Below are 117,279 nucleotides of genomic sequence, written 5' to 3'. Positions count from 1 at the left end.
CAGGACTCACTGGAGCATTTCCATTACATATTGGGTTTCTTCTACCATGAAAGCTAACCTCACCATTTATATTATATTCCCTCTGTTTTCCAAGGGTCTTGCTCTTTTGAATATTTTTTCTCTGTCTTCAATCTTCAACATTCTTTGTAGTACAGTATTGTTTCTATCTGTATTTTTTCAACATAATTCAATAAACACAACATAATGCTGGTGGCTTCTTTCCACTAGCATTTAAATGGCAAATCCCTTAAAATTTAAAATTTTAAAAATCTTAAAATTTAAAAAATCCTCCCCTCTTCCTGTTACCCACCTGCTCATCCCCTCTTGAGTTGCCTCCATTCTGCCCCCACTTTTTCAACCTGTTCTAATCTAGACTTTAGTCTCACTAATTTAGAGAAACTGCTCTTCACCAAAGTCACCCATGACCTTTTTACTAATCCCAACAAACATTTTCATCTTTGTCTTTTGGAAGCCTGTAACTTGGCTGCCTACACTCTTCATGCACCCCCTCTTTTACCTTGAGCTTTGTGACATCTTCTAGCCAAGTTCACTTCTTACCTCTCTGGCCCTTCCCAGTCTCCTTTAAGGTTTCTGGTGACTGTCTGCCCTAGGGATTTGCTTCCTTCCCACTCTACAGAGTCAGCCTAAGTTTTTTCAGCCACTTGTTTGGCTTCGTTTTCTTGATATACATGTAGATGGATTGCAAATCTTTAGCTCACAGCTTTCTCCTGAGATTCACACCCATATTTTTAGGTGCTATAGTTTATCTCACTTGGATAGCTTGCAAGCTACCTTAAATATGTACAATCTGAACTATACCCTTCATATACACACTGACATACACAAGCTGTTTTTATTTCTGTTTCCTCTCAGAGAATCATCTGTGTACCCAGTTGTTCAAAACAAATCATTTTCTGACACTTTCTCTTTCCTTACATCACCTCTCCCCCAATTCCACCCCCAACTAAAACCATTATTTTATTTCAGGCCACCGTGAACTCAAATTAACTATTCTGATAGCCTCATAAATGGTCTGTCTGCTGCAAGTTACATCACCTTACAACCCCAAAGTGATCTTTCTAGAGTGATCCTTCTGCTCCTGTTTAAATTATTTTGAATGTCTTCACTTTGCCATTAGGATTAAGTCCAAACTCCTCCTTGGCTAAGTCTCACTCTACTTGCTTCTCCAACTTTATCTTTTACAACTTTGTCTCTCCTTGATAGTTCCTGCCAAGTTTAAGTTCTTTAGTTTACTGAAAGGGTGATGTATGCGCTCTCCACTCTGAGCCTTCATGCTTATTTTCTCCTCTGCTGGCATATTTAGCAATACTGCCAATTACCTGGCAAGTGATTACAATTTTTTCAGGTCTAATCTTCAATGTAACTTCCTCTGGAAAATTTTTACTGACTACACCTTGCCCCCCAGCTAGACCAGGTCAGATATCCCTGCTAGTTCCTTACTGTAGCATTTCATGGCATTTCTGAAACTTTCCTGTAATTGTAGAGATGGTCGGGACTTTGCTTGTGCTGCTGTTTTCTACCCTAGTGTTTAGCACCTAGAAAATGTGCAATCAGTATGTGTTAAATGAGAAGATACTACTTCCAATGGCATACTCTTTGAGCACCTAATTATTCAGAAGTTTCTTGTGTTAAGCAGCACTTTGTCACTTTTCTTTTCTTTTTTTTTTTTTGAGTCTCGCTCTGTCTTCCAGGCTGGAGTGCAATGGTGCGATCTCAGCTCACTGCAACCTCTGCCTCCTGGGTTCAAGCAATTCTCCTGCCTCAGCCTCCCAAGTAGCTGGGATTACAGGTGCCTGCCATCAGGCCCAGCTAATTTTTTGTATTTTTAGTAGAGACAGGGTTTCACCATGTTGGCCAGGCTGGTCTGGAACTCCTGACCTCAAGTGATCCACCCACCTCGGCCTCCCAAAGTGCTGGGATTACAGACGTGAGCCACTGCGCCCGGCCTGTCTCTTCTATTTAATGGTTCTGGTTCTATACCCTAAAGAACACAAAGAACAAATCATTAGACAGCCTTCAAATAAATAAAGGAATGTGCTCTGTGCTTCTATTCCACATAGGGTATGGTGCCTAGAATTGAACAATCACCTAGGTGTGGTCTGACCTCAGAGTAGAGTGGGACCATCACTATGCTCATTTGACAGCCTATCCTTGTAATAAGGTAGATTGAGATCATATCTGCTTTCATTCCACTAGTGATTCATAATGGCAAACTCCCTAAGTTCTTTTTCTAACATGTGTTGTTTCTAAGAACGATCTCCTGCATATGCATTTGTTTTTTGGACACAAGTCTAGGAACTTACGTTTCTTCTTGTTAAACTCATCCAAGTTGATGTTGTTAAACTCATCCAAGTTAATGATGTTAAACTCATCCAAGCTGATGATGTTAAACTCATCCAAGTCGATGATGTTAAACTCATCCAAGTTGATGCTGAAGCAACATGCCAGTTGACTAACATGGGGGGATTTTAGTCCTGTCACTGTCTGTATTTGTTTTCCTACCTACTTCATGACATCTAATTTATAAATAAACCTTACTAGCCATATAATCAGAGACAAGGTACTTAAGTCAAGCCTGTTTCTTCATGTGTAAATGGGGTTGATAACAGGATCAGGGTTGCTGTGAAGAATACATGTGCATATGTTCACAAAAAACATAGTGCAGTTCTTGGGACATGATATGTACTCAATATATTTTATCTATTATTATTCATATAATTGATAACAAAGTTGAATAGGGCAGGTAGAGGCAGATGCCTTTGTGACATCACTCAAAATCATTCTCCTAGGTTTAGTCATATTCATTAATAATGGTTTCACGTAGCCTATTTCTATTTATTTTGCCCACAAAAACATATTAGAGAACTTTGAAATGCCTTTCTCAAGCACACTATGATGTTTCTTAGATTTATTGCCTAGTACTCCTTAACCCTCAACGAAAAAAGAAAATTTTGTTTTCCTGATTTGTTCTTAGTGAGCTACCCAAACAACTTTTTGCCAAGACATTTTGAATACTACCCTTATTTCTTAAGACCTAAAAATACATAATAAATAAATAAATAAAACTACCTACTAAGAGTATATGAAGTGATTTATTGATATTGTTTAGATCCATTATATACAGGTAGAAACTTTCCAAATTGTACAAAGAACCATTAAGCATATTGATAAAGACAGTTTTATAGACAAAACAACTGGAAAATAGTTTTAACATACACAATATATAATTATGAAAAAAAAAGTAGAACACATATTGCTCTACCAGATAAATCCCAAGGTTATTAAAAGTCTGCTATGCAAACCTTAAGTTGAAAAATGTGTTCAATGGAGTTACATGGTCTTAAAAAATTAGGTATAATGTAAAAATTAAGTTTTTTTTTTTTCTCATTGCAATTGGGAGAGGAACTGAGACAACTTTTTACCCCAAATCTATACAGTTTGAGAAATAATTTATATGTCTAGCACAAAGAAAGAAAATTGAGAATGTTTATGGTTCTGTAAACTTTGCCTTTTATGAAATGCAAACCACATCAGTTTTAAAAATTAGAAACTGTGCAATCAGAAACAGACTGTTCCCTTTATGGTACCATTGTACCTAAATTGGCTTTTTATACCTGAGCACCAAAGCTGAAGTTCTAAATGCCATCTCTTCTTGAAAAGTTATTCTGAAAATGAGCAAGAAATCAAAACTAGCCTATTATCATCTAGAAAATTAGGCACCAAGAAGGAGGTTATCTCCTTAGAAATGCAACATCAGTGACAGAAGTTTCAATTAATTAAGCAGCTGACAGATCTCCTTGTGAACACAACAAAGAAAATCCACATAAGAAGAGCCTCCATAAAGTCCTTTGTCTTCTACCAGGAACTGTCGGAAAACCATTTCTGGCTGTTCTCGCTGTTTTACAATTGTGAGCTAGGGAAAAAAACAAACAGTAACAGCACCTGGTTATAAACATTATTTGAAAATGGCTCAATTTTGTCTATTTCAATTTTGGCAAACATTATTGAATGTCTATTATGTGTGAGGCTATGGAGGATTATGGGAAAGTGCCTAATATCTAGAGTGGAAAGAGGCATGGACCCCGAAACCCCGAAACCCAAGACATACAATTTTAAGTGGCAAAAATGAAACCTAAGCAGAGTGTTATGGGAAAGGCTTCACAATGATAGTAACTGTCACCTGAGCCTTAAAGGATAGGGATAGGGCTAGAGAGTATTCCATACTGGAATACATGTACCATGAACCAGAGATACAATTATGGCTGGCATGCAAATTATCACAGGCTTCTAAAAGGGACAAATTATCATAATAATGAGTTTGGGCTTCTGTAGGAAATGTGATCCAGTGAAGGTGCAGAAGAATGAAATGAGACAATTAAGTGGCAGCATGTACAATACAGTCGTGAGACAGGGACAGTAGATAGGAAGTGGTTTGAAGTGTCTGGGTGGGAGATGATCAGGTTCTGAATTAGAGCAGTGGAGGTGGAAAGGGGGTGGATTGGGGAGATGCTAGAGAGGTTAACATGCAGGGAGAATTGGGAGAACTTCTGTCCTTTGCTCATCATGATTCTCTAGACCTGTGCTGTCCAGTACAACAGCCAGCCACACATACTATTGAGCACTTAAAAAATGTGGCTCATCCAAATTGAGATGTACTGTAAATATAAGACACACAATGGATTTCTAGACTTAGTATGAAAAATAAAATGTAAAAATATCTCAATAATTGATACAGATTACATTAGAAATTATATTTTGGATATACTGGGTTAAATTAATTATTTAAATGATTTTTTTCTTTTTAAATGTGGTCGTCAGAAAACATAGAATTGCATATGCATTTGCATTACTGGAGAGTGCCGTTCTAGAAGCAGCCCACAGGGAAGAAGCCCAGAAGAGAGCCAGTTTTGTCATGAACACTTTGAGGCCTTCTTTCTACACCTGTATTCCTATTTGAGGAAGTCAAGGTAGATGATCCGAATGGTCAGAATTTCATATTTATTGCACCACAAGTGGGGTTAACTGATCTATACATGCACAAGAGTGCTTCTCCACCTGCGTCCTATATAATTAAGAGGAGCCAGCGTACTTCTCACTTCTTCCTCTCAGGAGGTATACCCACCAGAAAGGCCTGCAATAGGGAAGCACATGCAGTTAGCCCCTTCACCAGCTGCAGCAGGGAAGGTATGTGCAATTTTGGCTAGGAGGGCAGGGCCCTCCCTACTTTTGCATTCTATGCTTTTTAGTCATGAAGTAGAATAATTCTGTCACCACCACTTGCTTTTTTCTTTTATAACATTTTGGCCTGGATCCAAGTCTGTTAAGTTTTAAATTGCTCCTGACCTAGTAAAAATAATCATACATAAGAACAACTGCTGCTGCCACAACTCAGCTAATTCCATGTGGATGCAGATATGTGTGATGCCTTGGCTTTTGGATGTCAGCTCTAGGTACTGGGAGTTGGCATTGGAATAGCTGTGTGCATAGGCAGATTCCACTCCTACACGCTCCAAAGTTTAAGATTTGCCTCCTGATGAACCTGAAGTCAGGATTCTTTTCATTTTATGTTTTATCCACCCTCTCCCACATGCCACTACAACTTTACTATTGTCCACGATTGGTAGGGGCAGTGTGGGTCTAGCCTCTGACACAACTCGGGCTGAGACTGGGCAGGATAAGACACTGAAGGAGGAAAGACTTGAAGTTCCAATTTCTTTAGAATTTACTTTCTTTATGGAAATTAATAGAAATAAGTTCAGGTTGCTCATCTGAGGTATTTTCTATTGCTGCCATTCACTTGGGTTTGTTTTTGTTTTTGTTTTTGTGTGGTGCTCATTGTACAACTTCCTCTGACAAAGTGTCTGGCTATGAGCTGAGGTGGTAAGTAGAACAGGGACTGGATTTCAGCCTTGGGAGAAACTTAGCTTTAAACTACAGTGATTAATATCCTACCCCACCATTTGACTGTCTACAGATGTCTGGATGACACAGAAAGTATAGTGGAAGGTCTCAGGGGAGTGGAGTCATGGAAGTGGTGTTGGCCTGTCTTGACACAGTGATGGTCTCTTCAAGGGGCACACCCACACCAATAAAAGGAAAGCATGCTGGTATGGATTGGTAGATCCGTCTTTATGTCCCCGCTTTACATTTCCGAAGGGGGGGATGGCCCTATAGAGTAAGGAGGAGAGCATTAAAATAATCACTGCTTGTCACCTCCTTGCTTCTTGTGTGTCCTCTCCAAGGGAAGACTGGCTAACTCTGAATGTGACATTCTCTGGGTCACCTTACCAGAAGTCTTAAAGAATTAATGTGCTTCAAAAGCCAATCTCATCTTTCATTGGCTGACTCACAGGGAATCGCTAAAGCATGGCAGTGATTAGGAAGGCCCAGGTAGAACATGTTCAGCGAGAAAAGAGCCATGGTACAACCTTCGGGGAATACCAACTCTTAAGTGGCAGATGAATGAAGAGAAGCCAATGAAAAAGAGTCACTGAGAAAGAAGAATCAGGAGCAGGAGATGTTTTAAAAGCTGACAGGAGAGCATTTGAGGAAGTAGTCAACCTTGTACATGCTGTAAAAGGACTGAGAATCAATTGTCTTTAGCAAGTTGGCAGTGTACTGAGAACTGGAGAGATGGGAAGGAAAGAGCAGTTAATAGAGACTTTTTCAAGGAGCTTGGTTGTAGAATGTTTGGGATGTTGCCAGTGTTCAATAAATACTTGTAGAATGAATGAGGAAAGGGAAGCAGAATCTTGAAGTGGCAACTTCTATGAAGGTAGATTTGAACAGCTTGTAAACTGTGGAGAAGGGCCAATGGTAAAGGAATACTCTAGGCAATACAAGTGAAAGGAGAGAGAATAAAAAACATTTGCAGAGAACCGTGCAGGGCAGGACTAGAATTTATCAGGATGGCACTTGGTTTCGGTCATCTGTAGACATACTGTGGTAGAAATCTTTTTTTTTTTTTGTTCCCCCACATGTATGAGAATAATCAGACAATAAGGTCTAAGAGGACTGAGTTTTTGGAAAAGTAATTAGCATAATCTGGAAGGTAGCAGTTCCTTCTAGATTTGATTTTATTATTCTTGATCCTTCCATACCAACTCTTTCCTCCTACTTAATCTTAACGCTTTAAAAATATGTTTTCATTTCCTTTGTTGAGTCAGTTTTCAAGTGTCAGAGAAAAGGTGGAATGCTAAGCGCCCTGGGACTAAGCAGATAGTACAAGCCCTGTATCTGCTATGATCCAGCTGTGAGACCCTGACCAAGCTAGTCAGCTCCTTTGAGCCTCACTTTCATGTCTGTGATGTGCAGGTAGGTATAGGAAGCCAGGTAATCTCCCAGATTCCTTTCAACTCTGACGTCTGTGGATTTTAAATATTTCAAATTCTTTACAGAGATAGCACTCTATGAACAGATGGATACATTTGCAGGTAGTACATAAGAAAATATGATTCTTTAAGTATTCAAGCTAATAATTGTTTTATCACACAGGTGTTTAATATTTTATTCACATGTAATATTTGAAGCTCATCCCCAGATGGTTTTATAACCAAAGCTGACATAACTTTGGTAAGAGGTTGGAACAGGTGGGAGAAAGCAGAAGAAAGTTTAATGTTTTTCCCTGAAGGAGGAACTACTGAGCACAAGGATGATCTCCATGCTCAGTTCTGCCTCTTCTCTGCAAATGGCCAGTTGAAGGGATGCAGTTGCTGCAGCTGGGATGAAGGTGAATCATTATTGCTATGCATTCTAAATACTAGTGGCTTTCAATTTGCATTTCATTGGACTCAAGATCTGGTTACATGTTTCTAGGCTTAAACTGAACCCACATAGGTGCTGTGTGGTGTGAAAACTGTTCTAGAAAAGTTGTATATTCATCCAGATTTACCTAAGTTCAATTTACCTAAGCTCTACCTAAAGTTGATGTTTGCATGCATGAGTTACTTTCACAGTTACGAATGTTGGCTTAGATTGACATCACATTTACATTTCAGGAGACAATTGGCCCCATAAATACCCTGGCACTTGTAGACACGTGCCTCCAGGTGAGTGTCTTATAGCTCTTCAGTAAGCAGTGTTACACAGCACATCATCATCTATACATTCTAGATCCCAGGAGACTCTAATATTGAGCTTGGGAAGGAAAACAAGTAAGTATCTGGAAGGTGGCAACAAGATATAATTTTTCTTGGGTTCTAGACATATTAAATTTTTTTACTCAAACTCAGAAAAGGCTAGAAGGGCTTGGAAGGACAGGAATAACAAAATTTTTCAGAGATCATAAATTAAACATTGTAATAAATCAAATTTTACAAATATTCTAAATGATACTTCCATAATTAATTAATTTTAGGCACCAGAAGAAAAGTCATTTCCAAGTCTGTTAATGATACCAAGTGCTATTAAATCATGAAGTTAATACTGACTAAGATACCCCATAGTTAACCCATGGTAATAGCTGTTTATGTTTGTGACTGATAAGTAGGTAGATATACTTAGAGGTTAATGTGAGGGTTTTTTTAACTTTTATTTTAGATTTGTGATGGTGTGAGTTTTTAAAATCAAAGATCACTTCATAAAAACATGGAGTGTGCATTTTACATCTTTAATGAAATTTTTAACACTTGAATAAAGGGAAAAATAAAATTGCTTTCTTACCTTCATTGAATATGGCCTCTTTTGTTGGATAATACCCATTATCATTCTGAGTTGTTGAGAGTATGGGTTTCCCACTTCAGGCAGCAATGTCTTAAATTTAAGAAAATCAAAGTTTTAGTACAGTTTATAACATTTAGATAGAAGTAGCAATATGAGATTAGCATAATGTTACAAACATCCTTCTAAAACCATGTACTTGAATATTGGTGTGGTTCATTACCTGAAAACCAAAACTGTGGGGAAAATGCAGTAAAAATTATTATTGGCACCCATTACCATAAATGACAGAAGACAATTTCTGTCTTTTGAAAAAAACTCTTCCTCTGGAATTTGACACATGCACATCACTGAAGTGACACAGCACAGACGTAGTCAGCCCTCTGTATCCATAGGTTCTGCATCCATGGATTCAACCAACAACAGACAAAAATAATATTTGGAAAAAATGCATCTGTACTGAAAAGGCATGGATATTGGGGTTTTTTTTTGTCATTATGCTGTAAATAATATAGTTCAACAAGTATTTACATAGCATTTTACATTGTATTGTGTTACAAGTAATCTTTTTTTTTTTTTTTTAATAGAGGGTCTCACTATGTTGCCTAGGCTGGTCTCGAACGCCTGAGCTCAAGCAATCCTCCCTCGTCAGCCTCCCAAAGTGCTGGGATTATAGGCGTGAGCCACTGTGCCCAGCTGGTGTTATAAGTAATGTAGAGATGATTTAAAATATATGGGGGTATATGCACAAGTTATATGCAAATACCATGCCATTTTATATCAGGAACTTCAGCATCTGTGGATTTTGGTATCTATAGAGAGTTCTGGAACCAATTCCCCATGGATACCAAGAGACAATAGTATATGTTTTATGCAAACAACTTCCTGTGAAAGTTTTATCCCTTTTCAAGATTCAAGGCTATGTTGTGAGAGAAAAGAATGTACTTTATTCCTTCAGTGGATGGAAAATTCCATCCAAGTACTACTGTTCCAGCATTAAAACAAACTACCAAATGTTGATTTCTCAAAGGGAATGCAGCCTCTTAGATATCCCAGAAATCTGGTTAGTGGTCTACAGGCCAATCCAGCTGCACATGGCATCCAGGAGATATGAAGGATTTTGACTTACATTTCTTCCATTAAGACAGAGTAAAATGCTAATGTTTGCTTCTCAGCAAGATGCCAAGAGCCAATGCATCATCGTGAGTTAGCCAGAGAACATGTGAGTTAGAATGTTTCACCATAAACCTCAAGTTTCAGGAAAAGTTTATGGTCAATATTTTTCACAGGAGTAAGGAAAACAAAAAATTCATTATTTATATTCACACTCCCATCCCCTATATGCATTATGTGGCATATTATGGTAGATCTATTTATTCAACAAACAATATAAGTATTCTTCATGTATATGTTTTAAAGTGCCAACTGCCTCTAAAAAGAAAGTAGCTTACATTTGGTTTTTAACTTTGTTTCATTTTGTTGATGAAAGTCAAGGAAATACCGGTATACTGATATAAGCGCAGACCTACCAATCTGCTGCCTTGTGATAGAGACACTGGCTATTTCCTGTGGATGTTCAGTTCAGCAACTATGCATTCAGCATTTACTATGTCAATATATTACAAGAGGAAGCTTCCTTAACTTTTATATAAAAATTCTTCATAGTTCTTTGCCTACTGAATTTTTTTAAAGTTGCATTTATAATCATTTCTTAATTTCAAATATATGCAGATATCAATTTCCAAATCTTCATCTTAAAACCAATCTCTAACTGGAATATGGATACCCTTGAATTCTCTTAAAAATGCACTTTTGACATTCCTAATGAATATGCAGCTCTCTAAACTGATCACCTGTCATGGCCTTGAATTTTAATCCTGCCTCTTCTGCGAGAAAATTTATATATTGATAAACCGTACTTCATACAATTGGGTTCAACAACTAGACTTAAGCCATCTTGCCACAACGTAAGTGAGGCTTCAGGAAACTATCTGCTGAGCTCTACTGGAATCCACTATCAGAGTCAGACAACGGCCGTCTGGCAGTGATGCTCACACAACAATGGTCTACAAATAAGGTTTGCAATAAATGTTGACTCTTATACAAATTATAAGCTGGGTTTTCCTAAGATACTTTAAAATGGTCATTTGTATTAATTTAACATCAAACTCACAATTTCTTTTGTTATTGCAACAAAGGGGTGTATAGTCTGTTTTTATGGAATTATTATGTTAACTCAGTAATCTGATTTAGTCTGTAGCCAAACACCTATGAAAGATTTCTACATTCTTTTGAGTATGCAGTTCAGCACCAGGGGTGAGTCCAGAGCATAAGAACTGAATTCAGTTCCCACCTCTGCCATTTTATTACCTGAAGGAACTTGTCTCCAAGCCTCAACTGATTCCTCTGTAAAATGTTGAGATCATATCCATCTCACTAATTTGTTACGACAATTAACTGAAATGGTATATTTAAGTATTTAGAGTACAGAGACTGGCACACAGTTAATGATCTGGAAGTATTAGCATTTTCTATTAAAGTCACATATTTTAGTTGTTTGAAAGTATACAAATAACCTTATACAAGCTAATTGATATTGATCAAAACATGAAATTCTTTCATATACAGAAATATATGCCTTATTATTTTTCTTTCTATAATACTTCACTGCACATAAATAAAAACACTTGTGGTAATATGAAAAATAATTTTATAAAATAAAATATAAATATAATATAAAAATAAAATATATAAAAAATGAAAAATTAAAAAAATTATTTTTCATATTACCACAAGTGTTTTTATTTATGTGCAGTGAATAAAAATACTGCAAAAGTATTTTTAAAAAGCAATGAAAAAAATACTTACCATATCTGTGTTGATATGTGCAAAAGATGGCACATTAAATATTCCTTGGATCAGTTCTGGTGGGCTGCTTACTCCCAACCATAGGAACATGTGTAGGCCATTAGCCAGTAAGAATATTCCTTCTTCTGAAAGACGGGACTCCGAGCAACGAACAGCAGCAGGTAACATTGTACTCTTGACATCTAACGTGTGCTGGGCAGGCACAGACGAGAGTTAGAAACTCCTTTCTTCCCCTTCCTTTCCCTCCTTCCTATCTCTTTTCCTTTCCGTTTTTCTCCCCCCACTCCCTCAGTGCATATTTAGTGAGTACCTATTATGTGCCAGACTTTATTCCAGTCATTAGACAATAATCCCCACCTTGTGCAGCAAATGGTTTTGTGCAGGAAGAGACAACACATAAAATAAGTAAAATATACAGAATATAGATGGTGTTAAGAGTTATGAAGAAAAGATGCAGGAAAGTGGGATGGGGTGTGTCGCTGGTAAAGGTGGGGACAATTTTAACTAGGGTAGTCCATGGAGCCCAAGAACTTTTAAGAAGGTAACCTGAGGAGGTAAGAGAAGGAGCCATGGGGACAACTAGAGAAGACCATTTCAGATGGAAGGAAAAGCTAGTGCACAGGTCCTAAAGCAAGGGCCCGACTGGAGTACTTGAGGATCAGCACGAAGCCCAGCGTGGCTGAAGTGGGATGGGGAAAGGGAGAGTAATAGAGGATTTCTAGAAGCGAGGGGAGGGGAGGACACACAGCACTGGGCCAAAATGGTAGGAACTTTGGCTTTTACTGAGATGAGAAATCCTGGAGTGTTTTGAGTGGAGGAGTGATACGAGCTGACAATTTTTTTTTTTTTTTTTTTTGAGACGGAGTCTTGTTGTGTCGCCCAGGCTGGAGGCACTATCTTAGCTCACTGCAACCTCTACCACCCTGGTTCAAGCAATTCCCCTGCTCAGCCCCCACGAGTAGCTAGGATTACAGGCGCATGGCACCATGCCTGGCTACTTTTTTTGTATTTTTAGTAGAGATAGGGTTTCACCATGTTGGCCAGAATGGTCTCAAACTCCTGACCTCAGGCAATCTGCCTGCCTTGGCCTCCCAAAGTGCTGGGATTACAGACGTGAGCCACTGCACCCGGCCAGAGCTGATAATTATTTTAACAGGATGCCCTAACTTCTGTGCTGAAAACAGACTGAAGGAGATGCAGAACTCCTCAGATTCCCTCCCCTCACCATAATGAGCACATACTGATGCACATAAGCAACTTACAGAAAGAGCCCCTGCTCGAAATCCCACACCATATATTTTGAAGGCATTTGTGACTTTAACTTTCCTCTTAAGAACAACATGTTTCAGATATAACATATGGGAAAGCACAAAATATGATTCCCTTCCAGCCTCCTCTAGGAAATGCACCACCCCAGCATGCTTACTATGGGCAGAAGTTGTGGGTAGAAGAAAAGCTGAGAGTCAGCCACACCCATGGTCATGACCAGCTGTCTCTGGTATGCTCGTTCATCGGTTGAGATCTCTGGTCTGCTGAGTAGCACACAGTTTTTCAACAAGCAATTCATGTACACTGGCAATACTTTCATGGAATCTGGTAGAATAAGCTGAAAAAGACAATTTTTTGTTTCATATGCTTGATCTTTACTGAGAATAATCCCCTGAGCTTCATCTGTAAGACTGAAACATCATTTGCTTTTGAACTTGTAAGGATGTAAGGATTAACTGGTAAACCATGTAAAGCACCTAGAGCACACAGTAACTGGCAGAGAGTGGGCATTCAAAGAGCAGCAGTTGTTTTTATTTTATCTAGTGTAGGTGTAGGTGTTATCAGCACTACCCGCTCACTGCTTAGGATGCAGTCCCAGCTCTGTCTTTTAGCAGGTGTGAGACCCTGGGCAAATTACTTACCCTGTCTTTTTCTCTCTTTATTTTTTTTTTTTTTTAGCTGAATATGGAATAGTATAGCTACTTCATGATAATTGAGTTATGCGAATTAAATGATCTGTAAAGCACAATAGTGCCTAGCACATAGGATGTACCATATATATATATATATTTAGATGTATACATGTTTAATAAAATTTTTTAAAAAGTTACTTCCTAACCTATGTTTCCACTTCAAGAATAGCATTTCTAACTGCCCACAGGATATCTCTTCCTTTATGCTTTTCATGCATCTTAAACTCATCAAACAAATATTAAATGCCATTGTGTCATAGGTTCTGTTCAAAATGTCAAGGATATAAAAAGGAATAAGGCATAGTCCATGTTGTAAGATGCTTGAAGTTCGCTGGGGATAGACATAAATACATAAAACATAATAAAGAGATTGCAGTATTATAGATTAAAAAAGGAAATGCTTCATGCATTTAGATATGTCACTACCAAATGATAACCTGCAAAATCAAACTCCTACAATTCCACAAACATGTTCTTCCTCCCATGTTTCCTATTCAGTGTAGAACTTCCAGATGAACCCTAATTCATGTATTTCTTTACCCTCAATTAATAAACAAATCCTTTTAATTCCACCTTCATAATCTACCTGTACCTTCTCTCCATCCTAACTTTGGCTCACATGACCTCATCTAACTGCCCCAAAGTATATGCCCTTGTGAGATACTACAACCTAACACAATGCAGCAATTCTAGGAACACAACCTGATGGTTTAAGAAATTATAGATAATGTCCTGATAATGTCCTATATTGTTTAACTTTCTCCTTAATCAATATTGTAAGAATAGCTAATAATCAAGTTTGATCTGAGTGTCACTTCCTTCCACTTAATAGCACAAGTCAGTGAACAAGGACATATCCAAAAGAAAAATTATACATACGAGATAATAATAACTTGCAAACAGATAAATGAAATATCTGATCTATAACCAAATGGTTTCTTTTTAGCTTTCTCTTTTTTATTTTTATTTTTATTTTTTGAGATGGAGTCTCGCTCTGTCACCCAGGCTGGAGTGCAGCGGCACAATCTTGGCTCACTGCAACCTCGCCTCCTAAGTTCAAGTGATTCTCCTGCCTCAGCCTCCTGAGTAGTTGGGATTACAGGCATGCACCACCACCCCTGGCTAACTTTTGTTTATTTAGTAGAGATGGGGTTTCGCCATGTTGGCCAGGCTGGTCTCAAACTCCTGATCTCAAGCAATCCGCCCACCTCAGCCTCCCAAACTGCTGGGATTACAGGCATGAGCCACCATCCCTGGCTTAGCTTTCTATCTTAATGATCAAAATGGATATACAGTTATCAGAATCCACACTGAAAAGAAAATGTCCTTGAGGGCTCTGTGAGAATTTATTCTGCAACTTAAATTTATATCATAAGTCTCTTCTCATGGTGTACTAAGTAAGGAATGTGTGGGATAGAACTTTCTAACTGGCTCAGGCAGACATATTTCAGAATGATTCTACTTTGCAGTTTGTTTCCCCTATCAACTTCTAATCTCCTTTCAAAGAACCAAGGACAGTTAAATGTATGTTTATTCTTAAAAGTAGAACACTCTCTTCTTCTAATTTTTTCTCTAGCATAATATATCTTCACTTAACAACATTTGGTACTGGATTACTTTCTCAGCCAAGGAAAACTATGATAAAAAGATGTAGGAACAAGATCATGGTCATATTCCAGAGCCATGTGGCCCCGATGCTATTTCTGATCTAGTTACTAGTTAGGCATTTTACATGTTATAAAGATCAAGGATCAAGAATGTTCTTAGATTCCTGTATAAAGCATGTCCATTTGGTTTTAAAATATCAGATTGAAATGTCACTGGTTGCTTCTAATTAATGAGGTCATATTAAACGAGTTCAGAAATCTGTGATCCTAAATACCACAAAGGGGGGAGGTTGGCCCACAATGACACTATTACAACTAAAAAGTCTAATCAGAGGAGGTTGGATTGTAGGAGGCAGAGGGAAGAAAAACAGGTGGTAAATGAGAAGGAAAATCTAATCATGAAAACAAAAAAAAATGGAGTTAAAGAATGAAAGAAAACAAGAAGACAGTCTTATTCAATGTTTTTGAGGTGAGGAAGAAAATGTGCCACGGATTACCACTATAAAATCTCCCTACCCCACCGACCCCCTCCATAAATAACTAAATTATTCTTTGGGAGTAAGGTATGAGTGAGGTGGGAGCAGTAATTCATGTAAGTTGAGCTTGCTTGAATTTGGAAAATTCTCTTCTTCTTTAGGTTTTGAAGTGACAGAAGTGGTAATAAGGTTTTTTTTTTTTTTTTTGAAAAGCTTATTTTGCAGTTAAGGTCATTTGACTTGCCTTTTGAAATCAATGCACTCCCATACGATATTAATATATTTAAGCTCAGAACAGTGAGCTATTAGATTTACTAAAAATAATCTACATTGCTTATGTAAGCCTTATAAGCCTTAAAGTTTGCTTTTTTTGTTTGTTTGTTAAAGATACAGGGTCTCACTTTGTCATCCAGGCTAGAGTATGGTGGTACAATCATACCTTGCTGCATCCTCGAGCTCCTGGGCTCCAGGGTTCCTCTTGCCTCAGCCTCCTGAGTGGCTGGGATTATAGGCATGTACCAATACACCTGGATAATTTTTTATTTTTAGTAGAGGTGGAGGTTTTGATATGTTGCCCAGGCTGGCCTTCAACTGCTGGCCTCAAGCAATCCTCCTGTCTTGGCCTCCCAAAGTGCTGGGATTACAGGTGTGAGCCACTGCACCCAGCCTAATTTATCTTGTTTCTAGTTTCTAGTTATATGTCTTTTTTTTTTTTTTTTTTTGCCCAGGATGGAGTGGAGTGGCATGATCTTGGCTCACTGCAATGTCCGCCTCCTGGGTTCAAGCTATTCTCCTGCCACAGCCTCCTGAGTAGCTGGGATTAGAGGTCCGCGCCACCATGCCCAGCTAATTTTTTGTAGTTTTAGTAGATGCGGGGTTTCACCATGTTGCCCAGGCAGGTCTTGAACTCCTGACCTCAAGTGATCCACCTGCCTTGGCCTCTCAAAGGGTTGGGATTACAGGCATCAGCCACCATGCCCAGCCATATGTCTTAACCCAGCATCTATCATATGATCCTCAGAGTGACAGTTTCCTTAGATTTTGTACCCTAATTGCCTTCTCTTGCTGCAGCCTAGTTTTGGCTTCAGCAATTCAGTAAAAGTAGTTCTACTGAGGTCCAGTATCACATAATCCAAATAGCTCCTTGATGGTCTTGCTTGGGTCAAAGAAACTTTGGGCGCTATGGTAAAATACTGGAATTCCTTTAGGAATCTCTCCATCTTCATAGATACTATTTTTCACAAGTGAACTGTAGGAAAGTACCAAGTTTACAGTTAGATTTTCTGAACAGAATAAGTCCAACTATTCTATGTTTTCAGACAATACTGTTTTAGAATCTCCACATTTTCTAGACTCCATGATGGTTAATCATAAGGTACTTAAGTTACATTATTTTTTTAAAACATACCATTGGTTGAAAGGCACACTTGAAAAGTGCTAATGGAAACACCTTATTATAAGAACAGGAATAATCTCTATCAACTTATTCAGAGAAAATTTAACATCATAATGTTTTTACTCCAGAAATAATTTAATTTTGCAAACAGGTTATCCAGTGGTAGAGACAATGCTTTTAACTTTTAAACCAGAATAAAATGACAGGTTTTATTTTCTTCCATAAATAGGCAGTAAGTTTGTTTTTAACTTAAGGTCTTTGAATCCAGTTGTTTCAAAGTTAACAAATGAATGTCCAGAGAGGACACTAACTGTATCTGCACTGCTTCAACTAATGCTCCTGAAGTGTGAGATACTCCAGAAACAGAATCATGTTTCTGTAGCTCTAAGACAAACAGTAAAATGAGGTCAATGTTTACAGTGCTCATGATTGGACTACCTTCTGGCTAGACTCCAGGTGTACCTGGTGGGTTTTGTGTAATTTGAACAAGCATGCTATGAAATAGTACTGATATCTGAGTTGACTAAAATGGCAAATCTTCTGAATAATAAAGAAGACTGAATACTTATATAGATTCAGGAGTTGCTTATATGATTATCAACACAGGAGATAAAAGAATGGATGACTAATTTAATCACTTTGGACAGCGCGGAAAGGAACTTTTATGAAAAGTCCATCTGGTAAATGTGTTTGTTTTGTTTTCCTTCTTTGCCCAGATTGTGCATTTGGGCCCAAAATTTATCTGTATTCTTTTCTGCTGAGGATTTACTTTTAGGTGGGGCTTCCGATGTCCTCTCAGCACTCACTTTTGACAATGAATGAACTAGAAAATTTTCCCATCTGTTGCTGTTTTAGTTGAAATTCTATATTCACATATTTGATACACAGCTATAAAAACGCCATCTAACTTTTATTGACATAGACAAGAATGTGAACAAGAGAGCAAATGCAAAAATAAATGTGGACTTGAGGTTCTGCTTTTCCTTTTATAGGAGAGAGACTAAATGAGGTTTATTCAAAGAATCTTCTAAAATTTCAAATTACTAAATGATGGAGTCAATTCTTTGAAAACTCTTCACACCTATTAATAACTTTTAAATGTAAAGAATTCCAGTATTTATATTTATAAATTATATTTGTTTATAAAATATGTTATTACTGCCATCAGCTCATGTCAACTTTGTCAATATGCCTAAAATACATTTAAGCATACACATTTCATAACAAAATACCCATCTCTGGATACAAAAGAGAATCCTGTTTATATTAGGACACTTCTTACATATAACATTCTTTTGTTTATACATACCGCAGTGACTGTCAACTAAATATGTACATCCATTTTTTTGTTCAAATTTTTAAATGTTGGCTATAAAAAAAAAAACCCACAGCCCCCCAAATTGCATTCTTAATCTTCTCAGCTACATGGTTTACTGTAACAGCATCGAAGTGCCTGCAACACCATAAGCCTTCAATAGCTACGTGCTGAAGAAATGAGTAGTCGTTTGTAACACTTTAACATCTATGTACAATAGGTGCTCACCTGGCTTGCTGCAGAAGGACTCGCGCAGTTCTTCCGGTAACATGCCAACATATGGGCAGTCTGATTAACTAGAATTTCCCGGATGACCTTCAAAGGCTGGTGGAGAACTGCTTTAAAAGCTATGTGCACAAAACAATGAAAAGGACACGAGTTTTAGCTCAGACACTGGTCTCTTCAAATAATCAAATAAAAAAGAACAAGTTGCTATTATCTTCAGACCACCCAGCAAGAATAATAGCATTTAAATCTGTTCAAGTCATTTGTTAATGGTCTCCTCTTGACTAAATATGATGATCTAACTAATGGAGAACACTGGTCTACCTACAGCAAAAGGTTATATTGGCCAGATTTATCTTCAGAATATTAGAATTGTACACACAGAAAAAAAAAAGACAGGCCAATTAGTCATTTTTTGACGTCCTGACTTCTTACAGGCTGGATTGCTATGTTTTCCAAACCTTAGTGTAGAATTTCTCAAGGAAAGCCAAAGAAAATTCCACCTTGGGCCCATTCTATTTCATAGTTATCATGGTATAGATAAGCAAGTTGAGTCTAACATTAGAGATGGTCTCCATCCATTAACTCAATGTGTCAGATGGCATGATCACATACCATAATAAGGGTCTAAGCATAATATTCCTAAATTTCAATTCAGACTGCCACTCCACAAGTTAACTTTAAGTAAGTCTGTATAGCCTGGCCCTGAACTGAGTTATCTCACTTATTAATTTAGAGTTAGGAATGCTGACTATTCTCTCTCAACCTTTGCTTTTATTAGTTCTGAATTTACCCACCAAAAGGTTGCAAAACTACAGTGCTTTTCAGCTACTGACGTATCTTGACTGAATTACTAAGCAAGGTTTACTGAACCTCAGGATTGGCAGTGTTACCTGACTTGGCAAAGAAGTTGATAAGAGCATCTGTCTCACAGCTCTTATAAAGATCAGCTAGCTGGGAGCTGCAGTTTAAGCCAAGATTGTGAATCCGAAGTCTTCTTTGACCACTGATTGTTGTGTAAAGCACAGCACACTGTAGAAGCAACATTGAGGTCACATGTTTTTCTGATTAACATATCCACCCAAGCTAGCTTGATCTTATTTGCATTTACAAAACACTGTGTACAGATAGATAAAAGACCTCCAACTATTTTTCCACAGTTTTTTTTTTTCTATTATTGTTAAAGAATGAACAACAGGAAGTATGGGAGAATAATGACCCATCCATTTGCTGGATTTCAATGTAGCACTTCACTGGTTTAAATTGTTGAGTGATTCACATGTAAATATCTATTCACATTTCTACAACTAGTCTGCATTTTTCATAGCTCATGTTTTATTACCAGGGATCCAGGTCCCCAAACAATACCTCTAGGTGCTCAGAGCCCTACTCAAGGCTCACTGTCTTAAAAACATACAACTAGCTTTCACAATGGACTTAGATCTTATGCTGATGATATACATTTGAAGAATGCATAGATAGAAGCACTTTCCCAAGTATCTGTGATTAAAAAATACTTTAATTAAAAGTTTTTCCTCAACCTAATGCCAGCCTCTCTTCATCCTTTAAAGATGATGCTAATGTTTGAAAACTATGACCATGTATATCTCGTGGTCATAGTTTTTCTTGTTTTAATTCAAAGTCTTCATGGCTTCTAGTTAGTTTCACTTTAAACAAAGCCAAATCCTATTCCACTTGCTTATAATATGACAATGTGCTTAACATAGTATTATGGGCTGAACTGTGGCTCCTCAAATGTCCTAACCCCCTAGTATCTAAGTATTTGGAGATGAGGTCTTTAAAGTAGTAAATTAATTAAAACGAGTTCATTAGAGTGCACCCTAATTCATTATGACTGGTGTCCTCAAAGAGGAAAAACTTTGGATATAGACATGTAACAGAGGGAAGATGATGTGAAGACACAGGGAGAAGAAAACCATCTACAAACCAAGGACAGGGGCCTGGAACAGATCCTTCCCTCTAGGCCCTCAGAAACCTTGATCTTGGAATTCCAGCCTCCAGAACTGTGAGAAAATAAATCTCTGTTGTTTAAACTGCTCACTCTATAGAAGCTCTAGCAAATTAATATACATATGGTAGACGTAAATAGGTGCTGAAGGCTAACAGAAATGAATCCTGTTGGAAGTCAGTTTGCTAATGCCTGTGATACTTACCACAAGTTTGCTGGACTTGCACGCAATGACACATAATTGTCACTTCATATAAGTAGCAAATATGAATGAGTACGGAGAATCCTCACAACTGAGTGCTTTAATCTACTGACTTTTGACTTTGGAGAAAGATAGCTGAGTTTTTATGAAGAGACTAACACATTTGATGGTATTTCAGTCTCCCCACTGATCACTGTCGGCAACAAACAAAAAAACGAAAGATGGGAATAAACTCTCAGTCACCTGGATTAAGGCTCCAGTGTCTTCACTGAGTTTGTCATCGTGCTTGAACTCCACGGTCACTGCCTTGTCACAATCGATGGCAGCCATTTCTACATCGGTGGTGTTGTTCATCAAGATTCCACCAAAGAAATCAGTGGCTCTGAAACCTAAAACGAGAAAAAGGGAAATTTTCTCTTTATTTTACTGTTATTTTCTTTGTTGGCCTGTTATTAATTTGAAAAAGAAACAATTATACAAGAGAGACTTGAAGAATTGTATAAACGATAATTACCTGTGCTGGTACGAACCCTCATAATAGCATCAAAGCCTATTTTCTTTTCAATATCATTTCTGAGGTCGTTCAAAAATTGTTGTCTATCCAAGTGCATCTAAAAAATAAAGTCTGATCAATGTCCACCAGATGGCAGTAAAATACTTAAAATAACAGTTCTCATTTTAATCCTGAGGTATTTTTTAAATCCTGATTTGGCATATTTTTGTATATATCTTATGCTTCTTTGGTTAAAGAAAATATAGCATCTTTGGAGACTGTTTCTTAACTTTTGAAACTACAATCTCATCTATTATTTTCTTTCATTTTAAAATTTGGATGAGAAAATCGATTATTAATTGCAAATGGGAAAATTAAGACAGCATAAGTGATCCACTCAGTGGCTTAGGGTTAGAGACAAGGTTAAGACCCAATGTATAATACCCGTTTAATGAGGCTGGGGAAAGGCCTTGCAATTGGGGCTTTTAAAAACTCTGACCACATTCAGAGCTTTGTGAAGCTATGTCAGGAAAAGTAGAAACCCTTTCTCCTAGCCCTGTTAACTACTCTACAATCACCATATTTCTGAAAACTGTCCACATTCCACAACTAAGCAACATTTATATAATATGCACATGTGCACAGTACTGAGCTCAGAGGTCACCCAAGAGAGTAAACAAATTAGCTGAGCTTCTAAAGCTTCTCATCTGACCTTGTCAGTGAAGCTCTTTAGGAAATTCTCACTACTATTTGACACTGACACATGCATCTCATCCTTTCCCCCCAGTCCCAAACACGAAGGGAATGAAGGAGGAAGGGAAAGATGGAGATTACAGACACAATCTTTATAATAATCCCTGTAGTTGCTTACATACAACTGGGTGCTGCCTGCACAGTTCTTGATCATCATTTTTATCTTATAATGTTATTGAATGAAAAAGACTATTAAAGTTTGTGTTGTTGAAGATGAGAAAGAAATGCTATGTAGGATTCAGTTTTGCAACAATTGGAGTAAATATAAACAACTGAATAGCAGCATAGGCAACATTAACACTCTTTTATTATAAAATATTTTACTGCCTGTTTACATCTTATAGGCTTTTCCTCTGCTGGATTATAACATTTCTTTTTTAGTAAGATTGAAGGAATCAGTAATAATTATAAATACATTGAGGTACAAGTAAATATTCCTTATTATATCAGAAAGTACATGGAGTTGGCACGTAACTCAAAAACGTAAAGAAATAGGAAAAAAAAAAAGTAATAAGCTTGGATGATTACACTGCAGAGCACCCCCTGCCTACACATCACTTGGTAGGCTGCTCTTTGAAGCCAAGTCACTACCAGGTAGATGATCACACCAGTACATAGCAAACAACCTAGCAAGAACCCCAGTACAATTCACATATGCCAGGAATGGAAGATGATCAAGTCCTTTTTGGAAAAGTGGGAAGAAAAAGCTTCTATGAAATTTATCCCCCTAGCTGGAAAAGGAGCTAAAATTGATCAGCACGAGAGGCTTCATGTACCTCAATACCCAGAATGTGGGTAGAATGAGTAAGGGTTAGAATTCTGTATGATTATTAAGAGTTTATTTTGTAGAGTGTGCCTGAAAAAACATACTTTTATCCAGAAGTCTTAGAAAGAGTTGTTAAAGCTTTTTCAATTTCATTTCATTTACAATCTTTGGTCTTATCAAGTCCCTTAGTTTATAATATAAATAGGTAACTGGTCTCTATTAATAATTTTATTGATGATTAATAAAAATAGATGATGACTAACATTTGTCATTTATGTTGGAGAACACACCTTCCCAGTCCATGCCTCCATGTCTGCCCAGCCACACACATTAGAGGCACACCCCTGACCCCTTCTCCTTAGGTGAGGGGGAGTGACTCATCCGATTAATAAGTTTGGGAAAAGGAACTGAGTGGGCACAGCTGAGCCTCTTCTGGGTCCTCTTCATAGGAAGGCAGCTTGCCTGCAGGAGGCACATATTTTCTGTCCCTCAATACAGTACGTTTTCAAGGCACACGGATCCACAGGAGAAACTCAAATTGTGCCCACTGTGTGCCTGGGTGTATAAGTTTGTCAAATTCAGGGGTGAATCAGCAAGCCCACCTGCCTGCAGACTCAGGTCCATTACAGTGCTGACATTTTGATTATCTCTTGAATCTCTCTCAATTCAGGCTTGGAAAAGAGAAGTGTAATGAATTGATCCCTAAAATCCCAATAATTTAAAACAAATATGCAGTCACTTCAAAAAATATTATCTTAAGTATATTTTACATAAAATATATTTTCCCCATTATGAAAGCTCATATTGATATTTAACTCTGAGGACGAATGAGCTCATTCTATCACCAAATACTTAGGAAGTATGGAATTGCTGAACCATAAATATATATGGTTCATACACACACACACACACACACACACACACACACGCACAGTCGTCTCTCGTTATCTGTGGGGGACTGGTTCCAGAACCTCCCACAGATACCAAAATCTACCAGATGCTTAAGTCCCTGACATAAAATGTCATATTTGCATATAACCTACACACATTTTACATATCCCTTAAATCACCTCTAGATTAGTTATTTTTAAATTTTTTGTAGAGACAGGGTCTTGCTATATATATAGCCCAAGCTGATTTTGAACTCCTGGCCTCACGTGATCTTCCCACCTCAACCTCTCAAAGCACTGGGATTATAGGCATTGGGCCACTGCGCTCAGCTTACATTACTTATAATACCCAATATAATGTGAATGTTATGTAAATAATTGTTATACTACAGGGGATAATGACAAGAAAAAAGTCTGTACATATTCCGTATAATGCAATATTTTGTTCTGAGTATTTTTGATCCGAGATTGGTTGAAGCCAAGACACAGAACTCTCCTGATAAGAAGGACCAACAGTATACCTTGTTTTCCATCTGCTCTTGAATTTGTATGTGTCATCTACCAGGGAACACAGCTTTTTAAACCCATAATCTAAACAACTAAAATTAAAATGGGAGTACAAGACCAAGGTGAACAAATTGCTGGCATTTACCTGGAAATTGTTATATTTATAAAGGGTTCCTCCAGTGAGCTGAGGAACCAGCCCCAGCGAGGCCACATCCACATACTGACTAGGAAAGAGGAAGAGTGTCACAGAGCAGCCGTGAGCCACGCAGTCCTTGGCCAATGAGTCATAGACATTTGTTTGGGGCTGGAAAAGTATCTGGAAAAAAGATGCAAAAAAATAAAAAATAAAAAATAAAAATTACAAAATGTTTTTGGTTTAAATTTTAAATTTCTATTGAATTCTTACTGATTTTTCAAAATGGAGAAATAGACATTTTCCCATTAAGTGACCTGGGCTAAAGAAACACACTGTGGTCATCATCAGTGCAGTGGCCACCTGCTGAGCACCCAGTCTGTGCCAGGTCCATGCTGTGTGAAATAATTGTGTGTTCAATTTTATTTGATACTCCATCAATCCTAATGGAGCTGATACTGCAGCTCTTACTTTACAGACTTAGATGAGGCAACTTGTGTGTTGTCACGTAAGCACTAGCTGGATCCCTAGAGCCGTAACCTTATCCTTCCCACAGATGTTCCCCTACACTGTCAGGGGTTTTAGGTGAAGACATATTTTGAGATCCCCACACCTGTGCTTCATGCCTCAGGCCTCTGCCTCCAAAGAGTATTGTCAGATGGTACAGTCTAGATTCTTCTTCCACCCTTTATCTTCAATCTGCTGTTTCCCCCACTTCCTCCATTTCTATAATAGTCTCATCATTCAGTCTCTCTTACACTGATTATCCATGAAAAAGTTTGGGACCCTTTATTTTTTTAGATGGAGTCTCACTCTATCACCCAGGCTAGGAGTGCAGTGGCACGATCTTGGCTCACTGCAACCTCCACTTCACGGGTTCAAGGAATTCTCCTGCCTCAGCCTCCCAAGTAGCTGGGATTACAGGCACTCGCCACCGTGCCAGGCTAATTTTTGTATTTTTAGTAGAGACGGGATTTCACCATGTTGGCCAGGATGTTCTCGAACTCCTGACCTCATAATCCACTCGCCTTGGCCTCCCAAAGTGCTGGGATTACAGGCATGAGCCACTGTGCCTGGCCTGGGGCATTATTTTAATTTACGTATTTCAGACATGGTTTTTCTAGGAATATAAAATATTTTAAGTTGTTTGTAATCCAAAATATTCCTGTAATATACAATGCTCTGGACTTAATTTATGAGATTTAGTTTCTCCCCTTTTTTCTTACATGAAGAACACATTGCCTCTTTAACATCTCTTAATAACTGACATATGGATACTCAAAGAGTAACTGTTTACAAAGTACCTTCTCTTTGTCTGTATTAACCAGTTTTTTGTCATCTCTGTTTTTGAGCTTCCCTGGTGCTTCAGCAGTTGGCAAGGAAGAATGGAAGATGAACAGCTTCCCAGGACAGTCTGCTGCCTAAAAAAAACCCAAAAACCCACAGAAAATGGCTTGAGTAGGAACATTTTAAGAGAATCAGAAAACAAAATATAAGTTATTTCTATGAGCTAAGCACTATATTCATTTAATTTAACCCTCATAATAACCTTTGTGTCCTTGAGCAGGCACTATTCTATTTTATAGATTAGAAAACTGAAGCTGAGAGAGGACAAGCCAAAAGTCATACAATTTGTAAATGAAAGAGAGCCAACATTTAAAGATAGGTCTGTGTATCATGACGCTTTAAGAAAACTATTAAAATGATGTATTACAATGACATACTTTCTTATTTAGCCTACAGTACAGTCTTTCAGGACCAGGTAAATCCCATAATATAAAGTAGATGGTAGAAATCCCAGGATGATGATGCAAGAGAAGCTCTTATTTCAAATCTTCAGTAAACACGGATTAAAGCTACAGTGGTATTCTGAGGAAGAATGCATAAGAACGTAGTGGTGGTATGGCAACAGTAGACACCAGGAACCAGCTACGAGGCAGGATGCCAAAAGGAAAAGTGTGGGATCAAGATTATATACCTGCAGTCTCTGGGAAGCAACAAAAAGAAGAATCAAGCTCCATGACAGTCACGTCAGCATTAAGAATCAAGATTTAAAATCTTATTTAAGGAGTTAAGAAGTAACCTACTAAGCAAAATTTCCTGGAATTAAGTATGATTCAATATATTGTCCTTCCAACCCCTGCCTTTCACCAAACCACACTGCACACTGCTCCAGAGGGCTGCCTCTGAAGTGGAGACAATGGCTCTGATCAGATATGTGGCTTTTATCCTTACGAATCCTGAAGAGCTGAGCACAGTAGCTCATGCTTGTAATCCCAACACCTTGAGAGGTCAATGCTGAAGGACTGCTTGAACTCAGGAGTTTGAGACCAGCCCAGGCAACATAGTGAGACTCTGGTCTCTACAAAAATAAAAAGATTAGCTGAGCATGGTGGTGCATTCTTGTAGTCTCAGCTACTCAGGAGGCTGAGGTGAGAAGATTGCTTAAGCCTAGGAGTTTGAGGCTGCAGTAAGCTATGATCGTGCTACTGCACTCCAGCCTAGGTGACTGAGCAAGACCCTGTCTCAAACAAAGGAAGGAAGGAAGGAAGGAAGGGAGGGAGGGAGGGAGGGAGGGAGGGAGGGAGGGAGGGAGGGAGGGAGGGAGGGAGGGAGGGAGGGAGGGAGGGAGGGAGGGAGGGAGGAGGGAGGAAGGAAGGAAGGAGGAAGGAAGGAAGGGAGGAGGGAGGGAGGGAGGGAGGGAGGGAGGGAGGGAGGGAGGGAGGGGAGGGAGGGAGGAGGAAGGAAGGAAGGAAGGAAGGAAGGAAGGGAGGAAGGGAGGAAGGAAGGGAGGGAGGGAGGGAGGGAGGGAGGGAGGGAGGGAGGGGAAGGGGAAAGGGGAAAAGAATCTTGAAGGTTTTCTAGTACAGGATAATGTCCACAGTCCTTTATCTGGGTGGGAGCAGGAAGGGTGAGAAACAGTGAGATGAGCTGCTACCAACATTTACTGCATGCAGCTCTGTGCCACGCTCTTCACACGTATTTTCTTTAACACCCACAACCTTGTTCAGCAGGTACTATTGTTTGCATTTTAAGAATAGGAAAACTGAGACTCATCCAATTTGCCCCAGGTCACACAATCAGTAAATGAGAGCTTTAAAGGCCCTTTGAAGTTGAATCTGAATCTATCTTTCCAGTCTTATTTCCAATATGTCCTTACCCCTGACATCTGCTTGCACTGGAAGTTTTAGCCATACAAGCTTCTTGCTTTCCTGGGATACACCACATGCTTTACACACCTCCATATCTGTGCACATTCTGTTCCCTTGGCCTGGAATCCATTTCTCCAGCTCTCTGCCTGCAGCTGTTATTTGCAAAGGCACAGTTGCAAGATGTGCAGTAAGTGCTACTAATAATAAGGTACTTAGGTTTGTGAATAGCTCTCTTAAAAACAAAGAGCGAGAATTCAAGGTCAGAATTCAAGGTCAGAATCCCAGTGTCTCTCTCAGTGAGTGACATTCTAAACTCTGTGGAGTGGGTCAGAGAGGTGAAGACCCAGCTGACACACTGAGAAGGGGTGTAACCTGGGGCCTGCTGTCTTGTCTCTGCTATGGCCAGTAGTGAGCAAAAATGTGTGTGCTTTGATCTTATTGTTGCATGTATCTTTTACTGAAAATTACTGATAGATGCAGCATTAATAAGAACATAAGGATAAATGAAGAAGCATATGTACGAATCTACAGGTATATATACTGCATAGGAGAAAGAGACTAGCAAGGTTTTGGCCAGTAAAGACACATTAGCTCCAATGACCAAATCAGAGTAAAATTTACAATAATATTGATTATAAAATGTTAAGCATGTTGAAAACTCTGAAATTCTATGACTGTGAATTTATCATTTCTGTAGCTTTTGTTTGTTTGCTTGAGATGAAGTTTCACTCTTGTTGCCCAGGCTGGAATGCAATGGTGTGCTCTTGGCTCACCACAACCTCTGCCTCCTAGGTTCAAGTGATTCTTCTGCCTCGGCCTCCCGAAAAACTGGGATTACAGACAACTGCCACCATGCCCGGCTAATTTTGTATTTTTAGTAGAGATGAGGTTTCTCTATGTTGGTCAGGTTGATCTTGAACTCCCAACCTCAGGTGATCTGCCCACCTCGGCCTCCCAAAGGGCTGGGATTACAGGCATGAGCCACCATGCCCAGGCCTGCAGCTTTTATTATTATAAAAATACTTTTTAAAAAAATTCAAATATCAAAGAGGGTATAAAGCTTTAAACAAGTCTACCTTCTCCTCAACTTTTCTTGCCTGGCCTACCCAATTCCTGTAAGGCATTCACTGTCAAAAATAATATTCATTTAGATATTCTCTACTCATATTAATATTGCCATTTTATACTACAGCAGTAAAGAACATGGGTCCCACCTGCCACGATCAGAATCAGCTATTTTATTATCTGAATGACATTGGACAAATTACTTAACTTCTCTAATTCTCAGTTATCCCACGACACAGGCAATACATTAAACTATACAAAATATTGTTGGGATAATTCCATCATCCAGTACACGGTATTAATCATAATTAAACATACTTGATTATCTTGTTAATATTACCTACAGTAGGCTGGGCATGGTGGCTCACACCTGTAATCCCAGCACTTTGGGAGGCCCAGGCTGTCAGATCACGAGGTCAAGAGATCGAGACCATCCTGGCTAACACAGTGAAACACCGTCTCTACTAAAAATACAAAAAATTAGCCAGGCGTGGGGCGGACATCTGTAGTCCCAGCTACGTGGGAGGCTGAGGCAGGAGAATCGCTTGAATCTGGGAGGCGGTGGTTGCAGTGAGCTGAGATCATGCCACTGCACTCCAGCCTGAGTGACAGAATGAGACTCTGTCTCAAAAAAAAAAAAAAAAAAATTACGTATAGTAAAACTCTGAGGGGAAAAAAAAAATTCAGGGCCCACAAGGAAAAAAGGTCTATATTGTTTAAAAAACAGTCATATTTATTTATTTTTTCCTTATAAAATGGTTAATTTTAGATCCATAATTTCATAAACACACCACTATATAGTCTTTTATAAGTAGCAAATTAATAAAAGATAAAGCTCCTATGTGTTAAATGTTTTATTCCCTACAAAAATTTGTGTTTTCACCAAAGCCTGACTTTGCCTATAGGAGCGACTCATACAGAATTAATGAATACCACATATCATTCTTACCATGGCAGAAAATAGGTTGAGAGAAGCTGGCCTGGAGAACTCATAGTTTGAAATTCAGCTCTGACACCCTTTCCTCTGAGAGACATGTTATTAACACCCTCGACAGAGCTTATTATCTCCATCTGCTCTTCTTTATAGAAAAGACTATTCTAGAATTAATTAAAGGCATTTGTATCACAACTTTAAGTATTCTACTGTCTTCTCTTGTAGATCAAGGGCTCCCTGAAAAGGAAGGACCTTGATTTTGTGTTTCTCCAACCCCCATTGAGACTACCACTTTCCATTCTATGGTGCTCCATAAACCATTGTGCAAGGAGCATTGTTTGTGATGCATTCCCCTGCAATCACATTTAGTATGTATTATGGATAATTGAAAGATAAATTCCCCCCAACTCGTCATGTATTTTAAGCATAACCACTGAAGGTCATTTTCCTATCATTTTTTTTTCTTCTTTTTTTTTGGCCAAATCTTACCCCCAGCTTTATGGTGGAAATAATAGCTAACTCAGAAAACGGTTCTTTGGCCAAGTTAAATGACAATGCCAGCACTTCATGTATAGTTGAGTTATGAAGGTCAGATTTTGAAATAAATGCAGATTTTGAAAGACTATGTGGGGAAAAAAGTGCTATGAGTACAAGATGTTATGGATATGGAAGCATTTACAACAGAAAAGAGTACACTGAAGCCTTTAGCTGGATATTTCAAGGACTTTTTGAAAAGACACATAAGAACTTTCCAAACAGTTGCTGTTTATCTTCATGACAAATTAGCAGTTTTTGTCTACTCTGTTTGCTTCAAGAAGTTTACTACTCCTGATTATATATAGATTTTACTTGGCATCTAGCTGATAGAAAATAAACCTATAATTCAAATAGGGGAGTACAGTTCTGAGATGTTTTCACTTGAATACACAATAAGAAAGCTTTCACTTTATGTTCTTTCTATTTCTACTCCCTGTGCACAGGGGATGAGACTCTCATCTCTGGTCTTCCGGGCAGAATATCCTGAGTTAGTTGGCTGACCAGCCACAGTCCTGGGCTTTCCAAAGTTACTCTTTGCCCTTCTCCCACCCCCATTTAAAAAAATATAACCAACGAACATTACGTTTTGTATTACAGAGTTACATCTCTTCCAGCACACTGTGAGCAGCCTCGGGGCAGGGACAGTAGCGGAGCATCACGCAGCCTCTGCATGAAACTGGCACTGGGGAGAACAATGTTTACTTTGCCAGCAGGGACGGTAGTAACTGCCATTGACATTACGTCCAACAGTGTCACTTTGTAAAGGCAGTTCCTTATCTATTTAAAAAGAGTTACGTACCTTTTATAAAGATAGTTCATTCTACTTTGTAAGAACACTATTATACTACACATTAACTTTGTATTTATGAAGTTATCATGAGTTGTTATATATTTAGATATGTTTATTCTCATTTTTAAATGTCAAGGTAAAAATATACATTACTATAACAATAAAATTGCAGATATAACAAAAAATAAGATGCAAAAGATATGAAGAAACATCACATCGGCTGAAAAGAGCTGGACTCTAGTAAACTGGCTGATAGCTGACCATACTGATTGCTGTAGTCGTTGGACTGCAAGAGCAACTTTGGAGAACATGGCTATTAAGAACATAGTGCTTTTCATAATGTATCATAATTAGTATCAAATTTCAGATACATAGAATGCATGTACACAATGTGCTTTATATATTTTTCCTTGTAAGCTGTCAAGCAGCCTCTAGACCTCTTGTGGACTACCAGTGTGGAAACCATTGTTGTAAGACAGCATTGTTCCCTTTTAGAAATGAAATATGGGGTTGAGCTGGGACTCTACATTCAGATCCTCTGGCAGCCTGGGCTGTACAATTCTACTTTACTATGCTCTCTTAATTGGTGAAATAGTAGCTAATGAATATCTACTCATCCTTCCTTTCACACACTAATCCATGAACGTAATATTATTCCCAGTCCTGACTTCTTAGAGTAGAAAGACTTGTATGGTGATGTATGACTTATTGTGTACAGGAACATTTACATATGCATTTCTAGATAACTTACTGGAGGAGAGAAGAACAACAAAAACAACCCTTTCAAACTGAAACAGAAGGTACTTGTTTGTAGTAACGTGGAATAAAACAAATTCCCTTCTTTCTGAAGACCAACCAATTATTTGTTTGCTTCTGTTAGGTGAGCCCTAATATCTTCAAGTTGCTTTATGATATAATATTTATTAATTTTTATGTTAAATTAACATATATTCTGAGACTTTTTGAGTGATACCCACAATAGCCTTTGATCCCATAAATGAATACTCTTGCAGATTAAAAAAACCCAACAAGAATCACTGTCTTAGAACCAAGTTATGCATTTAGATAAAAAATTATGTGGGAAGTGTTTCATAAACTCAGTTCTGTAATACAGTCGTTGCTGTTATTGTTGTTATTACTAAGCAGTTTATTTTAAAAGTTAATTTAAATTTAGCTTTAACAACAACATTTTAAAATTAATTTTAGAAACTAGCTGTCATGGCCAAAGTGGTTTGACTCTTGTGTTAAGGTAATAATGATGATTTAGAGTGAGGGTTTTTTTTTTTTTTGACATGGAGTTTCGCTCTTGTTGCCCAGGGTGGAGTACAGTGGCACGATCTTGGCTCACCACAACCTCTGCCTCCCGAGTTCAAGTGATTCTCCCACCTCAGCCTCCTAAGTAGCTGGGATTACAGGCATGTGCCACCACGCATGACTAATTTTGTATTTGTAGTAGAGACAGGGTTTCTCCATGTTGGTCAGGCTGGTCTCGAACTCTCAACCTCAGGGATCCACCTACCTCGGCCTCCCAAAGTGCTGGGATTACAGGCGCGAGAGTGAGTGCTTTTTAATCATTATGGCTTCTTCAGTTTACTGTCTTCATTACTATGAGAATGATCAGAGTCATTTTGGGCTCTGCTTCCCAACTGAAGACATGGCCAACCTCTCATCTGCTTCTGGCAATCAGCATGCACATCTCTGTCATTGGCTGTCACAAGACCTTGGCCTGGCATGTTTGAAAATTCCATGGCTGTGGAGGGTGATATGGTAATCTGGTAGATCTGATACTGTTGGACTAACTTTAAAATAGACCATATAAAGTTCATATAAAAGCCAGAGGGAGGAGCTAAACTGGAAATCCTGGCAAAATGAGTTGCTCAGATGCTAACAGTGCTGGAATGGACACACTGGGGGCAATCTGTGGTTTTGGCCGTTTCCTCCTGAGATTTGAGTGGAAGTTTGGAATAGCCTCTAGTGACCCACGTGTTTTAACGAAGACTGTATTTTCTTTCATAAATGAAACTTTCTTTCTTTTTGTCTCTCTGTTTTTAAAATTTATTTACTAGTAATCGGAAGTGGCTTCTTCTCACCTTTAGTGCTTCCATGCCAGCCTGGATGACAGGAGCGAAGACAGTCTCATTTTCATTAGAGTCTGCAAACATGTCTGGAATCTGGTCCAACAAACTAAAAGACATGAGTAAGCAAAAGGTTTGAAATGTTTAGCATATTTTAATACATTTCAAGCATTAAATCACTGACATTTCAAGCCTAAACACATATGGTATTTATTTGACACCAACACCTATAGGTAATTTTCCTTAGGAAATGATATCTTAGCATGGCTTGGCACCAAAATCTATGATTTGAATGGAACATTTACAAAATCACTCTTTGTAGATATTTTTTCTATTCACTGCATTACTGATCTCTTAGACCATAAATTCTTGGAACAGTGGCTATATCTTCAGTTATGACCATCATCATTAATACATTCATCCACATACAGGAAGTAGCTCCCTTGCAGTACCTTTCCAGAAAAAGAGGAAGAACCGATAGGGTTGAATGTGAGTATTTAAAAAATTCTTTCTCTTAGATACTGGTCTATATTTTAAAAAGACGGACTTAACACAAATGATAGAGTTTAATAATCCATGTCTTAAAACCCCCTTGCTAATGATAAAACAATGTATGATTGAATCAAAACACGGTGCAATTAAAGACAGACACCTGATTCACTTTTAAATTATAATACACTTGATATTTACTTATGAATCACAGATTGAGATTCTTGATAGTTGACAAGGAAACCATCCAACAAAGGAACAAAGACTTCTCCAACATCAGTCACCACCATCATCTGAGGCTGGGCCAGATTACTCTTCACATTAAAGAAATGGAGAACTTTGTTATACGTGATAAAACCCACTCGAATTGCAGACATCTCTTCTTGCTCTTCCCTGTAAGGAAAAAAAAAAAGTTTTTGAGATGCTTTATAAATTTAGAATGAAAAGGAGGTTTCTAACTGAAATTCAGTAAGTGTGTCTTCTATAAAATACATAAAGACATGTTTAAAGTTTTTGTCTTACTTTCTGTTACCGGGTGTAAACAATACTAGTCATGGCAATAGGGGATAGGAGTTACTACAAAAATAAACTGATAAGGAAAAAAATCCTCAAAATTCTAGGTAAAAATCAAGTAAACACTTGTTCATATTTCTGTAACATATTTATTTTCAATCTATAGAAAACAATAATGCTTTTTTCATGAATAAGCTAGGCTTATTATATTCCTTATAAACAAGGCTCTCTCAAAAGTCACCAGAAGGTCAGAAGAACAAATGGAATATTTGAAGCAAGGGATGAGGAAGCCACACTCATATTACTAAGAGGACAGCTGCTTTTACTGAGAAAACACTTGCTCCTCTTCTCTGATTCTTTTCTTACACATCAGAGAATCTCAACAGAAAACAGGATAGATTTGGGGAACTATATAAACTTATAAACACATAGTATAAATATATAAAGTAAGTTACATTTATAAAATGACAGTGTAATTGTTATTAGGTGACCATTTATGATGGTCATGGCAAAGCACTTTTAAAAAGCTCCAAAGCTCCAAAACTTTAACAAAAAGTAGATTTTCTTTTTTAAGGAATTCCAAAATGAGGCCTTAGTATTCTAAGTGTAAAGGCATGAATGCTGTCATTCCAGTCTATAGTCTATAGTAAGTACATTCAGAATTTCATGGTCTGAACTTCAGTTTCATGCTTGCTGAGTGCATTGTACAGTCTATTTTTCTCTCCTCTAAAAGAAAACACCTAGATACTATTGATGCCCTTACTAATTTTCAATGGAGAATATTATGCAGTGCTCAATGGTTAAGGGAAAGACACAAAACATACATGCCACTTTCTTTGACCATTAGATGTCAGCATAATTTATTTTGATTAAAGGACAACTTTCTTGAAAAGGAACCTGGTTTGCCCAGCTTCTAAATTTTCTACATGGCCTAAAGAGTTACTCGAGTACAAGGGAGAGGAAAATGGAAGTATCTAGATGGAAGTATCTCAAGTTCAAATTGCTGATTCTGCTGCAGACTTACCAATTTCTTTGATATGTCAACAGAGTACAGGCTGATAAGGTACTGGCTCTGAACTGTGTTTTCTTCTCTATTTCCTTCACTAACTGAGGGTATTTGTTCTTCACTGGGCAGTTTAAATAGATTCTCATAATCCCTTCCAAAAGCACTTGGAAACTGTTTATATTCTGGACACTTGCAAAGCTTTCAGAAATGAGAATTCCCTATTCTTTCTAACTACACATACACAGACACTCACACACACCTCAATATCCTAAATGGTGCAACTTTATGCAACTAACCACTATGCTATACTGCATCCATGCTTGCCCCAACCCCCACCCGATTCATTTGAACCTTACTCTTCAAAACCAAGTGCAAATTCTTCCTCCTCTGTGAAATCTCCCCTGATGCTACCAATTAGAAGTCATTTCCTCTTCTAAACACCTATAAATCATTCTCATTGGGCTCTTAGCATAAGGTACCTTTTAGTAAACATTTCATGAATCCCTGACTACACGCTAATAAAGGGCAGGACCCAAAGCTTATGTTTTCTGTCCCCTGAGGGTCGAGTACAATGTGGGGAATTCGACATTTTATTGAGGATGATTATAATCATGGTGAAAAACTGGACTTGGGATGGCAAGTTAGAGCCCCAACTGATAACCCAATAGTATACATTTTTTCCCAACTCCAGTTTAGTGATGTCACCCTGATAGTTTAGAACCAGCCTGGCTAGAAGCACTGACACCATGGATTGACCTAACACTACAAGTCAAGGCTTTATTTATTTATTTATTTATTTTTTTGAGAGCTTTTTTTTTTTTTTTTTTTACCAGCACTCCACTAGTTAAGCTCCCATTTCCCAGTAAAACTTTTTATGACATTAGGTGAAAAATATCCCAGCAAATCACAAAGGGCTTTTATTCTCTTTTAATAGTTAATTTAGAATCAACTAAGGCAAAAGACACAAAAGAAAATCTACAGAGGAAAATCTAGATTACTATTTCCCATTGGATTTGGACATTTTCAAGTGACGGGAAAGGAGTATCCTGGGATTCACCGGGTTCACTTAAGATCGAAATTAATGTTTTTTAAAAGCATCTAATCAGAACATCCTACATTATTGCAAAATATTAGTCCTGGTCTCCATGGGAATTTTTTTTTTTAATTTGTTTGAGAAACAGAACTGTCCTAAAATTTTCTTCAACAGTATCACTGCCTTATTAAATCATATCCAGAAGAAAACTAATTTTCAGCCTCTCCTTTATATTAATTCTAGACAAGTTTTGTGAAGTTATAAGAGATTTCATAAAGACTAATACGTTGATGTTCTTTTTTTCAATGATTACTTCTCTCAATGCTTGCCCCATCATGGAATGAACCTGACACAGCAATACGGAAGACATTAGTAACTAGATGAACCAGAAAATTTTAAGATCTAGCATTGGGAACATTTTAGTTACAGCAGCATTAAAAACAGACAGACAAAAAAAAAAAAAGCCAAATTAACTAAAGAGTTTGAGCTGAATAACAGATGAAACATTTCAAATCTTTTCTTTCCTGTTCCAGAGAAGTCAGAAAAGTCTGGCGACCTTGAGAGGCCAAAGGTATAAATTCAAAGTTAAATAGTAAAGAATGAGGCCTTCCTTTTTCAAAAGATCACCTAATAGATTAACACACCCTAAAATGTTAATCAAGACTTCTGACTGTGCTTTTCAAAAAGCTGTTTGGCAAGTAGATCAAATTGATGACAATCTTACCATTAAAAAAACAAAGTTACACATATGCACAGCCCAAAATAAATTTCAGGGGATAAGAAACAACCAGATTTGTTTTAAAAGATAAAGGAGAAAAAGGTAATTGGCTTGAATAAAATCTTTAAAAAGAGAGATCGGAATAGTGGCAGAGAATAACCAACAGTATCCTTTTATTTTTTTTCTCCTATCTTTACAAAGTCACACATCTCTGCTCCAATGGGACATAAAGTTATAATGACACCAAAGGAAAGAGTGTGATTTCATAACTTATATCGAAGGCTATTAGCTTCATATCACCAGCGTTGATAAGGAACAAGGGACTGGTGAAGTAACTGTCTAGGATAATGGATTCATTTGAGAGAAGGAAAAGAGAGAAAGACCATTTCCAGAAATTAGAGTAGTTTTCTTTCATGCTAATCAAGTTCAAAATTCAGATTAAACCAGCCCCATGAGAGAGTTCTGTAATAAAATATATCATATTCAGTAGAAAATCCATACTTCTCAAGTTTCCTTAAGAATAGGGTAAGGGAAACTACAGTCGCAAACACATCTGCAGGCATCAGATGCCTTTCTTATGCCACCATCTTCAACTTGCTCCCAGCTCGTTCTTCATTTTATAATTTAGTTTGAAATTAACTCGGTGTTTTTTAAACATCCCCACTGCTTTCCCAAACCATCTTTGAAAATATTATGACTTCAGCTTCACAGATACAAACAAAACTACTCCTGGGAGGTCCAGAGTTCGTTTATCTGAGCCTCATATCTCCCAAAGCACCAGTCATACGTGCAAAGAATATAGAGGGGTGGGGACCCAAAGATTCATGGAGCTCTAAGGGCTGAAGCCAACATCCCACCCTCCAGAAAAACATCCTTTTCAGAACAACGATTGCTGATGTTCAGGGAGGGGATGGGACACGTAGGGACTAAGTTACAGACAACATTTCCCAGCCTGTTCATATTTCCTCGCATGAGGGATGGCATTCTCCCTGCCCATGAATCTCCTTACTAGATGTTATTCCTCATCCTAAACAACTAGCTTTTATAATAAGATAATTTTAAAATAGCCATGTTTGATATTAGTTTTAATATTAGTAATAAGACAGAAAAATAAAAGGATAGTGCTAGTTATTCCCTGCTAGTTTCTAAGTATCTCTCTTAAAAGCTTTTATTCAAGCCATGATACATTTTTTCCTCTTTATCTTTCAAAACAAATCTGGTTGTTTTTTCTCCCCTGAAATTTGTTTTGGGCTGTGCATGTGTGTAACTCTATATTTCTTATGGTAAGATTGCCATCAGTTTGATTTACTTCTTTGTATTAAAGCAGGTAATATGCCAAACAGCCTTTTTAAAACACGGTCTGAAGTCTTGACTAAGGTCGAGGGTATGTTCATCTGTTAGCTATTAGAATTAGTTTCCCACCTTTCCTTGCTGCCCTCTTGCAATGGCAAGGAATGTGGTGCATCTCAGGCTGTTAACTTACAGGACACAGAGGCAGTAAAGCTGCAAATGGGTTGGACAGCTTATCATAAGGGCAAAAGGAAACTGCTTAAAAATCTACCATCTCTGCCATAAGACAACAGTTCAGTTTCCTGTCATCCCTTCGAACTCTGCCATGCTCAGCAACTACTAGTTTCCACTGGAAAATCAATGCTTTGAAAAGTGAATAACACCTCCAAAGTCTTTTCCATCACACTGTTGGGATTCTTCTCATAATTTATAATGTACTTTGAATGTTTTTTACCATAGCATTTTTTTTTTACCAGTCTGTTTCCTTTGCTTTGTACAAAAGATCACTCTAACTTTCTAAGGACTCAAAACAATGGTGCTGTTTGATTTATGACTAATTACCCAATGTCCTCATTAGCAAAAAATATCAATTGGTCATTCAGCACTTATCTTCCGGCCAATAAATTAATGAGGCAATAATGTATAAGTTGTAAAAAGAATGACAGTTCCCTTACTTTGGAAGTTTTTCCAGCATGGTCTTCAGTTCTTCACATATGAGCTTGACAAGTCCATTCTTTATGTTACTATATGAAACATCAATCATGAAGATAAAGGCTGGTGGATTGGGAGGCTTATTCTTCTATAGGAAAGCAAACACATCACATAAATAGATATAAAGTAAATACATTGCATAATCAAATGTCAATACTCATCAGAAATTCTTGAAAGTTATCAGATGTTTCATTTAATATTTAGGATATAGCATCTGTGGAATTAAATCATTTTTCCAGAATATCTAGAGCATCTGGTTTCAGATGCTATTAAAAAGATAAAAGAAGTTGTTTATTTTTCAGGGTATGACTTGGGTCAGTATTGAATTAGACACTATTATGACATCTAGCACAGAAGGTTCACTTTTGCAAAGCTTTATTATTACAGTTGCTGAAGGGAAAGTACAGAATTATGGCCAGACTTGCTTGTAACTCTCTGCCTTACAGGTCGAAATATGTTTGGCACACTAACAAATTATGCTAAAAAAGAGTACACATAATAGTGTTTGTTTTTGAAACTGTAATAAAACTTCATTAACTTGGATGTCACTATTTTAGACTCTCTTCTTCTATCAGCTCTTTCCATTTTAAAGATATGAAATTGTTTAGGAAAATATAACTGTATGCTTTTAAAAACTGTACTATATTTTTAAGCACTGACCTAGTTTTTTACATATTTGTGGTAACATAGAATGTTAGGCCTTTTATCTGTTTAAAACAATCACTGTGACATAAAGCAGCTGCTATGAAAATGTTTTTTAGTTGCTGCTCCCTTTACTGGCTGGTGTTCAAACAGCTTTTAGGAAGTGATCCTTCAGTTGCATCTTACAAAATATTTAGAAAAGAGAGCCACAGGCAAACAACTCTAGTGACCTACACTACAGAATAAAGAATTTAGACCAACTTAATTTTTAACTTTATAATAAATAAACAAAAATGTTCTAAAATTGTATTGTAATTATTTTAAAATTAGACAACAATGTCTGTAAATTATCTTACTGATTTATTCTATATCCACTACAAGGCTAGATATAACTTTTTAAAACAAAATCCTTCATTTTAAATAAAAACAAATTATAGGACTTAAAAATCATCATCCTGAAAACTTTTACCAAAATCAGACCAACAAAGAAATGAAGGAACTCTGCTGTCTATGTGAATAATTTTTATTGCAAATCATTCCTGATTCACACCTACTTTAATTCACAGCATAGACTTATGCTGATTTATATCAGCATATATAACGGATGAAAATAACAGCCATTTCCATTAGTTAAACCAAAACCTCTTTGTGACAAACCCAAGTGTGCTGTACCATTCTTGTAATCTCTTCTATCAGCATTACCAATTCCTCATGGAATATTTTCCATATCTCCAATTTGCACATTTCTACAGAAATGCTTCACTATAACTGGTTTTTGAAATATTCAAAATTAGTTCATCATTCCTCTAAATCACATTCTCTTCCCATTTCTCTATATGGGAATAACATCACTATATGCCAACTCAAGGCTTGAAAGTGTGAAATTAGATTTGGCTGTTCCTTTTCCTTCAATAACTGAGTCCCATTGTTTTCAGTTTCAGAATGATTCTTTAACGATGTTTTGGCCCATCCCTACTCATAACCATCTGAAAGCTTGTCATCTTGCGCCTAGGTAACTGTCAGGGCTTTATCATTAGCTTTCTTAATCTATTACCCTACCCATTCAATCCAGCTGGCTTTGTCCAGCCAAGCTTAACATGTATGTACTCTATAAAATGCTGGTTTTCCATGCCAACTTACTAAAACTGCTCTCTTTAAGGTCACTGAACCATCCAGACTGCAAACTACAGTGACTTGAAATAAAAATCCAGCTCTCATCCTAGATCTCTTCTATCTCTTTGCAACTTTAGGCACACCAGACCACTTTGGCTCTCTTAGCTGCCAGGACACTGGAACATCATTTCCTCTCCCAGTTCTCTAACTGTTGCTTCTGTTTTTCATTTTCTCATCTTTACCCAACTTCTCTCCTCCCACCCACGTCCATCACAGAAATCTTGTTCATTTGCTCAGTTTTAACCAGCACCTCTATATAGGCAACTCTTCAAATTCTCTCTCATCGTGATTCCCTTTGAGCTCAAGACCAGCATTCCAATTAACTACACATCCATATAAAAGTTCTGCCAGCACTGTAGACTCAAAATTTTAGAGATTATGACAACATTTCTCCCACTATACTGGTCTTTCCTATAAGAAACTTATAAAAAAACACAATAAGCTAAAATAACCTGGGCTTGAAATCTCTCTGTCTCCATGGACTTGTCCACCTCATTTAGCATCCACAACCAGTTAATTGTGAAGGCCCATGTGGCTCTTTTAGTTCCAGTAGCCAAATTTAGATCCTCAATTTCTCTCTTTTTCTATTATTTTTAATTGTGGCAAAGAAAACATAAAAATTGCCATCTTAACCATTTCAAGTGTACAGTTCAGTGGCATTAAGTACACTCACATTGCTGTGCAACCATTACCACCATCCATCACAGAATGCTTTTCAGCTTGCAAAACTGAAACTGTACCCATTAAACAACCTCTGTTTCCTTTCTGCAGCACCTGGCAATCACCATCCCATGTTCTATCTCTAGGAATTTGACTACTCTACATACCTCATATAGAATCATTCCATATTTATCCTTCTTGTGGCTGGCTTATTTTACTTAGTATAACATCCTCAACATTCATCCATGTTGTAGCATGGGTCAGACTTTCCTTCCTTTTTGAGGCTGAATAATATTCCATTATACGTATATACCACATTTTGCTTATGCATTCTTCTGTCGATAGACACCTGGTTGCTTCCTCCTTTTTGGCTATTGTGAATACTGCTACTATGAACATGGATATACAAATATCTTTTTGAGACTCTGCTTTCAATTATTTTGGGTATATACCCAGAAGTGAAACTGCTAGGTCATATGGTAATTCATTTTTTTTTTTTTTTTTTTTTTCCCAGATGGAGTCTTGCACTGTCACCCGGGCTGGAGTGCAGTGGTGCGATCTCGGCTCATTACAACCTCTACCTCCCGGGTTCAAGCGATTCTCCTGCCTCAGCATCCCAAGTAGCTAGGATTACAGGTGCCCATCACTATGCCTAGGTAATTTTTGTATGTGTATGTGTGTATTTTTAGTAGAGATGGGGTTTCACTATGTTGGCCAGGCTGGTCTGAAACTCCTGACCTCGTGATCTTCCCGTCTTGGCCTCCCAAAATGCTGGGATTACAGACATGAGCCACTGTGCCCAGCCAGTAATTCTATTTTTAATTTTTTTGGGGAATTACCATACTACCCTCATTTTCTCTTAGTTGGACGACTACATTAATTTCTAATGCACCCTTGCCTCTAATATCTCCTCTCATTATACAGACTGCTGTCAGAATAAACTGTCTGAGGCTCAATACAGATCACAAATGCTACCTTCTCTGAGAACAGGAAGTTTACTGAGTCCTCAGAGCCTAGCACAGAGCATGGCACCACAAAGAGTGCTCATCAACTGTTGACTGAGTTAATGGATGAATGAATGGAACAACTCCACCTTCACCTTTAATTGTTCTTATGGCCTATTGAATTAATGTAAGTTCTTCAATGGCCTGACATTCAAGACCTACCATGACACTCATTTAACAAACATGTATAAAAACCTAAGAAATCAAAGATACGATGCTGGACCCGGGGGAAAATAAAAAGATAGACTGTGTGTCTCAAAACAACGTCCCAGCTTTACTTCCCATTATTCCCAATACGCTTTCTCCCAACAATTTAAGTGGCTGACATTTCCAAAATATCTCCTGTCCAGAAGTCACAAACTAGTGGGCTTAAGCCAAGAATTTGGCTGGAAAGTGTTTTGCTTGGCACAGTGTTTCAAAATATATTTGAATTTGAATGTGTTTTGAGGGAAGGGGGAATATACTCTGTAATTATCCCGGTCCACGTCACTTCATCTACAATGTCTGCCTAGCCCCTAAAGAAATCTGAGTAAATTGTCAATATGTTTGTGAAATTGTTTCTGCTCACTGTTCTAGTTACCGTGTCCAGGCTCATAGTTTAAGCAGCTCAAATGTTACTTCCTCTATGAAGCCTTCCCAATCCTGTTTTCTTATGGCACTATGATTGTTCTATTCTTACAGCATTTATCATATTTGAGTTTATATGAAAATTATTTACATTTCTTATCAGGTCTATACATTGTAAGTACCTTGAGAGCAGGTTTATCATCCTGCTAATTTTGTTATGCCTTACGGCACACAGACAAGTACCTTAGACATGTTAGGCATCTGGTAATGTCAAAGTGAATTAAGTGAAGAAACTACATTTTTGTTCAGGAGAAAAAAAAAAAGCTGACTTGGAAGGAGACTTCACATTTCAAGTACACTTTCCATGTAGCTATATTCCATAAACTTATTAATGACGAACTCTCAGTCATATGACAAAGCTGAGGCCTTTTTTTTTCCAAGGCAATTCCAGGATGATTGTGTTAATACTTGCTCACGTATACACAATGTACTGATTAGAAAATAGGGCTTCTGTGGTCACACAGATACGGTTTTCAGTCTGGCTCCACTACTTTCTGGATGTATGGCCTGAAGCTGGCACTTACGCAGTCTCTAAGCCCAAGTTTCCTCAAATAATGATGGTACGCACCACATGCGTTCACCGTGAGGACTAAATGATACGATACATAGAAGGAATTTAGCCTACAGCTTGACACATGGTAAATGTTCAATAAATGTTAATTTTACTATCTAAAATCAACATTAAGATGAGCCAAGATGAATAGGAAAATGTGATTTTGTAATTCCTCTTTCCAAGTGCATGGTGTAAAAAATACACGTACAAATTAAATAAGCTTTTTCATTGTCTGAATAGCTAAGCCAACTCATCATTATACTTCATTTACATTTTAAATTATAATTAAATTTGAAGATGTTTACAGCATATTTATTATGAACTCTACTTGGAATAATAAAAGGAAGATTATGCTTACGAAAAGTTCTTCAAAATGTACAATTTTTATTTGGTTCCTTGCCTGGCTGGGAGAGATTTCCCATCAATTAGACTTCTGGAATATTTCCAGATAACAGAGTTTGAAGATACTAAGACTTTTGTTCCCAGAAACAGATTTGACTCTCTGCCTAAGTTTCTACTAAAAAAGCATATAATCAAGATCATGTCGCTTTTTTGGCAGAGAACTAGAAACTGAGAGCAGGGTTAGATTTATACTATGGTTGCAAAGATCAGCGAATAAATTTTCCATCATTAGTTACAATGGCTTTCTTACATTTAATTAAAACATTAAATGTTTGTGTGTTGCCCAATGGTTCTCCTTCAGTTAACAGCAATTAGGAACACATAAACTGTCCAAAAGTCACTGTATTTTAGGACATGCTTCTTGCCTAAAATAAAGCATCTGTAGCAAAAATATTCCTAAATTTCCCCAAGTATGTTCAGATGTTGCAACATCTTAAACTAATAATGCATTACATTTTAACAACTAGTTCTGTGTAATATATTGCAAAATAATCATATGAAGCAGTAAAATCAATGCAATAAGTTATGTTAATGGAAAAAATTTTTAAGGCCCAGTCAATTGAAAAAAATTCTAGTTAGGAAAAATGTTCATTATCATCTATTCTCAATATGTGACTGCTCCCCCGCAGACATCTATGAAAGAAATCTGTGGGTCAGAAGCTGTTTTCTGGGAATTGGGCATTAGTAGGCACTCATTTTTAGAAGAGAAAATAAGAAAATAAGTTAGAATGACCCTGTTTCTTCAAGTCCACACATGGTGCTTCAGATATGTGCTGAAATCCGAACGATACCCAAGAAGATGTGATTTTCAAATCAGTGAAGAATTTTAAAGCCCTGCAAGGTACCCATAATGGTGTCATTGTGATACTGGACAAGGGAAATGGCTAGTCCTGGGAATAGTAATACCCGCAAATTCATTCTTTTATTCATTCCACGTACACTGATCAACTCCTATCCTGTGGCAGATAGTGTGGTAAATGTCATAAAGATGACTAGGATATCAGAATCTATGAAGATGGCAGACATGTAAGAAGATTTAAATTCCATGGGGATAAATGCTAAAATAGAGATATAGACCAAATTCCATGAAAAAACAGAACCTATAGTAAATAATTACCATGATAAAGACAGAGAAAGTTGCATATGCATACACACAATAAAATTTCAGCCAGGCATTACAGAAAAGAGAGGGGTTTGCCAGTTGGGGTATGTATAGATGTGACAGGAGAATGGAAAGATATTCTGGTCAAATGAACATCTGGTATAAAGGCATGGAATTGTCCAAGGGGCTGAGTTCAGAGTACACTGTGCAAAGTTTTGTATAACTGAAGATACAGCTGAGGTGATAGTTTGGGGGGCAATGCTTAACGGCCTTATAAAGAAAGCTAAATCTTTTTAAATTTAATTTTTTAGAAAAGAAATAACCAATAGAGGTTTATGGGAGGCAGTGAGTGTGGGGGCGTGTCTTACAGTCACATTATAGAGCAGAAAAATCAAAGGCGAGGATCTCAGCCTGCTGAGATAGACAGTGTAAGGGGGATTCTGAGAGCCCAAACCATTGTGGTAGCAACGGGAGTGAAGGGAGGTACAGAAACACGTCAATAGTCCTACTAACAAGTTTGGTTGAGCTCTTCTCTTGGATGGGAAGTTTTCTGAGACTCTTTACAGAATAAGGGAGGCAGAGGCACCGTATGGAACTATTGCATTAAGAACCAGCTGTATTCTGTCTGGCAGGGAAGATAAATTATTATTTTCTATTTCTGACACCACATTTCAGTTTTTAAAAATAATCCCTCCAGTAGATGGTTTGGCAGATGAATCATGTTAACAACCTAGAAGATGGGATCTGTGTCTTATGCATTTCTACCACTCCACGGTACCACCAAAATGCTTTGTTTGCGAAGCAAGAGTCAGTTCTTTACATATGAAAGTTATTCACTTGAATTTAACATCAATGTATAAACACTTGAAGTTCTGGGAACACTTACTCTGCAATAATCCAAAGTGGCAACATATTCATAAGATCCTAGAGATAACTCTGGTTTCTCATAGTGGTCCAGTCTTCTTCCAATGTGGTCCAGATGTTGGAAATAGAATGGTGGAACTAATAAAAACAAAATAGGAAAGAAAATATTTTGTTTTCATAAACAGACAATTTAGTAAGTTCTCAAAATTTATTATGGGAGGAAAGGAGTTAGCATCAGGAAAAATGTATTTTAAAGCTGGAATGTAGCATATCGTAAATACCTACTATTTTAAAAATATGTCTTGGAAAAGAGGAGGGTTCCTCTTCTATAAGTTATTGATGATAAAGAACGTTTATGATTTAGACCATCCTAGAGAAACAGGGTATAAAAGTATTGGTGTTTCTAAGTTGTCACAACCCAAATTCAATTGTCCCCATTTTATTACCTCTTTTAAAAAGAATTCTGACTTTTCTATTTGAATTTTTAATATACCTAACAGAAATAAACATTCGTTATTTGAACCATACTATGAACTACAATATTTATTATGCTTTAATTAAGAGACGCCTTCACCCATGTGGAGCTTGCATGGTAATCTTTAATGTTTGGGCTTAAGAGTGGAGAGGATTACTGTATTAGGGAAAGACTACACCACTAAGATCTCAGCTAAGGAACTTTAATTTGATTCAAATGTCTAAGAAGGTTAGTTCTGGCAAAGATCTGGAAGTCATCCAATAGCACGGGAACACTTATGAGTCACACACTGAACACTTGGACAAATATGGCCTGGTATCTCTGTAAAAACGAACTCCTGTTGCCTTGAGATTAATAGGGCTGGCTACTAAACCACTGCCAATAAAAGTATTCAGAAAAACTACCAATGCTCTGGTTTTAAGCTTTTTGTAAAGAACAACATTACCATTGTAAAAACTGTACAAATAATGCATCTCGTTTTTAAACCAACAATTCGGCATTATTTATTTTTAGCTGTGAAACTGACATAAGAATAACAAGACTGTTTTCTGAGGTTGTTCTTTTTAAAAAAAAAAAAAACCACTGAAGCTTGATTTTTCTACGTTGTTACTGTATCATGGCCATTTCTTTTAAAGTAAGTTTTATAAGGTTCTTATGCACATATGGATCTCTGAATTTGGAAGATTCAACTTCTTGAAAAGATTACAGAAGTAGAAACTGACAGGCTCAGCTGAGCTAAGTAAGCTTTGAGGGTCTTCAATTGCTATTTTGCTACATTTAGATGAGATGGAGGATGCTGCCTTGACTATCTTAGAATGCATAGTACAGTAGTTTCCACATAGTATAACATACAATTCATTCTCATCTACACACAGAAATGTAATATGTGAAATGTTTTCCTTTTAAATTTTCTTTTATATTCATTAGCATTTAATATTGTCTATCATCTTTTATAAGCCAACTTTCAAGTCATACCATAAATCATGCACTACCCTTTGGCCCCTGTCTTCCTGCATGTCTCTGACCACACATACTCCCCACTGGGCAATCTCTGGACACTTTGCAAGGAAATAAGAGTGGAACCACGAAAGCAAGCCTGCTGGGTCCTTTCTAACTCCAACAAACCTCTGTCTTTGTTAAACCTAAATGAAGAAGATAGGTGTCAGCATACATCTATGGGAGTCCGGCTTCCTTATAGGGACAAATATTTAAGCCTAGTATGAATAATTCTATTGGAAAATAAACATGGCAGCTTCCTAGGAATGGATACCTGAGGGAACATAATCTGCTGTGTTGAGACACAAGAATTCTGAGTCGTTTTTCTCTTCCTGGAAGTGGCTGGGCCTTTTAAGGCCCTGAGCCGACACTTTGGGTAGGAGGCCAAAGAGTCACAGCAAACTGAAGATCCTTGCTGCTCTTCATGGTGGGTATGATTTTGGTCACCTTTCTAAGAAAGCTGGGGGCTTGGGTGAAGACATCTGAGGAGCTGGTGGGCTCGCTGGAGGACTCTGTCCAAATGCTTTGGGAGAAGCCTCTGTCCCTTCTCAGGATTTTTTCCTCTAAAACTAAAGCACAGAGAAATGAATTGTCACAGGGTTCCTGAAATCCAGGTCCCAAGACTGAATGATAGCCATGAATTTGGATGCAGATTTCATCCAGGTTGAGAGAGGAAACAAGATCTTCCTTAGAAAGAGAAGTAAGGGTAGAGAACTAACAGAATCTGGTCTCAATGGGATATCCAATTTGCACTGAGTGGAAGCCACAGTTAATGCAAGGAGAGAGACGTACCAAGAGGCTTAGGCCATAGTCTGGGATGAGTCTAGAAGCCAATGATTCAACTCCACAGCAACGTGAATTTAAGAACTGACCAAAGGTCTGCATGAGAAGCACTTGCAAGGCCAGTCTCTGGCACCCTAAGTTGGGTAAAGTCGTGGACTGTGTGTGTGCGAGATAAGAGGGCAGGGAAACAAGAAGGCAAGCAGCACTCTCCCACCAGAGAATGCTCACAGCCAAGATGCCATGAATGCAATGATGTAGGAGGAATACTGTCCCCAGCTCAGTTGGCATTAGGGAGTAGCCAGCACCCATGGGTAGAACCATGTGTTCATGGGCAGACAGTGCTATATGTTCTTCAGATCTAATTACCTGCAGGGAAGCCTGTCTACAAAGATAAGAAAGAGAGAAGAAAACTCATAATAATCATCACATGGTTCAAAAAATGTCAATGAATATAAGAATGTTCTCAGCCTCAGTATGTACCTCATTTAACAACAAATAATGAAAAATACAAAGACATGTTATAAATGTAATAAATGTGAGAACACTTTCAGCAATGCTGCAGTTTTCTTCAACATCAGTAAATTTGTACTGGAATAAAACAAAATATAATGAATATGGGAAAGCCCTACATTCCTTCCTCCTTAAACAATCCAACATTTACATCAGCGTGAAAAAAAAAAACTACATAAGTGTTAAAGCCCTTGGTTATACCTAAGCTTTTCCTAAGTATCAATGAGCTCATATTCAAGAATAACCTTGAGGAGTGAAAAAAGAGGAGATGTCTCCCAAGTTTATCATCTGTAATCACAAGAGGTAAAAATCTTATTTTCTTTCCCACTGAGGCTTTGTGGAAGGGGATTAAGAAATAAAAATTTTCCCCCTACAGTTAGTTTTCTAAGAAATATTTCAACTTCCATGTGGGGCTCATGTAATTACCTAAGGTTCAAAGGGGTTTAAATTTCCCAAACAGAGCCTGTCATAGTTGGTTTCCTTCTAGAGAAATTATAAAGAAGGTACTGCTATATAGAAAAAAGAATGTATGCTTTTCCTAAACTAAGAAGTACAACACATTTGACTTAATAAAGAATTTCACAAAGAGCTTTTAACAGCACTGCTTACCATCATTCACACAGTTGCAAAATCCACACTGATATCTCCTTCCTCCTTCAATGAACTGCATAAATGGGCACATGTAGGCCTTGCACCTGTTGCATCTGACTGGTCCACTCTCACCGTGATTTACCAAGTAAAGGGGACTCTATGGAGAAACAAGAAAAATTAAATGAACAGATGAGTGTAGGATTTCTAGGTATTATAATTTGGAAAGTCTTTTAATGGCAGGTTTTTTGTTTTTTTTGTTTTTTTTTTTTTTTTTGAGACAGAGTCTTGCTCTGTCACCCAAGCTGGAGTGCAATGGCATGATCTTTGCTCACTGCAATCTCCGCCTCCAGGGTTCAAGCGAGTAGCCTCAGTCTCCCGAGTGGCTGTGATTACAGATGCCCATCACCACGGCTGGCTAATTTTTGTAGTTTTAGTAGAGACGAGGTTTCACCATGTTGGCCAGGCTGGTCTCGAACTCCTGACCGCAGGTGATCCACCCACCTTGGCCTCCCAAAGTGCTGGGATTACAGGCGTGAACCACTGCACCTGGCCTAGTGGCAATTTTTAAGGAACTCAACTCTTAGCTTTTGCCCCAAGACAGTAAAAATGTCTTTATTGATAACACATGAATTCAAAGCTATAAGATGTTGTCCAGAATATTCAAACAAAAGTTAATTTAAGTTTATCTCATTTATAAGGATATATCAATATATGCATATTTATGTCTATGTGTGTATGCATATTTGCCAATATGTGTGTGGAGACAAACATACAGTGATGGTAATAATACTTAATTATTCTTACGTTAAAAACATTCTAGACAACTTGTGTCACACATTTTGCTAAGTTTCTTCATAGATTATAAATAAAGAGAGTTAGGTCTGATTTTAGACATTCTAGTTTGCATAGCAGTATGCTGCCTACATAGTTCCCCCAAAGCACATCAATTATTTCTTCAAAAATGCAACTATTTGAAGAAATATGCAATAATGTTCATTTATTTAGGCAAGGAGGCTGATTCTACCTTTTCTGTTACTTTATTAGAAAGAAATGTTTCACAGAATACTCACAGTGTGGCTGGCCCTACTTTGCCAGAACTGAAAAAATAAATCATTCAATTGCTTCTTCCTCATAAACATACATATAAGGCATGATACATCTTTTACAGTTTAGAAGTAAAAAAGTTCAGCATTAAGTCTGCTTTCCCAACACTTATGGCTTTCAGGAGAAAACCACAGAGATCCTTGTTTTTGTGAATCTCCTTAAAGATAACATTTAAAGAAAAACTTGAGAATTGCAGGCTTTGGCATGTCAATTTAATTTTTCTTTACTGAAAAAGATATAAATAAAGCAGACTGCTTTTGAATGGAGGCCTGAAGAGCAGGAGGTCAGTGGGGTGGGGGTATCAGGCTGTTTTCTGCTCCAGTCTTAGAAAACCGAGATCCCCCATTGTCCCTGCCCAGATGTTCAACGTGAAAGCTGAGGTTTCAGAAATCAGTTGGGAGGTCTCAGAGCAGAAAAAAACAGGTTTAACACAATACTCAAAAGAATCAGGGGAAGGATTTAAATTTTTTCCTTAATCATTCCCTTCTATTTCTGCACTGCCCTCTTCCTCACTTCTTGCCCCAAGAAAGCCAGAAGACAGATTGGATTTTCTTGTTTATGGTCACTTCTGATCCACAGCACGGGCCTGACTCTGGTGCCCCACAGGTAGGGGTTGTGACAAGGATTAGGTGAGTAATACATGTGCAGTTCACAGCATTGTGCCTGGCAAAAAGTAATTGGAAAATTTTTATCCGGAACAGTCTTTCCTCTCTCAAAACCACTCAGCTCAGGACAGAGTCATCTTTGACAGGAGGATAAGTATGAGATGGGCTTCAGGTCCTGAAGGCTACCTGGTCAGTTACTGTAAAACATTATTGTAAACATGATCTAGAAGACAGAGAATAAACTTTCAGGAGATTCTGATACACTCCAATGGTTAAAAGTTGAGAGGCAGAATGCATTTTTAAAACACTCTAGGAATTTTATTTAAATACATAGTCACACATACAAATTCAAATATCTGATGTATACACCACTCTTTCAGACAAACTTTTTGTTAGAAAGGCATATAGTGACAAATATTTGTTCTCTTCAGCTGGTAATAGGAAGAAATTATTTGAGGAGGCAATAGAGAAGCAAAAACATGCAAGTACAAAAAAAGATTCTTAGAACAGTAAATGGAGAGCTAGAAGAATAACAAGTGGGAGAATAAGAACCTGCTGTTCAGGTAGCTTCCACTGGATTAAAAGTGCAATTACCAATCATGACTCCAGTTACTGCTCTGTTCCAAAACTCCAACCTCTCAGATCAGGAGATGCTTTCGGAAGTTAAAATTGGGAGACATTCTGCAGTTTCCATTCACTCAGCCAAGTTTACTTTTCTCATCCTTTTATTTTCAAAAAGTTCAAAGGCTGTAACAAATCCCCTGATTTTAGAAACCAAATATGATCTAATTATTTGCTAGACAAGCCAAAAGTAATGGAAGGAAATTTGACCTTATTATCACTGATATGATTTGCTCAAAGCCAGGCCCAGCCCAAAGTTACTGTGAAATTGTCGGCAATGAACACCTATGCATTCCAGTCCTGGCAGATTCAAACTTGCAGGACTGAAAATGAATGTCTAACAAGAAACTGGAGTCAAGTCATGACTGTGTCTAGGCTATTAAATACACTTACAGTTTTTTCAATTTTCACTTTTTTAGAAACCAGATGATGGATATGTAAGTAAGGTCTTCAGACAACTGAGGTGACAGTAAAGAATGTTAAAAGCTTTTTAACTGTTTACATTTTATTTTCAGGCAACAGGGCAAGGGCTTCTAAATTACACTGGCTTGTTTCATCTCTCTCAGGCCATGTTGAAAACCATCAGAGATTTCCCTTTGCACTCTCCAGATGTCGGCTTATCTGCACTATAGTAGTGTGCATGAGCTCATAAATAGCTAACCTTACTTTTCTTTTGAGTTCGATCTTGGTGTGTATGGCTTTTTAAAAAAATCAAATTACTTTTCAAAACATTGCCTAAGTTATCTTTTTTCCTTACCAAGGGAATTATATTTACCTCAGAAATATTTTCCGATTTTAAAAATTTTTGTTTACAAATGTACTTTAATATTTAGCTCTTAGTATATCCTTGTCTGCCCTTTCTTTTCTGTTTTTCTCTTAAGTGGAAAAGAGAAAAGATAGAAAGACTGGCTATAAAAACCTCACCTGGCTATTGTTTGGTTCTGGCCTTGTGTGGCGTGAGTTTACACAACATGAAAGTGATAGGGAGGCTGAGGAAAAATGTGAATCTTTTCCTCGTATTTTTGGATTAACAGGGGTGTGCCAAATACTATGCTGATACTAATTTTACAAAAAGTGCTTTAATTGAAAAAAATGCATCTCTTGTGTATGTATATAATACTGGTTGATTTTGGACCACAAGTGAGAATATCATTCTAAGAAATGAGGCTTAGTACTAAAATGATATCCAACAATTAAGAAACAAAACAAAACAACTTTTGATTATTTTTCCATATAAAAGTAGTAGACATCAAGATGTATCTACCAATACCTTCTTAATACCTCTAGTAAAATTTTAAGTCTTCTTATTTGAATACATTACCAGTTTTCCAAGTATTCCTGCCATTCTCTTGGGTAACTTTAACATTTGTACCACAGGTACCTTTGAGGGACTTACAGTGTAGCAGAGTAGAAAGACAGTAAACAAAAAAGTACATACAAATGCAATGAAAAAAAAAACAGGATATGAGGAGAAACAATACTTGGGAGAACATCATAAACAGCTCTTTTTAAGGCTCTTTTCAGCTTAGAAAGGCAATGTTAAACTGTTCACAGATTGTATTTCCAAAACAAACACAGATGCTCAAAGAAAATAAAGTACAGTATAGAAAGACCCATCATGAAAAATCTGTATCAAGTTTGTAGGCTGTGTGTATTTTTGTTTTGGCATCTATATTATTAAGAAAAATCTGGGCCGGGCACAGTGGCTCACGCCTATAATCCCAGCACTTTGGGAGGCCGAGACGGGCGGATCACGAGGTCAGGAGATCGAGACCACCCTGGCTAACACGGTGAAACCGTCTCTACTAAAAAATACAAAAAACTAGCCGGGCGAGGTGGCGGGCGCCTGTAGTCCCAGCTACTCGGGAGGCTGAGGCAGGAGAATGGCGTGAACCCAGGAGGCGGAGCTTGCAGTGAGCTGAGATCCGGCCACTGCACTCCAGCCTGGGTGACAGAGCGAGACTCCGTCTCAAAAAAAAAAAAAAAAAAAAAAAAAAAAAAGAAAAAAAGAAAAATCTGAATACCCAAGCCTGGCTACAGTATTTCTGTTTTAGGAAAATAATGAATTGCAGTGAGGAACTAAAGAAAGCAGCTAAATACCAAAGTGTTTTTATCCCATAGATCCAATAGGTGGCACTGTGCAACTAAAAATTAAATCTGTATACACCTTATCAGTAGGCAAGAAAACAACCAAGATAATCACGCTACATTTATTACATGTAACTCTAATAACTTTTAACTGAACATGCTTTTCTTGAAGAAACTTTTGATAATGGTTTAAAAATATTCTGGGCCAAACAAAATACAAATAAACATGGAATACAAGACTATTTTATGCATACATTGTATAGAAACTACAGAATGTGCCAAATTTACTAATAGCCAAGAAAAACTTATTTTTAAAGTTCCTAATCCTCTGCCGACTTTCCTTAAGTGTGTGTAGGGAAACAGAGGTGCGGTTGGGATAGGGAGCCACAGAGTGGAGCAGGCAACCTAATGACGGCCTGGGAAGCAGAGAGAACAAGGACACGAATGCCCTGCTGCCAGCGTCCATGCCCACTCCCCACATTAGCCATCATGGTACAAAATAACAAAGCAACAGTGACATCTGGTACGTCCTGGCACTCGGCAGTACACTGCGATGAAGAAAAATGATTTTCTAAAGCAAACGCCAGCTTCCTGTTGGAACATCCTATCACAGGCATGGTGCTGGTAAAGGGCAGAGACAGAGTAGCCAAAGCCCAGATTTCAGGAATACTCTGAATGAGTAATGTCATACGTGCCCACACCCAGGACACTGCTGGGTGAAACTGGGCCCATCTCTCCTTTCTTCTCTCATTTGCCCACTACCCACTCTCCTTATCTTTCAGCACCAGAGTTCATGTAAGTTCTAATATATACACACAAACTCTTCAACCACCTACTTTCCCCTCTAACACTTATTCACTAATTTTTAAAAAAAATTTATTTTACATTTTCAATGTATACTTCTTCCTCCCCTTCTTTTTTTTTTTTTTTTTTTTTTTTTTTCTCTCTCTCTCTTTATTTCCTCCATTATAAGTCTTCAGGAAAGTAATCAACGTCCTGGGACTCTACAGTTGTCCCCACAGCACCAATATTCTACTTTACAAAGTGCCTGAAGGAAATACCTTGGCTAAGCAGTTACTGATCATGGGAAAGAAATTTTTACCTACAATGAGATCTAAATAAGATGAGAAGATTTAAAATAAGATCTGTCAAAATGTTACACAGTTACACAGTTTTCCAGCCTGATTAAGGATAATATTCAGCATCAACTTGTATTTCCCAGGAAATCACTGTAAATGTATCTCTCTGGCAGCAGTGATTTCCTACCGGCAATGTAACTTTGACAAGCGGCTACTTCTTGGAATTGGAGTGCTGCTTCTGTTTTGGAGCTGTCTCAAGAGGAGGTCAGTTGGTAATTTGGATTAATTGGGGGATATAAGTAGAAGCATGGAAATGGTATGTGAAAAGATAATCCAGAACCTGTGATGAACAACTATCCTTTAAAAATGTTAAACATTCAGACTATTAGGCATGCTGGAAGATGAGCAGAGTCAGTCAGATTCCCAAAGGATTATGCCCAGAGGCTAAAAGGAAAAGAGTCTGTATCAACTGCATTTATTAAAGACATTTCCATGTGAAAGAGATATGAGAAGCAGCTTATATGTGCTTTCTACTTTTAGCTTTACCATATATGACATTCACTAGGCCTACATGGACAAAAAAGGTACAGTTCAATAGGCTATTTACTGTACAAGTGCTTTTGAGAGAGCAGTACTATTCTAGTTAGACTTTTAAAAATAAGTGTGAAATTAAAGAATATTTTCTGAATTAAAAAATAAAATCCTATCATGTGTCTTCTAAAAACAAACAGAGCTTGAGGATAAGACACTTAATACATTGTATTAGTTCTAAGAATATATTTATATTTTTAAAAATAATGTTTACTAAAAAAATCTAATGTTTTTAATTGGCTCTTCTTAACCTAAAACTTTGCTTTTTTTGCACTTTCAGAAGATTATAGTTTTGTTAGCTTGTTAGTGACACTTGGGAGATTGTTTTCCCTTTTTCCTTTGAACAATACTATTAGAGAGTCTATTTGTTCTAACTGTACCTACAGCTTGTATTAGATTTGGATACCTCTTTAATTTGGAAGTTAGTTTTTTATTTTTGGGTTTCTTTTCATTGAAAAATATTGAAAATTTTTACTGAATCAGACTTTTCATAATAAATGTAAGAACATAACTATTATCTTTATGGTCTTATGGTCATTTGTAGTTTAAAACGCTCTCATTTATTGAGAGCATTTAAAATGCTCTCAATTTCAATTTGATATTGAGGAGCTAACATCCCAGGGAGTGGGGAATTCCCATCCACATTGTTCAGAGGAATGCAAGGTCAGTGAGTAATAGGAAGTGACTTGTGCAACAAACTGCAGAGCTATAGCTTGAATTCTGATTTATTCCAACTATTTATGTCCTCTATGCTATATGTGCAAGAAACAGCTTGCAGACTGGATGTGCAGAAAAGCATACAGTTTCAGAGAAAGGTACCATTCTCACTGGTCTGTGACGTGAATGAAGCCCTTAAACCATGCTCCCTGGTAAGCATTCTAATTGTCTCTGGTCATTTGTCTCTCCCATTCTCTATAGGAGCTGCCACATACCTTTGCATCCTTATTAAGCTCCTCCCCATAAGCTCCTTCTCCACCTCCCTTGCAGGAGGTGTAAATGTAAACTTACATTCTTCTTCACAAAGAAAATAGAAAACCTCAGGTAAGAACTCTCTTGCCTTTCCCCACTAATTTACCAGCATCTCTCCAACATTTTCCTTTCTCTCCTCCTGTTACAATGGAAGCGGTATCCTCTCTCTTCTGACTTCTCAGAGGCTTTGTCTAATCCTGTACCATGTCTAAATCTGGCCCCTCAAGATCCTTTCATCCACAAGGGAGAATTATATTTTGTTGTCTAATTCCAGGCCACTTGCAGGTGACATATTTAATTGCTGTATGTTCCCATATAACCTTGTGCCTAAAAGCACTCATAACACTATTTTACTTTTCAAAACCACTACTACATTCTCAAATCCATGACTCACAGGTCCAGCCTGTTTACTGTTATATCTCCTGTAGCACAATACCTGAGTCAGTCAATGGTTTCTGAATGAACAAACACAATATCTCAGGTACCCACAAATACACGCTCAGGATAACTTGTGATAGGTATTAAAGCAAAAGGTCAAAAAAAAAAAACCAGAAGAAATCTTCAGAGGGGTCAGGAAAGCCTTCATTCAAGGAAGATATGGGCACTTATGAGGAGCTATTTGTTCACTGAAAGAGAGAAGGTAAGAATTTCAACCAGTGAGAACAGCTTAACACAGGAAGAAAAACCCAGGGTTTGTTGGTGACCAGCAGGCAGGTAGCCTCGAACAGCTGGGCTGAAGGGAGATAAAGAGAAAGGCTGGAGTGATTTTGAGGAGAGCCTTCAAAGCCAGGTAGGGTAGCAGTACACTGACCCAGCAGGTTTCAGACAGACAGATGCACACACACCCCTACCTAAAATCAGTTGTTACTACATGGTAGGAATTCTGATAGACGTTGGTAAGATATTTCACCATTCATTAAAACAATATTCTTGGAAAAATAGTACATTTGGTATAAATTTTGAAACCTGCTTATAAATTAGCAAATTCTATCACATGTTTTAACATTATCATGAAGGGTTTTAAGAATTTCTGTTTGTTTCATCATCTCATATTTCACTCAATTCATTAAATTCTTGGGTTGATTTTTTAAATAAACTCAAAATATGTTTGAATACTATGAACAATTTTTAAATTAAATTTCTAACTAAAAAACTTCACCCGTTAACAGCAGTATGTTAGCTTCACCTTCACCACTGATCCCAAGGGCCTACATTACAGAGTAAATTCTCAATAAATATTTGAGTGGATGACAAGGAAGAGAGATAGGAAAGGAGTGAGGGAGGGGAAAACTGAAGGAAGGGAAGCAGAGGGGAGGGGAGGGGAGGGGAGGGAAGGGGAGGGGAGGGGAGGGGAAGGGGAGGGAGACAGAGAAGTCTCCTTTGGAATTGAGGATACCTGCCAGCTCTTTTATCACAGAAGATCTGGGTGTAATGAACCCTAATGTGCTTTCATCCCAAAATATGCACTGATAACTACACTAGGAGATTCATCTCTTGGAATGGCCAAAAATGCTTTAAAGCAAGCACAGCTGTGACCTTTCTACCCAGGCCTCTAACGCCAGGAGGGCTTTTTGGTGGGAAGGTCATGTTAAACTGTACACTGAAGTCTATGAAAGGGCAGCTCCTGGTGAGAGGGCATCCTTAGTTTCAGAAGGGAAAATAAATACCAATGCAGTTAAGAGAGCACCCTAATCCGGTTTCCTGTCCTAGTTCATAACTAAACTATCAATGGTAGGTAACGATTCTTAAGCAAAAAATGGTCTGTTTGGATCAGGTTATGCTGACATAGTATTGCAAGTTATGGGCATATTTGCAAAGATCAGCATTATTTCTCTTGCTAGAACAGATGTTTAAAACTTCCGAGGAAGATACTGTCTCTCCAGAATTTTACGCTTGAGCAACATTTTGCCACATTTCTTACAATCTCTGACCTATTATAATTTATCTTTTATCTCTATGGGAAAATTACATGTTGTCTAGTTATAGGCCACTAGCAGAAAACATACTTCATTGTTACAACAATGTATAATGTTCTACGGAAGATTAATATATCTTAAACTAGAAACCCTTCTGTATCTGGTGTTTTTTCTTCTATGACAGAACAATTGGCAGCTTTCTGCTCCTCAAAGGAAAGTTGTGAAATATTCTAAAGATAAAAGTGTTAAAAATAATAAGCCCAGAGGCAAACTATCTTTGTCTCTCTGGCAGAATTATAAATTAGTCAAAGTATTCCCTCCATTAGTCTTACTTCCTTATAAGGCCATAAAAAGAGATTTCCCTCTATGTGAGGGTCCGAATTTATTTATTCATTTATTTTTTACTATACTTTAAGATCTAGGGTACATGTGCACAATGTGCAGGTTTGTTACATAGGTATACATGTGCCATGCTGGTTTGCTGCACCCATTAACTCGTTATTTACACTAGGTATTTCTCCTAATGCTATCCCTCCCCCAGTCAGTCCTCCACCCCTAACAGGCCCCAGTGTGTGATGTTCCCCAACCTGTGTCCAAGTGGTCTCATTGTTCAATTCCCACCTATGAGTGAGAACATGCAGTGTTTGGCTTTCTGTACTTGTGATAGTTTGCTCAGAAGGATGGTTTCCAGCTTCATCCATGTCCCTGCAAAGGACATAAACTCATCCTTTTTTTTATGGCTGCATAGTATTCCATGGTGTATATGTGTCACATTTTCTTAATCCAGTCTACCATTGATGGACATTTGGGTTGGTTCCAAGTCTTTGCTATTGTGAATAGTGCCGCAATAAACATATGTGTGCATGTGTCTTTATAGTACCATGATTTATACTCCTTTGAGTATATACCCAGTAATGGGATGGCTGGGTCAAATGGTATTTCTAGTTCTAGATCCTTGAGGAATCACCACACTGTCTTCCACAATGGTTGCTAGTTTACAGTCCCACCAACAGTGTAAAAGCATTCCTATTTCTCCACATCCTCTCCAGCACCTGTTGTTTCCTGAATTTTTCATGATCGCCATTCTAACTGGTGTGAGATGGTATCTCATTGTGGTTTTGATTTGCATTTCTCTGATGGCCAGTGATGATGAGCATTTTTTCATGTGTCTGTTGGCTGCATAAATGTCTTCTTTTGAGAAGTGTCTGTTCATATCCTTTGCCCACTTTTTGATGGGGTTGCTTTTTTCTTGTAAATTTGCTTAAGTTCTTTGTAGATTCTGGATGTTAGCCCTTTGTCAGATGAGTAGATTGCAAAAATTTTCTCCCATTCTATAGGTTGCCTGTTCGTTCTGATGGTAGTTTGTTTTGCTGTGCAGAAGCTCTTTAGTTTAACTAGTTCCCATTTGTCTATTTTGGCTTTCATTGCCACTGCTTTTGGTGGTTTAGACATGAAGTCCTTGCCCATGCCTGTGTCCTGAATGATATTGCCTAGGTTTTCTTCTAGGGATTTTATGGTTTTAGGTCTAACATTTAAGTCTCGAATCCATCTTGAATTAATTTTTGTATAAGGTGTAAGGAAGGGATCCAGTTTCAGCTTTCTACATATGGCTAGCCAGTTTTTCCGGTACCATTTGTTAATTAGGGAATCCTTTCCCCATTTCTTCTTTTTGTCAGGTTTGTAAAAGATCAGATAGTTGTAGATGTGTGGTATTATTTCTGAGGGCTCTGTTCTGTTCCATTGGTCTATATCTCTGTTTTGGTACCAGTACCATGCTGTTTTGGTTACTGTAGCCTTGTAGTATTGTTTGAAGTCAGGTAGCATGATGCCTCCAGCTTTGTTCTTTTGGCTTAGGATTGTCTTGGCAATGCAGGGTCTTTTTTGGTTCCATATGAACTTTAAAGTAGTTTTTTTCCAATTCTGTGAAGAAAGTCATTGGTAGCTTATTGGGGATGGCATTGAATTTATAAATTACCTTGGGCAGTATTGTCATTTTCATAATATTGATTCTTCCTATCCATGAGCATGGAATGTTTTTCCATTTGTTTGTGTCCTCTTTTATTTCGTTGAGGGGTGGTCTGTAGTTCTCCTTGAAGAGGTCCTTCACATCCCTTGTAAGTTGGATTCCTAGTTATTTTATTCTCTTTGTAGCAATTGTGAATGGGAGTTCACTCATGATTTGGCTCTCTGTCTGTTATTGGTGTACAGAGATGCTTGTGATTGTTGCACATTGATTTTGTATCCTCAGACTTTGCTGAAGTTGCTTATCAGCTTAAGGAGTTTTGGGGCTGAGATGATGGGGTTTTCTAAATATACAATCATGTCATCTGCAAACAGGGACATCCAACTTCCTCTTTTCCTAATTGAATACCCTTTATTTCTTTCTCTTTCCTGATTGCCTTGGCCAGAACTTCTAACACTATGTTGAATAGGAGTGGTGAGAGAGGGCATCCCTGCTAGCTTTTGAATGTGTTTGCTCTTGCTTCTCTAGTTCTTTTAACTGTGATTTTGGGTGTCGATTTTAGATCTTTCCTCCTTTCTCTTGTGGGCATTTAGTGCTATAAATTTCCCTCTACATACTGCTTTAAATGTGTCCCAGAGATTATGGTATGTTGTGTTTTTGTTCTCATTGGTTTCAATGAACATCTTTATGTCTGCCTTCATTTCGTTATTCACCCAGTAGTCATTCAGGAGCCGGATCTTCAGTTTCCATGTAGTTGTGTGGTTTTTGAGTAAGTTTCTTAATCCTGAGTTCTAATTTGATTGCATGTGGTCTGAGAGATAGTTTGCTGTGACTTCTGTTCATTTACATTTGCTGAGGAGTGCTTTACTTCCAAATATGTGGTCAATTTTAGAATAAGTGTGATGTGGTGCTGAGAAGAATGTATATTCTGTTGATTTGGGGTAGAGAGTTCTGTAGATGTCTATTAGATCTGCTTAGTGCAGAGCTGAGTTCAACTCCTGGATATCCTTGTTAACCTTCTGTCTCATTGATCTGTCTAATATTGACAGTGGGGTGTTAGGGGTCTCCCATTATTATTGTGTGGGAGTCTAAGTCTCTTTGTAGGTCTCTAAGGACTTGCTTTATGAATCTGGGTGCTCCTGTATTGGGTGCATATGTATTTATGATAGTTAGTTCTTCTTGTTGAATTGATCCCTTTACCATTATGTAATGGCCTTCTTTGTCTCTTTTGATCTCTGTTGGTTTAAAGTCTGTTTTATCAGAGAGTAGGATGGCAACCCTTGCTTTTATTTGTTTTCCATTTACTTGGTAGATCTTCCTCCATCCCTTTATTTTGAGCCTATGTTTGTCTCTGCATGTGAGATGGGTCTCCTGAATACAGCACACTGATGGGTCTTGACTCTTTATTCAACTTGCCAGTCTGTGTCTTTTAATTGGGGGCATTTAGTCCATTTACATTTAAGGTTAATATTGTTATGTGTGAATTTCATCCTGACATTATGATGTTAGCTGGTTATTTTGCCCATTAGTTGATGCAGTTTCTTCCTAGCATCGATGGTCTTTACAATTTGGCATGTTTTTGCAGTGGCTGGTACCAGTTGTTCCTTTCCATGTTTAGTGCTTCTTTCAGGAGCGCATGGAAGGCAGGCTGGCTGGTGACAATATCTCTCAGCATTTGCTTGTCTGTAAAGGACTTCATTTCTCCTTCACTTATGAAGCTTAGTTTGGCTGGATATGAAATTCTGGGTTGAAAATTCTTTTCTTTAAAAATGTTGAATATTGGCCCCCACTCTCTTCTGGCTTGTAGAGTTTCTGCTGAGAGATCTGCTGCTAGTCTGATGGGCTTCCCTTTGTGGGTAACATGACCTTTCTCTCTGGCTGCCCTTAACATTTTTTCCTTCATTTCAGCCTTGGTGAATCTGACAATTATGTGTCTTGGGGTTGCTCTTCTCGAGGAGTATCTTTGTGGTGTTCTCTGTATTTCCTGAATTTGAATGTTGGCCTATCTTGCTAGGTTGGGGAAGTTCTCCTGGATAATATCTTGAAGAGTGTTTTCCAACTTGGTTCCATTCTCCCTGTCATTTTCAGGTACACCAATCAGATGCAGATTTGGTCTTTTCATATAATGAAAAGAGGGGGCTTTGTTCGTTTCTTTTTACTCTTTTTTCTCTAAACTTCTCTTCTTGCTTTATTTCATTAATTTGATCTTCAGTTACTGATATCCTTTCTCCAGAAGTGGAGAAAACAGCGGCAGCAGGCCTTGTTGAGCTGTGGGGGGCTCCGCCCAATTCAAGTTTCCCTGGCTGCTTTGTTTACCTACTCAAGTCTCAGCAATGGTGTATGCCCCTCCCCCTGCCAGGCTGCTGCCTCGCAGGTCGATCTCAGACTGCTGCACTAGCAGTGACCAAGGCTCCTTGGGCGTGAGACCCGCCAAGCCAGGCACGGGATATAATCTCCTGGTGTGCCGTTTGCTAAAACTGTTGGAAAAGCGCAGTATTTTGGTGGGAATGTCTCGTTTTTTCCAGGTACAGTCTATCACGGCTTCCCTTGGCTAGGAAAGGGAAATCCTCCAACCCCTTGCGCTTCCCAGGTAAGACGATGCCCTACCCGGCTTCGGCTCACCCTCCATGGGCTGCACCCACTGTCCAACCAGACCCAGTGAGATGAACCGGGTACCTCCGTTGGAAATGCAGAAATCACCCGTCTTCTGCATCGATCACACTGGGAGCTGCAGACCAGAGCTGTTCCTATTCGGCCATCTTGGAACGGACCCCTGAGGGTCTGAATTTAAATGACACCTTCTCAATAAGGCCTGCCCTGAACACCCTATTTAATCTACAAAACCCACACTCCACCTCCTCCCAGGCAGATGTCATCCCCCAAGTCTGCTCTACTTTTTCCTTCCTCCATAGCCTCAGATAACCTTACCAGTTTCACTGTCTAGTCTCCATTAGAATGTAAGCTCCATGAGGGCAGAGATCTTTGTCCACTCTGTTCACTGACATATCTCAAGTGCCAAGAACAGTAACCGGCACATACTGGGAGAACAATAAGTATTCACTGAATTGAATTGGTTATTCTTAAATTCTTTTTGAAATAAGGTGACATAAACAAAGTATTTCATAAAAATGGTCATAGTTTATAAACTAGCATATCAAATAACCATGGATTATTGTATAGATTAAGGTATATGAGGTGACTGAAAACATCACTAAAATCCCAGGAGTGATTATACAAGTGACATAAACAAAGTCCTTCATAAAAATGGTCACGCTTTATAAACTATCATATCAAATAACAATGCATTATTGTCCAGATTATGGTATATGAGATGACTGAAAACATCACTAAAATCCCAGGAGTGATTATACAATTATAAATACAAGTATAAAACTGTTTCCGTAAAGAAGCTTAACAGAACTCAAACCAAATGATCAACTGCCTTTAGAGTAGACATCTATAGAAGCTATGCATTTGTCCAAATATGTCTAAAACTTTCTCTACAAATTCCTTTCAGAGTGGAAAAAAATACAGGACTCTAAGAGTCACGCAGTTCAATCTGTTATCGATGTAAACACTGGAGACTGGCCAGGCATAGTAGTTCATGCCTGTAATCCCAGCAATTTGGGAGGCTGAGGCGGGCAGATCACTTGAGCCCAGGAGATCAAGACCAGCCTGGCCAACATGGCGAAACCTCATCTCTATTTAAACAGAAGAAAACATTGGTGATTAATCATCCTCCGTGCTCTGGCTGGGCTACTTCCAGTAATACAGCAAATCATCTTTGGTGAGTTAATTTGATTTGAGCATACAGCCAAAAATCATTTGAAGGAGAGCATTTTTGAAAACAGGGTTAAAAAAAGTTGAGAAAAAATTTTAATTTAAAAAACAGATGACCAATTCAAAAGCATTTTGAGAAATAAATACATTTATATATTTATTCTATATCAATAAACTGAAATAAGAGGAAAGATGACTTCTTATCAGAAATAAAAGTTGATAAATATGAAACATTTTCTATTCTTTTCTGTAAGAAAGAAGAAATATAGACAAAATTATGTCTGAACTACTTAAAGAATTTTTCAAAACTTTTCAAACCATAGAGGACAAGGGAGTACGGGATGTAGTAAACCAAAAAAACTTAAATCTCAATCCATGTTAGACTACAATGTACTTTAATTTACAGTTCAGGATAAAGGAAAGTAGTCTCTGTGGTAGGTGAACTCCAGGATATCTACAGACACTAGATTTGATAATTACGGTTCTTCTCTTTCACCTGCATTTTACAGAAATATTTTTCAAGAAAGTAAATGATAGTTGTATTTTCCCAAACAACAAATAACATTTTAACGATTTTTACATGCTCTTTTTTGTTACACATACTGTTCATAAGATCCTTCCCTGCCTCCGCCCCGCCCACCAAATACACACAAAGACACACTCACGAATACTATATACCTTCCTCTGTGAGATGATATTGACAGAAACACTGCAGTGGAGGGGAATAAAAGTGAAACCTAAGCTAAACTTTATGGAGAATTTTACTGTCCTGCAAATTCCTTATGCAACTGTTATTCTAGTCAGCGCAGCTGTTTTTATCTGCTGGCAATACTAAAGCAATAATCATTTGTAGTGGGTCCCCAAAGGGCTGTTTTTTATAAGAACATATGTGTGGGAAATAAAATATTTTCATTGCTATAGACCACGGAAACTGAACTCAAGCAGACAGCTGGATAAAGAGATGACTCCTGAATACAAGATCCTGGCCTTAGTTTGGCATTTAAATTGTCAATTCCTTTCTTACCTACTTTGTAACACTTTCAGTACCAAATATGGCATTTGTATACAACAAGCTCAATAAATGTTTGAGCACAGGCAGATCTCTATGGTAAAAATGTCACCAAATTACTTGGCATCAAAATTCTGTACTTCTATATATAAATGATATTGTATGACTAAAATATCATAGTTAAATATTATTTAGCTAAAAATGTGCCATATACTGTTTTAGGTCCTAGAAATGCAATAGTGAGAAAAATCAGATGTGGTCCCTACCCCTGTGAACCCAGCAGGAAAAAGATGTTAGTCAAATCTACATCTCAAAATTACAAACTGGGATTCATGGTATGAGTTGAGCTACAGGGGAGAATGGGGCTGAAGAAGTATCCCAAAAGCTCTCCTCAGGAAGTGACTAAAAGGACAGAATAGTGTGAAGGAGTTGAGGAAAAATCATTCCAGCAAATGTTTGTGAAACACCTTATGAAAAAATAAAGTCTATATAAATGTTTATGTTATGGTGATGCTTATCATTCGAATAGTAAGAAACAGAGAAAATGGTGATCTAATATCAAATGACAGATACCATGCAGCATTCCTTCAAAATCAGAGTAATTAAGCCTCTTTCCCATTTACATATGAATATAAATTGTGGAGTGTAACTCAGTTTAGGCTTATATAATAATATGTAGCTAGAACCACTGAAGGGGTTTGATAACATCCCTCTTAAATGTATACACTTTAAGTCAATATAAATTGCCTGAAGTTTTCATACTTCTCTTTCTTGTATATAGCAGACACCCAAAATCAAGATTATAAGACTAAAATAAAATTTTCCATGGTGAAATTTAATATTGTACAGCAAATAATCATAATATTGATGAAGATAAGACTGGTTTATTTTTAAACAACTACAGGTTAAGGGGTATTATTGTAATTTTACTTACAAAAGAAATAAGGCTCAAAAAAGTAAATGTTTCAAGGTCATTCTGCTAAAATAGAGTCAAGTTATGCACCTAACTCCATCTAACTCCCAAATTCCTGCCCTAGCCACCACATTCATGACAATGCTGTATTCCTCACAAAAAAAAATCACTTCAAAAATAATCTGTGCTTTCAAACATTTCAAGATACAATGTCAAATTAAAAGTTTAGACAGGGTTTTCTTTTCCTACATTTTTCTTTCTTCTTTCTTTAAAGTATAATTTTGTTTATTAATTTTTTTAGCCTTTTATTCAATGGGAACTTGATTCCTATGAAGCTTTTTAATACAAACATTAAAATATTTGACTTTCTTGTACTTGATCAGCAAACATGCACAGCTGCACACATTGTAGATCCTGGTATTCTTGAATTATCTAAATATCCACAAAATTTGACAGAAGTTAGAAGCATGAAGCAAGGTATAGATAGTATATTTCATTGATTCTAAAATCCCTTCAATTCTAAGAGACATCAAACCTTCCAGGTCAACATGACACATTGCTAAGAAGCCTTTGTTAATAAGGCATATTTCTATTTTTAAAATGTTAAAATATGAGAAAATATAGGTCTTCGAATTGACAGAAATCGCAGCAAAAAGGCTCTAACTCAGCTCCTCGTCTGTGGTGGCTTCTCAATTCTCCCCACTGTTTCACAGCCAGGAAGGCTGATTTGGGTCCTCAACCACTAGGGCACGGAAGGTCGTCAAACCCACACTTACATCCACTGAAAACTAAACCATGACAGAATGTTTTCTTTGTATTGTCTCTCCCGAAGTTGTTCCCCATTTAATAAAAGAATAAAGATTTACAGGAATCATTCTGTGATTAAGAAAACAAGCTTCGTGCATTTAGCTTCTAAAATGTAACTTCAAAAGAATTCAAATGACCTTTGCCCTGACAAATGTGACTCTCCCTACACATGTGCTATAAGGCTAGAACACTGTTCTAAAAGGGGATGATATTCTGTTCTTCAGCTGCCAAACTTTTTCATAGTACTTTTTTGTAGCACTATATAAACAGTGACCAAAAATCTTAAGAGATGAGATTCAGTTTCAAAACTAACTTGATAAAACGGAGGTATTTTACATGTTATATTCATCATTTTATTTCTAAATATATGCATTTTATATTTCCAAGTTTTTATGTTGATACTTTAAAAATACTTCATTAAAGCAGACAAGATTATGATACACAACTTAAAAAATAAATTCTGGTTTTTGAAGTTTTCATTTAAAAAGAAGTAAGTTAAGTCTTCTTTAAGTTCTTTACAGGCCATGATATACAGTAATCAGTTTAATTTCAGAGCACACTTACCACTAAACTAGCTAAATTTAGGCTATATGTGAAAATGTATAGTCTCCCAGCCTTCATGTGTTCTCTTTATTTTTAAAGTTGAGGCTGGATGTGGTGACACAAGCCTGTAATCCCAGCACTTTGAGAGACCAAGGCAGGTGGTTTGCTTGAGCTAGGAGTTTGAGACCAGCCTGGGCAATATAGCAAGACCCTGTCTTTACAAAAAAATACAAAAATTAGCCAGGCGTGGTGCATGTGGCTGTGGGCCCTATTTGGGAGGCTGAGGTGTGAGGATCGCTTGACCCTGGGAGGTATAGGTTGCAGTGAACAGAGGTTGCACACTGTACTCCAGCCTGGGTCACAGAGTGAAACTCTATCTGTTTATAAAGAAATAAATAATGAAATAAAAAAATTAAAGTCGAAGTCTCACTCTGTCACCAGGCTAGAGTGAACACTATCATAGCTCACTGCAGTCTCATACTCCTGAGCTCAAGTGATTCTCCTGCCTCAGCCTCCTGAGTAGCTGGGACTACAGGCATGCATCACTGCACCTGGCTACTTAAAAACATTTTTTTTTTTGGTAGATATCGGGTCTCACTTTGTTGCCCAGGCTGGTCACAATCTCCTGGCCTCAAGTGATTATCTGACCTCAGCCTCCCAAGGAGCTGGGATTACAAGTGTCAGTCACCATGCCTAGCCATTTGTTTCTTTTTAAATGAATAATATAATACACTCCAGACTTATACTGAAAGTGCTATACATATGAAATCACTTTGGGTTGGGCTGTGAAATTTGTTCACATTAATTTCTAATAACATACAGGACTTCATAAATGGCATCCATGGTGAATGTCCAATAAAACTGGCAAAGTAAGACAGACACTATCAGCTTTCCGGATTTATGAGATAACAGAACCAGACTTCTCCCTCTTAGAAATGGAGCCCCAAGGTCACAATACAAGGTACAGTGGAGACCTGAAATCATTTCCTGGCTCCTAATCCAGTGTTCCACCATTTGGCTACTGTGCTTTGGAAAAAGTAGCCAGTTTTTATTGGTTCCTAAAATATCTTGGTCCAAAATTCATCCAATTGTTTTACTGTTCTGTCCTTTATAATGAAACAGAACCTTTCTCATGAATATGCGATAGAAGAAACTGAGTTAATTCTCCCACAGTGTTGAGGAACTTGTAAAAAACACATTGTCTTTCAAATGATTTTTTTTTACCCACCGAGTTTGTTAGAGAGGTGAACAGGGTTATAAAATACTTTATTCATGTCTTACTTTTAAATGTAGTCATTTAAAAGTAAGACATGAAATATCCAAAGTAGGATGAAAAAAATGTTTATTTCATTAGCAACATGTTTATCAGTAGACCCAACTACTACCAAGGAACAACTAAGATTCACTGTGCTAAAAAAAAAATTAGAGGCCTAAAATACCTACAAATCAACCACCATTCTGTGATACGGTTTATTTTTTGTCTTTTAAATGTCTCTACAACCCTGAGGAGAGTGCATTTATTCAACTAAGACCTCTATGCCCAGCCCACTGCTGAACTCTGGAGAGCCTTTGCCTTCAAGGCGTACTAAGCAGAGGCTTAAAGTCAAAAAGACTTTAAGAACTTAAAATGGTTATTTCAAGATAACTTGTAAGCTTCTAGAAAGAGCAAGAGGCTCATTGCTAAAACTTTAGCCAGCAAGAAAAATAAATACTGTTTTTTATGGAAATTTGGAATTGCAGCAGTATCACTTACCAGCGAGTAACTTTTAATAGCCCCAGAACCTGTGGAGCTTCATCATCTATAAAAGTGGGATTACACCTACCACACAAGCTGCTATCTTCCTAAAAGAAGGAGACATAGTCATCGTGAATAAACTACTACAGTGAGGCACTATAAATTCTGCTAAAACTATGTCAACCCATGCAAGCAAGATTAGCTGAAAAGTCAAATGTATAACCAGCAATTCGTTTTGCAGGTGACAGATGTAAAGACCATCATTGACATAATGCACTGGTGTTGGGCTTATTCTCTAACAGAATTTTCCTTTCTTGTTAATTCCATTAATTAGTTCCTTGACATCCATTCCTTTTTCCCCTACAACGGTACCTTCTTTAGACCTACAGAATCAATATATAAACAATCATTAACAAGAAAGATTTAAACAGTATGTATTTATTTATTTATTTACTTATTGAGATGGAGTCTTACTCTGTTGCCCAGGTTGGAGTGCAGTGGCTCAAACTCACTCACTGCAACCTCCCACTCCCGAGTTCAAGTGATTCTCCTGCCTCAGCCTCCCGAGTAGCTGGGACTGCAGGCACGTGCCACCAAGCCCAGCTAATTTTTTTGTATTTTTAGTAGAGATGGGGTTTCACGTGTTTGCCAGGATGGTCTTGATCTGACCTCGAGATCCACCCGCCTCAGCCTCCCAAAGTGCTGGGATTACAGGCGTGAGCCACCGCACCCAACCTAAACAGCATTTATTAATAGGACAAAGTCCTTATTTATTTGTTAAGTCATAATTCAGGTAAAACTTTCCCTAAAACTAAGCTCCATATAACAATGAAGCTATCCCCATCAGAGCCTTTTTCACATTGTACGAAAGCTAGCTGCATACGGGAAAATTTTTTATAAGTCCTACGCAAGAGTAACCGGTCTTGTTTTTCTCGTTTTCCAAATCCCTAAAGTTCAGCAGAGTTCCTAGCACAGAGTAAGTAGGGGATTAAAACTCAACTGAAATGTTGAGTCTTGGATGACAGTTTATCCTTGCTAATTCAATAAGCAAGGAAATTACTTTGACTATTATATCCATTTATAACCAAAAACTACACACAGATATTCCTGAATCTAGTCACAGATGGAGTACAAGCTTCTACCATCTGTTATATAGGTGAAATTACTTAATTGTATGTATAATTAGACTATGCACTTGTCCAAAAGATAAACATTTCCTATTTTAGAGAAAAAAATGCAAAATTAAATTAGTTATAATCTTCAATCCTTTTGCACTGAACTTCTATACCATACTACCTCAGTTCCTAAAATACAGCATCAAAAATTAAAACACAGTTTACTAAACAAAAGAGTTTACAGCATAACCAATTACTTTTGCTAAAAATATATACCTTACAGTTAATTATACTGACTGTAGGGATGGGTTTCACTTAAAAGACATAAAAAATTAAAACATATGGTAAGGAATACGAAATTTAAACAGTGACAGCACAGATATGCCCCTGGAAATAGCAAACATCTCCAAAGCAAATGTTCATAAGGAGCATCCTCTCGTCCAAACTGCTTGGGTTAGGTTTATTTTTATAGGCTGTTGCTAACACAATAGCACAGTTATAAATGTTGGAACCTGTCAAACAATGGAACCAACTTTAAAAAACACTGTACTAAATAAATACTTTGGTAGATGCCAAAGCAGATTATCTCTAAAAAAAGATTTTAAAATTGCAGTAATGATGGCAATACTGGATAAGCAAACATATCCTAAAATTTTACTAACCCCAAAATAAATCATTTATAGTAGAGGAAAATAATTAAGGATGATTTTATATGTAGAATAACAGTGTTCATGTAATACATTTGCTTAGAAAAGATACTTTTAAACTGTTATTTCCCTGATTATGGATTATAAATATCTAAAATCAGCATATCCCTCATTTTCTATTATTACTTAACTATAACTGTTTAGTTTTTGATATTTGCCTCACACAATTAAACGATAGTGCCACTTTCTGATATGTGGAAAAATAAACAGGTTTGGGGTGCAGAGATCAGAAAATCATTTTTGGACATGTTAAGTTTGAGGTTTCTATGAGGCATCCAAGGAGAGATTTCAGAGAGGCGTTTGGATATGTGAGTATGGGACTGAAAATGTAAAAACGAATGAATGAAAGTAACAGCGCAGTGCTTTAGAGTACTTTAGACAACAGAGTCTGTGTGGGTTTGCATCCTAGCTCTGCTATTTAGCAGCTGTTGACCTTAAGTTTGTTATCTAACTCTGTGCCTCAGTTTACTTATATGTAAAATGGGGATAATAAGTAGGTTAATGTGAGAATTAAGTAAATAAATATTTTTAAAACTTATAATTTTGCTTGTTATACATTTTGACTGTTATTATGCCCATCAGTAGCAGCAGCAGCTGTTACAGATATTTAGTCTTTGGAGGGGACAGGGTATCTAAGGAGAGCAGAAAGAAGATCCCAAGTTCAAGCCTTGATGAACTCCCAAATTAGAGATCAGGAAAACAATAAAGGGAACTTAAATGTTCCCTGCCTGTGACGTAGGAAAAATTACACCAAGATGGTATCATGGAAGCCAAAAGAGGAAAGAATCTGTCAAGAAGGCCAAACACTTGGTAGCATACAGACTTGTATCTAGCTAGCTGGTGTAGTAGGGCAGCAATAATTCCCTTATGTTGGTAGCTCTCCAAGTTTAGGTCCAGCTACATGCCCAAAAAGGAAGACATTTTTGAGCACATGCCCCTGAGGAACTTTCTGGTGTGGCAGTATCCCTTTCACAGTCCTTATTTTTTGACTTCTAAGTCTATTTTGACAAATAAATATAAAAGTACTCCTTTAAATAGAGAGTGTCTTCATTCAAACCAGGAGGCACTGCTATATAAGGGAAAGTAATTCTTAAATATATTCAGAGTAATTCTATTCTTGAATGTCTAGGGGAAAAGAAAGGGCTTTGTGTAGAGAGAGCCTGAGTGGAGAAAACAGTACTGTCAAGTACATTTACATGGTCAGTATTCAGAGTCTCCAACAATGTTAAAGGTATAGAGTGTGTTATTTTCACAAGTAGAGCTTCTCCCTAAGTCAGATTCCAGAAATAAGCTAGCACTCTAACCTCTTCTGTTTAATACTTTGGAAAGCACAGAGATGAAAATGCAGCACAAGTCCTTACTAAAAAAAGATCTTATGTTGGTGGGTAGGTAGTATTTGGTTAAAACAAACAACTTTGGAAAATAGAAACCATGCCCACTCAGTTTATGTTTAAAATGCATATATGCATTTTTGAGGAAGCTTAAACTAATGTTTGAAAGATGTTTTTTAACAGCGACAAAAACATGAAATGCCAGGCTTTATTTTCCAGAAGATATTAGTGAATAATTTTATTGTTAATACTAAGTGACAATAACAAGAAGAAGGTTCCAAACTCTGAGTTTTTTTCTGTTTCATGCACATTTGACCCAGGTCAGCTTTATCACGAGGAAGGGGCACGGAGGGGGGTTTTGCTAGTAGATAGCTGAAAACCATGCAAACTTATTGCCACTAATGAGGTGCAGCCAAAACTGACACTATTCATGGGCAGAAATCCCATGTATCCACAATACAGATATACAACAGAATTGCTTCCTATGATATTTTGCTATTTAGATATGCTGCAGGTTTCTGTCAAGGTAGAAATATTATCTTCTGTTTATGAAAATAAAAGATGTCTTTGATAAGGTTCAGATAGCAAAGGAATAAATAAGTCAGAGGCTGCACATGTGTAGCAATCCCATCCCCCTGAGAGAAGCTGTGGGGATAGTTCTTCTAGGCACACTGATGGCAATACATTTCCTCAATTTTAGGATTCATAATGGTTTCACATTTTTGACATCTGTATGCATCTCAAAATTGATTTTGTATGTATAGTTATAATAATGTTTCTCATATTAATATATTACCCAGCTGTTTTAAAAGAGGTAGCTCTGTAGGCAATAATATGAAATCAGTGCCAGAGATATTAATTTTAAAAAGTACAGAACAATGTGTGTACCATTCTATCATTTACATTTACATACCTTTTTTTTTAAAAGGATAGATACTTTTATGTTGTTATATGCATATTTTATTTCTAGAGGAATCACAAAGAACAGGCAAGGGTTATATGAAAGGGGAGGAGGCAGAGGTAGGCAGAGGCCTATTTTTCATTGTATACCCTTTTCATCTTTTGATTGTTTATGTTTTACTTATTTAAAAGTACAGTATTTGACTCTTTCAAAAGAAAAGACCAATACCACATACTGTTATGGATACCTGCATGAAGTCAGCCTATAAAAACTCTTTTTTTATTTTGAGACAGAGTCTCCCTCTCTCACCAGTCTTGTGAGCCAAGATTGTCGCGTAATCTTGGTCAGGCTGGTCTCAAACTCCTGACCTCAGGTGATCCACCCTCCTTCACCTTCCAAAGTGCTGGGATTACAGGTGCGAGCCACCGCACCCAGCCTAAGACCTCTTAAAGGAGGCCAGGGTGTAACAGTATATTCACACAATGAATTACTATTCAGCAATAAAAAAGAAACAGACTATTGATACGTGCAACATCATAATGGCTCTTAAAACATTATGTTGAGTAAGAGAACCTTCGTACAATAGTGCATACGTTATGATTCTATTTACATGAAGTGCTAGAATAGGCTAAACAAATCTATCACAGAAAACAATCATAATTGTGGCTGCCAGGGAAAGAAGGTTACATGAAGGGGTGGGGGTTGCCTAGGAAATGGCATGAGATAACTTTCTGGGGTGGCAATTATGTTCTATGTTTTGATAAGTGTCTGGGCTACATAGGTATATACAGTTGTCAAAACTCAATAAATGTTCACTTAAGACGTACATTTTTATTGTAAATGAATTTTGCCTCAAATGAGAAAATAATCTGTAAGCAAATTTTGAACACTAGTTAATGATGTTCATTCTGGAGTATTTAGAGTGAAGTGTCTAAATGTCTGTAATTTACTTTAAAATGCATCAGAAGAAAAAAGATGGGTTGATGGACAGATGAACATCATGATATGTGACAAAACAAGTATAGTTACATGCTAGTTACATAGTTAATGGTAATATCTAGGTGGCAGGGATGTAGGTGTTAACTATGAAATCCTTTTAGATTTTCTGTATGTTTGAAAATTTTCAAAACAAAATGTTGAAAATAGCTTTGAAAATATTTCTAGTTAAGTTATTCTTTAAAACGCATTCATTGTACATAGTGGCATTTCTTTGTCAATACATATTGGTCTACCACATTCATACTAAGCATAGTGAGTTTAATGAGGTATTTATAAATATTATATTAAATTTCTAGAACCATCATGGAAGAGATTGTGGTTAAAATATGTAAAGGAAACACTGAATGCACATCTTGATTTACAAATATGAAACCATACCACATGTAAGTCTGGCTTCTAAAAACAGTTCAATGCCTCTCCCATGACCTACTCCAAGCCAGGTCACTCTACTCCCAAAAAGAAGTGTCAGCAGGACTACACTACATTCATAAAGACAGTGAGTGGAGATCCCAAAGGGTATGAAAGCCACGGCACACATCACACATCTCTCTTTTCTCTCTTCTTTCCCTCACAGGATATAAAGTAAGCCCCACTCACCACAGCTTCCTCCTCCCCTTCCCCACACTGCTTTACTCTCCATAGCAGCTGGTGTGGTGAGCCCAAGAAAGGGAACGAATCTGTTTTCTCTTGCAGATGCTCTGCCTCTTGCTCAGATGCTGCTAGGTGTGCATGAGATCAGCCTACTTCATTAGATCCAAGACTGAGGTTTATGCTGGGAGGGAATACTGGGGCTCCAGCCTTTAGTGCAGCAAGAGGAATCTGTGGTTTGCCCTAGCTTACTGGGATACTGCAATGGGTAATGGTCACAGCTCCAGCTGGAAGTCAAGCTTTTCTTCCCCTGTGTGACTTGCTCTGCTACAGTGCCTGTGTTTCTGTGCGCATGTGGGCATCCACCATTCAGGGGCATCAAAAGAAGGAATGGCAGCAGTGTAGGTTGGAACTGGGTTATTTCTGGAAGCCTAGATCAAATACCCACTGGCAACAAAACTGCAGATTTTCAATGTAAACCACTTATCTTTTTTTCCCACTCAACTATATGCTGCACACATATTTTCAAACCAATATATACAGATTTATCTACCCTGTGCTTTCTAACGTTTAAGTAGGAGTTGATGAGTATCCTGGCCCAGTGATAATTAAAGCAGATGTAGTAAGATCTGCTCTAATAGATCAAGGACTATAGGATCTATCATCTTCCCTCAACAGAACACTCACAATGTAAGGGCTCTAAACTAGGGTATCAGGGCCTCATGACAAGTCATGATACTTTTACTGTGGGACACTCTATATTTTCTGTATACATGTGCATTACCACAATAAGCCAAAAACTGACTTAGTCCATCTGTATTTGGTGTACAGGAGGCCAAAAACCATAGCTTTTTGGACTATTTGTTTTCCTGATGAATTCAATCACTAGATGTTTTGCATTATAAAAATATATTCCAGTTTCCTGATTATATGATGGAATAACATACAAGAAAACTGTAAGAAAAGAGTAATTTTGGAATTGATAAATTGTTGAATTGCTATTATATATCATTCTTACCTCATTTGAAGGAATGGTGGCAAAGGGTTTGATGACAGCAGCTAATGGAATCTGAGCTTGCTTAGCCATATCTGACGTGCATGGAAAACAGTATGTTGTACAACGGATGAATCGAGGACTGGCATTTCCTGAAACATTCAAAAGGATACAGTTAAAATTTGTTTAGAAAAAAACTTTCCCTAAGATATTCAAATATTTATTGGTACTTCTAGATAACGCATTGCATTATTTCTTATTTGTAAAACTCTCTTCAAGATTTGTTTTTTTAAAAAGTAGTATTGTGCAATTCTACAATCTACATTCTAGGTACACTGTAATTTCTTACAAAATAAAAATACTCTGAATCCTACTGCAAAGATATAAGTATCTTAGTTATTATTATTTTCTATAAGCAGTCTTAATATAGTATTACTATAGATTTGAGAGGTATTTAGATCCAACGGAAAAAATTAAACAAAGAGACACACAAATATGAAAGAACAAAATTTTTGAATCACAGTCATTTCTTCTTCATCCTCTTCTATCTGCTTATGGGAAAGGTAAGCATTTCTATACCATTTCATATTAGCAAGTGATACTTTGTCAAATATGATTCCATTTGACTATTTTTTTCTAAATTTGGAAATTGAATTTAGAAATGAAAATTCTACTTGTAATAGAAGTATTATTTTCAAAAACACCCTAATCTATTTTTAATAGATGTTAGGCTTCTTGACCAAATATCTTTACTTCGTGGCATATCCGAGTGTTAAAACAATATCTATGACATAAAGAATATTTTTATCACTAGAATAACTTGTCTAAAATAAATTTTGAAATAAAATATTATGACTAAAAAAATGTAATTATTAATCAAACATTCACTGAGTGTCTACGACATTTCAGGCCCTGTCCTAGGTGCTTGCAGAGCTTATGTTCTTGCAGAGGACACAGATAATGAATATTACGCCTAATAAAAGTAAATTATATAGGACATTAGAAGGTGATAAATGCTGTGAAAAAAGCATATCTAGTGAAGGGGTACCAGGAAGTGGGAGGCAGATTGCAATTTTAAATACTTACAAGGTAGACCTTATTTAAAAGGTAACATCCAAGCAAAGAGTCGCAGGAGGCAAGCGATTTAGCCAAGCGGGTATCTGGGGAAGGACACGCCCGGAGTAGAGGGACAGCAGGAAGCCCATGGAGCTGGAATGGAGCCACTGTGGTGGGCACCAATGGGTGTGGAGTTCAGCGAAGCAACAGGTCAGATGAGGTAGACTCTTGAGACCATTTTAAGCCCTCTGGCTTTTCTCCCAAAGAAATGAGGAGCCACTGATGGTTTTAGAGCAGAGGAGTGTCATGCTGTAATGTAGGTTCCTCTGCCTGCATTTTCAGAATGGATTGCAGTGGGAAAGAGTAGAACCAGGGAGACCATGTGGAGGCTGCTGCAGTACTAGCCCGACAGCAGTAGAAGTGTTGAGATGTGGCTAAATTCTGGATATATTTCGAAGGTACAGTGACTTATTTGTTAAAGGGCATATAAGGTGTGAAGATGTGAGGTGTGAGAGAGCGTGATGGTCAAGAATGACTAAGGTTGCTGGCCTGAGAAACCAGAAGCATAAAATTGCCATCAACTGACAAAGGAAAGGCTGCAGGAAGGGAAGGGATGTTTTAACAGGTATGTGGGTGGAGATAAGGAATCTAGTCTGGGACATGTCCAATATGGGAAATCTATTACACAGTCAAACAGCAATGCTGAATAGACAATTAGATATGTACATCTAGAGACTGGGCTGAAGTCTGGGCTGGAGATACACATTTGGGAATTCTTAGCATATAGAGATGGTATCTGAAACCATGAAACCAGGTTAAAACTACCACGGGAATAATTATGGCCAAAGAAGAAAAGATGATCAAGTACTGAACTCTGGGGTCCTCCAAGATAAGGAGGTTAGAGAAGGAGGAGAAAGCAGCCAAAGGACTGAGAAGGATGAAACGAGGAGCCTAGCGTCCTGAAGTGAAGTGTAGGATGTATTTCATGCGGAGGCACAATCATCTGTGCCAGATGGTGCTGCTGGAGATCCGAAAGAGGCAGTTTTGGTGGAATGCTGGGGGAAAATCTGCTCAGAGTGAGTTTAAGAGATAACAGAAGGAGAAGAATTGGCAATAGTCCTTTTAAGTTTTGCTGTAGAGGGGTGGAAAGAAAAGAGTGCTAGCTGGTAAGGGAAGTGGACCAAGAAAACATTTTTATATTTTAAGATGGGAGAAGGGTTTTTTTTTAAAAAGATGGGAATCATTCTGTAGAAAGAAATATCCTGATGATTTAAGAGGAAGAGGGGAGACGTACTGTGGAAATGTATACTTGAGTAGTACACACGGAGAGAGACTGGCTTTCCGCTGGAGCACAGATTGCTCACCGAGGGCCAAATGCAGGCGGGCACAGTGGGAGGATGCATTGACATTGGGGGTCCATGTGGTGGTGGGGTGCACAGAATTTCCTTTCTGAAAGGAGGATGTAAAGCAGCTAAAAGAAAGATGTGAGAGAAGGTAATGCAGGTTTGAAAAAGTGTGAAATAGTCACTAAGGAGACTGGAAAAGTGAAAAGACTTGGGAAATAGAGTGTGTTGGGAAGTTTACGGTACTGAGTTTAAATAGAGGTTGTGGCGGGGTTATGAGCCTTTCTCTGGCCATGTTTTGCTGCACAGATGCAGGCCTGAAATGAATGGAAGGTTGGACTTAAGAAAGCTTTTATTCTGCTCATTTCCAAGCTACTAGTGCCAGATTTCACAGTTTTTAGGACAAACTGGAAATCTGGATTTTTATATAATGTATTCTGATTTTTAAATAATGACAATTAATTCAAATAGAAACAAAAGAAATTACTGTGTAGGACAAATTAACATGACTGAAGGCTGAATCCAGTCCTTGGGCTGGACTGCAGAGCATCTGAGAGAAGGGGAAGATATAGTACTAACAACAAGGATAATAATAATAATAGCAGTCAATGTGCTAGACATCATTCTAAGACTGTTACATGTAAACTCATTTAGCCCCACAATAACTCTATGGATTAATATATTTATAATCCACTTTACTGTGGAGGAAACTGAGACACCGGGAGGTTGTGTGACTTTCCAAAAGTCAGAGTTAGTAAGTGGCAAAAGTGGGATTAGAACAAATTATAATTTTCTACAACATCCCGGAAAAATTAAGTTCAGGTCGCCAAGGCCTGGAATGCTGGATGAGGAGTTGAGACCAACCCTGTCTGCCCATGGGCAACAGTGACATTTTTTTAGCAAGGGAGGAAAAAAAAAAAACCACCACCACCACCACCAACCAACCAACCAACCAACCAGAACTTTTTTTTTTTGGCAAGGGTAAAATGATCAAATAAGTAATTGAAGAAAATCAATCTGCCCAAAGTTAGATAGCTTCTAGGAACAGAAAAAGAATAGAGACAGGTAAATTGGTCCATTGCTTTAAGAGCCCAGGTTAGCAGTAATAGAGGAGGAAACCAGATTTTTGGCAGCAGGAATAAAAGTAAAGGAACCCTTAGGTATTATTAATAAATGTAAATACACTTGAACGCTTAATAGTGTTTGTTTCATATTTAAACAAAACTTTCCTTATCATCATTACACAATATTATAGAGATGATGAACTAAGAATTTTTAAAGTATTTTAAAGTTTAATTTTCCATTGCACTCAATTATATTCCTTAAAATTACCAATAAAATATTGAAGCTGGATATTTGTTACCCTTAAAGGGTTTATTTTTTGACAGTGAAATATGCATAAATGAATGAGCTCTGAAGGTGACTAAACAAATGCTTCGTTCAGGAAGATAATGTACATAAAGAATAAAATTTGAAAAAGCAATTGAGAATTTGTTTTTATAAACAGGTATACGACAGTGGGGCATAAACAGTCTGGCTACCGTGGATAATTTAGCAACCTCAGGAACTACGATTTGAAACTTTTTGAGATGCTTAATAAAGAGCATTATAGGATAATTTTACTGAAAACATTCAACAAATTCATTCCACAAACATTTACTAAGCTAAACTCCAGGCAAGGGCTTAGAAACAGAATAGCGTCAAGTCTCTGGCTTCGCAATCTAGTTGGAAAGAGTGACAGTAAAAATAGATCATTGCAACATAGCATGGTAAGTATCACAGAAGAGCAAACAGATTAAGAAATAGAAGAAGGGAGACAATGACTCTGTCACTTAGACCAGCACTGACTACACAAAAGATGAGGTCATTGAACAGGGTCTTAAAGGATGGGAACCAAAGGACAAGTGGAATCTTAAAATAAGATTTTATTTTAAGGCATTATTTAAAGGCAAAGGAGTAAGGCCTCATATTTAAAGGCAAAGGAGTAATATTTTAAAGTTTAAGAATATTTTAAACTTTTCTTTATTGGCTCTGATCCTAACCAGCTGTATGGCCTTGGGCAAGCCACTTAACCTCCCTGGCCCTTACCCTTACATCTGTAAAGTGAGAGAGCTGAGCAAAGAAAGTCCAAGGTTCCTTCCAACTCTATGTTCTACTTACATCTGTGAATGTCTGTACATGTCTGAGAATCTTGAGCTACATCCTAAAAAGCTTATTACTATTGGCAAATAAGCCAGGTCAGACAAAGGGGCTTCATAGCAAAAGGGTATGACTGGGCCAATTTTGGGGCTCCATACCAGGGCCGCTCTCTCCTCTTGCCAAGGGTTAGACTGCAGGCTAAGGAGAGAGGACAATGATTGAGACCCTGCCACCTTACTAGTCCTGCCTGCTCACCCACTCCTTCCCTCGTACTCTTTCCATACTGTATGATCCAGCAATTTCACTTCTAGGTACGGTATATACTCCAAAGAAATGAAAGCAGGGGCTCGCATAGATACTTGTACATAAATATTCACAGCAGCATTACTCACAATAGCCAAAAGGTGGAAACAACCCAAATGTCCTTCCACAGATGAATGGAAAACAAAATGTGGTATGCATAAAAAATGGAATGTTATGTAGCCTTAAAAAGGAATGAAATTCTGATATACGCTACAAGGTAGATGAACCCTGAAAATATTATGTTAAGTAAAATAAACCAGACAGAAAAGGACAAATACTGTATGATTCACTCAAATGATGCGCCTAGAGTAGGCAAAGTCATAGACACAGAACGTAGAATAGAGTCTTCCAGGGGATGGGTAGGGTGGAAGAATGGGGAGTTATCGTTTAATGGGTACAGAGTTTCAGGGTGGGATGATTTGTTTTTAAAGTTCTAGAAACAAGTAATAAGAATGATTTGGTTGCACATTGTGAATGTAATTAAGGCCACTGAATTGTACACTTAAAAATGGTTAAAATAATAAATTTTATGTTATATAGATATAGATTTGACCACAATTTAAAAACTACCCACGAGTCCCTCAAAAAACAAAAACCTATGCACATGCTGTTACTTGACATGTACTATGCTCTCTCCCACTACGATACTTTAGCACATTCACCTCCTCTGCCTGGCAACCCTCCTCTCCCCCACCTCCCTAGTCTTGTGGGTTATACTTGCTTGCTGAGGACACAGTTTGGGTGTCCCTGCCTCAAGCAAGACAGGCTGGGTCAGTTATCTGGTTGGTGACTTCACATTTAAGTTCCCATGGCAACATGTTGTTTATCTTTCTATTATAACATTTATCTCACTGAATTAATATTTAGTTATTTCTTTTTCCTTGCCAGATTGTTCACTCATTTAAAAAAAGACCCATGTCTTTTATTTCTGAATAGAGGCAGTGAAGTTAAGAACATAGGCACTTGCATCAGAATGCTTGAGTTCAAATTCTAGCTTTTCCTCCTGCTAGCTACATTTCTTAGGTAAATTACCTAAGCATTCTGTGCCCCAGTTTTCCACTCTGTAATACGAGAATGATATTAATGCCTATCTCATAACATTACAGGGGGATTAAATGAATTATTCCATATAAAGTGGCTAGAAAATTGTCTTGATACATACTAAGTACCTGCAATTATTAGCTATAATAATGTTATTTTGTATATTTTGATTATATTATTAACCTCAGGTTTAGTATAGAGGCCTGGCACATAATAGGCACTGAACAAACATTTTCTAGATGTACGCATGAATGAGTGAAGTTCTGAACAAGTGGAATTCTGATCCCAGATAGCTCAAAGATTTGTGGGAGAGACTTATCTAAACCACAGTAAAATTTAATGTGATAGGGGTGAAATACATATGAAGTATTACGGGAAAAGACACTGGAGAAGACTTCAAAAAGAAAATTTAAATTGAGTTTGGAAGTTTGGAAGAACTAAATGTTTCCCAAATAAAGGGGTAAAAGTCATATATTCCAAGTACATGGGTCCGATAAATATTTATTGGTCAACTAGTATGTTCTAGATACCAGATGAATTTCTAAGGATACAGTGGTAAACAAAAAACCATCCTCAGGCTGCTGCACAGAAAACAGTACAATGTGAAAATCAGAGGCATGAGGAGAAAGAGGATGAGTTTGCTATATGAAGGCAGTTGTAAAGAAAGAAATAGGTGGGAGATGAGCCTGGTCAGGAAAATTCTTTAGGTTAGAAAAAGCCCCAAATAATGTTTTATATTTATTTTAAATATTAAATAAAATAAATAGATATTAAAACACTTATATAACACTTATCATTAGGTTGAAATGAAATTGCCACTTTTATAGGTCACAGTGATAGGAAAAAAATCAACAATTTCATATAGCTCAACCTATTATCTACCAAGCCCTAATTGCTTTACAAATATAAACTCAGCTAACTAGTTGGAATGGGTTCTGTAAGTAATGAGGAAGAAACAAATTATTTTTACACTTGATCTTAGCCAAAAGGCCGAGAAGGACAAATTATTTTTAGAATAATAAATGAAGTCATCTGCATTGTTTTCATATCACTATCTACAACACCTATAATTTACATGAAACCCTTCTGTGTATTGAGCCCTCTAAACACATATAAGCATACTTATGTGTGTGCGTGCATACACACACACACACACACACACACAAAGACTCATGCACACAGTCACCTCTAATTCTCACATTGGCTCTGCAGGGCCAGTCTGAGTCTCCACATGTTACTGAGGGTGATGCTGTGGTTGAGAGAGAGGTGAAATGGACAAAGTTCACTTGGGCAGTAAGGAGTGGAGTCTGAATTCTCCCAATCAAATCTCTTTCTACCTCACTGTACTATCTGCTCTATAAGGTTAGCTCCGAAGGCGGCACAGAGGATAGAGAGAGGATCCCCAACTAGAGCTTGGCTAGCTCAACAACTCTGGGATGAGACAAAATACTTGTTTGTATATTGATGTTACGCTTCTAGGATTGAGTACACGATTCATTAAAATGGTATATTCAGAATCTCAGACATCAGATTTCATCGAGTTATATTTTTAACTTGTCATGAACAATACGGTAATATATTCTTGAGCTGAGAGGTATGGAACAGTAGAGATGCAGCTCAGCTTCTCCTCTTCCCAGTTTACATGTGGGAAAACAGAACCCAAAATGTTAAAAAGATCTGCTTAGAAAATGTTGTTGGGGCTAGAACCAGGTCTGCTGACATCTCAAAGAGTCTAATTCCTTACTGCTCTGCTTGTGCCAGCTTTCCAACATAGTGAATAAATTAAACCAAAGCAGGGTATAAACTAATTTAAACCCATAAATTAAAATAAATAATTGTTTTAAGCAGATATATTGCTCTGTACCTCACTGGAAACTCTCCAGACTTCTATACGCAGAGAATAAAATTCAGTTGATAGCATCCTCTTAGTATTTGAGGGATTAATGGAGAACTGGTTCATTATTAGCTATAATGGGGTTTTCCATTATTAAGAGCATTATTGAAGGGTGTCAGTGTATTTGCTTTAGAAACGGTGAGAAGCTTTAAAACCTTAATAAACGGCATAATTAAAAACAAATACCTTGGTCTTGTATTATACAATCTGTAGTGACCAGCGGAGGGATCTGGCCTCTGGTGTTGGTGGCATAAACTTGTCCTCCTCTGCTGGCTCTATCATTCTCGATCACCTGGATCTGATAAATAAGACATCAAGAGCTCGTTAAAGTAGATTCAGGTCCTTCTCAACATTCCATTTAGAGAGTACTCTTGCCCTCTCCTCCCTCCTTTTCCCCTCCCTCTCCATATTCACACACACAGAGACACACATACACACAGTCTCACACACTAGCACAAACTGGCATTTTCTAAATCCTTTCTGTTCATTTCAGATCAAATTGTCATGGAAAAACCTACCGTGTCTTCAGTCAAAATGGTTACAATTTTAGAATAGTAATTTCCAATTATATTCTGTAATTCTTTAGCTTCAAATCTGACAATGTGACCCTTCAGAGAACTTTATTTTTATCTAATGTGTTTGTTAGGAACATAGGTAAGCATTTTCTTTCTGGAATGCTGTGGCACAATCATGGCTCACTGCAGCCTTCACCTCCCTGACTCAAGCCATTCCGAGTAGCTGGGACCACAGGTGGGTGCCACCACACCTGGCTAATTTTCTTTTTCTTCATCTTTTTGCAGAGACAGGGCCTCCTCTCCCTAAGTTGCCCTGGTCTCAAACTCCTGGGCTCAAGCAATCCTCCTGCCTTGGCCTCTCAAAGTGTTGGTGTTACAGGTGTGAGCTGCTGCACCTGGTCAGCATTTTCTTAAAAAAAAAAAAAAAAAAAAAAAAAATCTGGTAACAAAAGAAATTGAAAATAACTATTTAAAGGAAATACTGGCCTGGTACAATGGCTCATGTCTATAATCCCAGCACTTTGGGAGGCCAAGGTGGGAGGACCACTTGAGCTCAGGAGTTCAAGAACAGCCTGGGCAACAGAGTGAGGCCTCATCTTTACTAAAAAGGTTTTAAAAATTAGCCAGGCATGGTGGCATCTGCCTGTAGTCCCAGCTACTCTGGAGGCTGAAGTAGGAGGATTGCTTAAGCTCAGGAGTTCAAGGCTGCAATAAGCTATGATTGTGCCACTGCATTCCAGCCTGGGCAACAGAGGAAGATCCTATCTCAAAATAAATAAACAAAGGAAATACTTTTTCAAATAAAAGAAACTTCCAAAAGGCTAAAAATTATCTCAGAAGAAATGATTTATAATATACAACCTATAAAAAACCTTAACATCCTCCTCAAATGTCTTTTGATCTTCAATTTGCTTTTCAAGTTTCCCCAACTGCATCCCTGGCTCCTTGAGATGTAAGACACAAACGGTATAAAGCAATCCCATGTGGTTTTTGCCCACTGTAGAGAAGTCAACAGGAGCAAAAGTCTCTAAGTTCTGTCATCGAATGTGGAAGCATCTGATATTTCTCTGTTAAAAACAATTGTTATTGATGAATATTATAAGAGATACAAAATGTCTTTCTGTTCTAATTGTTTAGGAGTGAAAATTATGAGCAAAATCTAGTAGTATGCAGTTAAAAAGAGAACAAGAAAGAATCCCAATAATTATGTTCCTCTTTATCTTCTCCCTTCCCTCACTTCTTTCTTCATAGGAGAAACAAGGAGGAATAAAAGGAAAAAAAAATGGAGAGGGTGTAAGAAGAGAAAGAAAAAAATGGAGAAACATGAAGTGTGTCCAGACTGGAACAGTGTGTCCAAACTGCACCAAGGGTGCAGTTTTTAATATTCCTAAAACCATTAACGATATGAAAACTGCCTTCTGCAAACTCTGAAATGTTGCTTTCTCTACTCTTCCCTCCCATTCCATCCAATCCAGTCCCCAGCTGGTACTGACAACATTGGTTTTATGAAATGTTGATGACAGATTTAGCCTGCCTTTAAGTCTACAGGTCTTCCCTCCTAATTTCATAGGATGTGAACTGTTATTAGATTAAAATATAAAATGGCTCCAAACGTAACTGCTGTCAGACACAGACAAGACTAAAGCTACCAATGAGCAGAGACAAGAAGCAGAGAAACTGAAACACTGTAATTATATTCTGTATTTTGACCACAAGGTTAACCGAATTCATTAAAAATAGAGTTGATTTTTATTTTTTTGAGACAGGGTCTTGCTCTGATGCTCAGGCTGAAGTACAGTGGCATGAAGAGGGCTCACTACAGCCTCAATCTCCTGGGCTCAAGCCATTCTCTTGCCTCAGCCTGCCAAGTAACTGGGACTACAGGTGTGCACCACTATGCCCAGTTAATTTTTAAATTTTTTGTAGAAATGAGGTCTAACTTTGTTGCCCAGGCTTGTCTCAAATTCTTGGGCTCAAGTTTTCCTCCTACCTTAGCCACCAAAAGTGCTGGGATTATAGGCATGAGCCACTGCACCTGGCTTAGAGTCGTTTTTATATTATCAATATTTATTGCAATCATTTCAACCAAAGAGTCCAATATGAAAGTGAAGAAAAAACCATGATAATGTATTAGTGTGCATAATATACAGAACATATTGAATATAGTCTTCAATAGACTATGTTTCCAAAAAGTTTATTTTTAAATTATCCATTTGCAATTTACAAAGCCCTGCCTCCAAAGAAACAATGTTATCAGTAGTAATTACATTTCTAAATTAATTCATATCTTGGATGGAATACTACAAAGAAAAGAGTGGGAGATATTAAAGTAGTTCTGATAATTGCTAAAAAATACTATGCCTTTTTTATTTACCTCAAATGCATGTTCTTGAAAAACAGGCTTAGAGATAAAGAAGCATCAACAGCAATTTTGACTGTGACTCAGTACTTGAAGGGTTTAGATTTAATGACAGTGATTCTTGATAATTCCAAAACTACTTCAAAAGGTATAGTCTTATTTTTCCTTCAGAAGATGTGCTGCTAGAATTACGATTATATTTATCTGCTATGAGTGGAGCATTCTGAGTTCATAAAACAGAATTGGAAAAGAGAAAAAAAGAAAGTGATTATCTTGAGATAAGTGAACAAGGATAAGGGAAAAACAGGAAGATGTGTGTGCCACGCAAGAAAGGCTGCTTAGCAGGATCATGTGAATTTTGGAGTGGTAAGATAAGGGGAGTAGAAAGCACCCAACTACTGAATAATCCTCTTATGGACACAGAAAAGGAGGGAGGAAGAGTTTTGATGACGATATATTTCCTTACTTTCAAAATTTATTTAAAACCACCACCCAAAAGGGTTGTAATAAGCACCTACGCACCTAGCTCAGGACTGGAGTATAGCAGAAGCTCAGTAAATGTGACTTTACATCTTTCTTTCCAGAAGGAAAAATGTATTTTGTTAGCAAAAGCATATTCCTTTGGTAATAGGAACACAAACAGGCTCCATCTGACCATCACGATTTCATTAGTTTTAAGATAAAAATAAATACTGGACTGATTTGTCTGTATGTATTGTAAGGGTCCTGGATGAGTCACAGCATCTACTCCTTCTTGCTTTTGTTGCCTATTTATTTATTAATTAATTCATTCAAGGAATATGTGGACATATACTATGTATCAGGCTCTGTTCTAAGTGTTAGAGACACAGCAGTGAACAAAACCAAATCCTTGCCCTCATGGAGTGGACATTCTTGTGCGGAAGAAAGGCAGTAAGTAAACAAATGTACAAGTAATACACCCGACATCAGGCAGTAATCAGTGCTGTGGATATGGAGTGATATGGATGGGGTGCCAGGGAGACTAAGGATGAGCAATGAGGACATTAAGGAAATGAGGACATGAGTCATGCCCTGCATACATCTAGGGGAAGAGCATCAAAGCAGAATAAAGGCAAAGGCCTTGAGTTAGGGCCATGCTTGGCCTGCCAAGGAACAATAAGGAGGCTGCTGGTGTTGGTCAAAGCAGGTGGAGAAGAGTGGTAAGAGACAAGGTCGGGGTAGGAGGTGTGTGTGTGTGTGTGTGTGTGTGTGTGCGTGCGTGTGTGTGGAGGGGGTGAGGGGAGCCAGGGGTGGCAAATAATGTAGGATCCTGTAGACTACTGTAAGAACTTTAGTTTTTAACTAGAGTATTGGTTTCCTTAGCCATGACATGATCTGACTTAGAATTGGAATGGACGACTGAAAGGGCAGGGAGACCAATTAGGAGACTCTTATAAAAACCTAGGTAGGTAGATAGTAGAGGCTTGGAACAGGATGAATAGACAAGGTAGGACCAAGAGAACTAGCTAAAGAACTAAATGTGAGATGTGCAAGAAAGGAAGAATCAGAGATGATTCCCAGGTTTTTGGCCTGAGGAGGTAGAAGAATGGAATTGGATCTGGATTTCAGGGAAAACGTCTTTACTAGGAATATCTGCACTTATTCGAAGCCACGAAAATAGATGGAATTATCTAGAGTGGTGCTTTGCACACTTTGGTGTGCCCAGGAATCATCTGAAGAGCTTGTTGAAACACAGATTCCAGGGCCTTACCCTTAGAGATTCTGATTCCATAGGTTTGTGCTGAGGCTTGAGAACATGAATTTTTAATAAGCTCCCAGATGATGCTGATGGTGCTGTCCTGGGAGCACATTTTGAGAAGTGTTATCCAGAGAGTAAATGTCAATGGAGAAAGGGACAGCTCCAAAGAGTAAGCCTTAGGACGCTTCTAACACTAGGTGGTCAGAGAGATTGGGAGACATCAACAAAGGAGACAGAGCCTCCAGTGGGGTAGACAGAGATGTAAGCAAATGGGAGGAATCCCAGAAGGCAAATGTAAAAGTTTCATTTCAAGGAGAACGGAGTAAACAGATGTGTCAAATTGCTGCTGATGTCAAGTCACATGAAAGCTGAGAATTGACCATTAGATTTGGCAACAGGAAGTCATCGGTAATTGGACTAGCACAGTATTGTGGGGTTGTGGTGATGAAATCTAAACTGGAATAGGATCAGGAGAGAGTGGGAGGAGATGAACTGAAAACGACAGATATAGGCAACTCTTTGGGAGATTTCTGGCTATAAAAGAAAGCCAAGAGATGGGAGGAAACTGAATCCAGGTTTGGGGAGAGGCCAAGGAAAGCTTCTTTTATTAATGATGGGAGGCATCATAGGATATTTATATTCTGACGAGAATGAACTAGACAGAGAAAAACTTAAGTTCATTTTCAAAGAAGTATAGATGATGCAAGAGAAAGGTGATGTGATGGTTAATTTTATGTGTCAACTTGGCTAGGCCATTTTTGGGACAAATACCAGTCGAAGTCTAGATGGTGCTGTGAAGGTATTTTTAAAGTATTTTTTAAGATCGAATTAACATTTAAACAGGCAGGCTTTGAGTAAAGCAGATTACTTTTCATAATGTGGATGGGCTTCATCTAATCAGCGGACCACCTTAGGAGAAACAGGTTTCCTGAGAAAGAGGAAAATTCTGCCTCCAGATGCCTTCAGACTTGAGCTGCAATATCAACTCTTCCCTAGGTCTCCAGCCTACTGTCCTAACTTTCCAACTCAGTCCCCATAATGAAGTGAAACCATTAATTAAAATAAATCTCCCTCCTTCTTTCTTTTAAGCCATAAAAGTAATGACTGGGAATATGATTATCAATAACGGCACTAAGAATTGTCAAAATTTAATTTCTAACATGTTATAGCAGTAGACAGTATTACAAATCTTCAACTTTAAATTCAAATAAATATAGAATAAGTAACAGATTACAAAAACAGTCAAAATTATCTGCGCTTCCTTATATCAATGCTCTTTTCAACGTTGCCTTGCCCCTCCTCCCATCAAGAGGCAAAGTCCATTTTTGAATCTAAGGCAGTCTTGTGACTTGCTTTGGCCAAGAGAATGTAGCAGAAGTAGCGATGTGCCCGTTCCAAGCCTAAGCCTCAAAAGGCCATGCAAACTCCTACCTTCCCTCTTAGATGTCTGCCACCCCATGAACAAACCCAGTGTACCTTGCTTGACAACGTGGCCTGTTCATCCCCCATCAACAGATGGGTACCAAACACAAGACACACAAATGACACTATCTATGATGGGAAGAGCAGTGCCCCTCAGAAAGACACGTCCATGTCCTAATCTCTGAAATCTGTGAATATTACTGATACAGGAGGGGGGCAGGGAAGTGCTGGGTAGAGAAAGGTGGGTCCCCGGGTAGGGCTCTACTACCACGGACGTAGGTGAGGACAGGCACTCTTGCTTCCATGCCCAAATGTTGCGTTTTCCAAGACCACCCTTGCCCGCCATGCCCCCATCCTGGGCCTATAAAAACCCAAGTCCCTAGCGGGCAGACACACAGGCAGCCAGATGTGGAAAGGAGCACATCAGCAGATAAAGATACAAGCAGCTGGATGGCGAGAGGACGTGGAGGGAGAATACCGGTGGAAGAGCACACTGACAGACACGGGCAGATGCGGAGTTTGGCCGGGGCAGTCAGAGGAGGCCCGGGCCACTGAGTGGTAGGACTCCAGGTTCCCTCTGGTTCCCCCAACTGCTGAGAGCTACTTCTACTCAATAAAACCTTGCACTCATTCTCCAAGCCCACGTGTGATCCAATTCTTCCAGTACACCAAGGCAAAAACCTGGGATACAGAAATCCCTCTGTCCTTGTGATAAGGAAGGGGTCTAACTGAGCTGGTTAATACAAGTCGCCTATAGACGGCAAACTAAAAGAGCACCCTGTAACACATGTCCACTGGGGCTTCAACTGTAAACATTCATTCCTAGACACTGCCATGGGAGATGGAGCCCCACAGCCTGCCCATCTGTATGCTCCCCTAGAGATTTGAGCATTGGGGCACTGAAGAAGCGAGCCACATCCCCATCGCATGTCCTGCAAAAGGGATAAGGGAACCTTTTCCATTTCATTACCTCAAATGGCAAAAGAATATTATTAAGGATCTTGAGAGGAGGAGCTTATCCTGGCCCTGAATGGAATCACATGTATAAGAAAGAGGTAGAGGAATTTTGAGACAGACACCCAGAGAAGAAGACACAAAGAAAAGGAGGACTCAATGTGACCACAGAAGCAGAGCTTGGAGTCATATGGTCACAAGTCAAGGAAGACCTGAAGCCACCAGAAGCTGAAAGAGCCTATGAATAGATTCTCCTCTACAGCCTTCAGAGGCAGCACAGCCCTGCTTAGAATAAATTTCTATTGTTTTAAGTCACCTGATTTGTGGTAATTTGTTACAAATTTGTTACAGCAGCCACAGGAAACTAATACATTATCCTAAACCATCCACACCCTAGCCAAGCCTCCAGCTGACCCCAGATGCGTGAGCAAGCCCAGCCAAAATCAGGTGAGCCTGGCCCAGATTAGCAAAGCTGCCCAGGGAATCCACTGGGTCATGAATATTAATAAATAGTAGTGCTAAAGCTACAGTAACCAAAACAACATGGTACTGGTACCAAAACAGAGATATAGACCAATGGAACAGAACAGAGCCCTCAGAAATAATACCACACATCTACAACCATCTGATCTTTGACAAACCTGACAAAAAGAAGAAATGGGGAAAGGATTCCCTATTTAATAAATGGTGCTGGGAAAACTGCCTAGCCATATGTAGAAAGTTGAAACTGGATCCCTTCCTTACACCTTATACAAAAATTAATTCGAGATGGATTAGAGACTTAAACGTTAGACCTAAAACCATAAAAACCCTAGAAGAAAACCTAGGCAATATCATTCAGGACACAGGCATGGGCAAGGACTTCATGTCTAAAACACCAAAAGCAATGGCAACAAAAGCCAAAATTGACAAATGGGATCTAATCAAACTAAAGAGCTTCTGCACAGCAAAAGAAACTACCATCAGAGAGAACAGGCAACCTACAGAATGGGAGAAAATTTTTGCAATCTACTCATCTGACAAAGGGCTAATATCCAGAACCTACAAAGAACTCAAATTTACAAGAAAAAAACAAACAACCCCATCAAAAAGTGGGCAAAGGATATGAACAGACACTTCTCAAAAGAAGACATTTATGCAGCCAACAGACACATGAAAAAATGCTCATCATCACTCACCATCAGAGAAATGCAAATCAAAACCACAATGAGATACCATCTCACACCAGTTAGAATGGCAATCATGAAAGTCAGGAAACACCAGGTGCTGGAGAAATAGGAACACTTTTACACTGTTGGTGGGACTATAAACTAGTTCAACCATTGTGGAAGACAGTGTGGCGATTCCTCAAGGATCTAGAACTAGAAATACCATTTGACCCAGCCATTCCATTACTGGGTATATACCCAAAGGACTATAAATCATGCTGCTATAAAGACACATGCACATGTATGCTTATTGCGGCACTATTCACAATAGCAAAGACTTGGAACCAACCCAAATGTCCATCAATGACAGACTGGATTAAGAAAATGTGGCACATATACACCATGGAATACTATGCAGCCATAAAAAAGGATGAGTTCCTGTCCTTTGTAGGGACATGGATGCAGCTGGAAACCATCATTCTCAGCAAACTATTGCAAGAACAGAAAACCAAACACCGCATTTCTCGCTCATAGGTGGGAATTGAACAATGAGAACACTTGGACACAGGAAGAGGAACATCACACACCAGGGCCTGTTGTGGGGTTGTGGGAGGGGAGAGGGATACCATTAGGAGATATACGTAATGCAAATGACAAGTTAATGGGTGCAGCACACCAACATGGCACATGTATACATATGTAACAAACCTGCACGTTGTACACATGTACCCTAGAACTTAAAGTATAATAACAAATTAATTAATTAATTAATTAATTAATTAACTAGTAGTGCTAAGCTACTGTTTTGTAGCAGTTTGTTACACAGCAAAAGTTAGCTAATATGGTAGCTTTTTGTGCTCCTTAGTTTATTTCTAACTTCTTCTACTTATGTTTACAGAATCTATTCAAAGACACAAAACTAACTGTAGCCGATTTCATTATTATTCCAAAAGGATTTTATATCCCAATGCCATAAAATTGGCAGCTTCCCTGCCCCATTGACATTGGGCTTTGTTTTATGACGTGCTTCAGCCAAGGGCACATGAGTGGTTATAACACATGCCACACATGAGTGGAAGCTTTAAGAGCTGTTGCACATTTTGGCCAGCTGTTTCCTCCCTCTGCCACAAAATAGCATGTCCTCAGTAGTGGATGCCTCTTCACTCTGGATTCTGGAATAAGGACGGATGAAGCAAAGCCTAAAGCCAATCTGCAGTTGCTGCGGCCTACATGTAAGCTAAGTGAATAATACATCTTTGCAGTTGTAAGCAAAGTTGGGGATTGTTTGCTATGCAGAATAGCCTTGTAAAGCTTGACTGATAAAATTATTCAAGAGTAACCCTACAAAAAAATCACCTGAGTGAAGAGTTTAGTTCTAACTTTACATAAACAAATTTTGTTTTTTTTAATGTGCAAGATGTAAAATATACTTTCAGTCTCTATGGGTTTCTCTTATTGAAAAGGATCCTTTAGTTATCTAAAATAGCATGTTTCTACAGGATATAGTCTATTAATTACTCATTACATAGCAATAGATACTGGCAAAATATGTCAATGTAAACATTATAGACACTGCCCAGTTTATACGACACCAAAAAAAAAAAAAGCCAACATAGGCTGCTCTTTCATGGAGACCTTTAGTATGCCCATAACCCTAGCATACCTCCCCCCATACACACATATAAGGAAGGAAGCCTTCCCTCTATGTGATGAGTATCTCCTAACTTCTAAGATAATGAACAGGATAAATGCTAACAAACTGACGAGTTGCTGAGAAAAATGGATGCTTCCTTTGTGAGTGAGACTCTGAGAGTGAGTAGAACACTTACTGGGCTAGGGATAGAATCAGGATCCAGCTTCTTCTGGGGCTGTGGTGGACCAGCCAGCTGTGCAGGACCTCCGGGGAAGCCTCCCGGGTAAGAAAGTTGGGCGCCTGCCATCTGGGGGCCAGAGTTGGCTGCTTGGAAAAAATTTAAAGAGAAATGACTATCATCCCAAATCCAGCATGTAAGACTTGTGACGATATTATGCTGTTCAGTCAAGCATGTTGTATTTTTCATCTTATTAAAAAAGGCAAGGAGTCAATTATGAATGTGGTTCCCCATTTCTTTGCTCTTGCCAAAACTCTTCAAACACTACCATTTCTTAAAAGTAAGTGATAAATACCTAGTAACATAGGAACAAAGCTGATTTTCAGTTAAGGGTTCCCCCGGGTAACCCAAAGCATTTCCCTGCACCCTGTCTACCTTACCCTGCTGTGGAGGATATCCAGCACCCAGGGTCTGGCCTGGAAGAGGTGGGGGCTGGTACTGAGAATTTGGAGGAGGAGGCCCAGAGAGCCCGTCTGGCCTGTACATTGGTGGAAGCAAAGGTGAGGCACCAGGACCATTGAGTGTGGTGGGTGGTGGTGGAAGAACTTGAGATCCAGGTTGCAAAATGGATGGCTGTGGAGGTCGTGGAGGAGTCTGCACTGATGTGGCTGACAGAGGGCCAGGGGGTCCCTGGCTTGGAGGAGCCATGCCTGAACCTGCGTGAGAAAGAAGACCAGCCCACTTAAATACCACATTTCTCAACTCTCTGACTTCTGCAAAGTACACGACAGAGATGCTTGTTTTCCTGACATAAAGCAAGAGGACACCCTTAGAAATACATGTTTGGGGTTTTTTTTTTTGCCACAAATTGAAATCTTCATTCAGAAAACAGAACAAATACTATTTTACACAACTGGGATTTTTTTTTTAGGACAGGGTCTTGCTCTGTCACTGAGGCTGCAATGCAATGGCAAGATAATGGATCACTGTAGCCTCAACATCCAGGGCTCCAGTGATCCTCCCACCTCAGCCTCCCAAGTAGCTAAGACTACAGGCACACACCACCATGCCAAGTTCATTTTCTTTTTTTTGTGTGTGTGTGTGTGTGGAGATGGGGTCTCATGATGTTGCTCAGGCTGGTCTCAAACTCCTGGGCTCAAGCAGTACTTCCTCCTTGGCCTCCTGAAGTGCTGGGATTATAGGTGTGAGCCACCATGCCTGGTCTGGAAAATTTTTAAAAGGTAAAAGCAACATTTATAATTTAAGTGAGGGAATTCATAGGATAAATTTTAACTCAGTTGTGTAATTACATGATATACGCATTAATTTAAGAATTTGTATCTGGTACAAAAATCTAGAAAATCATATAAAAATTCTATTACATAACAAGCATTACTCAGGTAAATTGCACATTCAATAAATTATTTGCATCCTGTGCGTGACTTGACCAAACAAATTTCAGAATTAGGTAGAAATAACCAGAGAGAAGAGAAGGGCCACCAACATGCTCTCCAATCATATTGGAAACAGCTGTAAAACCAGATTATGTTTCCTTTCTCTGATTATGGGAAACTGGGTTGCTTCTTTGGAGACTTACCCATTTTGAAATGAGTAAAAGACAGAAAATAGAGGGGTTTTAATCACACTTCAGAAAACTAATTTTAAGTAACATGAAAATATTCTTCATCTAGATAAATGGCCAACTGTGCTGTCATTACAGTGGAGCTTTCCACGACTCATAGGATATACAGCATTTCTGTTGATGTAAATCTCAGTACTGTGACTCTTTCCTCTCTTATTCTTCTCTTTTCTGCCTCACAACATCTGAGCTTCCATTCTTTCCATGATCTAAACACATAATTAAAATGCACTGTGAAACAATGAATACTATATTTCTGATTTGGGGGCCCCATCACAAACAATACAAGGTTTAAATTATCCTTATTTTATTTCTTAAAATAATTTCACTGTTCTAATGCTTATTTATTAAGTCAGGATTTTTTGTCTTTTTTTATTGTTCAATCATTGAATGGAAGGTATTCTGAGGGTCCTTCAATTACCTTGAAATAAGTGGTAGCATGATCAAGAAAACAATTAACTATAGCCCTACATAAGATAGATGCTTTATTATTAAAATGTCCAAATACTACTTCAACACAGTATGCCCTAGTTACATCTATTTTAAAAATGAAGAAAACCTCTCTCATTAAAAATAACCAGGACACAAGGCAGTCAATAAACACTAACAATAAAACTATTACCATAGCTGTTGATCTGCATAGCACTGAGCTGGCTGCCCAGCTGGGTGACAGATGAAGTGGACATAGGACTTGGGTAAGATGATTGTGCAGAGGGTTGGTATGGTGCATATGAGGATGCCACATTGTTGACAGGTGGAGGGCCTGGAAATCTGAGCAAGGAAAACAGGATGTTAAACAGTATCACAGCATCTCAAGCAAATGACATACAACAATGTAATTAAATAAGCCTGTCTAGTGGGCCTAGGAAAATGACTGATATTATACACTAAATCTTTAATTAAGCTTGACGTGAGCTCAATATGATCATGTAGCATCATCTTATATTTATGCTTACATGCTGAACATACCGAGATAGAAAAAAAAAATCCTACTGTGAGCATAAAACCAGTTCTGGAAATCAGTTTGGGAAACTGAGCCCACCAGAGCCTTATCTATACTAAAGTTAACCATCAGTAGAACGAAAATCAAGAAAACAATACAGCCAGAAGCAGTGGCTCACGCCTATAATCTTAGCACTTTGGGAGGCTGAGGTGGGAGGACAACTTGAGCCCAGGAATTCAAGACCAGCCTGGGCAACATAGTGAGACCCTGTCTCTACGAAAAATAAAACAAAATAAAATAAAAAGTTAACCAGGAGTGGTGGCACTACTTGGACAGTTGAAGTAAGAGGATCACTTGAGCCCAGGAGGTCAAGGCTACAGTGAGCTGAGACTGCGCCACTGCACTCTAGCCTGGCAACAGAGCCAGACCCTGTTCCAAAGAGAAAAAAAAAAAATCTAAAAAGTACATCATGCTTTACCTTTGATTTAGCTTGAACTTATTAGACATTTATTTTTTTCTTGTTCTGCATTAAACAATGGCCGCTATCTGGAGAGTGTACCTAGCATGGTTAATCTGCCAAATGAGATTAAAGCCTGCCTGAGAGTCACATTATAAATTCTTATGAATTTTAAATAAAATTGAATTTTCCCAAATGGTATACTCTGCTTTCGATTTCTCTGTAAACTGGAAACTATTTCCCCATGGCCCATATCTTGCCTTCTGCCTCCTACTGCCATTGAGAGGTTAGGAGCAGAGCCTGAGGGAAGCCACTGCTTGCCTAAAGTCTCACAATTTATTTGTGACAACACTAGGACCAGCGTTCTTCCAGGTCTTCAGTGAGTGCACTTTTCAAAGCATCACACTAATTTTATGTTGTCATTTTTCTCCATATGTTTAAATTGATTATTACAAACAAAACAGAAAATTAACCTTCCAACCATTACTCTGAGTGAACGACATTTAGCATATTTGCAGAATAATATCTCACACTTTGAGATAAATAGGTGAGTGATGAAAACGCTCTTTTCCACTCATACCTCTGAACAGCTTATTTCTGCAGTCTATGTTTCATAGGAAGCTGGAATTGACTTTGTAATTTAGGACTCTTCTGTAATGATGCAGAAAAGCCTGCCTAATAAAATACATGTTGCAAGAAAAAAAAAGAAAGAAAGAAAATGCTCTTTCCATTGTACCCACAAGTACAAGCTATCCTATAGCAGAAAATTATCTAGAAATGATTGAATGAATAACACTGTAACCCAAAAATATTGTTAAACAAAACTATCCAATTTCTCTCCTGTCAAATTTTCCAAAAACCCCAACACAGTTAGACTAAGCACCGTTTGACTTAAATACTTTTTGGAAGAAAATGAATAAAAGAAAATACAAACATTAACTTTTCACAGTAAAAGTGTTCTTTATATCTCTAATCAATTAATGATACTGGTGACACACAAGCACAAAAAATCTAATTCTAGTCTCACATGACACATTTAAAATATGTTGTGATCACTAAAAAAATGATTTCAAGAATTATATTAAAGGTCTGTTTTGTAAATCCATTGTTTCCTAAGATAAAAACATTTCTTCTTTTTAAGAAATAATACTTTGTCATCTTTTAAAAAAACTTTGTCCGCCAGGCGCGGTGGCTCACACTTGTAATCCCAGCCCTTTGGGAGGCTGAGGCAGGTGGATCACGAGGTCAGGAGATCGAGATCATTCTGGTTAACACGGTGGAACCTCATCTCTACTAAAAATACAAAAAATTAGCCGGGCGTGGTGGCGGGTGCCTGTAACCCCAGCTGCTCGGGAGGCTGAGGCAGGAGAATGGCGTGAACCCCAGAGGTAGAGCTTGCAGTGAGCCAAGATCACATCGCTGCACTCCAGCCTGGGCGACAGAGCGAGACTCCGTCTCAAAACAAACCAACAGCCAAAAAACTTTGTCATAGGGAATAAATGAAGTAATTACACACAGGCAGAATACACATGTACTACAGAATGTATTCATGGATGCAGTGAGGTACGGTTACACACTTTGGATTTGATAAGCAGAAACTGGGGATGCTGCATTTATATGGAGAAAAAAGCCCCCCAAAACAATGTCAAAGGTGTTTCATAAATGTTAATACTTTTAAATATACAATTCCGTGAATCATTTTTTGTTTTTACAATACAGGTAGGACAAAATATATTTCAAACAGGAGTTATAACACAAGCAGCTTCAAGTATTTTTTTTTAACTTAACAAAAGTTAAGGATTTAAGGATTTAAAATAGAGAATGAGAGACTGTATAACCATCAGTTATTACTTTCAATCCATAAATGCCTACTTATCATTCAGTGCCTAACATATAGCCCAGGAGTTAGGTTTCAGAAATTCACAAACATATTATTTCTTTCTGACCAACTTAAATATGGTAAGTTTTAAATAGATTTGGTTTTTAAAAGCAATTATTATCAATTTTAAAATAAACAGAATAGTATTAAATGGCTAACAAAACCCTCACATAAATGAGGAAAGCGATGAAAGAACATCTTAAATATACAAATTTGTTTAATTTAATTTTTTTTTTTTTTTTGAGATGGAGTTTCATTCTTGTCGCCCAGGCTGGAATGCAATGGCAAGATCTCAGCTGCAACCTCCGCCTCCCGGGTTCAAGTGATTCTCCTACCTCAGCCTTCCGAGTAGCTGGAATTACAGGCACGCACCACCACGCCCAGCTAATTTTTGTACTTTTAGTAGAGACAGGGGAGACAGGGTTTCACCATGTTGGCTAGGATGGTCTCAATCTCTGGACCTCGTGATCCGCCCACCTCAGCCTCCCAAAGTGCTGGGATTACAGGCGTGAGCCACAGCGCCCCGCCCATATTTTTTAGCTTCATTGCTTTATTCAAAATCACATAGCATGTCGTACAAAGCAGAGGTGGGAATCCAAGTCCTCCTGCCATAGCACAGAAACCTGGTGTACCACTATAGCTAAGCCACTTAATCTCTGTAGCTCGAAGCTTTCAAATTCTGAAAAAGAGCAAGTAAAATGGAATGATCCCTTTTTTTTCTTTTTTGCTATAATGTTAAAATGAAGAACCATACAGAGTTAAATAAATGTTTCTCATGTTGACTGCCTTTATTTAACACGGCTCTAGACTGAAAAACATTCAATTATATATTTTAATTTACGGTTTCATTGAATGTCAAGTATGTATTTTAATTTACTGTTTCACTGAATGTCAGAGAAGGGCAGATTCACCATCAGAAAGAATTCAATAAATAATTACTACCAGATTATTAATAAAACCTGAAAATTTAGCCTCGATTTAATCCTAATCCTCTGTAGAGTTGACTCCGTTTTCTGTGGCCTGTTCAACTTCAAACACTTCCCATTTTCAAGTTTGCAACAAATTGCTCAAGAAATGAGATGTATGCTGAAGTTTGTATGTGGAATTAAGATGCCAAATTTTTCAAAATCTGATTGAAACAAAATCAGAATTTTGAATACCTAGCCCATAGAGTAGAAAAAATGAAAGTTCCACCACATCCTAGCATCGTTTCCCACATTAAATAAAATTGAAGAAAAAACAACTACTTCTCATATTTTTATTGCTCCTTCATCTTTTGTTGCAATCAATTTCTTAGTAGATTCACACATATCAGCTTCAATTTGGGAAGATGGGTCCCCTGTTCCCTCAAATTCACTGTTTCTTCATCAGAATACATCACTTACAATTGATTGATTGAATTTTTATCTTATAATTTAAAACACTGATTTTTAGGTTGCAGATTTTATTTAATATCCTACCCAGTAGTAACTCTATGTAGATAACTTTAGCACTGCTTGCCAAGTTTAAGACATTTATTCTTCCTCAGTCAAATCAAAAAGACAAATAACTAGGTACGACTTTTAAATTTTATAAAACATTATATTTAAAATAGCAGTATTTTAAACATAAAAATTTTATATGTTAAACTCAAATCAACGTAGTAACTTTTTTATATCTTGTTTCTATTTGATAATTTAGAAACAGTAAAATTAAAATATTTCTTTGGTATACTAAGTACAAATGACACAGATAAAATGCTGGAATTCCCATTGAAAAGTCATATGCCATCTATGCTCTTTGACAGCCTCTGTCATCAGACTGGTGTGATTCACCTGCACAATCACGGTGCACTTTACCCTTGCATTGCGCTACATTCACAGAATCGTGTCCCATGAGGGCAAGGCAGCAGGAAGGCTCAGCCTGAAATACTACACTTTTCCCTGACTTTTTCACTTTTTAACCCCAATTCTAACCTTCAATCCAGTATGCAAGTTGTAGTAAGTGAACAGTAGAAGACAGGGAGTAAAATCTGTCAGTACTTCCCTAGGAATCACCATAAAAGCAGCTTCTTTAAGCTGTCAAGAGATTCCTGAGCTGTCATGAGTAACTACATTGAGCTCTAAGGATGGACATGTTATAAACAGTGGACTTTTCAGCCAATGGAAATGATACTGACAAATGCTAAGGTGTTGAGTCCATGGGCACTGTGCACTGGGAAAGGTACTCTGCATGCGTTAATCATTAAAATCCTCAAAACCATGTATTATTGTTAAAATCGTCATGAGCAAACCGAGGCACATAGAGGTTAGGTAACTTATCTAGCTAGTAACCGTCTAGGCCAAGATAAGCAAACATGTCCTGACTCTAGAGTCCTCCGCTCTTCACTGGGCCAGACCCTGTGCTGGGCTCACAATCACAAAGTTAGGGCCTGCTTGATGGCAAAGTCTATGGTTTACTCACTCCTAAGCAACCTACTCAAGTGAAATAAATGGCAATAAACAAAACAAAATCAATTCCAGGCTAATACCAGTGACCAAAACATTTTTCTAAACTTGAAACCAGCTGTTCAATCTCTGTATTTCTTTTAAAAAAAAAAAAAAATCTGAGATGCCTGGAAGTTCACAACAATAATTTTTTTTTTTTTTTTTTTCATTCCTTGAGACAGGGTCTCCCTCTGTCGCCCAGGCTGGAGTATAATAGCACAAACACAGTTCACTTCAGCCTTGACCTCCTGGCCTCAAGCTATCCTCTCACCTCAGCCTCTGAAGTAGCTGGGACCACAGGTGCATGCCACCATGCTTGGCTAATTTTTTAAATTTTTTGTAGTGATGGGGTCTCATCATGTTGCCCAGGCTGTCTCGAACTCCTGGGCTCAGGCGATCCTCTCGTGTCAGCCTCCCAGAGTGTTGGGATTACAGACGTGAACCACCACACCCAGTAATGATGAATTTTTCTAGGTCTTCTCCCCTTTACTTCTGGACTGAGAGTTCTATATCCTCATTTTACAAGTAAGGAAAATGAGGACGGGCATGGCCAAGGAACTTCACCAGTGTCCACAGGTGGTAAACTGCTTGAACCAGAAGAGGCATCTTGCTTCTCCGTCTTTTTGCTCTTCCTCTCTTGCCTTTCTATCACTCTTCTGAGACTCAGGGCAGTAGGGTCAAGTCCCGAGTAAGGCCCTTTGACTTCTTGCTCTAAGCTTAAACTACTATCACACTTAATGACCTACCCAAAGCATCCCATAGCTACCATTTCAACCGGCAAATGTTATCATGACAAACAAGAGCCAGCAAGTGCCAAACTCACAAATGCCCTGTAGGAGAATTAACCTGATGACTTAAAAAAATCCCGGAGGGAGTTTTCCTATTATGGAGGACTATAGGCTTCATGAAAGACCATGACTAAAAGGCTTCACCATTAGGAGGGTCTAGAGTCACATCTAGGGGTTACTGCCCACCCCTCCCCACCCCCAAACCTTGCTACCTGGGAAGGAATCTGAGAAATGAAGCCTCTGGGTAATCCTTGGAGAAACTCCAAAGCAAACACTGCCTGTGGCTTGGCACTGGCGTGGCACAGGTTCTCGGCAGCTACACCTCACCGGATAAACAATAATGGGATTTCTAACAAGGAAGGTTTGATGCTGGCTTCTTTCCCAGGGACTAGTCCCTAGTGGGCTGCAGGCTCTAAATATTTCATACATCTTGGCTTCTCCAGGCCTGCTTCCAACTTTTCTCTCCCTCAATTTATTATAAACACAAACACAAGATTTATTTCCTGTGTTGTTTTTACTACAGCTCTGCCTTTTGAGAATCCCTCACTGGCATCTGTGTGCCTTCCACATCAAGCTCCTAGACTTTACCATTGGCAACAATCTGATTTAATTTTAAAACATTTATTAAGCACCCATTGGCACTAAGCTCAGTTCTGTGAAGGATCCAAGAAAATAGAATGATTTAAAATTTTATTCAAGAATATAGGCCGTGGGCATCTAAAGGAATTAGAAATTGACATGAAATTCTAAAACAAACTGAACATAACTCAAAACTAAAATGTATGGTACTGACACAAGTACTTTTTGATACATTTTAAAATACCTACTAATATTGTCTTTTTCCTTCATAACTTTTCTTGTTTTTTTTTTTGAGACAGGGTCTCACTGTGTTGCCCAGGCTGGAGTGCAATGGCACAGTCATAGCTCGCTGCAGCCTTGACTTCCCGGGCTTACAGGATCCTCCCATCTCAACCTCTCCAGTAGCTAGGACTACAAGCATGCGCCACCAGGCCGGCTAATTTTTTCTATTTTTGTAGACACGGGGTCTCACTACGTTGCCTAGGCTGGTCTCAAACTCCTGGGCTCAAGCCATCTGCTCAACTCAACCCCTCAAAGTGCTGGGATTACAGCCGTGAACCACCATGCCCAGCCATAACTTTTCCTATTGCTTTGTTTCCTAGGGCAGTTATCTAATAGATCCTTTCAGGGATGTAGACATTTTAGTCAAACTTTCAACCAATAAACATATAAGCTTAGAAGGTATTTCTGAAATCATATTAGTTGAATATACAAACGAAGGCTGGAATCTACCTAGCTCACCTTTGTTGAGGGTGACCAGCAGCATGAGCTCCATTCTGACCAAACTGATGGGGCCCAGGAGGTGGAGGACCCGGAGGCAACATTCCCCCAGTGGCAGTGACCCCCAAAGGCCCTGCTGGCTTCATCATACCTGCAAGAGAGGGGCATGAATTTAGAAGTGCATTAAAGTACAAAGAGAGATGAAGCAAAGTCATTAGGTTAAAAATGAAAACTAGGTGGAGGAGGAGGGAAATAAATGGATTAGAACAAAATCTCTTTCAAGCTTAACCATCACCTACAGACCTGTCAATACCAGGCTCTGGCATGAGTATTTGACTATCATAATGATGAAAGAGCAGAAAAGAAGGGAACCATTTTATCACTAAACAGAAACTAAAACAGAAAAAAATAAATTTGCATATGACAGAGGCATTTGATAAAGCACACTATCACGCAAAGAATACTAGAACGCGCAATGAAAAACGGCAGTTAGATATCAGAAATAAACCTGGAAAAAGCAGGAAGGGTCATGGTAGAGCATTCTAACTATAACTAAATGGGGCATGGGGGAGAACACTAGAAATGCCTTTGACTTACAGCACAACAAAAGCAGATGGGGAGTAGGGTCTATCTTTCTAAAAATCCTGAGCACTTCCTTCAGAGCTTAATAATTTTTCCAGGATCCTAAATAGCTGGATGATAAACAGCTGGGGGACTGCTCACTGAGAGTCAGACTCATCATGCTTGCTCAGACAAAATATGGGACCACATGCAATTAATGAATGCTTCTGGGAATGACTCTTTTCATTTATTAGCAGCTCTTCTCAAATAGAGACCTTTAAAGACTTCTCTTTGGAACTGTCTTCAGACATTTCTGTCTATTCTTCTCGAGAAATTGCAATAGAGGAGAGAAATCACTAGGCTTGGATTAGAGCAGTTCAAGGCCCCACATGGTTACTTATTAGTTGTATGACCCTGGGCAAGAAGCTTATCTTTAAGGACCTCAGTTTTCTTCCTGCAAAATGAAAGTCTTAGACTAGATTACCTGAGACCTCTTCTAGTTTCTAGAAAGAAAAAAAGAGAAAAACTTCAATTCTTCTATCTGCTCTCTCCACTTGCTTGTTTTCACTTATTCAATTTACTTTTGACCATACCCTGCTCTCTGGCAAGGTCTTCGATGACCACCTAGCTGCCTGCTGTGCACTCCCCGCTTTCACTTCGTCGTGGTATTTCATATTAACGTTTCCTTTATTCCCTCAGATAGAAAGTTTATTCCCTTGGATAGAAAGGAATTGACTGATGACGTGTAGTCACCCAGGAAGAGTTTCTTATATTGTCATAATTGCTTTCGAGAGAATGCTTTCAGATGTTTGCATAATCTAAAATGACAGGTATCCACAGAAGTGCCAGTCTTCATGAATAATACTGAAACTTTTACAAGGTTTCTTCTCTTAAAATAGGATTCCTTAAACTGAGGACATTTTTATATTAATTCTATATAGTTTTACTTAGCAAATTCATATACCATTATTTTCAATAAATATTATCCTTATAACACTACATTTTAATACAAAGTTCTAAACCCCAAACCCAGCAAAGTTAGAAAAACATGAGACTTGCAGTCACAGACAACTTTGAATTTATGACTCTGATAAGATATTTTATTTTTCAGAGCTTCAACTTGTAATCCCATGTCATGGCAATAATATTCCCTAGCTCCAAGGATTGTTCTGAGAATTAAATGAAGCAATGGATATGGCAGTTTTCAAAACAGCTGTTTCATCTTCCCTGGCCATAGCCCCTGCTCTCTTTTCTTAAGCATTTTTATTCTAACAAAGCATATGCACCATAATTACAAACACATTTATATTTTCATTTTAAAAACATTATTTTGGACAAATGTAGGCAATTCACAACAGTAGCATTAATATATTTTCAACTTCAGTCTTCTTTTTTTTTTTTTTTTTTTTCTTTTTCTTATTTGCCTCCCGGCTCTCCAAAAATATTTCCCCCTTTTAAAAAATAAGTAGGATAATAGCAATTTTCGCGAAAACCCCTATAAACATGTCTAGAGAATTAAAAAAAAAAAACAGCTCTGATAGATGCAAGCAGAATTTATACATCAATCTTACTGTGCTCTCTCTTTTGTTTGGGAATCAACTCTATGACAATGATTCAAATCATTCTGTGGCATTCTCAAATCATTCTCATTATTATTCAACATACACTTAAGGTGCCTTTGAGCCATTTGAGAGAAGAGACAACCATGTAAACAAATCATTACAATGTCTTGTGATGACTGTTACAATATGCAGAGAGACTACCTAACTCTTCCAGGGGGAATTGAGAAGAGTTCAAAGAAGGACTGCTTGAGCTGAATCTTGAAGGAGAAGCAGTTTTCTTCATATAGAAGACAGGATAAGAAGGGATTCTAGTTAGAAGGCAAAGCTTGAGCAAAGACATGACAGAGATGGCACAATCAGGACAGGGGAAAGGCTTGGTGTGGAGAGGCTGGGAGGGAAAGTAGCCAGAGTGGAGGCTGTCCAGGTTGGCTGGGGTCAGACTGCAAAGTCCTATGTGTCACTTGCACTCCACCCCCAGGGCAAAGGGAAGTCAGTATCATTGATATCTGCAAAGTCATAGTCTTCCCCCAGCCATGTTATTGGCATTTTCAAAAGTACTCAAACACAAAGAGAATCAGGTTCTTTATAGAGCAGTATGAGAATTTTAATAGGAAAGGAACACCATGCAATGAGAATAAGCTGTTCTTAGACAAACTCCACCAAAAAAAAAAATCTAAGATCACAAGTTGGTCTCTAATACAGTGGCAGATACTATAGACCAGTAAACTCAACAATTCCAATCCCCTTCTTACTTGCTTTTCTATTAATATTAATACACCGTCTTGAGGTGGAAAAGTGAAAATTCCTAGACTGCCTTACAATTTGTTTTGCCTTGTGCTCTAAATTCAGCAAAGCAGCACACCTCTGGGAGACTCTGGTCAGCCTGGTGGCAGAGATGATTCTCCTGGGGGAGAAAGGTGGTGACTTCTGGTGGAATGGTCCTGCATGGGGAATGTTCACCTTCATGGACCACATACTCCCAAGTCTGGTTCTCTGCCTTTTTCTGATGTTTTGTTTCCTTCCTGATACCCTTTAACAAATCCCTTTCCACTAAAGGGTACTGTTATCAGCAAAGGAACACTGACCAAACCACATCACAGAAAAGCATGCCTTGAATTTGGTCCTGGACCTGACAAACTAAAACAAAAGTAAAAGCCATTTGTTGGGGGCAAAAATGTTTATCTAAAATAAACAAAGATAAGCTCCCTATTATATGGGTAGAATTGTAATGGCTATGGTCCCTAAAGCACCGTGCTGGATGGTGCACCTATATAAGCTCACTATTAGGAGCCCTATCACCACCCCACAGCCCCTGTCCTTGTTATAGGACATTAATAATTCTTAACTCTCTGTCTCCAGACCAGTGTCCTCAACCAAGGGCGATTTTGTCCCTAAAATAGGACATCTGGCAATGTCTGGGACATTTTTGGTTGCCACAACTCCCAGAAGGTTGGGGGAGGTACTACTGGCATCCAGTGGATAGAGACCAAGGATGCTACCAAATATCCCACAAGGCACAGGATGGCACCCTGCTACCCTCCCCCAACAAAGAATTCGTTGGCCCCAAATGTCAATAGTGCTGAAGTTGAAAAACCCTGCTGCAGAGAGCAGTACGCCCAGCTGTAACTACTTCTCCACACTTACTAATGTGCTATGTAGCTTTCTAAAATGTACATACATTGGATTGTGACCCTTCCCAGATTAAATCACTTCAGTGGCACTCTACTGCCCTTACAATAAAGTCTAAATTCCTTAAAATGATCCCACATTTCCCCACCAGTGGCATCTCTCACAGTTCCCATGCTACTCCCCAGCCATGCCAAATGTCTTGCAGGTCCTGAAAAGTACCGCCTTCCAATCCCAGCAAACTGCCTCCTGACCTGGCCAATTCTCACTCATGTTTCAAGGCATTCCCTCCAGGAAGGAGCCCTTCCACCCTACGTCTTGTTCAGGCGCCCCTGCCGCGTGTTTCCATACCACCCTCTACTTCCTTTATAATAGTACTTCCCCCCAAAATTGTCATTGTTAATTTATTTAGTGCATTTCTCACTAAGTAAACACTATGAGGACTGAGATTAGGCTTATTTTATTCAATGTCATATTACCACAATTATTTTGTTCATCAAATAAATCTGTTAAATTTGTGGCTGGGTGCAGTGGCTCATGTCTGTAATTTCAGCACTTTGGGAGGCCAAGGCAGGAGGATGCCTTGAGGCCAGGAGATCAAGACAGCACTGGGCAACATAGTGAGACCCCATCTTTAAAAAAAAAAATTTAAAATTAGCTCGGCATGGTGGAGCACACCTATAGTAATAGCCACTTTGGAATCTGGGGCAGGAGGATCATTTGAGCCCGGGAGTTCAAGGCTGCAGTGAGCTATAATCTCGTCACTGTAATCCAGCCTGAGTAACAAAGCAAGACCCTGTCCCTTAAAAAAAAAAAGTGTTAGTATACAGCACTAGCTTTACAAAACCACAATGAATAGGCATAAATGGAGATATGATAATGTGAGCAACACAAAGCAAGAGTTAGCACTGGCCAGATCTACAGTGGAACAGATATTTTAAGGAATCACAACAAGTTTGCTTGTGTCTGTCAGGAGACCAATAAAAGGATCACTAAAAGGTTAGACAAGACACATGAAGACTGAAGATTAAGGTATCTAAGGTTATTCAGCACAGTATAATCAGAGATACAAGAGATGGGGTAATTTAGTGAAAGTCCTAAATAATTAAACCAAAACACCATAATATGCATAGAAAGGTATATTTGCAGAGAGTATAATAGCCTGGTTATTCATCTGATATTTAATATCCATTAAGTAAGGAGAAATCAGTTTAAATTAAAGTGTGAAGGATTTAATCCAACAAAGACAGCTTTTAAAAATACTGGTAAGGCCAGGTGCCGAGGCTAACTCCTATAATATCAGCACTTTGCAGGCCAAGGCGAGAGGATCACTTGAGCTGAGGAGTTCAAGACCAGCCTGAGAAACACAGGGAGATCTCATCTCTACCAGCTACTCGGAAACTCGGCAAGAGAGCAAAACCCTGTCTCAAATAAATAAATTAATTTAATTTAATTTAATATTGGTAAATACCAGAGTGTTTTGCTAATGAGTGCTACAGTTTGTCATTCACTTCATTGAATAAACATTTATAATTAGCTCAATTTAACCATTCCACTGTATACATATTTCAAAACAATATGTTGTACATAATATGTATGTATATATAGTTTTTTATTTGCCAATTAAAAAAAATTTTTTTAAAGCAGTCATGAGTGCCTTCTCTGCTCCAGGAACATCTACTATAGGAACATCTATTATAACACAGTATGGCAAATAGTATAGAGGCCTACAAAAGTATTAGAACACAAAAGTAGAATTCAAATTAGATTTGCATGGTATAAAAAAATCCCTCTGGCTCAGGAGTTGATGGTTTGGAAAAAGGCAGTATTGGAGACAGGGATAATAGTTACAAGATCATTTTAGTAATCCATGTGAGAGATGGATGGATTGAACAAAAAGAGTAACAGGAGAATGGAAAGGAGAAAGCAGGTAGGAAACCTGTTTACAATCACTCCAAAAAGATTTGGGAGACCAATTGCATTGGAGGAGGTAAAAACAAGGGAGAGGTGTTTTTGTGTGTTTGTTTGTTTGAGTCTCACTCTGTTCCCCAGGCTAGAGTGCAGTGGCATGATCTTGGCTTACTGCAACCTCCATCTCCCTGGTTCAAGAGATTCTCATGCCTTAGCCTCCCAAATAGCTGAGATTACAAGCATGTGCCACTACGCCTAGCAAATTTTTTTTTTTCTATTTTTTTAGTAGAGACTGGGATTCACCATGTTGGCCAGGTCAGTCTCAAACTCCAGGCCTTAACTGATCCACTTGTCTTGGTCTCCCAAAGTGCTAGGATTACAGGCATGAGCCACCACGCCCTACCAAGTTTGTTTTTGTTTTTGTTTTTGTTTTAAATAAAGTTTCTGGTGTAGATCACCAAATAAATGATGCTAATGAGTGAGATCTGAAATGCCAGAAAACATAGGCTTCCACAATGAATATGGAATTGTTTTGGGTATGGTGATTGTGACATGCCTCAACAAAGGTGGACAACTGGAAATATGGGTCTAGAGCAAGCTCTTCCAACCCATGGCCCACATGTGGCCAGGACAGTTTTGAATGTGGCCCAATACAAATTTGAAAACTTTCTTAAACCATTATGAGATCTTTTTGATTTTTTTTTTTTTTCAGCTCATCAGCTATTGTTAGTGTACTTTATGTGTGGTCCATGACAATTCTTCTCCCAGTGTGGCCCAGGAAAGCCAAAAGACTGGATACCCCTGGCCTAGAGCTTAGGAGAGGCATCTGGGCTGGAGAAATAGATCTGAGAGACAAGCACTTTCCGTGAATGATCCAGCTTAGGGAAAAATCTACAGAGTGGGAGAACAGTGGTGAAGATGGAACATGGAGGGAGAAGCAGCAACACTTAAGGGTCATGTAGAACCCCTTCCAAAGAAATGTCCAGAAAGCGACCAAAAAAAACAGGCACAATGGTTTACACCTATAATCCCAGCACTTTGGGAGGCGGAGGCAGATGGATCACTTGAGGTCAGGAGTTCAAGACAAGCCTGGCCAACATGGTGAAACCCCATCTCTACTAAAAATACAAAAATTACCCGGGCATGATGGTGGGCGCCTGTAATCCCAGCTACTCAGGAGGCTGAGGCAGGAGAATCACTAGAACCTAGGAGGCGGAGGTTGCAGTGAACTGAGATCGCACCACTACACCCCAGCCTGGTGGACAGAGGGAGACTCCACCTCAAAAAACAACAAAAGGATAGTGTCGTTGAAACCAAAGGAGAAAAGAGTTTCATAAAAATGAGAGTGGTAAACAGTGTCAAATACAAAAGAGGACAGACAGCGCAATGTCTTCTGCTTGAGAAATAGGACACCGATAGTCCTGGTGAGGGAAGTGGAAGTGTGGATGGGGTGACAAACTATGGAGTATAAACTATGCTGAGCCATGGAGGGAAGGAGAGATAAAGGTGGAGATCACCAAGCATAGTGAGTACTTTCTCAAGAAGATGCCTGTGAAGAGGGAAGGGTGAACAATACAAAGTGTTATACTTAGGTGTATATGCAGTTTGTTTTTTGTCTTCTTGAGAGATGTGGGTATGAATCCTAGTGCTACTACTTGCTATCTGTGACCTTAGACAAGTCACATGACACCACGACACCAGACATTCAGTTTTTTTACCTGCAAAAATAACTTACTGCATAGCACTGTATGAGGATTAAATAAGACAGTACAGGGAAAGCTTTTAGGGCCAGACTTCGATATATCATAAAAAAAGAATAATTTATAATTATCTTCATAAATAAATGCTGAGGAGAAATGAACCACCAGATAGAAAGTGGAGGGGTTAATGGTTTCTACAGGATCCAGTAAGGCAAGATTATAAACATTCTGGAGAGGACTGTCCTGAACAAGAAGAGGGAGGCTTCATCGGGACATCTTTAAAATCTGGGGAGGAATAAATCATAAGAGTGACTTTCCACAGGTAATTCACAATCTCAGAGCATCTTCTGCAGCATACTCTGTGTGGCTGCTAACATCAAGCCCCACTACAGGGAGTCCTTACCCCTTGCTGACTTTGCACTATATACATTCTACCTGGCACAGCCTGGATCCCAGATATCTGAGCTAGTTCCAGTGAGTCCTGAGAGTTACTCATTGATTTATACAAGGTCCATTTGTATAAAGAATTGTACAAAGAATTATCCTCACATATAACTGATGGGCAGATTAATCTAGGGCCAATCCTAGACAAGGATACATAAATTTAATTCATTTATAAATTTAATTCTTTTTTTATTCAATGTTTACAATAACCTTACACCACTAATTAACAGCAAGAACAAGACTCACAGTAAAAATAAAACAGGAAGTGTTTGTTTTAGTCTATATTTAAAAACCAAACTTGTATTCCATGCAATAACCAAACTAGTGATGTAGAGTTCTGCTATGAGAGCCTTTTCCAAATGATCCTGTAATCTCAAGCCATTTCATTATATAATGATCATTCAATGCTTTCAAATCTCCTCTTTCAGAACATCTTACATCTCTGAGCCTGAGAACTAAATAATCACATACAAGTCAAAATAACACACTTTACCTGTTGGAGATGCTGTGTGCGACGGATCCCCATAGTGCCCATAATGAGGTGGAGAAAGGCCTATTCCAGGCTGAGGCTGAGAATATGGGGGTGTAGCCACGTAACCTTGTTGACTCATTATGAAAATATCATTCCAAAGGATAAATCTACAAAAGAACTCTGCAACAGAGAAACAAGAAACATGTTACCAAGAGAGTTTGTCACTTAAAGCTATTAAAAATATAAACACTGTTAATACATGTTTATGATGGTTTGAAGAAAAGTACAATTATCAGGTACATGAGAAACCTTTGTATTATACAATGCATCATTATCCCCTAAAAAGAGTCTAACCATAGCTCTCTGAAATTCAGTAAATCACTTCAATAATTCTGGGCAAATTCTCAAGCATGAGACCTGAATAACAGCTCCCAACCACTTTTTTAAGGGAAGCCTGAAGCATTTTGCAGATAGTCTCTCATAAGTGTTCCTATGATTTTGTGCTTTTGGTTTCCATGGTCACATTTCAGCACAGAGCACACCATGCCATTCAACTGACTGACCACCATAACTGCCAGTAGTCTGCAATTAGATGTTTTATGACTTATGTCTTTTTAGTGCTCCTCTAATTAGTTATTTTAATCTAGTCATTAGGACAAAGAGAAATCATAGTCCAACAAACATAGCAACAGATAAAGTTGATAATAGGCTTATTTTATGAGTCATAATTAGACCAAGCCAGGTGGTCACTATATCCACTTGAGTATTGTCAGTGGTTTTTCAAAGGCGACAGAATTTCTTTCTAATTTAAATGATATCACATCTCTAAGAACATATGCACCTATATTTAAGGGACTAAGGAAAAAAAGTGTAATTTTGTAAGTGTGTAGGCACACACATCACAAATATAACAGACTCATCTTTATTCTTTTTTTTAATCTTGATTCTAATCAGAACCCAATTTTGCTTTAAATTTTCCATTTTTTCCAGGTTTTAACAAAAAAAGAGATTTTCATAGGACTGATGATTTAAAAAAAAAAATTTTTAATATGGCAGAAAATGCTTTGAATCCTGGCAAGAGAAGTGGGTTTTCATTCTATATCTGCCATTTAACTGTGTGACATGGAATGAGCTGAAGAACCTCTCTAAGCCTCAGTTCCTTCTTTTAGGAAATGAAGCCTTTTCAGATTTCCACTGATTCTACAATTTATCTCCAGTTTATTTGCCCCATACAGGTATATTCTTCCTTTTGTTCTTTTATTTGCTACAATTGAAGATAAGAGATCGGTGGTACCTGCTAAGACTTAGAATCTGTCTATACTCAAGAAATAACATCTCAAATTTAAAATGTGAAGCCTAAAATTTGTGATTTGATTTTGTTTCCATATTAAACTATAAGTTTCCAAAATAAAAGCAACCATGTAAAAATACTGTGAGATCACTTCCTTCTGGGAAGAGGAGAACTGAAAAGGAGGAGAGAGGCAGGCAAAGGCCTTCTGGTCCACTTTGTTCCTGACAATCCTTTTTTCCTCCGCCCACTTAGCAGAGAGAGACGTGGCAGCCTGAGCTTTGGTCAAGCTCATCCAACCAAGCAAGAGCACTTAGGAAGTCGGCACGAACACACCTAAGTAGCAGCCTGTTGCTGAGTGACAGAAAAGAGAGGCTGAGATGGTCACTCCAAAGAACAGGAAGCAGCCAGGTCCCTCTGAACTGGTACTGAGAGGAATCAGCTTCCTCACGCTACCCAGTTTGCCACGTCAAACTTCCTCACACAGAGCACCAAGTTAAAGAAACCTGACTCAGCTTCAAGCGGCGACATGGCAGAAAGACACTTGGCATAAGCAGGCCTAGGATCAAAATCTGGGGAGCCCCAATCCCAGAACGGCCCCCTGGCTCACTGTCACCCAGCAACTCTAGCCAAGGTGCACTTCTAACCCTGGAACAAGTTCGTATTTGGCCAGATCAGTTTCACTATTCGGATGTCCCGAAGCTTCAAGATATAGTTGCCATTTTCACCATGAATACATCCAACATTCCCTTCCTTCAAAAAAGGAAATAAAGTTGATAAGGAGACGAGAAAACCGCTGGCAATGACATTCGAATGGTGGTCACTGAGGATCCTAACTAGGCAGTTCCTGCATCCCAAGGCAAAAGGTGGGGGCGGGTAAAAAATGCCCACGCCCACCTCCTTCTCCCCCATCCCGCCCGCCCCACTATTAAACTGCACTAAAAGGCTAAAGGAAAAAAGAATGAGGTCTTCTCCCGCCGCCCCTGCCTCAGGTGAGCACCCGGTCTCCCGCCTTGTCCCCGGGCCGGGCGCGGCAACCCGCTCCGCTGTGCCTGGGCAGGGGCTGTCCCGCCTGAGCGCGTCCGCGGGTGCGAGGCTTTACCTGCTCCCGCTCCCGCACCCCGCGGGCTTCGGAGCGCCGGCGGCTCTGCGTCTACTGCCGGCAGCCCTCGGTGGCCCGGCTCCCGCTGCGGCCGCTTCTCCCCCGAGCCTCTTACCCGACCGGCGTCCCCTCAGCCTGGTCTCACGCTCGGAGTTGCAGCTGGGCTGGGAACTGCCACGTCAAACCCTCTCCCGGCTGCGCGCCCCCAGCGCCGGGCTTGGACCCGCTGCCGCGCTCCCGCCTGCGCACGCGCACAGCTACCGGCCGCTGCGGGGCGGGGCCACCGGACTGGCCCAGCGAGAGGCCGAGCGACCTCCCCCTTTTCGCTTTTTGCCTTTTTCCGGTTTTTTTGTTTTTTGGTTTTCTTTTTCCCGTCTTTTCTTTCCTTCCCCTCCCCCTACAGGTCAAAGCCTTTAACGTCGTGGCTAAATCAGAACCGTATTTTCTCCGCGCAGCCGGGTAGGAAGGAGGGGAGCGCGTTCATTCATTCTTCCATCAACAGGTTGCAGTTTTTTAAGCTCTTCATTCATTACGTATTACTTAAATAACTAATAGTTCAGGTACTGCACTACCGTTACATACAGGAAAGTACACGATCTGGACCTAGAGGAAATTACCGTTTAAAGGCGAATCTGGCACGTGTACACGCACATTTGATGACGTATCCGTGCAATGCACTACAGAGGAAGGAACGCTCAAAGCAGCCTGGCAACGTGTAACACGGGAGGAGTGGGGGATGGGGGAGATGTCCCAAAGGAAAAGTTTGGGAAGTGGGGTTTCCATTGATATTGGGGTTGTTAGCGTTCTGTATACTCCTTCGTCCGCATATTCCTTGTTTGTGAAGTAGGATGGCTGATCCCAGCCCCAAACAGGAATCTCTGCCTGTAAAAGCACCCAGTGTTTAGCTCACCGTCCTGAGACAACCCGCTCAGAAATAAAGGCAACCTATATGAGATCTGGAGCTTACCTCTCTATTTCACCCTAAAATCAGGACCATCTGGCTGGTTTCCCATCATCTTTCACTGCTAAATAGACATTCAGCCACCCCCGGGTTTGGTATAGCTACCACTTTGCTCAAACTTACAAAGTAAAAACCAGCCCGGTGTTGTTGTTTTTAACATGTACTTTCTTCTGAGCTACAAGAAAGCTATTTGACAAATACCTTTACTGATGAACTGCCTAGGTAAAAGCGTTCGTGGGGATGTTGCTACTCCTGAAATGCTACTTGAATTGTGCAGGAATTTTAAGTCATTCTAGCCATAAAAATTTATGGTCCCTTTTTCACACTCTTATAAGTTTTTAAGGCATGTGGCAAGGCACAGTGGCTCACACCTGTCATCCGAGCACTTTGGGTGGCCAAGCAGGGAGGATTGCTTGAGGCCAGGAGGCAGTGAGCTATGATCACACCACTGCATTCCAGCCTGAGCAACAGAGTGAGACCCTGTCTCAAGAAAAAGAAAAAAAGATTTTAAGGTGAGATATCCTGCCTACATCCAGCTTCAACACTGATCAGGTTTGAAAAACCACACTGAAAATTTTGTTTCAAATTGTTTCTTGTATTCTCAATGTGATGAAAATGTTTGGTGGAAGTTTAGGAAGTTTTGGCCAGTGTTGAAGCAGTACAGCTTGTAAAAGCAGTGAAAGAAGTTGTCATATAACAGCTACATTACAAGGAGCGAGTGAAGCTATGATACAAAGATAGGAGAGAGTAAAGTCAGAAACAGTCACACCATGTGATGACCTGCCTGACTTGTTACTCCTATAAAACCACTACATTTGAATTGTAAATACTTCCTTACCTCCTGCTCAGGTACCAAACTTGTCTGAAACCAGGACAATTTGTGGTTTCAATTCTAAAACAGTTTTTAATTCCTCAATGTTAAAGCTGGAAGGGACTTTAGAGATATGAGTATTCAACTCAATATTCAGTGAGAACTGAATTCAATTTAATCATCTAATAGATTAATAGACAGGTTTATTGAGAAAATTTAAATGACTTACTAGTCATTTATAGCTAGTTGGAAGTCATCCCTTCCAATTCCAAAGCTCTTTTCACTTCCCTATGCTTTTTTTTTTTGAGACGGAGTCTCGCTCTGTCACCAGACTGGAGTGCAGTGGCGCAATCTTGGCTCACTGCAACCTCCACCTCCCGGGTTCAAATGATTCTCCTGCCTCAGCCTCCTGAGTAGCTGGGATTACAGGCGTGCACCACCACGCCCGGCTAATTTTTTGTATTTTTAAATAGAGACAGGATTTCACCATGTTGGTTAGGCTGATCTTGAACTCCTGACCTCGTGATCTGCCCACCTCGGCCTCCCAAAGTGCTGGGGTTACAGGCATGAGCCACCGTGCCTGGCCAAACCTCCCTATGCTTTTTACCTTCTGATACTCTGATTTGCTGTTCTCTTTTAACTGGTTCTGCCTTTTTCTCCTGTGACTGCCTTATATTCAAGTTCTCAAATAAATATTAACTGACTGCATAGTTCCACCAACAGTTGGAGTTACTTGTCACCAATCTCTTTTTTAAATGAAATGGGCTTCTGGTTTGCATCCTGCTTCTCTTGTCCTGTCCCCAAGTGCCCATGCCTTAGGTGATGAACTCCTAACCTTTTCCTGTGATTGGGTCCCTGGCCTTCAGCAGCCCTGAGGGTTGGCGCGGAGTCTCAGTCTTCCTTGATCTGACCCATCCTGTTGCCACCTGAGCTTAACCTCTGATGTTCCATATGTAATTAACTTAGTTTCCCAGGTAACCATATCCTGTTTGAAAGATGAGGTCACAAGGACCTCACAATGCCCATGTACTGGAGTTCTATGTTCTATGTTCCAACTTTTAAAGGGAAAAAAAGAAGAGAGTCAACTATGCATAAGACTGTATATAGAGAGAAGGAATTTCCTGACAATGCTTAAGATTTCTTCTAATTGGCAACCTTTTGAAGGTTATGATGCTCTAAGCATTTATGTAACTTACAAAGTTTGGAGGTTTCTGCTTCTAAAGCTGAAAACAGTTGGAAGAAGCTTTATTTAAAAAAAAAAAATTTAAGTGGCCGAATCCTGGACTATTTTAAATACCTGGAAATGGAGTAAATAAGGTCAAGTTACATGGGGGTGATGGAAAGGGCACATGGTAAGGTAGGCTGAGTAGCAGCTAATAACAGTAATGAAAGAGTTCAAGTAATACCCAAGGTGCTTCTAGAATTACTTTTTTGATATCTCAAATATCATGCTCTAAGTATGCTACGTCACATACAGCTTCAATCACAAAGTGGACAGTGAGACATCACACTGCTAACTCAAATTGACTCAGGTTTAAATCCTGACACTATCACTTACTACTAGCTGTGCAAGTTTTACTTATTCAACAAATGTTTATTAAGCACCTACTATAAACTGGATACTGTACTAAGAACTGTGAATACAGAGTCAGATGAGACACTGCCCTGGCTGTCAGAAGCTCATGGAATAGTGCAACGATCAGCCAGTGGCAGCCTATACACTATATTTGGCCCGCCCACCTGTTTTTGTACAGCCTTCGAGCTAAGAATGGCATTTTTAGTTTTGCATAGTTGAAGTTTTTTTAATATTTTGTGACACATGAAAATTATGTGAAATTCAAATTTCAGTGGCCATAAATGAGTTCTCTTGGAACACAGCCATGCTTTTCTATTATCATATATTCTGTGGTTGTTTTTGTACTGTAAATGTTAAAGTAGTTATGACAGAGACCACAAGGCCTGCAAAACCTAAAATACATATTATCTGGCCATTTACAGAAAAAAGTTTGCTGCCCCCTGGTCTGGCAGGATGTACAATTACAATATAGTTCATTTTCATTCTATGAGGAGACACAGGTTGCCATGAGAACATGTAAGAAGGGACACTTAACCCAGATTTGGAAAATGAGTGACATCTCCCTGGTGGAGGTGGCACCTGAGCTGAGGACCCGAGGACAGTAATAAGGCCAAAAAAAAGGGTGAAGAGCAGCAGGGAATAGCATGAGTGAGTTGAGGAAGATGAGGAACATAGGGCATTTAGAGGTGCTAAAATTCCCGTACAGCTTGGATCTGGGTTTCTAAAGGAAATGAGATTAGGCAGGTAGGGTAGGGTAGCTCATGGATCCCTCAAAGGCACTGGAAAGGGAATGAAAC

The 117,279-nt window shown here is 38.5% G+C and overlaps 1 protein-coding gene across 4 annotated transcripts; it reads right to left on the bottom strand.

Moving 5' to 3' along the window:
* Positions 1-3,094: 3,094 nt before the first annotated feature.
* Positions 3,095-116,152, bottom strand: SEC24D (SEC24 homolog D, COPII coat complex component). Of its 4 annotated transcripts, none has more exons than XM_050792335.1 (23): positions 115,742-116,152; positions 110,766-110,924; positions 102,490-102,619; positions 95,260-95,408; positions 93,439-93,714; positions 93,017-93,147; positions 83,256-83,367; positions 75,318-75,445; positions 48,954-49,092; positions 45,603-45,718; positions 38,517-38,641; positions 33,484-33,675; positions 32,809-32,902; positions 25,545-25,661; positions 24,253-24,423; positions 21,213-21,309; positions 20,942-21,087; positions 19,421-19,559; positions 18,531-18,649; positions 12,974-13,153; positions 11,548-11,739; positions 8,683-8,772; positions 3,095-3,934 (listed from the first exon to the last, which is right to left on the bottom strand). In XM_050792335.1, the coding sequence occupies exons 2-23, from the start codon at positions 110,881-110,883 to the stop codon at positions 3,794-3,796; spliced, it is 3,102 nt and encodes a 1,033-aa protein (XP_050648292.1). In that variant the 5' UTR covers positions 110,884-110,924; positions 115,742-116,152; the 3' UTR covers positions 3,095-3,793. The 4 variants fall into 4 exon arrangements, with proteins under 4 accessions (XP_050648292.1, XP_050648294.1, XP_050648295.1 ...); XM_050792337.1 differs by lacking the exon at positions 115,742-116,152 and adding an exon at positions 113,135-113,389; XM_050792338.1 differs by lacking the exon at positions 115,742-116,152 and adding an exon at positions 113,135-113,378 and having other exon boundaries at positions 93,017-93,144.
* Positions 116,153-117,279: the final 1,127 nt, after the last annotated feature.

The sequence above is a fragment of the Macaca thibetana genome, chromosome 5, assembly GCF_024542745.1.
Source record: "Macaca thibetana thibetana isolate TM-01 chromosome 5, ASM2454274v1, whole genome shotgun sequence".
Classification (NCBI taxonomy): Eukaryota; Metazoa; Chordata; class Mammalia; order Primates; family Cercopithecidae; genus Macaca; species Macaca thibetana.
The sequence above is the reverse complement of the archived record's forward strand: the minus strand, read 5'-3'. Positions and strand labels throughout refer to the sequence as shown.

What these genes read in the sequence shown, in the direction of transcription:
- SEC24D (XM_050792335.1), bottom strand. Translation starts at nt 110,883, where the DNA reads ATGAGTCAACAAGGTTACGTGGCTACACCCCCATATTCTCAGCCTCAG. An exon ending in TATGCAGATCAACAGCTATG is followed by an intron (nt 93,715 to 95,259) that starts GTAATAGTTTTA and finishes TTTCTCACGCAG; the next exon opens with GTTCAGGCATGGCTCCTCCA. An exon ending in ACACTGGAGCCTTAATCCAG is followed by an intron (nt 19,560 to 20,941) that starts GTGACTGAGAGT and finishes TTGCTTCTACAG; the next exon opens with TGTGCTGTGCTTTACACAAC.